Source organism: Anguilla anguilla, chromosome 9 (assembly GCF_013347855.1).
Source record: "Anguilla anguilla isolate fAngAng1 chromosome 9, fAngAng1.pri, whole genome shotgun sequence".
NCBI lineage: Eukaryota > Metazoa > Chordata > Actinopteri > Anguilliformes > Anguillidae > Anguilla > Anguilla anguilla.
The window spans coordinates 48913812-49029393 of record NC_049209.1 but is presented as its reverse complement, the minus strand read 5'-3'; the positions used below and the strand labels follow the sequence as shown (position 1 = coordinate 49029393).

General features: G+C 46.1%; 8 protein-coding genes across 12 annotated transcripts in view; 5 read left to right on the top strand and 3 right to left on the bottom strand.

Annotated features, from left to right (window-relative positions):
* Positions 1 to 4816: 4816 nt before the first annotated feature.
* umodl1 (uromodulin-like 1) lies at positions 4817 to 16599 on the bottom strand. The gene is made up of 17 exons (XM_035432241.1): positions 16554 to 16599; positions 16159 to 16420; positions 15396 to 15638; positions 14932 to 15090; positions 14150 to 14262; positions 13447 to 13633; positions 13027 to 13167; positions 12190 to 12435; positions 11407 to 11519; positions 10891 to 11107; positions 10429 to 10566; positions 8848 to 9425; positions 8260 to 8402; positions 7505 to 7741; positions 6843 to 7002; positions 6557 to 6641; positions 4817 to 5957 (listed from the first exon to the last, which is right to left on the bottom strand). Exons 2-17 carry the CDS (start codon positions 16232 to 16234, stop codon positions 5773 to 5775), a joined length of 3021 nt encoding a protein of 1006 aa, XP_035288132.1. The 5' UTR covers positions 16235 to 16420; positions 16554 to 16599; the 3' UTR covers positions 4817 to 5772.
* Positions 16600 to 18564: 1965 nt separating this feature from the next.
* On the top strand, positions 18565 to 27503 carry zbtb21 (zinc finger and BTB domain containing 21). 2 transcript variants are annotated; one of them, XM_035432242.1, is made up of 2 exons: positions 18565 to 18672; positions 20378 to 27503. In XM_035432242.1, the coding sequence occupies exon 2, from the start codon at positions 20383 to 20385 to the stop codon at positions 23506 to 23508; it is 3126 nt and encodes a 1041-aa protein (XP_035288133.1). In that variant the 5' UTR covers positions 18565 to 18672; positions 20378 to 20382; the 3' UTR covers positions 23509 to 27503. The 2 variants fall into 2 exon arrangements, with proteins under 2 accessions (XP_035288133.1, XP_035288134.1); XM_035432243.1 differs by having other exon boundaries at positions 18659 to 18778.
* A 2116-nt stretch (positions 27504 to 29619) lies between these two features.
* Positions 29620 to 31578, bottom strand: atg101 (autophagy related 101). Its single transcript, XM_035432246.1, has 2 exons — positions 30947 to 31578; positions 29620 to 30640 (listed from the first exon to the last, which is right to left on the bottom strand). Exons 1-2 carry the CDS (start codon positions 31196 to 31198, stop codon positions 30236 to 30238), a joined length of 657 nt encoding a protein of 218 aa, XP_035288137.1. The 5' UTR covers positions 31199 to 31578; the 3' UTR covers positions 29620 to 30235.
* A 184-nt stretch (positions 31579 to 31762) lies between these two features.
* Positions 31763 to 48877, top strand: LOC118235171 (C2 domain-containing protein 2). 2 transcript variants are annotated; one of them, XM_035432244.1, is made up of 15 exons: positions 31763 to 33202; positions 34116 to 34211; positions 35575 to 35694; positions 38407 to 38508; positions 39287 to 39403; positions 40760 to 40877; positions 42091 to 42199; positions 42536 to 42600; positions 42788 to 42903; positions 43327 to 43495; positions 44697 to 44807; positions 45207 to 45334; positions 45937 to 46207; positions 47086 to 47122; positions 48258 to 48877. In XM_035432244.1, the coding sequence occupies exons 1-15, from the start codon at positions 32924 to 32926 to the stop codon at positions 48493 to 48495; spliced, it is 2076 nt and encodes a 691-aa protein (XP_035288135.1). In that variant the 5' UTR covers positions 31763 to 32923; the 3' UTR covers positions 48496 to 48877. The 2 variants fall into 2 exon arrangements, with proteins under 2 accessions (XP_035288135.1, XP_035288136.1); XM_035432245.1 differs by lacking the exon at positions 47086 to 47122 and having other exon boundaries at positions 31785 to 33202.
* A 3018-nt stretch (positions 48878 to 51895) lies between these two features.
* prdm15 (PR domain containing 15) lies at positions 51896 to 67163 on the top strand. Of its 2 annotated transcripts, XM_035433924.1 has the most exons (26): positions 51897 to 52214; positions 53128 to 53167; positions 53563 to 53656; positions 54556 to 54709; positions 55085 to 55237; positions 55950 to 56052; positions 56293 to 56388; positions 56761 to 56838; positions 56996 to 57220; positions 57666 to 57819; positions 58492 to 58610; positions 59164 to 59258; positions 59724 to 59811; positions 59974 to 60141; positions 60232 to 60326; positions 60860 to 60991; positions 61767 to 61910; positions 62319 to 62482; positions 62898 to 62977; positions 63204 to 63323; positions 63477 to 63608; positions 63914 to 63997; positions 64105 to 64280; positions 64672 to 64752; positions 64843 to 65046; positions 65508 to 67163. In XM_035433924.1, exons 1-26 carry the CDS (start codon positions 52041 to 52043, stop codon positions 66099 to 66101), a joined length of 3747 nt encoding a protein of 1248 aa, XP_035289815.1. In that variant the 5' UTR covers positions 51897 to 52040; the 3' UTR covers positions 66102 to 67163. The 2 variants fall into 2 exon arrangements, with proteins under 2 accessions (XP_035289814.1, XP_035289815.1); XM_035433923.1 differs by having other exon boundaries at positions 51896 to 52214; positions 59974 to 60326.
* Positions 67164 to 67430: 267 nt separating this feature from the next.
* On the top strand, positions 67431 to 90280 carry LOC118235986 (mitochondrial intermediate peptidase-like). 2 transcript variants are annotated; one of them, XM_035433925.1, is made up of 19 exons: positions 67431 to 68097; positions 68247 to 68420; positions 68804 to 68892; positions 68998 to 69084; positions 69409 to 69472; positions 69621 to 69803; positions 70261 to 70417; positions 70818 to 70866; positions 71879 to 71939; positions 72262 to 72314; positions 75907 to 76060; positions 76501 to 76578; positions 77072 to 77276; positions 77655 to 77764; positions 79266 to 79340; positions 80413 to 80529; positions 83058 to 83179; positions 83606 to 83679; positions 89835 to 90280. In XM_035433925.1, exons 1-19 carry the CDS (start codon positions 67954 to 67956, stop codon positions 89915 to 89917), a joined length of 2079 nt encoding a protein of 692 aa, XP_035289816.1. In that variant the 5' UTR covers positions 67431 to 67953; the 3' UTR covers positions 89918 to 90280. The 2 variants fall into 2 exon arrangements, with proteins under 2 accessions (XP_035289816.1, XP_035289817.1); XM_035433926.1 differs by lacking the exons at positions 83606 to 83679; positions 89835 to 90280 and adding an exon at positions 83428 to 83496.
* A 1216-nt stretch (positions 90281 to 91496) lies between these two features.
* On the bottom strand, positions 91497 to 106172 carry LOC118235987 (tumor necrosis factor receptor superfamily member 19-like). The gene is made up of 11 exons (XM_035433927.1): positions 106105 to 106172; positions 105624 to 105719; positions 104135 to 104234; positions 103095 to 103205; positions 97441 to 97619; positions 96921 to 97006; positions 94971 to 95135; positions 94003 to 94113; positions 93567 to 93669; positions 92805 to 93121; positions 91497 to 92484 (listed from the first exon to the last, which is right to left on the bottom strand). The coding sequence occupies exons 3-11, from the start codon at positions 104198 to 104200 to the stop codon at positions 92480 to 92482; spliced, it is 1143 nt and encodes a 380-aa protein (XP_035289818.1). The 5' UTR covers positions 104201 to 104234; positions 105624 to 105719; positions 106105 to 106172; the 3' UTR covers positions 91497 to 92479.
* A 4405-nt stretch (positions 106173 to 110577) lies between these two features.
* The window catches only part of LOC118235300 (gamma-sarcoglycan-like), an 11214-nt gene continuing 6209 nt past the window's right edge, over positions 110578 to 115582 (top strand). The window contains exons 1-4 of the mRNA XM_035432496.1: positions 110578 to 110773; positions 113464 to 113658; positions 114424 to 114525; positions 115252 to 115339. Coding sequence (XP_035288387.1) covers positions 110684 to 110773; positions 113464 to 113658; positions 114424 to 114525; positions 115252 to 115339 — 475 coding nt within the window. The 5' untranslated portion in view covers positions 110578 to 110683. The remainder of the gene's footprint in view (positions 110774 to 113463; positions 113659 to 114423; positions 114526 to 115251; positions 115340 to 115582) is intronic.

Genomic DNA, 115582 nt, shown 5'->3' with positions numbered 1-115582 from the left:
GACTGACAAATAGGCAGACAGGACAAGAAACATGCGGATTGACACACAGACAGGCAGGAGAACACATTGGCCAATGGGCCGGCGGCCTGGGGGGCAGACAAACAGGCCAACAAACTGGCTGACACACATGCGGACAAACTGGTAGACAAACAGGCGGGCAGGCAGATAGACACGGGGGCCGGAGAACACAGACACACGGTTGGGAACCCTGGGTGGTGCAACAACACTGGGTGGAGCACGGACACCGGGGGGCGCCGGAACCAACAACGGGCGCCGGAAACAACACTGGGCACCGGAACACTGGGCACCGGAACAGCACTGGGCAGGGCAGGAGCACTGGGCAGCTTCGGAGGCCTCTCCTGGGCACGGGGCGAAGCAGGCAGCTCCTCCTGCGGAGCGGCGCGGCGCCTCCGTGACCGCCCGCCCCGGGCGCTGGGAAGCTCAAGGGCGAAGGACTCCCAGTCGCTGGGTGGCGAGTCCTCCGGGTTACTCCACCACCCCGGTGGCATGATAAACAAACAAAAAACCCAGAGGAAAGCAAAGGGAAAGGGAGAGGGGAAAAAAAAAAAAAAAAAAAAAAAAAAAAAACCTCTGCTGGGTCCAGCACGGGCTGGATCCTTCTGTCAGGGATGCGTGGGGGGTTGGGACCCAAACGCAGAGGGCAAAAATACAAAAAAACTCCAAATGAAGAGAACAAGACTTTACTTAAACGAGGGAACAAAAGGGAACAAAAAGCCTCGCAGGGCAACCTTCAATAACGAAGGGAAACCACAAACGCAGGAACAAAGAAAATGCAGAAACTCCAAAAACACTAGATAACCAGGACATGGGCAGGAACACACGGAGCAGAGGCTTACGCACAAACAATCAGACATAACCACAAGGATCCAGCACCTGAGTCAAGGGAGAGGGAAACTTAAATAGAACAGACACTGACGAGACACAGGAGGGCACCATGAACAATCAGGCCACAGAGAGGGAAGGGAAAACGAGACAAGCAGCAAACACAAATTGGATAATTGAAGATAATAATACAATTAAACAGGACAAAACCGAAGTGCCGCCATCTGGCGGCCCAACAAGGAAACACGCAGACAGGAACACCGGACCATGACAGTATCTCTTTTTATCCTCTCTCTCCTATCGTCTAACTATTGCATTACAATGTCACTGATTGTATACAAGGCTACTCCAAACTGTAATGTAAGAAAAAAAACTTTTTTTTTGTTGTTGTTAGGATTCCTACACGATTTAAAAAATGAAAACTAATGTGGTGATATTCTAAATTAGACAAATCACTGAAAAAAGCCCTGTCATCAAAAGCCCTGTATGAATATAAGAAGCTGTAACTGACTACACAGATATCACCAAATTTTAATAAGGGGTGTTTGGGCTGCATCTGTCTCTTGCCATAACTGACTCATTTGTCATCGGGAGAAATGAGCTAAATAATTCAGATTTATCCCAGAACTCTGTTTAGAAAGTGAAATTAAATATTGAATTGCATTGGCACGGCACTCCCTTCAAATGAAATGCATTTGCAACAATTTAACTGGGGAGTTATAGATTCATATTGTCTTATAATAGTCCATGATTCGATTCAATTTAATGTTTTGCAGTGCTAGCAGCATAGCAGAGTTGAGTTTGCTTCCATTTCAGTTCAGGCATTTCAGTAAATTAATTTGAAGTTAAATTCATTAACTTAAAAAAAAATCTGTAATGTTGTGTAAGGATCTTTCAATTAATTCAATTAATTGATGCAACCGATTTGGAATTGCCCACAACCCTCTTGGGTACCTAGTGGAAAAAGAAGGCCATCGTCTTCACGGCGAAATTCTCAGTGTCAAATCGGCTCTAATAAACTGCAATTGGCGCTGAAAGAACAACCTTTAACAAGCATGGGCTCATGTAAAAGCTGTTTGAGCTGAAATGGCACGCAACGCTTTACTGCGCGCGGAGTTCGTGGACCCAAGATGCGATGCGTCTACCTCCGTCGACCTCGTGTGGAGTAGCGGGAGTACGGTCACTCACAAGCGCCGCCGTCAAAAGAAAATAAACCAACCGAGGGCCTCGGGGAAAAGACAAAGGGTCTAATGATGTGATGATGAAAGGTGCCTCTCTCTCGCCGGTAATTATGATCAGGCGCAGTCGTCCAGACGGGAAAGAGAAGCCTTAATGGGAGGCTGGGCTCAGAGGAAGGAGGGGAAAAAAAAAAATAACAGAGATCATTAATTATTAATGAGTCTTTAGAGGAGCGAATTGGCTGGGGACCCATGGCCAGAGACATGGCGAATTTTAGCCTGATGAATGGCGCCTCTGCTGGCACACGCCCCTGTGCAAGGGCCTACTCAGAAACGGGGGCGGGGGCGCATGGAATAGAATGCCTTTCTGAATCTAGCGGGTTACATTTAGGAATGCTGCCATGGTAACCTTTAAATGCGATGCACAAATAGTCATTACTGGAATGCCTCCGTAGAGTTTTTCTATTCTTTCCCTCGGAATTCTGGGGGACTTCTAGAATGTAACAAGTAACAGTAGGAAGGCTTCAGTGTTTGGAATGCAAGGTTATATTTGCTTTCCTGTATTGAAAACATGTGATTTGAGACATCTGAGAGTGTTAAATTGATGGTTGTTAATTTTTTCAATCAGGCTGAATTAGGAGGCAGGGAAGGTAATCTCAGCTTCTTTTTTAATGTTCTGTTATGACAGCACATTTATTTTATTGAACAGAAATAAGCCTAATAGCTTTTTAAAAGGTGTCTTTAAACTGATTTGATGTTTTTGTGATTTGTGTGTGCAGTGCTGAGCTTTCCCCTGCAGTTTTGTTATATTTTAGAGTTGTGAATCTTGCTCACCCATTCACTGTATGTACCTCACCTGACACTGGGACATAGCACAACTTTGGTGTGTCAACCTCCGGAGCAAAGTCGGGATACGATGCTGAAAACAGCAAAGGCAAATCATTTGCCAATGTCTCTATGCTGAGAATGAATGAATTGAGCGTAAATATGCTCCCACATAATTTGATGAGTGTGTGATGAGACAGTCGTGGGGCTGGCCTAATGATGTCATCCCTATGAGGACAGAACACCTGCCATTTCTCAGTGCGCCATCTTGTTTCAGGCGCAGTCTTTCACACTTCTGTGAAAGTCAATGTGAGAAAAGGCAATGGTGCCGCTTTTGACCGATTCCCTTTTGCCATGCTGACCAGTTGTCTTGGTAACGTGGTGGAAAGAAGGAATGGGTATTTGCTCATTTGGGGGGGGTGGTGTTTTCGAGACCTCATATGCGCGCAGATGGAACACTTCGGTCCCAGGAGGTTTCCCTTTAAAGGAACGGCCGTCTTGTCCCTGCCTCATCTGCACTGCGCGCATTTGAGAGATAGGCTATCACGGTTTTGTTGATGAGTTAATTATTAAATTGTCACGAAGTATAAAGATTTATTGCTATTTGGGGCGGGCTGCGTGCGCACGCGCATGCACATGCACGCACACATAATATTGGTCGTTTGGCACGCCAGGATAGCTCGTGACAATAGCGATCTCTAGTGCACGGTTTTGAGAAACATTTTTAAACATACAGAATCCCATAACCAATACATAATTTATTTTCTAATTAAGACATTTCCCAAAAGAGAAAATGTGTGAAATAAAGCAATGTAGTATTGTTTATGGTAATGTATTTAAAAAAAAAAAAAAACATTTGTTGTTGTTTTGCAAAATTGTATTTCACACTATGAAGCTATAAAGCAATGACATACCTCAATCTAATACAGAGAAATGTAATGTAAAATATATTATAACAACCATATAAAATGCAAGTGAACATGCACATTCCAACCTAGCTGTTTTAGAATATTGTCGTGTGGTTTGTGTGTGATCTTTCCTAAGCTAGTCAATGGTCTAGAAATGACGGGAAGATGTTTAACACAGAGGTTGCAAGTTCAGTTCCCAGTCAGGACACTGCCCCTTCCCCTTGAGAAAGTCGCCAACTGAATTACGCCAAAGCCAAGCCAATGTCATTGATGCCTACGAAAGCACTGTAATTCAGCCATAAACAATTGGAATGAGCAAGCTATTGCAGTGTGAGATGAGAGGTTTGGTTGAAAATTAATTACACATTTTATTTTATTGCTCACTAATTATATGAGGATTCAAAATGAACCCTTTTTCGGAAAATTCAAGAAGCGAATCCTGCTATTTCATTCAGGGGAATGTGAAGCTTGATTGGTTGTATAGAAAAATGTTCTTTTACATTGTTTTTTGACAGTATTATTTTAAATTCTGTATTGCAGTTATGTATGTACTTCATGTGCTGTGTGTATTTTGTATTATGTATGCTTGTATCATATTTGCTAATACAAGCAGTACTGCATGTCCATGCTCACGATACTGTGAGATGCAGACTTGGGAGTGTATGTTGCATCTGAAATGGCGAAGGACACAACCCTTGCATCAAAGTGATGTTCCCTTTGATGTGTTTTATACAGGTTTGAAGGACATCACATCTGGTTTAATCAGTTCTCAGTGGAGGGTAGTACTTATACTGCTGAATCAGAGTCATGTTCGTGAAACCAGTGTTGTTTAACTGTCATTTGGCTGTGGAGCAAAACGATTGTTCCAATATAACATCCCCAAATATATTGAGTCTCCTCCAGATGCGAACACACGGCGTCTATGTGCGCAGTTTAGCGAGGCGGGCAATCAGAAACAGCTGTGAGGTTATGATAATTAAACGCGGTCTTTTTCTTTCTTTGTTTCATTAATGGTGCGGAACCACATCTTTTCAGGCTGGAAATGAAGGAAACAACAGGGACTTACTGGCTTATAAATGTTTAATTACAAAACGCATGCCCTTCACACTAACCTGCCTTTGCTGAGCGCGTGCGTTAAACGCAATGACACGAACAAGCCGCAGCTCACACCTTCCGCATTCGTAAGCTTCGCTACCGTTCTTCGTTTTGTACAGTTGTGTAAATTGCACCAATTTCAAATAGTTTCAAAACAGCTCATGAATTTGTTACAAAAAAGTATTGACAGAATAAAATACAATATTTGTGAATGTATCTTTTCATAGCTTCGGCTAAAACTTACCCAATCTAACCAAGTTACAGGATATATAATAAATATAGCTTTTATTAAACAGGAATACAGGAATTGCATGTTTGCGTAGTATAGGCCTATAGCAATGTCCATGCATCAATATGCACTCACATTTACTTTTTAATATAATATAATCTGATAATACAGAGACTTCACTATCGTATTTTACTATTTAATATACACTACATGGCCAAAAGTATGTGGACACCTGACATCCATCATCTCATCAAAAATCATGGGCGTTAATATAGAGTTGGTCTGCCCTTTGCTGCTATAACAACTTCCACTCTTCCCAATGGTGCTGGATGGGGTTGAGGTCTGGGCTCTTTGCAGGCCAGTCAAGTTCTTCCACACCATTCCCAACAAAACCATTTCTACATAGACTGCGCTGTATGCCCAGGGGCACTGTTATGCTGAAACAGGAAAGGGCCTTCCCCAGACTGTTAGGGAAGCACAGAATCATCTAGAATGTGACTGTAGCATTAAAATTTGCTTTAACTGGGACTAAGGGGCCGAGCCCAAGCAATGAAAAACAGCCCCAGGCCAAGGGGTGTCCAGATACTTCTGGTCGTATAGTGTACATGTAAAGTATGCATACAATACGCAGAAGTTGAGAAAGCTGAATCACACAAGCATGAAATCTGATAGGAACGCGGGCATGACGGAACGACTATGAGCTGAACACGTTATAAGTGAAGCTCTCCTGCTTCTGCGTGAAGTTGAAATTGTAGTGTCCGACCCGTCGTTTGCGGTAGCAGACTATAGACATGACTCCAACGATCAAAGCGGCCACGCCCACTCCCACGACGATGAAGATCACTTCCTGAAATGAATTCATTATGTCCTCGTCTGACACTGCAAGAGAGAAAGTATCAAAAGTTACACAGTGATTTTACCCTGCAGTCAAAAAGTAGGTCTTTCTGTTATGGAGATACAAGGCTTCACAATTTATAAGTAAATATACCAATTAGTTCCACTTTCAGATACTGCAATGTATTTTTTTAGAAGTGCATTGCTGTGAAATATGCGTATCATTTTTTTTTTTTCATAAAGTCCACATATTCTCAATACGTTCCAATAGATAAAATCTTGCTTGGTCTAGACCTACAACACATAAATATAATTCGCTCCAGGCCATCTAAAACTGCAACATTTGAATAGCTTTTCATCACTATATAATTAATTGATTTAATTTGGCTAAAAAATGTTCTCTCTCTCTACCTTAGCTAATGTGTGGTGAGCGTTCTGGCGCAAAATGGCTGCCGTGCATCACCCAGGTGGGTGCTACACATTGGTGGTGGGTGAGGTAAGTTCCCACTCATCACTGCAAAGCACTTTCAGTGCTAGGAAAAGTGCTACATAAATGCAATCATTCATTCATTCATTCATTCACTCATTCATTCATTCATTCATCTATATCCAAGAGTTAAAGTAAAGTCTGGTATGATACTCACAATTTGGAGACCTGTAAATGGGTCCGCACGAACCACTGCCAACTGCAACTATGTTTCTGGATCTCTCTGTACGCTCTAGGCAATCCTGTGAAAAGAAGCCAGATCAGAAACGTGCACAGCTTTGAAAAACCAACAACAACAAAAAAACGCTTCCCTAAAAGGTCTTTTTAAGTCTGTGCACGGCATGACCCATTCCAAGTCCATTTTAAAGATCCACTCCGCCGTACAGAGAATGCGTGCGATAGCGTCTCCACGCACGCGGGGGGGGGACTGCGGAACGACTTACCGGCCTGCAGGTCGTCCCCGAGGTCTCGAAGCAAATCTGCACCTTGCAGTGCAGGTAGATCATGTTCTGCTGAACGAAGGAGAAGACGCGGATGGACAAACGGGACGAGCTGGAGTTCCCGTTCTGGAGGACCGTGGTGTACGTGTCAGGGACCGGACAACTGGGCAAGAGGGAGAACAAGCGATTTACAACCGTCACAATAGTGTGCGTATCGCGGACGTACGGCCCGTTATGGTTGTCTGGGGACAGGTACATAGCACAATATAACAACATAAGGATACACAGTCTCAAGAATGGGCCATTTGGACCCATCTAGGTTCATCTTTAACCGTCAGTGTAGTATGATGGCTAAGGAGCTGGTCTTGTGACCTGAAGGCCACAGGTTCAATTCCCAGGTAGGACACTGCCATTGTACCCTTGAGCAAGGTACTTAACCTGTATTGCTTCAACATATATCCAGCTGCATAAATGTAAATGCGATGTAAATGCTATGTGTACGTTGCTCTGGATAAGAGCATCTGCTAAATGCCTGTAATGTAATATAATCATTAACCGGCAGTCTAGAGAATATCCAGCACTGCCTCAAGACTGGACTTGAACATCCAACATGTTTACTACATGACTTGGCAACACTCAGCTGTCTGTATGGACAAAAGTCTGACCTGTTTTTCAGAAAATAATAGGAAGTTAGGTCCATTAGGTCGCTGGAGGGGGTGGCCCAGCACTGGTTAATGACCAGCTTTATTTGGTCCATCGAGGAATTGATCGCCACTTCCACCACGACCTCCTCGTTGGGGGACAGCGAGTAGTTTTGGGGAAGGGGGAGAGATCCGTTCAGGAGCTGGACGGTCACGTGAAAGGTCCCAGATCCCTCGATCACGTCTTTGATCAGGTCATAGCTTTCGAAAAGAGCGCAAAGAAAAGAAAACGGGTTTTAGCTGGACATGCACTGTACAGGCATGCTATAGCGCATACCGAGTGACCTCTTGTTTGGGCTACAAGGCTGTTTCCTTGTGATTTTACTAATAATACTGCATTAGTGGTGCAATGTGATAAGTCAGATAATTTTTTTTTAATAAGAACACATCCATAAATTCATTGTAACTATTTTGGTGCAGAATATATGTTGACATATAAAATGTAATTTATAAAGAATAAAGGGTATGATATTGATATGGGTTATGCATTTCAATGTTCCTAAAATATCAGAAACATTGTAAATTACGGTCACTTTCATTTGAATGAATTGGCTAAGCATATTAGGCTACATAATGTTCTGTAAGATAACATATATCATGTCAACAATTTACATGTTCAGATTCAGACATGTTCTGACATACACAGTATTGTTTTTTATTTCATATTTCACCAGATAATATTTTTCTTTGAGGGCATACGGAGGTAGAGGAGGGCTCACCCTGACGGAGAATATCCCGTGGAGATGAGAATGTTTTTCCAGTAGATGCACACGACAGGAATCTGCAGGTGCACTTTGGGAGCGAGAGAGCCTGACGTTGCGTTGCTGAAGAACGTTACCTGCGCGCTGTTGTGAGTGTTGTTCTGAAAGGTAAAGCACATCACATTCTCGTCCACCCGCTATGTACGGAGACCTGACACATTTCAAGGCTAAAAAGAGCACAATTGAAGAACAGAACAATTTGGTTCGGCCTCACTTGAGAAAGGCTTCAATTTATAACCATCATCCTAAATTACCGACATAATAACACTTTACGTGCTTCACCAACGCACAGTAAAATGTCCAGTGTTAATTCAACTCTAACAGTGTTGTCACTCAGTCACTCTGGAATGTGGGACAAAATGTTATCTCTCAAGAGTTGAATTAACACGGTTAGAGTTGAATGATCACTGGACATTTCACAGTGCAGCTTTGAAAATCTGGCACGTATGACCTATGAGGCTACAGAAAGCTTCCTAATAAACTGCAAGGGGAACCTCCTTAGGCTTATGTTAGCGGAGTTGGCACGAGGGTCTGTGGTGTGCTTACCTGCTGGAGCACAGTGCCACATTGGTCCCAATCAGCAGTTAGGCGCACGTGGCTATCGTTGCCGCCGGTGATGCCGCACTCCGGCCTTCCCAGGTAGAGAGAGCTTTCCGCGATGAAGTTGGCGCTCAGGAACGCCTTCGCCACAGTGACGGAGATCGCGCTGGCTCGGCACTCCACGGTGATGGCCGCCACCGGGGAAGTGATCGGGGCGGGCACAATCGGCACGGCGTTCTTCTGCGAGGTCGTCGTGGTGCTGGTGCTGGTGCTGATGGTTGTGCTGGTGCTGGAGGCTTTGCTGGTGGTGGTGCTGGTGCCCGTGGTTGTGCTGGTGCTGGAGGGTTTGCTAGTGGTGGTGCTGGTGCCAGTGGTTGTACTGGTGCCGGAGGTTGTGCTGGTACCGGTGGTTGTGCTGGTGCTGGAGGCTTTGCTGGTGGTGGTGCTGGTGCCAGAGGTTGTGCTGGTGCCCGTGGTTGTGCTGGTGTTGGAGGCTTTGCTGGTGGTGGTGCTGGTGCCTGTGGTTGTGCTAGTGCCCGTGGTTGTGCTGGTGCCCGTGGTTGTGGTAGCAGTGCTGGTCACCGCTGTGAGGGGAAAGAGGACAAGCGACTGGGCAAATTGCTGTCATTCATGTTCAGACCAATTCTCCATGATGATGGAACCCGACCATTCTAACATTAATTTGCTTCCACACACTCTCAGAAGAAAGGGTTCCAAAATACTCTGTGTCTCCATAGAGGAATCCTGTCTAGTTCAAGAGTTCTTTGTCGGGCAAAACGGTTAAATTTGTGAAATTTCACACTGTTTGGGTGGGTGTGATTTATGTTGGGCCATAACAACATTTTTGTTTAGGGCCACCAAAACCAAAGGGCCAGCTCGGTGCATATAGCAATGATATCTGACTACATACAACACTATAATGTTCCAGTAAGACTGTATTATAGGCCTACCGAGTTTAGTCTACTACATCTTGCCTCTACTGCATTTGTTCTAGGCACTTTCTTTCCGTTGCCAACGCAAAGCGTAACCGCTCCTCTCCTCTATCCACTATAGCTTAACTAACATCGTTCTGAGGAAAGGACCCCAGTGAATCACTCATCAACTCCGTTTCTATTGTGCAGAGTGCCAAGTCGAATAAAACTTGATTGATCCGCCCGACTCCTCCTCCGTGCGCGACAGAGACAGACGGACACAAAGCTCTGTTTCTGAACGACGTCTGAACAATTCGGAGAAGCGCAAAGGGAGAGCCGCAAATTAATTGTTCAAATTGTGAAAGCAGGGCCGTCGTTTACACGGCTGCGTACAAAGAAAACGACTTGTACGGGAGTTTAAGATGAGCAATGCACAGGCGAACAAGAGCAGGCTGGAAAACAGGCTCTCTCAACTGTGAGACTGCACCAGCGTGTGCAAGTCAAGCTTTTACATTGTGAAAAGCTGTTATATATTCGTTAAAAAATAAAGGAGAAAAAGGAAAAAAAAGATTTTAATTGTAACTTAACATTGGGTAGGTCTGCCCAATCAAGTTCCTGGAGATCCAAAAGGTTTGCACTCAAATTGGCACAAATCGAAGAGGATGACATCACTCACCTGCACAGGTTCGTCCCGGCCTATCGGGGTATGTATCTATGAACCCCACTAAGCAGGCGCAGGTGTAGGATCCCCAGGTGTTGGTACAGCTTGCGTCGGGGGAGCAGTCATTCGCCTTAGCGTCGCACTCGTTAAAATCTGAGGGTGACAAAAGGCACACGTTAATTAATATGACTTCACTAGTTCTAAATTACCATTTTGAATGCAACTAATATTAACATATTAAATAAATGTTGACATTTCATTTTTGTTGTTCTATATTTGAACGTAATATAAGTCAGACTACATTTTAATAAGGGGTGGGGGGTCACAGAAGATGAAAGATGTTCTCAAAATGGGTCATGCGCTTGCAGAGTTTGGGAATCACCGGTGTAGATAGGGCAATAATAGAGCTACTGTATAGCAGGCTGTCTGTAGTCCGTGAGAGCGCCGCCATCGGCACAACTCTATTTCCCAGCGTACCCTGTATAGACGTGCTGTTGTCCACGGCGTACACGGAACTGTTGCGCAAGGAAGTCACGAAGGCCTCTGACACGTTCACGGCACCCTGGGTCACGTTTTTGGTGAACACGATCAAGAAGTCCACCACCACGCTCCCGCGGGACAGGCCCGTGATCAGTATCTTCACGGCGCCAGAATGCACCAGGTACTGGATGTCCGGAGGGAGAGACGATAGGACCTGTGAAAAGGCGGGAGCCCGTGTCAGAAGTGCACTCAAAGTCTATGTTAAAAACTGTGACTGAATTTTGTAAAATCAAAGTTGGACCTTTTTTTTTTTTACCACATTCCACAGTTTAATTATCAGTTCTGTTTGTTTTTAAGAGTTTGTTCCTCTTAATATTATACTGAAAAGCTATCATGGGTAAATTAGTTCATTCGTATTGATGAAATAACTGTGCGCACCTAACCCTTTAAAAAAAACAGCAGCAACAACAACAACAGACACATAAAAAACGAACATGACGTTAACAAATTTACCTCTCTCTCAAAGCTTCGGGTGAGATCGAGGTACGCCTGGCTGCTGTGGTTCAGGTAGGCTTCTTGGAACTCCACGTTGGTCAAGCGCACAACCGCTTTCAGAGTCTGCACGGCTGCGGACGTCACGCGGATCGCGACATTACACATCATCGGCCACGCGATCTCACAACGCGCACGTGTCTGCACAATGAGCCTACTGTTCTATTACTGCAGTGAAGCGATTGATGTAAATAAACATGGTAAAAAAAAAAAGGAACGCTACCTTGGCTTCAAATATTATCAATTATTATCAAAATGGAGAGATCCTCATTGCCAGTTGGTGTTCATGTTCATGTAGAAGGAAATACAAAAAACTCAATGCACTCAATCTTCATGAAAAAAATAAAAATAAAAAATAATTTTAAAAATGTAAGCTTGTTGTAGGAAAAACGCTGGAGGGATTTTTGATCATTTTACTGGAGACTGAGTGCCTTGGAGTTCTTTGTATTTTCTTCTATATGATTCTTTTGAATAACAAAGACAGCTATGTAATGTAAATGTATAAAAATTAATAATCTCATATACTGTCGGTTACTGCACTGATACTAAAGGTTTTTTCAAAGGCAAGCCCCTCAATAAAAACTGTATTGCAAAATAAAATAATAATAATAATAATAATCATAATCATAATTTTTGTCACCCCTTTCCATTATCAGAAAAGGGTACAGCGGAAAAGGTGTAACTAAGTACGTGAAATCGAAACTCCTATTGAATAACACATACAGAAGGTGTGGTTGCACTTACTCGGAGAGGGCGCTGGGGACGCAGTGCTCATGCTGACAGTAACTGGTTTGGGAGCCATGGTAACAGGCGGTGCTGCTGGAGTGGAGTTTGTGGTGGCAGACGGAGTAGCAGAAACGCTACTCCAGACGGCGCTTGTGACATCATGGGTGGTCCCATTGGCTGTCCAAGGGACGGCCGTGCTGACGTAGGGCACGCCTGAGGAGGTCTGCTCCTGGCCTCCGTAGCCCGAGGTGTGGTCCTCTTCCTCTGTTGAATGGCACATGGCTGTGACCTCCAGGGCGTTATCACTGGTCTCCCAGTGGCTTGTGATGTCTGGAGACCAGGGGTGGCACCAACCCCCCTGCCTTTGCAATATGTTTGGCCACCCCTGGTGACCCCCCCCCAATTCTATTGGGTTGGAACGCAATCAAAGGCCAACGCCATTGGATCAGAGCACTGGGGCAGGGCGGGGAGCATGTAAGGGTTATAAAAAGGCTCTATAACTCAAATCACTGTAATTGGAAGAAGAGGTCACGTTGCATTTCCCTCCCGGGCCGTGTGCACTTCCATCACTGTTGCCACACAAGCTCTCGGTGCTGTTGCTCGGCAACTCTCCACGGGTTTGTTTCCCCACAGCTGAGTTGACATTATATATATATATATATATACCCCCCTCACTCATATTAATGCAAGACCCTGAGCACAAAAAAACACAATGATATATAGACATGGCATTCTGGTTAAATATAAAGAAATTACAGCATGAATACGGAGAATGCCAATTTGTTAAGTACAGTATTATCGCTTAAGTAGATTTTTGCAGCTTTTAACCGACGGTTAGCAACCGCTCGTCCTTACCCTCACAGAATTGACCAGTGACGTTGGGACACAGGTCCACAAAGCCCGGGAGGCAGGAGCAGTTGTAAGAGCCCTCGGTGTTGAAGCACTTGCCGTTCGGCGAGCAGCTGTTCAGCTCAGCCCGAGCGCACTCGTTCATATCTGTCGTGGACGTGCGGCAATGGAAGACAGTTAGCCGCGCACATTTACACGTTAGCCAAACACGTTAGCATGATTATAACATCATCACTGTAACTAATTTTTAGCTTTAAAGCTAACATTATTACCACAATTGCCACACCTGGCTCTATTAATTTGCAGCTCAATGAGCTCTCTAGCTGTTGAGTGAGGTGTGCTTTGTTAGGGTTGGAGAGTAAACCAATGGTGGATCTCCAGGCGCAGGGTTGGCTACCACTGCTCTACATGATCCAGTAGCCTTACCTTGCACCTCCACGTGGGATATTTCCTCAATGTTCTCCATCAGGAGGTGCAGCTGCGTGGAGGTGCCCTGCAGGGGGAGGGGGTGGGAGGAGCCGATCAGCAGCTCGGTGCTGGTCCTGAACGGGCCGTCCGGACGGCACTTGAGGTGGTACATGGAGATGTTCGGAGACCCCAGCGCTCCTGTGACCTGCAGGAATACAGCAAAAATGCTCTATCTTCCGTCCATAAGAGGCCAGGCTGAACCGACAAAACTACTGGGCAACATTGAACTGATTAGGCTGATTAGACCAGGGCTGCCCAACCCTGCTCCTAGAGGCCTACTGTCCTGTAGATTTTCACTCGAACCCTAACAAAGCACACCTCCTTTCAGTAGATAGAGATATCACTGAGCTGCTGATTCATGGGATCAGGTGCACCAAATTAGAGTTGGAATCAAAGCCTACAGGACGGTAGATCTCCAGGAACATCGCTGTGCAGCCATGGATTGGACATAGATTGATCAATGATCAATGATGTGTTGGACACATGAAATTTCCACTTCATCAAACGTGCATCTTCGTTTGGAAGCCATTGTAAGAAACATACAATAATGAACACACAGAAACACCAGACCAAAAGCTCCTATCCACACAAGCAAAAGCTACGAGAAGAGACCCATCCCTTTAAACATCCATAGTGGGATGCATGCGGCAACCGATTTTACCATAGCGTGTAACAGCCGTGTGTGGTTCAAGATGGCCTGGGGCAAACGCTCCAGCATTGTGTAATTTGTCTTCACGAGGATGGTCACGTTAAGGCTCCAGCCTCTCTCTCCACCTAAATGATCAAACCCCTTAACATGTTAGATTCAGAGACACTCGAAGGGAGGTTACATGGAGACAAGCTTGGTCATAGATGTAATTTCACACTGGAGAAAAGTACACGGTCACTGTATGTGAGAATATAATTCTAATCAATATGTATTTTACCTCATATTGAATATCAATAAAATTTCCAGGGACAGCTGTAGAGACCATATTTTTCATAAGTGTCCTTTTTTATAAATTAATTTTCTACATCAATGCAAAAGCACCAGTAAGTGATACAATGAGAAACATTTTCCCAGTGTTTTGTTTTCTTTGTTTGTTTTCTTGTTGATTTGCCTGTCAGCCATTTTGGGGCAGAGGGGTTGTATGATGATTCGAGGACTGCACGGACTCTGAGGTTGTGGGTTCAATTCCCAGGTGGTGTGCTGTCATTGTGCCCTTCAGCAAGAAACTCAAGCCAGTTTGCTCAATAAGCATTTTAACTGCATTCTGCGTAAAATATTATAGCCATGTTAAGTCTCCCCAGATATGATTATATGCAGAGAAGGGGATAATGTTTTTTCCATTTGAGGATAATTGCCTAAAAAGTAAATGTGAATTACCAACGGGAATTGACATGTGATCGTACTGCTCTAAAAACGATTATATTTCTAGAGCCCGTTGTCGTAGAGACCCGCACCTTCAGCTTTTGCGTCCGTGCAACAAGAGGCGCCTCCGTCCGGGCAGCACTTCTGGCCGACAGAGCAATCGGTGTCCCATTCGCACATGCCATAACGCCTCGTCACTTGCTCCGGGCACGAGCCGGGCTTGGCACTGAACACTGCACTCTGGCTCAAAGCTGCAATGGTAAGAAAAAGAAAGAAAGAAAGAAAGAGAGAAAGAAACTGAAAAACAGCTGAACTGAACACTGATATACACACAATGGGAAAGGACGGTCTTCTTTTATCAACGTTTTGTTTGTTTGTTTGCTGTTCCACAGCCCCGCCCAGTGTCTGTGTTTGGTACTGCAGACATTTTATTTCCATGACTACCGGTGCCATCAAAAAAAAATAAACAAAATCGTTTTGTGCCGTGAAGAAAAAATGACTTTTAGACTTTTAGCTTTAATCAGTGCCTTTACTCCACCCTGAGAGCCGGACTTACGTAAGGCACAGTAGCTGCCGACTTGTTCGTATCCATCACAGCACCTGGTGGTGGTGCTGGTGACCGGGACAACCACGGTCTTGTAGGCTGTTTTATAGAGGGTCTTCCAACACGTCCTCCACGGCAGCCAGCCTCCGCAAGGTGTGCTCACTGAGTAGGACACCGTGTATGACATCACTTCGCTGTGGTTCACAGTCTTTGTTTCGGGGCATAAGTGGTAACCCGACAAGGACAGGTCATATCCTGAAACAACAGGGAAAATCAAGGATTGTACCACAAGTTTGTTCTGTTTTGTCAGTGGCATTGTGGTGTCAGTCCTCGGTGTGCTTGAGAATGGTGAAATGTATAAAAGTAATGACCAGAGCAGTATTATCCCCTATCTTCAAACTTCGGTCAGATAAAACAGAGCAGCTCAGTGTTTGTAATATTTCTGGAGACTGAAGTATGTGCTATCGTTCATTTACAACACATAATATAAATTATAGTGCCAAGCTGCAAAGCCATTTCTTCACACCCAATTACTCCAAAAGGAAGAAACACCTGGAAATACAGAAGCTTGCATTATGTGCTTTATTCAAAATTCCCAAACAGTGACCATCCCCTTTCTGTTACTACAGAGAAAATATAAACATAAAAACGAGATCAATTAATGGTCATTATTCATATTCATCGCCTTATCTGGAAGATCTTGGCTCTCTGAGCCGGCTGACGAGACACAGAGCTGCGTCACAGACAGAAAGCTCCCGCCTCGCCCTTCACCCACCTTCGAACATGGTGTTGTGCGCCAGGCCGAGCCCCAGGAAGGATGCCGCGATGCAGGCGGAGAAGATCCAGCGCATCTCCGAGCCGAGAGATCCGGGCCCCCGCTCTTGACCCCTGTGGTACTTGTCGTGACCTCCCCCGGTTTTGCGAGGCGCTCCTTCTTGCCGAGCTAGAGATGGTTCAGCTGGAGGAGGCTGCTCGCGCTCTCGAGCCCCCTGGAGAGCGGTGGGCTGGGTTGCCTCCACCCAGCGATTCAGCTGCACCTGTGGAGCACAAAACACCATCGAGATCTTTCCCAACCTCGGGTCGCCATGGTTTATTAATACACAGACTTCACTATATTGGTTTATTTTGACGCAGGTGAGCATGAAATGAGCAAACTTGGAAATAACTTACTGATTTAGTTAAATAGGAAAAGAAATCATAATTGTTTTTTTTTGGGGGGGGGGGGTATTTATTTACTCATTTTATTATTTTATACGCAAAAGGGAAAAGAAAGGGATGCTTTGTAGGTAAAGACTTATGCTAATCAGCACCCAAATTCAGAAGTCGTTGCTTCATTTTACAGTTCTGTTATAACCTGGTGCTTTCAGTAATGGCAATTAACTCTGTTTGCAATGCCAGAGGGATAGAATGTTCACGTTGGAAAGAGGCACTGTTTGTCCCAGGTGATGTGTTTTCCTCGCAGGTAACCATGGCAGTGTTTGATCTGTGCTCCTGAGCCAGTTGCCGTGTCAATTAGCACGTCCAGAAAAGGCTGCTATATAAAGGATATTGCAGCGGTGAAACTCCCATTCTCAGTAGGAACTCATCATCACAATGGCAAAATTATGTATTAATTTCCTGTAAATATATATATATATACTTTGATCATTTATAATATTTAATAATCTGTGCTGTATTGCTTGGGTGCAGGACTATCAGTCTTGTCTGTGTACAGTAAATGCAGTGTCCCAGTGAATATATAGGTATATATTAGTTATAGGCAGCTTTTGAGTTCATAATTAATTCCAGGAAGACATTAACACACAATCACAGACACATGGAAGAAAATCCATGAGCTGACTATTCCTTCGTAGTGCTATAGCCTTATGTAAAGGTGGCATTAAAAAGGTTACACAAAGGCAACACCAGCAGGGCGGAAATAAACAAGATATTATCAACAACAGACGTGGCGATTAGCTGCTAAACATCATCGCGATGTGAATTATCGCTAATTAATATCATCAGCATTAAAGCCACTGGTCGCCTAATTCCAAAGGCAAGGCAATGCGCGCGTTCGCCAGGAGGAGGGGCATCGGAGTGACTGCGCACAGCAACGCGGAGCCGCGAGTAGGCAGTGGGTTCACGCGCACAGTGTGCCCCGATGCAACCCCTGACAACGCGCCATGGTCACCGGTCCTCCTAGCCCTCAGGGAGGCTCAATGCTCGCGGAACGCTCTCTGGAAAGAGACTCGGTACAGAGCAAACACACCCAGCCCTACCGCAGGCCCTCTGGTCGGGCAATACATACTACTCTCTGTGATTAAGTGTCAGTTTTTAATTACCTGGGTTTAATTGGTTTCAAAGGGACTCCTTAAGGGGAGTGATCAGTTCTTCGAAGAATGGAACCTGAAAGTGATATGTACTGCATGTGGAATGTAGGCTATTCCATGTTTTTGATGAAGGGAGAGGAAAGTGTAGGCTACTCACTGATAATGTGTCATTAATTGGGGCGTGATAAAGCAGAAGAATGTGGCTACACGACATGATTGTCATGATTTGTACCGTGATTTTTTCTGACCTGAGAAACTGAGGTGTGTCTGACACACGCTACACGTGAGGAAAGATTCTTGATGATAATGTTGATGGCAATAATAATAATTATTATAATAATAAGAAGAATAATAATAACAATTCTGCTAAATTGTTGTTGTTATAATAATAATAATAATAATAACAACAACAATAATAATAATAATAATAACAATTCTGCTAAATTGTTGTTGTTATTATAATAATAATAATAATAACAATAATAATAATAATGATAATAATAATAATAATAATAATAATAATAATTATTATTATTATTATTATTATTATTATTATTATTATTAATAATGTTGTCAAAAGTTATTTACCTCTTGGGAATAAAAATAATATGCCATATACATACAAATAACATATGATACTATTAACTATAAAATTATTTTTACATGATCCCAAATTATATGTTTATATCACGGGGAATTAAAGAACAAGCTGTCTCTTTAAGTAAGTCTCCGCAGACGTGCAGGCTTCTTCAGTTAGAAATCTGTTATTTCCGTAGTCGTTTCCCACACACACGCCTTCAGAGAGGAAGCAGCCTATCAGAGCGGAGTGCACGTGACGAGCGTTCTTTGCGATGACCTCATCCCTTGTGTGGGATGACGTCAAGTACAAGATGGATGGAATCATGACTGCCACACGCTTAACGGAATTCTAAAATAGTCTTTTTTTAGGTGCTCCGCGGGAACTAAAGTAAATCGAAAGGGTGAGTTAAAGCATGAGACCACTTAGGTTGCATATAGCTGCTACTACTTGAGTTATCCTATCTGTTTATGTTTGGGAAAAGCGTCCTTTCCTGACGTAACGCTGAGGTGAGTTCTTTCTCTTTCTCCTAAGCGATTCTGCAGTGCCCGTTTTGGATGCTGCGTCTGCGCTCTTTCAGAGAAATGACAGGAGATGGCGTGTGCGCAGGCTCATTGACCACACTGTTTTTCCTCTGTCTGTATTTGGACTGTCGCGGGCTTGCGTGTGCAGCAAAGAGCTTTGTGTTTGGATTAGCGTCATTACTTTGTTGTTTCGGGATAATTGTCTGAGTGAGTGTACAAGCCACGGGGGGACTAGCTAACGTTAGCCAGATGCATGTTAGTCATGTGCGAAGTGACAAATGTAACTCCATGTAGCTAGCTACTTCGCAAACTAACACGCCGTCGAGCACTTCGGTTTTGACACTTGTCATAACTAGGATGATAACACGAAATAAGCTATCTTAGGCTTTGTAAATATATTTAAACGGTAGACATGATACAAGCGACTTCCAGGTTCAATCCGTAAAAGAACTGTGACGTGCGCATGCGCATATTTCAATGCTTTCTGCCTGAATTTAGGCTTTCCGGTTACCCCATGTCTGAAAATAGCGTATCAGTTATGATTATTTAACCACAATATTTTTTTTGTTCTTTCTTTTTGTTAAATAACACATTAACAGGTATTTAGAGGCGGTGGGTAGCTATACATATAAGAGACCTTTATGTTAGCTCATAACATTTGGTCGTTTTGGATAAATAATGGAAAGTCTAAAGACAGACATTAAATAGATTTAATATTTTACTTCAGGACATTTAGCAACCGTCTTTCCATAATTAGCCTAAGATATGGGTGCTTGTTGCTGCCATTATTATTATTATTATTATTATTTTTGTTATTATTATTATTATTATTATTGTTGTTGTTGTTATTATTATTGTTACTTTTGATGCTGATCATCTCATCAAATAAATAAATAAATAAAAAGCTGAGGAAAAAAGAGTTAAAATGGTTTGCATTTGTAATATGTAATAAAAGTAAAAACACTAAACTTAGCGAGTCATATTTGAGAGAAACTCATACTGCAGCAAAAATCTGGTTGATTTAAGGTAGAGGTGCAAAGGTGTAAACGTGTTTTAAGGCAAGTCTTAAAATTTGTAGGGTGTGTGAACTGTCTTCAAAGAGAGAGCTTGTTATATGGAGGGCCATTGTACAAAACATGTGGTCACTCAGTGAAGAGTGTTTGGGTCTGGGTACTGTGGAGTGTGTACGTGACTTATAAAAAAGCAGCCTCTTATGATGTGTGATCACATGATTCATTGTGTTACATTACAAAACTATAAAACGCTGTATGTCAGGGATTCCCCCAACTACCTCCTAGAGGGTCTGCTCAAATGAAGCAGCTGCTCACACAGTCAACTCACCTGAAATGATTTCCTGGGTCTAAACTGGTTGTTGATTATATGTTGAGAACAAATAACAGCAAACCCTGCAACACCAGAGCTGAATAGCACTGCTGTAAATGAAAATCTTTTTTAAAAATGAAAAACAAAGTGGTTCATTATGACCCGGAAACACCTCAGCTAGAAGGTTAGGCTAGTCATAAAAACTGAAAGAAAACGGAATAGCGGATCTTTATTCTTTTTATCTTTATTTTATTCCGACAGCCGAGATGGAGAGCCTGGTGCACTACATAAACCCCGCCCATGCCATCTCCCTGCTGGGCGTGCTCAACGAGCAGCGTCTGAAAGGTCAGCTCTGTGACGTCCTCCTGGTGGTCGGGGACCAGAAGTACCAGGCTCACAGGAGCATCCTGGCCGCCAGCAGCGAGTACTTCCACTCCCTGTTCGCCCGGCGGGAGTGCGGGGCCCAGACCGCCGTCCAGCTGGACTTCTGCGAGCCGGACGCCTTCGAGAACGTGCTGAACTACATCTACTCCTCGTCCCTGTTCGTGGACCGGGGCAGCCTGGCGGCCATACAGGAGCTGGGCTACAGCTTGGGGATCCCGTTCCTGACCAACATAATGTCGACCAAGCCCCAGGTCTCGTACAGCGTCTCCAGGAAGAGGATGTCCTTCTCGGAGGAGGAGGAGGACAACGGCTGCCAGCAGAGGAGCGTCATCGTGCGCCAGAGCCGCGGCGATCCGCCGAGCGCCGGCTCGTCCCATCACAGAGGCCTCAATCCGCTCGGGAAGGCGACGTCGAAACAGGCGAACCCCGCCGAGTCCAGAGATGTAACGTCCGCCAGGGCTGTGGGCAAGCCCTCCCAGTGCGCGGGACAGGAGGAGGCCGGCGCTACATCGAGGAAAGCGACGGCCGTCCCCAGAAAGTCCGCGGACCCCGAAGGTAAATCTCATCCGTCGGCCTCTCTGGCGAGGGAGAGGGCGGCTCTCATGTCGTGCGGGCGGCCGCAGCTGACCTCGTCGGTTTCCTTCAGCGAGTCTCAGATACAGCACAGCCGGCTGCAGCCGGACGCCGTGGGCATCCGGGACGAGCCGCGCGCCCCCTCGTACGGTCCCAAGCAGGCCTCCTCGGGTCACGCCAACGAGTCCAGCCAGGCCATCGACCGCAGCGGCCCGCTCATAAAGAGCCTTCTGCGCAGATCCCTCTCGATGGACAGCCCCGTCCCGGTCTTCTCCCCGGCCCTGGAGCTCAAGACCCCGCAGAGTCGGGAACAGTCCGTGGTTAAGATGGCCGCCAGGAGCCCGGCTGACGCGGAGCCAGCGGTGCACAAGGCTCCCAAGTCGAACGCCGTCCCGCCGTTGGTCCTGAAGTCCCGGCACTGCAACCGGTACGAGGAGGAGGAGGAGGACGCGCACGCGGCCGAGGTCCACGTGAAGACGGAGCCCAGCAGCCCGCTCGCCGATCCGTCCGACATCATCCGCATCACCGTCGGCGACAACCTGCCCGTGAACTTCAGGGACTTTCAAATTAACTTCGACGAGGGGCCCAGGGGGTTTTTCAAACATTCGGGAAAGAGGAAGGCGAGGCTGGACAGCAGGAGGAACCCAGTGAAGAAGTCGAGGGGCGTCGCGAGCGAAGTGGACGAGGTCGTAACCGAGGACAACCGGCTTACCGCCGCGCCTCACGGTTTAGACAAGGAGGACAATGACGGGGCGGGAGAATCCAGGCAGAGCAGGATGTTCAAATGCTGGAACTGCCTGAAGGTTTTCCGGTCCAACGCGGGCCTGTATCGCCACGTGAACATGTACCACAACCCGGAGAAGCCCTACTCCTGCGACATCTGCCACAAGCGGTTCCACACAAACTTCAAAGTCTGGACGCACTGCCAGACCCAGCACGGGGTGGTCCAGAACCCGGCCCCGTCCTCCAGCTCCTACACCGTCCTGGACGAGAAGTTTCAGAGGAAGCTGATCGACATCGTGCGCGAGAGGGAAATCAAGAAGGCTCTGATCATGAAGCTCAGGCGAAACAAGCAGGGAGGCCTGCAGTCGCAGCCTTTTGGCAAGAGGAGCCTGAGGAGGTCCAGGAGCTACATGTGTCCTTACTGCGGGAAGCTGTTCTGGTTCCAGTCTCAGTACAGGCAGCACCTGAAGATGCACAACGGCGAGAAGTCCGACCAGGAGGCGCAAAGGGAGGAGGATGAACTCCTCCAAATGCAGGAGCGGACGGCTCACCTGAAAGAAAACAAAGGCAAGGACGTCTACCCCTGCCGACTCTGCAACGAGAAGCTGACCTCGCTGGTGGAGCAGGGGAACCACGAGAGGGGCTGCCGGCATGCGACCGTGTGCCCCTACTGCGGCCTTCGGTTCTCCAGCCCGATGGTCAAGAAGGAGCACGAGACCCACTGCGAGTACAAGAAGCTGACCTGCCTGGAGTGCATGCGCACCTTCAAGTCCTCCTTCAGCATCTGGCGCCACCAGGTGGAGGTGCACAACCAGAACATGATGACCGTGGAGGAGCAGATGTCCCTGGGCCTCCAGGAGAACAACGGCGAGGTGTCCGACCACCTCCCTCCAATGGGCTCGGGCCTGCAGTCCGCGAGTGCGGGGAGCTCCAAGGACGAGGTGGTCTACAGCGACTCTTCCGGGCCGGTCATGTTCGACTCGGAGGACTCGTCCTTCATGGCGGAGGACCTGAGCACCTCCCACCACCAGGGGGAGCTGAAGGTGAAGGAGGAGCCTCAGGAGGAGGCGGTGGACGACCGGGCGGGGCCGGCGGCGGCGGCGGCGGCGGAGGCGGGGCCCGAGGAGCCCGGCGTGTGGCCGTGCGAGAAGTGCGGGAAGCTCTTCAGCACCCACAAGCAGCTGGAGCGTCATCAGGAGCTGCTCTGCCACATCAAGCCCTTCATCTGCCACATCTGCAACAAGGCCTTCCGGACTAACTTCCGCCTCTGGAGCCACTTCCAGTCCCATATGGCCGCCCAGGAGGAGCCCCCCGGGTCCCGAGAGGGCGACGGGCGCCCCTCGTCCCCCTCGCCCTCCCCGCCCCCAGCTACGTCCGCGGCTCCCTGGCCCCCCGCGCCGCCCCGGGCGCCACACTCTCCCAAACCTGCCCAGCCGGGGCCGTCGGAGGCGGGGGCGGCACCGGCCGCCACCAAATTCAAGAACCCAGAGCAGGAGAAGCCGGAAGGGGGCCCCCCGCCGAAGGCCGATGCCGGTGCCGCCGCCACCGCGGACAAGCCTCTGACCCCTCAGGAATCGGACACTCTGTTCTACCACGCGCCCACCCTCTCCGCCCTGACCTTCAAGAGGCAATACATGTGCAAGCTCTGCCACAGGACCTTCAAGACCGCCTTCAGTCTCTGGAGCCACGAGCAGAGCCACACAAACCCATAGCCTCGGTTTGCCGTTCGAAAGCGCTCAAACGTTCATCCACGAAAGGTGGATCTTCGAGAGTATTCCTGCTGGCAAAACCTTTAAAAATGAAACTTTTTTTTTTTTTTTAAGTTCAGTTTGTGAATTGATTTGTATTAATATCCACCTGTCCGAACCAGGGTAAATATATCCATTTAATAATATTAGATACCATATTTTATACCCTGACTTTTTTTTCTCATGGAGTACAAGTCATTTTTTTAAATTTTACTGGATTGTTCATTTAATTTTTTTTGCCAAATATGATAGTTTTCATTCATTTCTATTGAAAAAGAAGTTACCCAGCTGGCACAAAATGCTATTGAAAGTACTATCGTAAAATGTTGCAATATGGTTGTGTAAGGTCACGGTAAATAACAGTGTAACAACATTTTTTTTAATCACCCCCAACAAACCACAACCCACAACAAACTACAACTATCTACCTACATTGTATGTAGGTCTAGATCTCATGTAGTCTAGATTACTTCAGGAAAGCAACTTAAAGGCATTATTGTGACCAACAGCTCAATTTCACCATGTTCACAATCTTGAAATATTTTAAAAATGTGACTTGGCTGGCTGGGTTTCTGCTTGTTTTGCTTACCCTTGGGATAAGCACTCTATTTCCTGAATTTATTCAAGAAGCCACTACTCATGTGAGCCTCAAGCTACCTTTTTACTTTAAGTTTGACCCGAAAACGGGACAGAATGCAGTCTTGAAAGCGGGGGTGGGGGTGGGGGGGGGGGGGGTTTTCTAAATAAACATGCGGTCATTTCTAATGTCAACATTCCCAAAAACAGATTTTTTTCTGGTAACATCTTAGGTGGATTGGGTTACAGATAGGCTGACAAAATACGGTTGGCTTTCCTTCAAGGCCTTATTGTGAGCAGTGTCAATATATTTTGATATATATTGTATGTAGAAGTGGTTGTTCTGGATGGCGTGTGAATGTATATACACTTTTGCCGTTTTGTTTTTAAAGATTTTGCTTCTCTTCACTCTAGTTCCACGCTTTGCCTCAGAAACTTGGAATTTAAGCACCTCTGATACCAGTGCGTCTTTGTACAACTTTTTTTGGAAAAGAAAAAAAAAATCTTTTGAAAGTGCTTTATTAAATAAAAAATGTACAGTTTTGGGTAAATTAAGTGCTCTTGCAAAAGACTAGTAATTGTGCAGTGGGTGATATAAAGTTGTTACCTCTGTGATCTCTTGCCTTTCTGTAGCTGTCTGGGGCAGCGCTGTTTATAGACCACATAGCACAGGTAAGCAAACTGTCGAATTCAACGGTCGTCGTGTTTTCTGTTGGGTTTAAATATTTCTGAAATTCTAGAATGTTACTCCATTTCTTTTATTTTTTTTCTCACTAGGCCTAACAGCAGTTGCCTTGCTTAGGTTTATTTTGACAGCTTCGTGGGGGCGTAGTATAGTCTCGGTAAATTTGGCTATCAGTATGTTGTATTACGATGATTAAATTAACAGTTTTTGTGTTTTGGTTTTTTTTGTTGCGTTGGGAACATATGATGTACATTTTCTTCAAATTGTTTGCAGTGTAGAACAGGACGTCAGATTTTACCATTACCAGCAGGCTGTAAATATGAGTTACCCCAGTATTTTTTTATTTTATTCAAAGACAAATGGGGATATTTGGTTGCTGATGGAGATGTCTGTGTTATGCTGGTGCCTTCGAATCTCACATCAGCATATACCAGCCAGAATCCTTGGGATAGGAAAGAGTCATTTTCACAAGTATCTGTTACAGCCTATTTCCTCTGACAGATAAGATCCTATCACTTCCACATTTAAATCCAACCCTTGCGACCAATTAACTGCTTGAGATCCACATATTTTTTTCAGGGAGATTTGGGGTCAGTGAGCTGATTGGCAAGTTAACTGAGTGCTGTTGTGTTTCTGTGGTGCCTGGTGAGGGAAGGTCAAGACAAGAATACAGAAATTCGACTTGTGCATACAGAATTCAGAACTAAAACTAATTTAATTGAATTGTATTTCAGTTTTCTGTTGTACTGCAGCCCTGAATTAAATGTAAACATATGTGGAATACAGAGTTTTTTTACTGTTATGGATCGTTTTCATTAGATATTAGTGAAGGGTCCATTAATCATTTGCCTTTCAGTATGTAACCTATCCCCATTTGCATTGATAATATGGACATTGTACAATTATCCTGAATTTCGCAGGTGAAATGCAGTAGCTGTTGCAACTTACTGTTTTGATTTTTTTTTCCAGTAGATTTGTGCTCTAACACATCAAAGCTCAGGAACTAGACTGCGTATTTGTGGCCAAAGGAGGGATGGCAGTATATATTTCATATTTTCTATCTCAAATATTAAATCTTGTAGCTAAATCTAATACTTTTACGTCTAATAGTAATTTAGGTCAATTTGAATTCCAAAGATTCACAAGCTAATGATTTGCTCAATTTATGATTTTATTTTGTTAAACTGTCAACTACACCAATTGCAGTCAGGCAACTTTATTTTAAATGAGTTTAGAATTGACTACAGCTTTAATATGCAGCTTCAACATTCTTCTCAAGCTTTTGATAATATTGATAAAATCACATGAAATCACACACTGTCTGTCCCACATACATATTATTACATTTTTTTGTACCAGTCAGTTTAAGAAGTTTGCTCATTGTGGTCTTTAAAACTCAAGTATATGTGGATCTGTGAATCCCTAAATTAAATGTATCTTTAACATACTGCAATTTTTAGAAATGAGAGCCAGATTTATTTTCCATTGTTTCAGACTAAGCCAGTGTCACTTTAAACATTGCGTTTGTATACATAGGTAGTGTTGTTTATTGATTTTTTAAAATCAAACTGTATTCATGGCTGTATAAGATGAAACACACCTATACGAAATGTGGGGGAAGGATTGTTTTTTTCCTCTGTATGCGTTGCATGGTAGAAGTTTATCGTTTCAAGTAATTACTACAAATGTTTTGCACACAGAAGTACTTGTTATCTCCATTTTAATATATCACACAACTGAAGGGTGCTGTATCAGTACTTCGGTGCGTAAGTACTTAGTACGAGGGTGCTGCGTTAGTACCTTGTGTACTGTATGTCTAAACCCCTCAGGAACAAGTGAATGACACTTTTTACCAGATTGAGATTATTTATGGTACCCGGTGCGGGGCCTGAAAGCAGTCTAATTGCGTGCTCATGGCATGCCCTGTTCTCCATTTTGAACCACCTCTTTTGTCCCTTTTTATTTTTAAACTCGCAGAATAGGGCAAAAGCTTGAAAGTTAAACAGTATTAAACATGCCTGTTTAGTTTTTTTTTTTTTTTAATCGTGACTTTAGCTCTTGTTGTCAGGTTGGTTTAAATCAATTTATTTGTTAATATCATGCCTTGCCCTTAGACCCCCCCCCCCTTCCCAGGTTAAATACACTTTGCTCTGAAGTTGTTGGTTTGGATCTGCTAACACCAATGTCCCACATTTGAAATGCTGTATCATCCATGACAACATTAAAATGACCGTGGTATCCATAAAAAAAATTGCATAAATAAACATGTCAGATTTCCAGGAAATGTTTCACATATTAAATATCACATTGCTTAATACAATTATTTGTGATTGAAGATAGGTGTATATATATATATATATATTAAAAAAATCACTCTTTGACCTGTTTCTAGAATATTTTGAAAGATTGTAAGACATTGAATGCATAGAATGGACACGTTTAATATGATGTATGCAGCAGCATTTGTAAGATCTTTGTTCAGTTTTTTTTAACTGTAATCTCCCTGTTTTTGAAGATTATATCTTTTTGGTATTACTGTGGTATCACTGCAATAACTTTAATATTTGTAATAATATGGATTGCAAAATTGTGGCTTCAAACTGCATCAGTTTTGTGTTAGTGCTTTTTTCTACTGTTCTTGGTTTCTTAGTTACTAAAATAAAGTGAGCCACTGCAGTGGCTGTTTTGACATTCTCTGTTGTACCGATCTTCAAAGCCTTAATTACTCTCTTCAAAAAAGTCCCACGATAAAACTGCTTAGAATAACACAAATATATTTTTCTGATTACAGTATACTGGCTGCATTTTACACAGCTGCAGGCTATTCAGGACCAAAACATCCAGCTCCAGCTGCTATATTGTAATAATTTGCTTAAATTCTACAAATTTACAAATCTTACCCAAAGATTACTGAATTATATTGCACCAAATAAAATGTATTGCAAATGTAAATATGAACATAATATAAATGTCATAACATCAATTAGTGGTTAGGGGGGTTAAACCCTTATAATAATTTTTCATCTGTGGTTTTATTTTTTCATCTGCATATTTGCTAAGTTTTTCCTGATGGTAAATCGAAGAGACTTGAAACTTGGCACACTCCTTACAAATGTGTGAAATAAAGACAAAATGATATATCACCTCAATCTGCCACGTGGGGGCGCTATAATTAAAGTTCAAAGTTATACCCTGGGTAAAGGTTATAATTCCCACACCCTTTGCCCAATTCCCACCAGTTTTGGTGTGAGTATTCCCTTGAAGCGCCTGTACATTCAGTCAACGTTCAAAAATCTGCCATAGACCCTATTGGATTTTTTGCTAATTTGCTTTTCTGTTTTTTGACCGATCTGCACCAAACTTGGTACATAGGATTACTGTGCCTAACCATACTTGGTAACTATAAGACAGCTATATTGGAACTATGGGAGCTGTGAGCCAATTAATTTCAGATTGGGTGTGGCCTGTCTCATTAATGGTCATAACTCATTGGCCATTCATCCAATAGTCACAAGACTTGCTCCCACATAGTAATTACTTCAATAAGCACCCCAGGGACTCGTCAATATTTATCCAACCAATAACCATTTTCTCATAGACATCCATTATTTTTCCAATGTTAAACAAGAAAAAAAAAATCTCATTTCTGTAGAATGTGTATCATTGCATAGCAACAGATCATATTGCTAAAATAATATTACATTTAAATCCAATTTAAATTATATGCTTGAGATCCTTAATGCCATTACAGATTTAAAACCTTCGATTGGCACTTGTGGCTATATCTCAAGATTTTGATTTCCAGAGAATAAGAATGATTACATTACATTACATATAATGTAAAAAATGATTACTCACAGGTACATGTTCCTGGGAATGAATTTATCTGCACTCATAAAAATGGACTTTGAATATGAACTTAACAATACATCTGTTAACATTTTTAAAAATTGCTAGAAAAAAAATTCAGCTGATACTATGTCAACGGGTTTAGTGTATTGGAAAGCATATTGCATTAGCAGCCAACTAGAGGACAGAGCTGCCGCGCCTATTGTCATGCCCGAGTTTTCGCAATATTCATTTCCCATGTGAACTACAGTAAGACCTTTAGCTGCATATTACACATCCTGCAACTGAGCAGTCGTTGTTGTACAGTATTTGAACACTGCCACGCCAGGCGTGAAGCAACTCGCTTCGTGGGTTGAAGGCTCCCTCGCATGCGCGTCCGTCGGAGACGAGTTCTGCGCAAAGTGTTCCGGAGCTGGCGCGATCGGGAAACAATGGCGAACTGTGATTATGTAAAACGCACAAGAGGCAACTGGAAACAATGTCCTCCCCCGGTGGCAGATGGTCAGTGCCACGGGTCACGGAGATGTTGTTTTTTTCCCACCTAACTGTTTCGGCCACTTAAACAGGAATGACTAAATTTCTTGGCTGGACATCAGGAAGTGAATTTGGGAATTCCGTCTGCTTTGATGAGGCTCTGGGGGATACGAGAGACTGGAAATCATGGGAAATCAAGGTCAAAGGAGGAGCAAAAAAAAAATCACAAACTGCAATGACCCTCTCTGAGAAACAAAAGCAACACATAGATGGAGAAGTACTATATTCTTATCTGAATTAGGACAAATATCCAATATTGAACTGTCAGCATGAGATAATCGTCTCCACCTTATGCATGTTAGTGCAGAGAAATGACGACGTGCCTCTAAAACAATCCATCATTTACACTTGATAGGTTTTCAGTAAATTATCTCTACATTATTATCCCAATATATCAGTCACTTAAATTTTTGTTAGACAAATGCCTGTCATCTGAGGATCCAAAAGATTTTTTATTTTTGTAATTTCATAAAGATACATTTCGTTTATTGCAGAAATATATCAGAAATGTCCTGCAGCATTTAAAGATATGCCCCATCTCACAAATACAGTATTGTTATTATGCGCTTAAGTTATCGACTTAATTTTCAACTCAATTTATTTGTACAATATATATTAGTATGCTTTCTTTTATACTGACTCCAAATGTCACGTTACAGTAGCAATGATCATCAAAGGTAGCCAACTTTATTTTCAATCACTTTAGGAATCAATTGTTGCCAAAGCGTGATGTGCTAGATTTGCAGCTTTAACCCTTAATGGGTAATCGATTTAATGATAATTTCCGAGCTTCGTTGTACAAACACTACTACTGCTAGGCTACTACTACAAATAGCGAGAGACATTTCGCATATTGAAATTTGTACTACGCGTATTTGCTTTGTTCAAAAGGGCACCGGACTTGCGCCCCATCTCAGTGTCTATAAAGTCAAGAATTTACCAAATTAAAAATACTGGCTAACTAGTCTACGTCAGTCATCGAATCTACCAAGGAGTAAAATATTTTACGTCGACCAGTAAAACGGAGTCCCTCTTCCACACAGGTTTCTAAAGTGCCAAGGTGTCCTTGATGAGTCTCCTCATGGTAGTGCTCACTGACGTGCCGAGTGAGTCTGTGATCTGATAGGTGATCTTGTAGAGGTACGGTTGGACATCTTTGAGACTGGTGTCGAACACGTTGTCCACCTCGGACTGCGTGGGCATCTTGGGCAGGTACTCGTGGCGGTTGATCACCTCCACAATGTTAATGACTTTCTCGCCCAACTTCTCGCCAACTTTCTCACGGCAGATCTGCCTCTCCTGCTCGTTGGCCAAGTTGACGACGTTTACTTTGATGCTCCAGACCTCCCAGGGGATGCACTCGTCTGAGAAAGGCCAGCGGGACTTCTTTTTCTGGTAGAACTCCAAAGAAATCTGGCCCATTCCGTCGCTCCCAGAGTTCCCCAAAGCTTCCTGCAAATCATAAATATCAATTAATGCTCATAGGCTAAATAAACCAAGCGTTTATGAGAAATGTCTACAGAACGTAATCGACGTTGACAGACGAGCCATCGGAAAGAAGCCAACTTGAATGCAGACCAGCACCAACTGGACTACAGCCGTTAGTGGTTTCAATTTAGTCTCAAACGGATTGCTGAGAAGTGTCGCATTTAGTTACCCTAACGTGAAATCGTAGATCGTATTGCTACTCTGTAGCAAGACGACCAAATTAGTTACTAGGTAGTAATGTTAGATTGAAACATGTTAGACGCAAGTTACCTTGAACTCCCCGACTGCTTTTCTAATAGCTCTGTCCAGCTCCTCGGAAGACACGCGAACAAATGTGAAATCGATGAAGTCGCAGTCAATATCCTGCGTCCCAACAGTGCCTATGGAATATGTGCCCTCTTTTTTGTAGTGAAATTTACCGGTGCTGCGATGCAGCAGAATCGTATGCAGAAGTGCCAACATGGCCTCGTCAACCTGCCTCCCCTCCACGGACACCTCCAACACTTCCGAACGGCAGTTCATATTGTGATTTAATTCCTCGCAGTCGCAGGAGGAAGTTTGAGAAACAGCTAACTACAACTAGCCACAGTGGGGTCGGGGAAACCACTATATTATTCTTAAAAATGCCCACTCGAAGGATGTCAAAATAAATGGCAAGCTAGCTAGCTACACTTGTAGTGACTTACTAGCTAGCTAGCCTATGTGTGTGGCTATATAACAGACTATCTATATTTCACAAATGCTAGATACTTTAGCTTGATAGGATCTCTTAATCTGCGTCGATATAAATAAGCAGTTCGATATGTGCTACATTTATTTCGCAAACTGACGTGTTATAGTCTGTGCGTAGAGATAATAGCTACAACGACAGTCAAAATGTCGTTTATGAAGGGCGGGGCTCAAAATGTGTAAACACAAGAAAAAAAAAATACGGAAAGCACCAAGGACCGTACTCTGACTGTAAGGTTTAGTCATTGCTTACTGAGATCTAAAATATAGCTATTTAATTTATGCTGGTTGCTCCACTTTGATTGCTGTTCTTACCCCGACCCTTAGTATAGTTGACTACCTAAATAAACTCACTGCTGAAACCAAGCAAACAATAATATCCAAGCAATAAGTAGACTAAAATCATCTGTGAATGGGTCTTTGGGGCCGTTCCTGTAACTCTGGCGTGGTCACACAACAAATGTGCCGTTGCTTCTTTAAGAAGTCAATATGCATTCTGGGAATGGATGTGTCGTTGCCGCTTTAAGAAAATGCTATGCATTCTGGGAATCGTAGTCTGTGCTAGTTACACATTGCCACATAGATCACATTTGAAGACTTCACACGGTGGCTGTGTGACCGGGGAGAGCGAAGTCGGACTGCGACGGGAGTTTTCATTCACAAGATTCGCCAGTGATGTCCAGAGGTCCTCCCAGGAATTTTTATTTGAATTTTAAAACCACTACGTATAGCTCGATTATGCAAACCAGATCATGTTGACGAGTTTGTAGTTGCCTGTGTCGGTAGCTAGTTAATCAGCCGACACTACCCAAGGAAGTCTACCCGGGCTTAGTTAGGTAGCAAGCTAGCTAGCGGACACCAGCTAACGACGAGTTAACGACGGAGGTCGCAAATCTTGACAATGCAGCGTTGGATCCGCTGTTGTAGGCTACTAGTTAAAATGCTGCAGGCCCGCACGGTGGTAATTATGTAGCCATTTGGCTAATTTAGCCAGGTAAATAAACTAGCTTGATTGAACGTTGGCCGTTTTTCAGACAGGTTTACAAATATTTAGACAACTTGGCTGACAAATATACCCCCTCGCTGACGAGCTGTTTTCCTCATTCAGTTTTGCATTCCTATAGCTGGCGCTTCGCAAGCGTCATCTCAACTTATTAGCTAATGTAGCTAAACCATTTGTGTTGTGTTCAGGTTCATACGTAAGACTATTTAGGTTGCTCGTCTTGAATGAGCAAGAACTGGAGTTATCGACAAGTTAAGCTCCATCAAGCTAGCATTGATTGTTAAACAACTACATTCGTGCTAGCCATCTCATTCAAACAAGCCGAGTTTAACTACCGTTGGGTAATGCTAGTTATGCAGTTGGCACTTTTTAATCTTATTTTGTTTGGGCTAGATTTGAGTGCATTTTAGCTATTATTAACTATAGGGAACAAAAGACCAAAGTTGAATTTCACCGGCGAGCGAACCAATGTTTTATACTTTAAAAAGGGTGCTGGTTAGTCAGCTAAAGTAAAGATGTCTTTCATAGAAAGTTTCCTGGCATATTTTAATTTAAGCAGTTTACAGTGGCTATGTATGGTCACATTGTTCATCGCTTCTGTTGTCACGGTGCTTGTGTATTTTGTGCAATATTTTTTCGGCGATTTGCGAGCTGGTACCGTTAGTAAACATGAAATCCGAAATTGGGACGAAGCGGACGCCCTGCTGAATTGGGCGCTGTCACTGAAAAGCTGGAGGTGTCAGTGGAAAAAATCCTGGATTCGAGCCCTGAACGAAGAAGCGAAGAAGCCCACGGTAAGGATTTGGACCTAGCTAAATGCTTAATTTAAATTGGGATGCGGTAACATCATTTATGTGTGGAATTCATTTAACTGGTCTGGTAAACTCTAGGCGGACGAATTATTTATTTAATTATTTGTTTATTTGTTTGTTGCCAAAAAAAAAACAAAAAAAAACAGTGACTACCCTGCAGCTGTTAGCTAACTTAACTGTAAACGTTTTTAGGTGACTTTTATTAAGAAATTGCTGTCATGTTCTGATGATCTAGCTGGTTTACAAACAGTTTTCCTTATATAGCTACAAGCTAACGTTAAAGTTGTAGCCAGTTTTGGTCTACGCTTTTTTCCTGCCTAGGTGCGGGTAAATGTGAATCTTTTAACTACCGACACCTTTAACCGCTTAATTTTTTAAGGAAATGGGAAGAAGTCGTAATGCAATGAACTGGGAATGGCTAACGTTAGCTAGTCGGCTATCTAACTTAACTCGTGACAGCGCGCTGCTGGCGAGACTTCCTTGAAGCTCATGAAGTTGGTAATAAATTAGCCAATATTGTCATATTTGTGCTGCTGTTACATGTTAGCGCTTAAGAGGCAGAGTTTTGGCATCATAGCTATTGCACTGTTGCAAGGTTTTTTCAATATCCAATGTTTTCAGGGGGTGTATCACAGAGGAATTCTAATTTTTTAAATTGCGTATTCTTTAGGAAGTTTAAGACGTTATGACAGTTAGCTGTGGTATGTGTTTAGTAGCAGTTTATGTGAACTTGATTTTGATTTATGGCTTAGTCTAGAATTTTAACTGGAGGAATCTTAAGAGGCCGAGTATCTATCTAAGATCTCCGCAGTGCATTTAAACCTGCTAAAATAATCAGTGCTTCCTACCCTACGCTTAACTCAAAGCAAGATGTCATCGTGCTTTGATTATACAGAGAGGTGTGCAGATAACGTTTGAAGAGGATGATGTTCAGGCTTCCGATCTGGCGGTCAGCCACGTGTCAAGCTTTAGAAAATCCACCGAGTTGAAGGTAAGTTAATCGTTCTAGCGTTGTGTTCAGGGGGACTTGTGTAGGGATACTACTGATGATGGGTTGTGAGTGGATGTCATTGCTGGATTTTGTCTTCTTGGCTGTTACGTGCTTACGTTGCGTCAGGACTGTCTTATTGACTCAGCACTGCTCCTGTCTGATCAGTTTTTAGTGTTCATAACATTGGGAGTCAAGTAAAGGCTTGTTGAACACGATGTTGCTTTTTAACATGCATATTTTGGTGCATACCATTTTGATTTACACCGTGGAACTGTTCGTCTCCGATACACCCATTTTACTAAGTAGAGAAATTAATTAATTAATTAAATGCAAATGACTGGGCTATTCTGGTTTAATGCAGTCTCATCTTTTTTCAGTAGAGCTCTGGCACATATCTTGAGTCACGCGATGTCCATGAACTTTACCGACGTCTAAGCACCTTGTAACAACAAACTGCGTCGGTTTTGCGTTTATGGGTTTTCCAGTAGCGCAACGTTCTCAGTCTTACTGCGTGTTTAAGTTTAATGGGATTTTCCCCGCAGGCAGATTTGGATGACGACAAAAACCCAATGGCTGGGTAGCACCGATCCCTTTCAGTTGGGCAATTTGATATGTGGATACAGCAGGCTATCAGAAGTCCCATATAAGGATTTGTTTTTTTTTTTTTAAAAACTGGCGTGTCCGTTTACAAGCTGGATGCCTGTATTGTCCTGAGTGGCTTGTACAATGGGAGATTTGTGCTGTGTCCCCTTGAATGATTAATAAGAGCTTATTGCCTTCTCACTGCAAGGAGATTACATGGCTTCCCCTTGGACTCAGCACACCTCAGCACAAGCCAGAGAAGGGATGATGCCCCCCCCCCCCTTTTACACCCCCTCTGCGCTTCACGGTTTTGCTTTCAAGCTGATTGTTTACACGCACAGGCACGCATGCGCACACACGCACAGACACGTGCACACAGGCGCATGCTTGCAAGCACACACGCACAGGCACAGACCCAAACCCACACGCACACACACAAAGATGCACTCACGTACACACACAAGAAGATGCACACGCACGCACACACACACACACACACACAAAGCGTTGGCGGGTGTGTGGACCCGTCTCCCTGTGGGCTGCAGGAGAAGGGTGAAGTTAAGCAGATCCGTGTCCTTCATCATGGTACGCTCAGTGAATCTCAGAACCAGGCCCTGCACTTGCTCACAAATCACCTAGAGCAAAAGCACAGGTCTGGGATCAGTTCGGCCTGTGGTCTGGTAATGTGTAAAGCTAGGTTGGGGGGGGGGACAGCGGAGGGCTGATCCCAGATCAGCTGAGAGAAAGAGGCTGACGCGGGCGGGGGCGCCTCTCTCCGCAGAATGTGCGCTGCCGGGTGGTGGGAGAGAAACTGCAGGCCTCCTTCACGGCGGCTCGCACGGAAGCCTCGTCGGCCGGCCCCCAGAGGTACAACGTCAAGATCTCTCCGCTTCAGCTGCAGGTACTGCCTCCCCTCCCACCCCCCCATCCCCCCTCCGTTCAGCCGCCTGGGGCTCTCTTTCAACCCCCCCCCCCTTTCCCCGAAATGTGTCTGACCGGATGATGCTACTGCCCGCTAGCAATCACGATGTGAAATGGCCTCCTTCTGCCAGTGCGCTGAGAGCGGTGCGCACAGCCGAGCGCTCTGCGGCTAATCTGCAGCTAGCAGAGCTTTGTAGAGTTTTCTAGAACGCGGTGGGCCTGCACAGCTGTTTGTATACCATTCTGGAGTCTTAGTGTACCATTGTCCTAGCGCCACTGGCTGTCTAGCAGCTAGCTCTCTCTCTCCCTCCCTCCCTCCCTCTCTCTCGCTCGCTCTGTCTCTCTCTCTCACACGGACTCACATACACACACACACACACACACACATAATGTTGTCTTTTGTGCTAGAGATGTTGTGGCTCACTGGTCTGAGAACCAGTATCCCTCGCACAAGCTGGCTGCTTGGGCAAAACAATGCTGCATCTGCAGTGTATTTGGGGGTGGGGGGGGGTGTGCTAGGGGCGGAGCTACAGAGACGGGGCACTTCTGTCCTTTGTTTTTATTGGTGGGAGGCGTGATTTACTGGACGTGACGCGCTTGGCGACAGGTTTGATGCTTCCGCGCGAGCGGGGTTAAATGGCGAGGCCTCGGGGGGCGGGGTCGTTGTCCCGGGGGTCGCGTTTAAATCGCCGTCAGCCGCGCGGCGGCGAGAAGGGCGGCCCCTCGCTCTGCGGGGACACCCCGCAATCCCCCCCTCCCAGAGACCGCGGAAGGCACGATTGCATCACTGACTTCCCGTCCCAAAATCTGTGTTTTTTTGGCTCCGCGACAGGACAGGACAGTGCTGCACTTAGGCCCCGCCCTCTCTCTGCCTGATTGGCTGATTCATCTACTCACCCCCCCCCCCCCTTCCCCCCCGCCATTGGTCAAGGTTAATTAATTTCCTCCATCTCGGCTCCTGTGATCGTATCAGGAACCGCAGGGCGACCGTTTCGTTTCATTTTCATCCTTCAGCGCAAAGGAATTTGGTGCAGAGCGATTGCAGGATATTTCTGCCGGAGCTGGGTGTATAGTTCACTTCCTGAAAAAAAGCCCTTGAAGCTAACTTCAAAGGAGGTCAATACATCTATCCATTTCTTCCCCCCCCCCCCCCCCCCCCCGAGTATCTTTAGTGCTATTTTTTTTTTAATTGATATTTTTGAATTCTTGACATCGATGGCGTTTTGTTGTGCAACCCATAACAGGCTCTAACCCTTCCTGAACTGAACTGAAAAACGCTTGGAGTGCTTCTGCAGGAATCCTTTCAGACAAGATTAAACTCGTCTGCGCAGAGCGGTCTGTACGAGGGGCGACCCGCTCGGCGATATGTGCTGATGCGCACAGGCCGCTGGCGCGTGCGATTTCAGAACGGTCTCCGCGCGGTTGCCCCGGGTTACGGCCGACGCGCTGATTCGCTCTTCATTTGCGTGCGGAACATGCGGGTTGGCGGTTTGGAGCCGGAGTGGTATTGTTTTTGGCGTTTCAGCGTGTTTGGGAGGAGATGGGTGGGTGGGGGGGGGGGGGGGTCAGAACACTTTCTCTCGACCCGACAGGCTCCTGTTTTGGGTTAGCCCCAGTCATCGCTTCCTTATTTATACACGCTAGCCTCCTGAGGAGGATCCCCATGCCTTAGCTGTCGGATTAGCCGATTGAATTAAGGTTATTTATTTTTAAACCAATAAGGTGCTTGTTGCCTCTCGCTAATTAAGATTGGCTGGGAGAGAGAGAAAGGGAAAGGGAGACCGAGATTAGACAGACGTCATGTTTTGTACAGTGCCTCAGCTCTTTTGGTTTTGTTTTCAGGATAGGGGTTTTTTGTTTGGTTTTACCCTAACCTCCCGCCCCCCCCCGCCAGTCTCCCCTTTAGCTTTAGCTACATACCATCTGGAAAACCCCAGGACTGTGGAAATATTTAGTCTGTTTTTTTTTTTTTCGCTCGTGTGACTAACGCCAGAAAAGTCCCCGTGCTTTAGCCCTTTGTACAATGCGTGCGTGTGTGTGTGTTATTTGTGTGTGTGTGTGTGTGCACCGGTCCGCTGGTCTGCCTGCTTTTGTTGTTCCGCTGCTATGCAGCCCAGCTAGCGGCTTCTTCAGCGCAGGCCTTTGTTTTTCCCCGTTGGGCAGCGGCTAAATACCGTAGCTTCTGCAGGGCTACAGCCCTGGCAGCTTTGCGCGTGGGATAGGTCAACACTTTATTTATTTATCTTTATTTATTTTCCATATTTCTGTGAAATAAAACTGATTTTTGTCCCAGTTTGTTCCACGTACCCGCTGCTCTGTAGTGCAGCACCATATGTAGCGTTTCCCTACATTTACGGTAATTTTGAAGTGGTGTTTTTTTTTGTAATGGTCAGTCTGCTTGAAGTGCTCCTGCGTGCTGCGTTGTGCTGGTGCGATAAGAGCGGAGCTGGGGCTGACTCCGGTCCCTGGCGAGCCTGTTGTTTGCTCACCTTTACGTTTCAAAAGGAGCCGGGTGACTCAGGGATACGGTGGCTATGGCTCGTCTGGGAATGTGTGTGCACTGCAGGCCTGTTATCAGCGTGGGACTGACGCAGTGTGTGTGTGTGTGTGTGCGTGCGTGCGTGTGTGTGTGTGTGTATATGTGTGTATGCATGTGCGTGTGTGTGTGTCTGCGTTTCCCTTCACCCTGCAGCTGGACCTGCAGATGCGGGAGGTGTCGGAGGAGGTGCAGGTGGCGTGGACGCTGTCCAACCTGGAGGTGTGGGATCTGCAGCTGACGCCCAGCCACACGCAGGTGTGTCCTGAAGCCGATACACACACACACACACACGCACACGCACTCTCACCCACACACACACTCACACACACACACACACTCACACACACACTCTCACTCACACACACACACACACACACACACACTCTCACCCACACACACACACGCACTCTGACCTACACACACACACACGCACACACTCACAGAAGTGTCACCCAGTAGTGTGATCAGCGCTTTTTAAATTGACACTTTGTCTTTTGTATGAAATTTAGGGCAGATGTGTGTATTTGGGTCACCTCTGTTGAGACAGACATGGACTGATGGGTGTGTGGATGTGCGCGTGTGTGTGTTTGTGTGCGTGTGTGTTAGCCTATAGCACTGCTGCTAACTGCAGTGGCTCCCGTCCAGCTGAGTGCTGAGCTCGTTTATCTAGAGTCCAGCTCAGGGGGAGGACTGCAGAGAGCTGTGTGTGCAGCCAGCCCGAAGAGAGCGCTGTGTGTGTGTGTGTGTGTGTGTGCCTGTGTGCATGTGTGCATGCATATGTGTGTGTTTGTGTGTATGTTGACGTCTCTGTGCACACGCGTGTGTTACTGTGTCTTTGTGCTTCAGAGCGGTGTAGCAGTGTGTCTGCGTGTGTGCACGCGTGTGTATGCGCGTGCATGCGTGTGTGTTACTGTCATTGTGCTTCAGAGCGGTGTAGCAGTGTGTGTGTGTGTGCGCGTGCATGCGTGTGTGTGTGCGCGCACGTGTGCATGTGTGTGTGTGCATGCCTCACACGCGTGTGTTTGTGCTCCAGAGCGGTGTCGTGGACCCCAGCGTGTCTGAGATCAGGGACAGACTGCGGCAGGTCCTGTGTGGAGCTCGCCCCTCAGTACTGCTGAGCAGCCGGCCTGCCCAGCCTGCAGAGCTGAAGGTGAGAATCAACACTGCACAGTGTTACTGTCTCAACCAATCAACACTCTCCAGTGTTACTGTCTCAACCAATCAACACTCCCAAGTGCTACAGCCTCCACCAAATCAGCACTGCCCAGTGTTACTGTCTCAACCAATCAACAATCAACCTGTGTGTAGGACAAAGTGCTTTACAGAGGTACAAACAAAGTGTTAACACACAACAGGACTTATAAAATTTATATGGGTTATAATAAAGCAATAAAACAGGAGAAGTACAGCAAAACAAGAGATAAAAGCAGAAGAAGAGATAAAACGAAGCTTTGTAAAAGGCCTCATTGATAACAGTATGTTTTAAGCTGTGATTTATAAACTGGAACTGAGAGGGAATTATTGCAGTTCATCGGTGAATATGTAGCGTGGATAAAAGGTTTCACTCCGTAACGTGGCACGACATAATCGCGCTCAAACAGGCGAGCTCAAGGACAGGAAGTTGGTCAGGGCTGCTGGGCCGGGCACAGGGCTCGAGCGTTACGTGTTAGAAAGGTAAAAACAAACGACCAAGCGCTTCAAATGCGGCATAAATCACACACCTTAGCTGCCAACCGCCTACCTTTTAATCAAAGCGATACTCCCGAGCCAATCGGGCGTCGGGAAGTGCCAGGGCAGAAGGTAGAGTCAAGGGCACGCCCAAGCTGGATGATGGTAGCCGTGGCTCGGTGAAGGCGGTGTTTGTTCTGCGGAAGGCTGCGAGCGCGGGTGAATGCTTCCCAGCATGCACTGTGCTATTGTTCTTCGTGTTTTTTTTTGTTTTTTTTTTGAGCCGCAGTGCCCACTCTGCAACGAACAACAAGGACCGAGCTGCCCAAGAGAAGCTGCTCAAACACAGTGCCGTCGCTTAAATGGGGAGACGATGGGATTGAGTTCGTTTCTGGCAGGCAGAGTGAAACCTGATAATAAGCCAAAACAGGGAGGTCGTTTTGGGGTCAGCTAGCGTAGCCTGACGTAACTTGGATAAGTGTCCCAAGAAATTGAAAACACTGAACGCTGAAGCACTGAATACTAACCAAAAGGTTGAAGTTGCAACTTTTTTTTTTTTTGGTCTGAAATACCATTAGTTTTGTCTGGTTTTTTCTTAAGATAAGTCCCCTTGGTTTCTGTAACTCTGAGGTACTTCATTGGAATTGTTATACTGCTATCATGACCTGGTTCTGTACACAATAAAAACAGTTGATCCAGAAAAGAATAAACTAAGGAGGTTGGTCTCACAAACCTGCTTGCCCGGTTTCCCCCCTGACCTGCCGAGGGTTTGGGAAGGTGTTGTTTTGTGTGCTCGCTGAGGTGTCCGTCTCTCCCCCCCCCACCCCCCACCCCCCAGGACGCGCGGGCCAAGGCGTCTCAGGTGGCGTCCCCACCCAAGCCCCCCCGGGCACACGACTGGAAGCTGCTGGTGAAGAACATCAGGGTGACGGGCGGGCAGGAGGACGGTGCTGCAGGTCAGTGCTGCAGTCACCTCACTCACCAGCGTCAAACCTGAACATTACCTTACCTGAACATTACTTTGCCTGAACATTACTGTACCTGTTAATGTTCCATATTCAGTAGTGTTCAGGAGGTTCCATATTCAGTAGTGTTCAGGAGGTTCCATGTTCAGTAGTGTTCAGGAGGTTCCATGTTCAGTAATGTTCAGGAGGTTCCGTGTTCAGTAGTGTTCAGGAGGTTCCGTGTTCAGTAGTGTTCAGGATGTTCCATGTTCTGGAGATCCCGTGTTTAGGGTGTTCCACGTTCATTCGTGTTCAGGATGTCCTGTGTTCTGTAGTGTTCAGGATGTTCTGTGTTCAGTAGTGTTCAGGATGTTCTGTGTTCTTAGGCCCCTTCAGTGATGGGGATCAGTAGATTCAGGCAAATGTATTCCTTACCGCAGAGGAGCACGTTTCTGCGGCAGTCTTAACGCTGTTTGGTGCGACACATAGCTAAATATTTCCAAGCTGTGCAAGTGAGCCCTAATCAGCGACACGTTTAATTCCTCATAATCACTGCTGTGTGCGCCTTTTCATCTTTGCTGGACCACAAAGACGGCGCTCTTTCTAATCAGCCCGGTGTTTAATTTGAGTCGATTCCAGCAGCGCACTTCTTTAATTTGGGCCGAGCTGAAAGGGCGGTCCCAGTTCCCCGTCGGCGGGAAACAGGAAGCCGCTGACGGGTGAACGCGCGAGCCGCGGGCTGATAAATCCGGCCGGAGCCTGGTTTGTGTCTGGGCCTCCGGCGAGCTGGCAGGACCGCCGTTACCCTTTTTTTTGTTTTGAGAGCGGTCGAATAAATCGCCGTCAGCGCGTAGGGCGTAGCTCAGCCACTCAGGTTCCAGCTGAGGTGTCTTCTTCTTTTGTTTTAGTTTTTTTTTTTTAAGTGACTTTTTCCACATTAAAGCGAAGTGCACTTTAACTCCGAAACGAGCTTATTGATGAAATTCGCCGCGAGGACTCCGGCCAAATTGGCCCGTCCCGCCGAGCTTTTTCGGAGATGGTCTGACTCATGCTGATGCAAGTTCATTAAGGATTGAGGTCACCCCCCCCCCAGGTCCCCCATCCTCTTCTCATTACCGGTGCGGTTATTAGCGACTGTGGTTGTCTCGTTTGTCCTGTCCTACCCCCGTCCCCCCACCCCCTCGCCCCCCCGCCCCCGGTGCTGACACGGTCTCTGTCCTTTCAGGCAGCACAAACCCATACTGCGTCCTCCAGCTGGACGACCCGCCCCAGAAGGTCTCCACGTCCGTGTGCAGGAGCACCTCCAGCCCCTCCTGGGACCAGCCCTATATCTTGTGAGTGTCGAGCCGCGGTCACGCGGTCTGGGTTTTTTATATACGATCGTGTGACCCCTTTCATACTCTAGAACAGCACTTTAACAGGATCAGCCACTCAGCAGCCCCATTCGTTACTTCATTTCCCCAGTTATATCGGTTCAGGAGAGGCCGCTTTTGCGACAGCAGCCAGGCCGAGACTTTCGTCGGGCACAAAGGGTTTGCCGCGTTGAGTAACGGGCGTCTCTGTGTGTGGTGCTGCTGCAGTCTCCTCGCGCGTGAGGATGGATGGGCTCGCCCACAAGCGTACTCAAACACCGCTTATCTCTCTCTCTCTCTCTCCCTCTCTCCCCCCAGCGAGCTGAGCGGGCGATCAAAAGAGCTCATCATTCAGGTCCTGGACGAGGGGCAGCCGCAGGAGAGTGAGTCGAACCGCGCCTTCCAAATTTTCCCAACGACTGTCACAGTCACAACTCAAGCCAGTAAAACATCTTCCAATCCCATTCTGAAATGCCTTTGTCAGTCCCTTTCTGAAAAGGAGTGTAGTGTTTCATTTATTTTAGTCAGGTATTTAGGATAAAACTCTAACGCCTCTCTCTGCTCTGGCAGGTGCCCTGATTGGCCAGGTTTCCGTGCCCTTTGACCTCGTTAAGAAGCAGCCCAAAGGACAGCAGACGTTTGCACTTTTGAATAAGGACCAAGAGGCCGGGACACTCTCCACTGAGGTAAATTTCATGTTTCATAAACGTTTTGGCTAGTAGCATGTTTTTGTGAAAATTCTCAGGGATCTGAGTGTTTTCAAATTGTACCCCCACCTAAATATTTAAATTCCACATTCACATTTGACCCAGGTGATTAGATTTCTGGCAGTCACTTTGTGCCATGGTATAGTTGTTATCTGTCTATTAGTAACTTTTCTTTTTGTTACTATACAAATTGTTAGTTAGGTTAGCATTACACTGTGTGATTGTAAATGGGCCTCTTGGTGATGTGGCATGTTTGTATACCTGAGAGTAACACTGATGTTCTCCACTACTGTTCATCGCTCTGGATAAGAGTGTCTGCCAAGTGACTGTAATGTTATCTCTATTGTGCCCATTGGGGCTTTCCAAAAAGTGACATCCTATCCTGCTACCTCCCACCCCCAGTTCAAGTATCTGGAGCCCAGCGAGGTGCGGTCCTGGCAGACCCCCACCCCCGCCCTCACCAAAAAGGTGGAGATGGACCGCACGGTCATGCCCTGCGGCACCGTGGTCACCACCATCACCGCGGTCAAGAGCAAGCCGGGCCGGACCCTGCCCGCCGCGCTCAACGGAGGTACGGGCCAAAAAGGCCACCCCCCCCCCCACACCACCCCGCCACCAGCGCCCGGGACGGTTCCATTTCAGTTCCGTCGCTTCCGAGCAGCTGACAGAGGGCCCACACACTCAGGAAGTGAATCGTTTGGTAAAAGTGTTTTTATTTACAAAATAAAGCTAGAAGGAACATGGTCCCTCACAGATGCTGGAGAAGGTAGAGCACCAAAAGGTTTATGCTTCGTTTTATATCTAAAAACATTCCTGAATGAAATAATTTAAGCAAATTAAAACGACCTTTCTTAGACTGCAGGCTGTGTGTAATGGTCACTTTAGTGATTGAGATGTTGGTTTTTTTTATTGGATTTATTGGAACTGTTCAATACATTTTCGGAAGTGTTCTTAACCCGGACATTGAACTGGGAACCTGCATGAGTGTGGTGGCTAGCCTTGCTGTATTCGGTCTGCTTAGGAAATGAATCGAAATCATTGACGATTGAAACATTTCCCATAACGTTCGATGAGGATTTTTTAACGAGCAAGCTGAATACAAGTGTTCTTTTCTGAATTGAATTTTTCCACTTGACATGGAATTGACCCCAGATTTGCCCCGTACTTCTGTAACTCACCCCTGCGGAGGCTGAAGAAATGATCTCATCTGGCTCCTCTTGGATTGCAGGCCGCTGGCTGTGGGAAGCTTTGCCCGAGTCGGTTCCCATTTCCCCCCGACTCATCAAATTACCCTCCTATACGACACAAGATGTCCTTTAGACTCCGGACGGAAGTATTTTTGGCTGCGTGCTCCTGGAGGAGGCGGCCAGTTGGCTACAGGCCTCTGCCTCATTTGCTGATTGGCTAACTGGCTTGCCGACGGCGTGCTAACGTTTCACCGCTCGGTGAAGGAGAGGGCGAAAGGGCCGCTGATGTATTTTCAGGCTAGGTTCATAAATGAGTGATTAATTATTAATGAAGTCTTCATCTTCTAATGTGTCTGGCCTAATGCGGTGGGTGCTTGTTTTGTTGTGAGAGGGAAACTCTGAGAGGCATTGGGAGACGTTGACGAGCCTTGACATTTTTTCCTCATTGTGTCACTGTGGATGAGAGAGCTGCCGTAGAGACCTTTTCCTGGAAGCCCATGATGATAGGTGGAGTGATTCCGGCCGGTGCGTGTGATTGGTCACCCCTCTGACCCGCCCCTTTTCCCTGACCCTGCTGCGTTCCAGAGTCCCCCTTGAAGGCTCCGCCCAAATCCAAGCTGTCTGGGAGACGAGTGTCCGAGCAGCACTCTGTGTCTGGAGCCACAGTCAGCAAGGCCCTGTCCTCCTCAGACACAGGTGTGTGTGTGTGTGTGTGTGTGTGTGCGTGTGTGTGAGTGTGCGTGTGTGTGTGGGTCTGTCTGTATCTGTCCATCTGTCTGTCCCCTCTGACTGTCTGGTTCATTTTGCGGTTAATCTTGCTCTGTTCTTCCCTGGTATGAGGAGAATGCAATTCTGTCCATTAAATCCTGTATGAAATGGAAAGATTGAACATTTCCTTTGGCTGATTGACTGATTAGATGCATGAACTTACTAACCCTAAGAATGAAACCAGACTTGTGGAACTGGATCGGATGATCAGATTTCTCAAGGGAATGACCTTTTCTGTGAGGTCACCTTTCATGACCAGATGAAATGAGGGCCGTGATGTAATAGTGTGATGTCATGCGTAACGGTGGCGTTCCTCCCCGCCGGCAGAGCTCCTGATCCTGAACGGGACGGACCCCGTGGCCGAGGCCGCCATCCGCCAGCTCCACGAGTCGGCCAAGCAGAAGCTCAAGTCCCCCGTGAGGAAGAGCACCATCATCATCTCGGGCGTGGCTAAGGTACGCTACGCATACGGAGAACAGGGGCTGCTACCAACACCACACAACAACACATGTATCAGTTCAACGCGAGCTTCCAGGACTCAACTTTTATCATTATTGTAATGTTCTCTTTTTTTAAAACTTTTATTTTGAAGGGACTCTTTGCTTGTAACAGAAAAATATGCGCAGGTTTTTGTTTTCCAAACTGCAAATCTTAAATAGTGCACAGATCTTTGGGAAGGTTCCATTTCAATTCAAGTCAGTGCAGTAGAATAATTGAAATTCGATAAATGAATGCGGGGGAGCAGGATGTGATGGATGTCCAATGAAGATTTTTTTTCCTCCAGTGAATAGATAAACTTAATTTAGTCTATTCTAATTTCAATTTCCTAAACTGGCCGACTTGGAATGGAATTGGCCACCGGCCCTGATGTGGGGTGAACCACTTAACCCTTTGTCGTTTTTTTGGAATGTTTTCTCAGAATTCTAAGTCAGTGTTCTAGAACTCCGTTGCTTTCAGTTACCAGTAGTGATTGTGACATCAGCATTAGAATGTTCAGCTATGAACATTCTAATTACATAATTGTGACCTCACACCTTAAATCCCCGCCCCCTTCCAGACTCCTCTGTCTCAGGACGATGAGATGGCTCTGATGGCTGGATACGCGGCCGCCATGGACGCCTCCATGACCGAGGGCCCCAGCTCCGCCTCCTCGGGGGCCACAGGGGGCGCCCCCACCGAGGCCCCGAGCCTGGCGGGCCCCCGGGAGGGCCCCGACGGGGCGGGGACCGAGGAGAACTGGGACGGCCAATCGGATCACGACCCCGACGCCGACAAGAAGTCCGCGCTGTCCCTGTGCATTTCGGAGTCGGGTTCCAAAAAGAGTAAAGGTGAGCTACTCTCTCAGGGCTGTGTGTCACTCAGATAGCCAGGTGAGTCAGTAGGCTGAAGTTAATGTAGATATACTGATTGAGTGATGCCTTCACATCGGGCTGCGCTGTATGGCCAAAGGTTTTGCTCTTGTGGTAAGTTTATACAGATTATTCAGTGGTGTATTTATGATCCCGAAAGATTGCATGTTTCCTTATTGCTATCTGTTTCATGACCTTGTAGAACAGTGGTGTCCAATCGTGGTGCCATGGAGGGCTGACTGTATGTAGCTTTTCATTCCAACCAACCAATCACTACACTGGCTGATCTCACTAATTAACACACCTTCAGCCAGAGAGGGAGGGCACTAATCAGTGACATCAGCAGGTGCGGTGATTGATTGAATGGAACCCTGCACTCCTGGTCCGTGATTGGTCACCGCTGCCATAGAACTTAGGGCGAGAGGCGAAAAGCTTCAGAGCCGGGCAGGTAACCCGACCCCCCCCCCCCCCTTGTTATGAGCAAACAAACGGTGCGCAAACATCCCTCACCCGGACGACTCCAAACTCTCTGTGTGTGGAAGAACTGGATTGACCGGAGTTCCAGAACAAAGAGCAGCACGGAACAGCGGATGAGCAGACGATCCCGGACCTCTTCTGTGCGAAGCGCTGTGTGAACCGCTAGCCTTTAGCCTGTGGCCTGTTTCCTCTCATTTCTGAATGTACTGGGGGAGGGAGAGGGGGGAGGGCGGGACGGGACGGGACGGGGGGGGGGGGGGTGTCTGTTCGTTTTTCATTGTCTCTCTCTTGCCATTTTCCTCCTTGTTCATGTCTTCTCATTCTTTCTTTCTTTCCCCCTCATTGCCTTTCCCTTTCACTCTCTTTTTTGCCATCTTAAGAGGAAGCCTGTGCTAAGCAGACAGTATTACCGGCCCAGTAAGTTACCCTCTTGAGTAGCTTCAGTGTTTCAGTAGCGAGCAATGCCTTCTTGCAGGGTTGCGCTTAGCCACACGACATTTAACATCATTTATCCTCATTTTATCATCATTGCGGTCTCAAGCAGCGGCTCCAGCCTAGATTATGTCCAAAATTGCATTTTTCTCTTTTATTTGAACTTGTAAAAAGGAGCAGGGCGATCCGTTTGCGCGGCTTAATGTTTTATTATTGGCCAGTGGCGCTTACAAACCGAAGCCGTCTTGGCACGCAGATCTTTCAGTTCTTTTATGGCTCGTTTATAAAAAGCGAACTTTGTCCTCTATTGTTCGTCTGAATACATGTGTCATGTCTGTCCAGTACGATCCCGATTGAATTTTGCAAGCGAACATCAAGGAAGCGAAATAGCGTTGCTGCGCGGCAAAGTTAAAAGATCCGCACGCAGGTGCCGAAAGTGGTAAAGCCCCGGTGTTGAGCTGGCAGCCCTCCGTTCCGTCTTGCCGGGGTTTTCCGTCTGAAAGGACGCCCGTTCGTCTCGGCCCCTTCACTCCTTTCCTTGTTTTGCCCTCATTCGTGTAATTACTATGAGCTGCCCTCACACAATAATGTTGTACTGCTTTTCCTGGTTAAATGGGGTCACTGTGACATTTGATATCAGCAGAGCTATGCCAGGAGCAGGAAGGTGGAGGAAATTTGTTTACAGTCGATTTGTGATGGGAATAGTCGAGGAAGTGTAGCATAAAGGGTAAGGAACTGGTCTCGTAACTTCAAGGTCACGGGTTCGATTCCCCCGGGTAGGACACTGCCATTGTACCCATGAGCAAGGTACTTAACCTGCATTGCTTCAGTGTATATCCAGCTGTATAAGTGGATGCAGTGTAAATGCTGTGTAAAAGTTGTGTAAGTTGCTCGTCTGCTAAATGCCTAACATGTAATGTAATGCGTATCATGTAATGTAATGTAATGTTGATGTGAGAGAGTCGTTCTGAGAGTTCGAACGGCTGTGCGTGTTAGAGGTGTAGCCATTCCTTCAGTGCATTAGCATGCAGTGTGGAGCACCTGCGTGTTTGAGCTTGACTTTCCCCCCCCCATCCCCCTCCCTGCACCCCCCCCCCCCCCTTTTTGCGTGCCCCCACAGGCAGCTTCCTGCGCAAGAGCGCCAAGCTCTTCTTCCGCCGCCGGCACCAGCAGAAGGACCCGGGCATGAGCCAGTCGCACAACGACCTGGTGTACCTGGAGCAGCCGACGGGCGTGGAGAAGGAGCGCCGCACCGCCACCTTCAGCCGCATCATCAACAGGAAGCTGCACCCCAAGAGCAAGAGCAAAGCCAACGGCTCAGCGGGCGACCCGCACGCCTGACCCCGCCCCTGCCCTGAGCTGAGAGCGGGGGGGGGTGAGGGGGGGGTGGCCAGCCTCTGCCCAGGCTCCGCCCCTGCCCTGAGGAGGGGGAGTGGCTTCTACACTGACCCTGCCTCTGCCCTGAGGAAGGGGCGTGGCCTCTGATCTGACCCTGTCCCTGCCCTGTGGAAGGGGTGTGGCCTCTGTACTGACCCCGCCCCTGCCTGGAGTTAGGGGTGTGGCCTGTGCACTGACCCCACCCCTGCCCTGAGGAAGGGGTGTGGCCTGTACACTGACTCAAACCTTGCCCTGAGGAAGGGGTGTGGCCTCTGCACTGACCTCGCCCCCCTCTGGTGGTTACGAGAGAGAGGGAGAGGACCCTTTAAGTACTCGATGGAGAATGGGTGTGGACACCACCTTTTCCGGAAGAGGACGCGCCGCGGGGGCCATGACGATATAACCGGCTTAACTAATGGCAACGGACATTTCCAACCGTTTGTTTATTTTTAGTTAATGAGAATTGTGGCCTTCTAACCTATTATAAGGAATGCGGTGGCCATGTTAGGTTTTTTTCCCCCCTGAATATAACCAGCTTTTTGTGACTTGGGGGGGTTGCGGGTTGCTGGTTGTTGACCAAGATGAACCAAAAAAAAGTGGTTTTGCACATTTTGAAGAGACAAACAAAACTTGTTTCTTTCTCACTTTAACCCAGGCTTGTCCTGGACGCATTGCAGATCTAGTTTATATTGACTGTACTGCGTATATCGCAATGGGAGCGTACTGTCAAGACAAAGGGAGACCAATTGATTGCGTTGCATGGCTAATTCCCTTCGGATAAGCTACTTGAATCCGACTATTTTTTACCTGCTAGTGCTTCAGAGTCCTTCACATTTATCTGCATAACTTATCCAGCTACTGTGAAAAGACCTTATACTGAAGACTACATCTTAAGTTACGAGTCCAGAATCTGAGCAGTCACCCAAGGCAGACATGTCCATTGCAGTGAAGATGTTCTCGCTTACGTTTAGCCAACTAGCTATTCAGTGCTATGAAAAAGGAGATGCACCCACCAGATAAAGCTTAATAGGTAAAAAGTAGATGTAAAAACACTCCCGCAGAGCCATTGCAGACCGGCATCGCAGCACGCTTCACGCAGAATGAGGAAGCGGTCAAAATCTACACCGTGAATGTGTTCTTGCCTTTGTGAGAGAGAGAGAAAAAAAAAAAGAAGCAGACGTTTCCGTTTAAAAAGAATTATGCAACCGTTTACCGTCGATTTATCTTTCTTCTCGTTTTTTTTTTTTCCCGCGACACTACGGCTTTGTGTAAAGGGGTGTGGCGTTTGCGGCGCGGCACCGGCGAACCTCGGACGGAGGAAACACTACCAGGAGGCGCGGCGGTCGAGCTGGGACGTCGAGACCCGCCCGAGCCGCAGTCGCCTCATTGACTACTGTTTTTGTTTTTAAGTTTCAAGAGCTTAGACGTATGAGGAATTGAAAATTTACCAGAATGACATTCTGACGTTTTTTTTAAAAAAAAGAAATTTATTTCCTTTATGATTGTAAATTTATTTTCCTATGCAGGTAAACTTTTTTTTTTAGTACAAGAAACTGCATCTAAATATCAGTTCATCAGATTATATACTACTGTTCTTCCTGAATGAGCCTAGCAAGGAATTTGCTAACTATACACACACAAAAATCATGATGCACATTAGACTACGTAGATAAGCGTAGTCCATCCACTATCATAGTGGGGGGCGACATAGCTCAGGAGGTAAGACCGCTTGTCTGGCAGTCGGAGGGTTGCCGGTTCAAACCCCGCCCTGGGCATGTTGAAGTGTCCTTGAGCAAGACACCTAACCCCTAACCCCTAACTGCTCTGGCAAATGAGAGGCATCAATTGTAAATGCAGTCCATTTACCATTTACTATCATAAGTTCAGCTTGTAGCCTTAAAGCCCAGCACTCGAAGCCGGCTTGTTGCCAACGCACTGGCAGACTGATGAGGATTACGACCGTAGTGCTAGCAGCTAGCATGAGGGCTATCTGGCATTTCATGAGTGCGGCCATTTTGTTATTTTTAAATGAGCGGGAAAGCTGGCTGTGCTGTGCTTCCTCGGCTTTTGCAGCCTCTTCATAACTGCGGTTTTACCATCTCTCGCGGTTGTAAATCGACTTGAGGCTTTTAAAAATTTATTATTAGGCAGCCAGGAGTGGAAATTGACAGAACCTTTGCATGGATGGCTTTGAGAAATCTAAAATCTTTAAAAAAAAAAAAAATGTTTTTTTTTAAAAGATAGAGAAGTGTGCATTGTTTGGAGTAAAGAAAAAGTACTTGTTGGTTTCCAGGCCTTCCGCCTGAATGGGAAAGAAGTATCTGCTTCACCAACAGAGCTCTGTTTGAGGTCCAATGCAGTATTGGTGAAAAATGGCTTCTTCATCGCATGCCGTGGGTTGATGTAATGTTTAACTACCACAACACCTTTTAGAGTTTTTTTTTAAATTTTTTAAATTGGGCTATATTTGAGCATCGGTGGATTAATATTTGCTTGCGCCAGTAGCATTTTCTAGTGCTCAGATTTTTTATTTTCCCTCGCCGGACTGATAAATACAGAGTTGGACAAAGAACTGTGGTGCAACTGCTATATCTAGAAAGTGGAAAAATAAAAAGCTCTATAAATCCAGGGAGCGTGTTGGAGGGAATTTTTTTTATTTTGCAGACTCAATTCTGAGCCTAAAATGAGTCTTAAAAAATGCATACTTGTATAATGTGCTGATGGCTTGTAAATAATCAAACTGCTTGCTGACATTTTATATTCACATCAGATCCATCTAATAAATGGAACTATGATGCCTCTTAATATAGATTGTCAGTGAGGGCAATGCAGGGATTATCACCAGTTAACATATCAGGATTATAATTTTGAGCAATAAACATTGACTGAATAACCATGATCCTGTGCCCTTGTTTTTTATTTTGTATCACTGAAATAAAACTCATGCACTACCAGAGGTGAACAGTCCGATGCGAGTTTTATTTTCCCTTTTCCTTGCTGTGTAAGAGCGTATCATCTCTCAAGGAGTTTGCAAATTTGGGTTTGAATTGTGACGCCTTGGAGTCCTAGAGCACGGGCAGAACAACAGTAGCCTATGCTGTGCTCTAAACTGCACGGTTGGTAGGGTAGTCGCAATCGTCGCTAATTGGTTTTAATGAACACGCGTAAGGAACCAATAACTGATCATGGTGCTGTTTGTTTAGACCTCTGGTGTCCATTCTTATCTGAATAGGGCCGGTGTAGAAACAGGTTTTTGTTTTAGCCCAGGTCTTTATTGTTATCAACGTCTTGATTGACAACCATGATTAGTTAATTCGTTTAATCGGACGTCTCGGTGTTGGGCTAAAACAAAAACCTGCGCCCACACCGACCTTTTTCGGGTAAGATTGGACATCCCTGGTTTAGACTAGTGCAAGCCACCGGTGACGCACATAAAATAATGGCACAGCCTGTTTTTGCGAGTTCTGTTAATTTAATACAACTGTGAGAGTTACATAAAAATAGTATAATTTGAGAATTGCGCAGAATGACCACAAGTCAAACGTATTATAATTCAAGCGTGCGCCAAAAGACCAACGAGACAGAAAACTACGAGTCCCAGAGTCACAAGAGGCAACTTATTTCCGGTCCTGCGCGGTTTCTGGAACGGATTGGAACCCGGAGTCAGGATTCAACAAATGTGTGGTCGTTTGAAAAGCAGGTAATATCGGTATTTTCAACTTGTGGTGCTCTTGCATGAAATAGTTTAGTCATTTTGCTAAGGATGTGGTGGTAATCTACTTGACACCTAAGCGAACTCAGAACGAAAAATGTCTTGGCAGTTTTTGACATTCGTGTGCACTGGCTCCAGATGCGATTTTCGTCTCCATTCCATCCGCCATGCCGATTGTTCTTTGTTACATTTGCATTACTAAAAGAGACCGAGTGGGCTGAGATCGGAGTTAAAACCCGGCTAGAGTTTGGAATCCGACAAAATCCTGGATCTCGTCTCGACCGGATCCTGTTTATTGTATACACATCATGCTGTTTGGTTATGTTTGGGTAGTGGCCCGTGTCTCCGGCTCAGTGAATTAGCAATGCCGATACTGGGCTACTTGCTACGCTGTGCAGTTGCTCGTTTTTCGTACTGCGCGTAACATGGTAGTAATCTGCAGAAGTTAGACAAAGCATCTTTTTCTATCGTCACCTTTAGCTACGTAAGGCGGAGGCCTTTGGAACTTCAGAAGTGCTTCTCATTACACGCCTCGAAAGTAAAGCCGACTCGGTTTAAAAATAGAATAAAACAAACACTGAAAAACTATAACGCAATATAAACTAGTTGTAATATAAAGTGGCAAACTGGAGAAAACAAAATAAACTACCTGCAGTAATGTTACACATGCCTTTTATAATTTAAGAACTGACCATAAGAAATGTAATTATCATTATACCAATAAAGAAAATAAACACACCAATAACATGAAGCCTAAAACATAATAAAACCGCGCAAATAATCCCCCCAGTACCAGCTGGGGGGGGGGGGGGGGGCAGACAAACACATTTTTTGCTATTAAAACGATTTGCTATATTTGATAATTAGCAATATATATTTTTAAACTGTGTTTCACTTTCAGATTGTCAAAATGACCGAGGAGACACCAGAGGAGTTTATCTGTGAGTATAAGGACACGTTTATTTTCATTTTTAATTCTTTTTCATGGGAAGTTATCTTTTTATATATATATATATTTTTTTTTTACTTTGTGACGCTGATGGAACCGTCTGTAGACATGTACAGGATATTGAATTATTTATAGATGTGAGGTGAAAAATCTTAACAGGAACTGAATCTCCCCCCTTCCCCCCACCCTCTCTCCATCTCTCTCTCTCTCTCTCTCCCTCCCTCCCTCCCCTCTCTCTCTCTCTCTCTCCCCCCCTCTCCCCCCCCCTCTCTCTCTCTCTCACTCTCTCCCTCCCTCCCTCTCTCTCTCTCCCCCCCCCCCTCTCTCTCTCTCTCTCTCTCTCTCTCTCTCTCCCTCCCTCTCTCTCCCCCCCCCCCCCCCCCCCAGGGTGCGATGACTGCGGGCAGTACCACGACGCGGAGTGTCCGGAGCTCGGCCCTGTGGTGACGGTCAGGGACTCGTTTGTGCTGAGTCGAGCTCGGTGAGTGTGCAGAACCCCCGCGCACCGCGAACAGCTGCGCTCCTTAGCTCCAGAGCCGTCACGTCTGAGAGGACAGTCCACATGTGCCGCAGGAAGGGGAGGGGCTTAATTGGGGCAAATCGGTTCGCCGGCTCTTGCGGGTCTTGCTCATATTTGTCCTGTTTTGCATTGGAAGTTTGGCTCTGATACGTTTTGCTGAAATCGAGGAATATTCCCGACGGGAATACTACAGGGGGCTCTGGAGAGCCAGTGATTTTTGCCTTTCATTTACGCAGGAATCTGCCGTTCCTCTTCCTCCCCCACCTCACCCCTCGGCGCCCACCCCCCACCCCTCACCCCTCACCATACAGCTGGTGTCTAAGAGCTTCAGGTTCTGCTTCGTGTCCCCCTTGGCCATCTCTAATTAAAAAGGACACCTGGCACAATTACAGCCTCATTTCACAATGAATGCAGGCTGGGTGTGTGTCAATTTTAATGGTCCAATTTTAATTTCCAGCAGGACGTATAAAAATAAAATAGTGGGTAACGGACTGTTCCTGTTTTTAAGACCGGTGCAAGCAGATACGTGTTCCGTAAGTGAAGCAAAACCAACACCCCATGTACTTATCATATGTCAATTGGCTACATTTCATCCCTAACTACTAGCCCTGGCCAGGGTCCAATGTGAATCTGTGTCTGGTGTTACCAAAACTGCTTGGAACAGCCCATCGTTTGAATTATAATACCACAGGTGTGGAACATGTTGACAGTAGATGCCAGTTGATTGGACGAGAGGGGCTGTGGCTGATCTGATTGGACGAGAGGGGTTGTAACTGATCTGATTGGCCGAAGGGGTTGTGACTGAGCCGATTGGACGAGAGCGGTTGTGGCTAACGCATTGTCCTCCGTCCGCGCTCCAGGTCCTCTCTCCCGGACAGTCTGGAGATCCGGCCGGCCGGGGGGGGAGAAGAGGGGGTGTTCGCCCTCCGGCGTCTGATCAAGCGGACGCGGTTCGGGCCCTTCGAGGCGAAACGCGTGGCCCGGCTGGACCAGGAAGTGCTGTTTCCTCTGAAGGTGCGGTTGTGTGGGGTTCACCCGGGCCCTGTAATTATACAGGTGTAATTGCAGGGCCTTCTGTCCCGTCCGCTGTGAAGGTGCACATTAGTCCTCAGGCTTTCCGGAGATGTGCATCTGTTCTCCGTCATAAAAAATGCATGACCAAAAAAACCCCGTTTTTTGAAAATATAAAAAAGCAAGTATTTAAAGGTGGTACCGGTATTTAACACTTTCCAAAACAGGGGCCTTTTTTGTTTTACTTTTTTGAGTCCAGGACTGTGCACCAGGACTGCAAAATTTTTACATTTTAAAAAGCAAAAGGAAGCATTTTTAAATTTCCTCTCACATTAGAGTATCTTTGAGCTGATTGGTCGTTGCGCGTGTCGCATGCAGATTTTCCATAAGGACGGGACCGTGGTCTGCTTCGACGCGGCCAACGAGGACGACTGCAACTGGATGATCCTGGTGCGTCCCGCCACGGAGCACCAGCACCAGAACCTGACGGCCCACCAGCAGGATGACGAGGTCTACTTCAACACGTCCCAGGTGCCAGCCACGCCCCGATTCTGCCCAGCTGGGCCTCCTGATTGGCCCTTTCAGAAATGGAATACATGCTGAAATAAACTGTCAAAAGCAATATTAGATACTGTCACAGTTCACAATGTTGAAGTGTAATTAAAGAAGTCAGTTGTTATAAAATATAATTTCCATTATAAGTCCACAACTTTATATTATGTTGCAGTATATTGTATTTCCTTAAGGGGGCGCCACATCAGTAACTGACGCTGTTTGTTTTCCACGTGTCACCTCACTACCCCATTTCTTAGGAGACGCTGTCATCAAAGGAAAATCCTTTAATTTAAATTTACACACACTGTCAGTTTATACAGCTTGACACATTCTCCAGGCATGACTCATTTTGTATGCCGTTGCTCAAGGTGGCAGCAACAGCACTCAAGGTGCAACGGCTGGGATTCAAACCTGCTGCCACCTTATGGCGCCTGACCTCGATTCCTGCGTTTGCGTTCACATTTATCCGTTTAGTAGATGATCTTATCCGGAGTCACATACAGAGCTTGCATTTTTCCTTAACCAAAACCACTTTATAAAGCTGTACATTTATACTGAAGCAGCCCAGGTTGAGGACCCAATGGCAATGTCTCGCCTGGGAATTGAACCCGCAGCCTCTGAGATACAGGCCCAGTTCCCTAATCCCTGCACTCCCCTGCCGAACGCTCTGTCTGGTGTCTCTGTGCAGGACGTTCTGCCCGGGACGGAGCTGAGGGTGTGGTACGGCGCCTTCTACGCCCGCAAGATGGAGAAAGCGGTGCTGAAGCTCCCGGCTCCTCCCCCTCCAGCAGGTAGCCGCCGCCGGGGGCGGAATGCGTTGCTAGGCACCTGCACCGCAGTTCTGTTGGGAGGACGGGGATTTAGTTTCTTTTTTGGCCACCAGAATTTCAGTGTCTTTTGATGTGTTGGGATTTGCGTTTCTGTCACCTTAATTACAGTGTCTTTACTCCCCCAGTGTGCATTGTTTCTGAGCTTGCTGCTGGTGCGTGAGAAGTAAAAGAGCAAAACGCGCCTCTCTTTTTATCTCCCAGTGGTGGAAGTGGCCCCTCCCACTCAGACCGCGATGGACGGGACCGCGGGGAAAACCGGTGCCTCGGAACCATCGCTGGCAGGAGAGGGTGACGCGGGTGAGAGGAGGGGGGATTAGTCCCGGGCGACGGGCATGACGGAGGAGGAGGGGCAGATTCTGCCCAGGGGCCTGACTCATTGTGGTCTCGTGTCACTTTTAAAAACTCTAGCATTTTGTTTCCTGAGGTTGTCACTGCAGATGACCTACCGGGTGTAAGGCCACAGATATGCGATTAGAATGTTCTTAACTGAACATTCTAACGCTGATGTCATAATCACAACTGGTGATTGATAGCCACAGATTTCTAGAACACTGGCATAGATTGTCAAAAAAACATTCCAAAAACCGTACACTTCAAAGAGTTAGGGAAAACTATTGTCTGTGAGCTGAGGTGTAAAATAAGTAAAGTAAAATGCTGCTCTTCCATCAGGTGCCCAAGGGCTGGAGTGTACCCAGTGGGTGTGTAAAGTGTGCCCAGCTGTGTTTGTGGAGCCACAACTCCTGACAGGTGAGTCTCCTAGCAACAGAGCAGCTCCTCCCCCGATATGACAATCACGTCAGTCAGTACTGTCAGGAATTGTGTTTTAAGCAGTCTGTCTGTCTGTCTGATTTCTGGAAATGGTTTGTTCCATCTTCCTCACGGCCCGCCTCTTCCTCTTCCTCAGACCACCTGTTGAGTCACCTGCAGGAGGTGAAGACCGTGGCCTCGCCCGCCGTCGACCTGACCGTCCACCAGGAGGCGGAGTCGGCGTTCCCCGGCAACGCTCTCAGCGCTGAGGTCACGACAGGGCTGCCGGTACCCAAGAAAAAGGGCGTGAGAGGGCGAAAGGGCAAAGGTCACAAACTCACCCCCAGGCCCCCAGCGCCACCTGCAGGCGACACCAGCAAAGGTTAGCGACATGGACGCCCGTCATGGCGTAACATACATATATGCCAATTGTGTTATTTTCACGCAAGTAAAAATACATGTGGGTCATTTCTTTGCCTTGTCCTAGCCCATCAAATAAAGGCTTTTAATCCATTTTTACTCCTTGAGACAGAGTGCATTGGCCTTTTTCCTTGGTACCACACTTCTTTTTCAAAAAATGTTTATCCACATTTCAGAGGTATTTTTGTCTTGTGTAATTTTCACTTCACTTTGATTTTTGTTTATTCCTTTTATGAACTTTAAACGGTACAATAAGATCTCCCCCAGCTAACAGAAAATGTTCTCACAATGTTACTGGAATGTTTTGTCAGTGTTACAACATTGCAACTACATAGTAGCAACATGAGGATGTTTTGCGTTAGTCGGGCCTCGTCACATTTGGGTGTGTTTCCCGCTGTCTCCACCAGAGGGCGTGCCTGAGGTGCCCATGGAGCAGGTCCTCGGTACCATGCCTCCGGACGTGGGCCTGTCGCTCCTGGACACCTCTGACATCATGATCGGCTCGGACGGCGTTCCGGTGAAGCTGCAGAGGATGTCCCGCGCCCTGATGCCGTCCTCCAAGTAAGGCCCGGGCTTGTATTCATAAAGCATCTGAGAGCAGGAAGAGTGCTGCTGATCTTGGATTGGTTTGCCCTCTTGGCTCATAATGGAGAGGGTTATTATATTAGCAGGGGTATCTGATCCTAGATGGTCATTCATCCTCCATGATGCTTTATGAATACAGGTTTTGATCTGTTAGCTCATAATGAAGACAGGTTAGGATATTAACAGGGGAAATCTGATCCAAAATCTCCTCTAGATCCTCTTACTCTGTTATATTTTATGGTCTAGGCTCAAGTTTTCCATTTCAGCTCATAATGGAGATGTTTTTGGATATTGACGTTTGATCTGATCCTAAGTCAGCACTCTGAAATGCTTTATGAATACAGGCAGTGATTTATATCCCTACTGCAGGTTCAGTTTAAAACACAAACAAGTATACCAGCATTAGGAGCTTCACTGTGTCTTTTTAAACCGGTATTGTCGGTTTGGCAACATTTATTGTGATCGATTGTGTGTTTTCAAGTCTTCGAGACGAATACAATGCTTTTAAAACGGACAGTTAAGGCTTCGAATTTGAAACTGAATTTGTACTTCAAGACGGTGGGGGCTGAGAACTTGAACACGCCCCCCCCCCCTCTGTAACTTCGCCCTCTCTTTAACCCCCGCCCTCTGGTTCGCCCTCAAACGCAGGACTGGGATCAGGAGGAGGTTCCTGAGGCAGGGAGAGCACAAGCGGGTGTACCAGTGTAGCCTCTGCAACAAAGTCTTCCAGAACAGCAGCAACCTCAACCGCCACGTTCGTTCCCACGGTAACCCTTCCACAGCCTCCATTAAAACAAACAAAAGAAGAAGAAAAAAAACACATCATCAATCTGTAATCACTTATAGCTGAAAATCAGCCACTTCCTGTATTTATTTAGTCATCTCGCCGCCACATCGTCGGAGGACCAAAGAGTACTGCTCGTGTTTGTTGTTCTGGGTTGTTTGTGTAAGCCCCCAAGTTTCAACAAGCTGACCAAAATACCACCACGGGCATGCAAACCCATCCAGCCCCCCAGAAACAAAAAACGCAACTATCTGAGTGCAGGCTAAATTAAACTCCTCTACTAACTTTATGTAATAGAACGGGTATAACATGTTTACTTAAATAAAAGATTGTGAAACAGATTGAAAATGGGGAGTAAAGCAGCAACTAAGATGATCAATTGTACGCTATTGTGCTATTTTAATTTTGTTTATGTACGTTTTAGTGGGAGGAGATTATTTATATCACCAGCCCAGACAGACATTGTTCTGTTTCTGTCTCTTTGACTGATGTGAAAGTGACAGGACTGCACTGCCTGCGCTCTCTCTCTCTCTCAGGCGATAAGCTGTTCAAATGTGACGAATGTGACAAGATGTTCAGCAGGAAGGAGAGCCTGAAGCAGCACATCTCCTACAAGCACAGTAAGAACGAGGTGAGGAAGAACCAGACGCCGTGTTGTTTTGTTACCGCACCCTGTTTAGCTATTTTACAAACCAAGGACAACTGGCCAGCGAAGCTGCTTCTTGAGATTGTGTAGCAAAAACTTTTATGTAATTTTTTGCCATATTTCAGTTCCAAACAGAAATAGAAAGCTTGCATCATCCTGTACATACTCTGTCTGTTTCACAACTTGGTAACTAATAAAGTTTATTCAAAATACCATGTAACTAAAACATGTCTGGTTCAATGTGGAGTATTACTGAAACAATTTACATTTCCTGAAAAGTAGTCTTTTTGGAGATACAAAAATACAGTGCTTTTCTTAAGCATAAAGCATACACAGAGTACTACGCATACTGAGCTGAAACGCCTAAATGTATCCATGGCGATGTCAGCCGTGTCCCTCAGTCACTACCACGTTGTGTGAGTGTCTCTTTTTTTCCCGCTCTTTTCTCAGCCTGACCTGGAGTACAGGTACAAGTGCCTCACGTGCGAGAAGTCGTTCCGGGTCGAAAACGCTTTGAAGTTCCATAACTGCAGGACAGGTTGGAGATTCCGCTCTGTTTCCCTACATTTCCTTTCATTTTTTAAATGAATTTGGATTTCCTGTTACGGGAGCTTGTTAAAAAAAGTTGTTAAAGAGTTTTTTTCCTTTCCTAAAGAGTATTTTTTCACGACGCGATCTTTCTCGTCGCCCAATCCTCCAGACGACAAGACCTTCCAGTGCGAGATCTGCTCCCGGTTCTTCTCCACCAACAGCAACCTGTCCAAGCACAAGAAGAAGCACGGCGAGAAGCTGTACGCCTGCGAGATCTGCAACAAGATGTTCTACCGCAAGGACGTCATGCAGGACCACCAGCGGCGCCACATCGTGGGTGAGTCCGGCGGGACGCGCTGGCGAGGTGGCCGAGGTGCATGCTGGGAAAAGGATGAAACGATGCCCACTCCCCTCCTCCCACCTGCAGGCCCAAGACACGTGAAGAGGGAGGAGCTGGAGGCCAACGGGGAAGAAGGAAGCAAGTACAGGAAGGAGCCGTCGGCCTGTCCCATTTGTGGAAAAGTGAGTCTGGAAGTACTGGAGATGGGGGCTCTCCGTTAGCATCAAATGCTAACGTTCTTTTTCTGTTGTTGTATTGACACTGCAAGTTGTTATTTGATTCTAACTTTAGGCTATTTCTGGCTCTAGTGGTGCTTGCTTTCCATACTAAACGCACTTGTAAGTTAGATCTCGCTTGTCAAGCTCGCACTCTGGAGCATTGCAGTTTACCTGCATATTTCTGGGGCTTCCATTCAGTTAGCAGCAAACCTAGGCTCTGGCAACAAGATGTGTGGACCGTTTTTACCAATAAGTGGATTAACATAAACAAAAATGCAAAAACCAGCACACACTGCAGTCTCCAGGACTGGGGTCTGACGCCCTTGCTCTAGACCAAGGAACTGCATCAGAACTGGAAGAGCTGCTCCATACCTCACAGATTAGGACTAGCTGATCCAGTTGTAATGCAGATCCATGGCCTAGGACAGCGCTGCAGTTGACCCTGCGCTGTGACATCACGGTGACATCACAATGGCCTCTCTCTCGGCCACGGCCAGGTGTTCTCCTGCAGGAGCAACATGAACAAGCACCTGCTGACCCACGGCGATAAGAAGTACACGTGCGAGATCTGCGGGCGCAAGTTCTTCCGCGTGGACGTGCTGAGGGACCACATCCACGTGCACTTCAAGGTACCCAGCGCCCGCCCCGGACGATGATGATGATGGTGATGGTGGCTTGCGGCTAAAGGCTGCTCTCGTGACGATGTGCAGGATTGCACAGCATTGTCATGTTCGTAAAGTTATACGGTGGACTTCAGGAGCACTTGATCAAACCACATTTGATGTTTGTTTGTGACAGATTTGCAACGAACAGAAAGCCAATTTTCTAGCATTCATACATCTGTGTTTATGGGACACACAATGCAAATCTGTAACATTTACAGTTATGTAAGGGTTAAAGCCATTTTAGACTTCAAAAACAAGTTTTACAAGAGAGTTTAAAGATCAGGCTTTAAAAGTGATTCAGCATGTAATGGCTGCGATTAGTAAAGACTGAAAAACAGCTTCCTCAACCTTTGAAACCTCTGGAAATGTTCATTGACTAAAAGTGTTTGAAAAGTCTTTTATGGAAGTAGTAGGTATTTTCCTTTCAGAAGATGTATTTGCCTACTTCAAATACAAATAATTTTCCAGCATATGGTTTTAATTGACTGTTGATTTATTTATTAGTTCATTTGTTTAAGACAGGAGCAGCTAAACATGATACAATGCTGAAGAATTGCCTAATGCACTGTGTACAAGTTTGTGATCAGTTATACCTTACAAGTACTTAAATATGTGTATAATATCATCTCCAATCCAAACAATAATACTCAAATACTGCTGCATCAGACCAGCTTCTTTAGTTGAGCGGTGAGGCTGTTGAAAGGAGCTTTTTTTGCGCTTACCCGTCTGTCGCCTGCAGGACATCGCCCTGATGGACGAGCAGGAGCGGGAGGACTTCATCCGCAAGATCGGCATCGCCGTGGGCGACAGCGACTGCGACTCGGACGAGGACGAGGCCGAGGACGACCCCGAGAACCACAAGTACAGCTGCAAGAAGTGCCAGGTGGGTTTCCCAGGGTGCCGCGGGGCACGGACCACCGGGCGGACCTCGCCGCCTTCATTGGTCACGCGTCACCCAGTGATGACCACCCTGTGGTCGCTATGGTGACTGTCATTGTGCTCCCCTGATGGGAGGTGTCAGGGTTTCTGGTTGTCCCGTACCTGCATCAGCTACACACCTGAAGTGCTTTTAACTCTTCAGACGCCAGTAACATGTAAAAGCTCTCCCGAACATTCCTGAGAACTTTCAACCAAATATCTTATGAACCCAAAATGTGCAATTATGTTACAGGATAACCTTGTTCTGAATATTGTTGAAACTAGATTCTTCTGCAGGAATATGATCACTGTCCAAATGATTGAAGTATTTCCGATTTCCTCACCTCTGACCCTTGACCTCTCTCCCCCCCAGGTGACCTTTGCCAAGGGGAGGGAGTACCTGAAGCACATCCTGGAGCTGCACAAGGAGAGGGGCTACGGCTGCGCCATCTGCAACCGCCGCTTCGCGCTCAAGGCCACATACAACGCGCACCTGGTCATCCACCGCGAGCAGCTGCCCGACCCCGCCGTGCAGAGGTGAGGGGCTGCGTCGCGGGGGGCGCTACGCGCGCGTTTAGCGGGCGCTCTTATTCAGACCGGCTTCCTGTGCCAGAGAACATGGGGGAATTCAGGGCCCATCGTCAGCCGATCAGTTTTAACGATCTCATAAAACGTGTGTTCTGGTCACTGGAGTACGATCGTGAATATGTGATTATAATGTTTCTAATGCTGACGTTCTAATGCTGATGTAACGATCACTACTGGCAATTCAAAGCACTGCAGTTCTAGAACACTGACTTACAATTTTGAAAAAAACATTCCAAAGGTACATATCAGTTCTGGAATCCATTTCCAGGCTTCTATTTTTTGCAACTCTGTGTTAATTTTCTTTTCCCCTGTTTAATTGTAAGAAGAGATTCATTACAACAGCGCGCCTGTGTTTCCCTTAAAGGTACATCCATCCCTGTGAAATGTGCGGTCGCATTTTCAACAGCATCGGCAACCTGGAGAGACACAAGATCATCCACACGGGTGAGGCCTGCCACAGTACTGCAGTTCTGAGTACGAGTGCTGATCTCCAGTCAGATTGTCCGTTTAGCTCACGGTGGATAGAGTTAGGATATGGACAGCAGAGACCTGATCCTAGATCAGTACTCCTACTTTAAGATGCTTTATTAACATGAGGGCCCTGGGCTTGTCTGTGAGGGATATTTACAGCTTGTTTTCCACTGGCCTTTCTCTCCCGCTCTCTGTCCAGGTGTGAAGAGTCACAGCTGCGATCAGTGCGGGAAGTCCTTCGCCAGGAAGGACATGCTCAAAGAGCACCTGAGGGTCCACGACAACATCCGGGACTTCCTGTGCGCCGAGTGCGGGAAAGGTAACCTGAATGCTGTCACTCACACCCTCACGGCGTCTTCCTACGCCGTGACACCGGCGTTTGGCAGGGGGGGGCACTCCCATCTTTCTGAGGCGTGGGTAGTTTCGCGGAAGGTTTTGACGAGGTCGCTGTGTGGGCCCTGTCTCGCTGCAGGCATGAAGACCAAGCACGCCCTCAGGCACCACATGAAGCTCCACAAGGGCATCAAGGAGTACGAGTGCAAGCAGTGCAACCGCAAGTTCGCCCAGAAAGTCAACATGCTGAAGCACTACAAGCGCCACACCGGTGAGCAGCCGTTTCCCACAATTCCAGGGGCCAGCTCTCAGCATTCCAATAGCCAGGTCCCAGTATTCTAATAGCCAGCTCCCAGAATTCCAATAGCCAGGTCCCAGTATTCCGATGGCCGTCTCCCAGCATTCCAATAGCCAGGTCCCAGCATTTCAAATCCCGCTCTGAATACTCCAAAGGCTAACTCCCAGCATTCCAATAGCCTTCTCCCAGCTAAAAACCCTCATAGTTTCAGAAAATATGACCTGAGGCCTTATTAGTAATATGTGTGTCCAGTGTCTGAGTTTGCCTTCTTTCCTCAGGCATAAAGGACTTCATGTGTGAGCTCTGTGGCAAGACGTTCAGCGAGAGGAACACCATGGAGACGCACAAGTTGATCCACACAGGCACGTGCATGTTCACAGATGTCATCGTGGCTGGCTTTCGCTCTAGTAGGAGAGCTCTGATTGGCTGCGTAGCCGAGGCTGATGATGCGCTTCCTCTCCCCCCGCAGTGGGGAAGACGTGGTCGTGCGTGGTGTGCGATAAGAAGTACGTGACGGAGTACATGCTGCAGAAGCACGTCCAGCTGACGCACGAGAAGGTGGAGGCGCAGAGCTGCCACCTGTGCGGCACCAAGGTCTCCACCCGAGCCTCCATGAACCGCCACATGCGCCGCAAGCACCCGGAGGTGAGCACACAGGACTGATCTCAGATCAGTTAGAGTTAAACCACTTGCACACTGAACTGATCTCACCTGCGCACAGGGCTGATCTGAGAACAGTAAGAGTTTAGCCCACAAATCACTGTACCTGACATACTACACAGGACTGAAATTTTTATGTGTTGCGCGTTCTATAAGCACTTGGTATGTATATAGCGCGGCACCATTTCCAAAGAGGCTGTTTCACAGCGGACGTTTGCGGACGGCGAAATGGTCACGATTACCGAGAATGAGCTTTACTTCCCCACACGGAATCCCTTTCTCTGGTGCGCAACGACAGCTAAAGTTTGAGCCGCGCTAACATTCCAGCCCCCCCCCCTCCCCCCCCCGCCCCTCTGTGTTTGGCTTTTGTCCGAAGGTCGTCACGGTGAGAATCGACGACTTCGACGAGCTGCAGGAGGCCACGACCATCGACGCGTCCACCATCAGCATCGAGCAGGTGGGTAGGGTCGCGCTCTGCGTCGCTCTCTTCTGCCCCCCGGTGGCGGAGTGGGGGGGTGACGGTGTGTTTGCCTGTCCCCGCCCGCAGCCATCGCTGTCTTTGGAGAAGGAGGCGCTCTCCGGGGAGAAGCCCCCCCGGACGCCGCGGCCCCCCAAGAAGAAGGCGGCCAAGCCGGTGGAGGAGGTGGACCTGACCGAGCCGGACGACTACGGGCCCTTCTCGGGCAAGGCGCCGGACTTCGGCGGGGCGGTGGGGGACGAGACCAGCTCGGCGGTGCAGAGCATTCAGCAGGTGGGGCCCGTCTGTCCCGCCGCCTGGGACGCTGCTGGGGGGGGGGGGTTTCCGCCCTCCGAACGGGGTTCCCGCACGTCCTGGAATTGTTTAAATGTAGTTTTCCTGTCATGGAAAAGTAATGGAAAATGACAAAATTGCCTAAATGTCTTGGAAGTAGGTGTCCTGGAAAATATTTTGAGTGTAACGTTATAGGCCAATACCTTTGTGATCGCAGTCTTCCCCAGAACCACCCCCATATCCCCCCATTCATTAATGATCACAATTAATCCTCTCATTCATTCATTCATTCGTTCATTTAAAGTAATGGTAAAATAATATTCTGTGAGGATTCAACCAGTGAATTTGATGTTAATCCATCTCCTGAGTTGAAATGGAACTGATGCTAACTCTGCACGCTAGTCCAGAGAGGCCTTTTTGTTAAGGAGGAACGTTCCTCTCTGTGCCGTCCCCGGTGACAGGTGGTGGTGCTGGCCGACCACGGGGTGGCGACCTCCTCCGCCTCGTCGCCCTCCAGCTCGGTGGGCCTGACCAACATCACCGTGACGCCCATCACGGCTCAGGCCGCCCAGTTCACCAGCCTGCAGCCCGTGGCGGTGGGTCACCTGACCCCCGGGGACCGCCCGCTCACGCTGGACAGCTCCATCCTGACGGTCACCTTTGACGCCGTCAGCGGCGCCGCCGTGCTCCACAACCGGGCCGCCGAGCTGCCGACGGAGGGCCCGGGAGGGGGCGCCGCCGTCCCGCAGTCCGTGGCGCACTTCATCAACCTCACCACCTTCGTCAACCCCATCGCGCACCCCCTGGAGCAGCCCGCCCTGGCCTGGCGACCCGTCACCCCAACGGAGGGGAGCCCCCCCGCCCCCCCCGGGGGCGACCCCGCCCAGCCGGAGCCCCAGGACCCCCAGACGCAGCCCCCCCAGCCCCAGCAGGCTCCACAGCAGCTGGAGCAAGCCCAGGCCCAGGCTCCGCCCATCCAGTCGCAACCCGCCCAGGCCACGCCCACAGCCCAGCCTCCCCAGCAACCCGCCGCGCAGCAGATGTACGGCTACTAACTGCCGCTAACGGTCACGGTTATCGTGGAAAGCACCGTCCCCCAAGTGCATTGTGGGAAATGCGAAACATTGCTGCGGTCTGTGAAAAATGTGTCTGTAAAACTGGAAACCGCTGTCTGGTCAAAGCCATTGCAGAAAAGCGGTGCGTTCGCATTGGCTGTTTCAAATCATGGGAAAAGCTCGCGCATCCTGTATCCTGGAATGAAAGGCGGGGGTCAACGGGTACTGTAGCAGGAAGTTGCGTGAACCGTTTGAAACCAGAGCTGCTCGAAGACAAGGGGCTTGCCAATGTTCCGAGTAATTCTCATAAAATACAAAACAGGTGAAGTTTCGGTCACTTAATTTACATTAGTTTGCATCTGGTATGTGTGACTTTTTAAATAGTACTTCAGAACCGGTACTTTGGGCTTATAGTGTTTACAGTAGAAGCTACGAAGTTCATTTCTAGGCTGGTAGAACTACACACTCAGTACTTCCGTAGGATTTTATATTTTGAGACAAATCAAAGCGAAAGATGTTACATATTTCAATGCCTTAATTGTGGCTTCTGAGTTAAAGTCTGCATGCACTACGAATATGACGAACTCTTGAATTGTCTTTTGTAACAGGTGACTAAATACACAGGATGATTAAATGAATTGCATTTGTTCGGGAATGAGCATCATCAAAGCTTTAACTGAATGAATTATACTGTTGGCTGCCATTTAGTGCACAATTGATTTATTTCACGTTGACTGCGGGAAAGCAGCGTACCTGTGGGAGATGAAATCAAAACATGTAAATTTTACTGTCGAATGACAGAGGTTCTTGAAGCTGTATCTAACTTGAAAAATGTTTAGTTATGTTTTGTGATGCACATCATCTAAACTTAAGATGTAGAATGAGGCAGATAAAGTTACAAATATATTTACTTGAGAATGTTTTTTTAAAAAGGTTTTTTCTTTTATTATTTTGATGAAATGCCCATCATGTTGGACTGATTTAAGTTTCTGTCTGAAATTGTAGTGTCAAACAGTGGAAAAGGACACAAGAAAATAAATGAAAATATTATTGAGCAAATGATTTTGATGCATCTGTAATTATGGATCTATAATTGCCTGTTCTCATATTTTTTGTGGTGCCTTTATTTTTTTTAACTTTAAAAAAACTTTTTTCCAAATGCCATACTTGAATTTTCCAGGTGCTGGGGGTAAAGGAAATTGGATAACAATTATAATTTTTCTTGAACTGTTTTAGACCGATGCTGAACCACTTATCCGCGCAAACGGAACACAATAAAACTCAAACACAAACGCATTTAAATGACGCATCTGCCTGTTGCGGGTCGCTCAGAAATGACGTTTTCGTAGAACCTTAACTGGTATTAGCACTTTCGACGTAGCGAACAAGGAATATATTTATAAGCTTTGGCAACATTGTTTTGTAACATTATGCGGATGTTTAATTCAGTGTGTTTCTTTGTGTAAATGCCTTTATTTTTGAAGTAACGATATATATTTTTGTTTTTAATTGAACCGTTGACGAAAGTCTGTTTTCAAAATGTTGCCATCTCCGGTGTGACCGGTGTAGTGCCCACCAATGTGGACTTGTCAGTGGTCATGTAACGACAGTGATAACATTACAAGGATTTCCCGTTGTCTGTATTGTCTATTAGATCAGGCATTGATCTGGCGCAAGCTCTTTCTAGCACTTGAATTTCAGCTACGCATTAAACATAACTAACGTGTGCAAAATGTGCAGTTAGAAACGTCATTTGGAAATGCAAGTATGCTATAGTCTAGATTGTCCTTGTGAAAATGTACTGATGTATGTATTAAGTCGACAGGCTGTAACACTTATATGTTAAAACACAATGTTGTCGTGCAACAGACTGGCGAATGTTACAAAACATATACGGATTAGTGCGTTAACCCGGTATGTTACGACCTGGTCTGCTGTCGGAGCAGCATTTAACGCCAGACAGCACAAAAGATTCGACCTGTCTGAACAAAATGTGGTAAGCTGCCATCGAAATCGTTAGTGACGCCGAGCTGTTTATTACAACACATTGTCACATATAGCCTACGTTGGCTACTTTAGCACATTTTTTTCATTTTAAAGATTATGGTGAAATTAAGAATAAGGGGCGATACTTTGACTCCACAGGGCTTGTTTGGGGTGCCGGAGCTCTGCACGAAGGCAGGCTTTGCAGTTGTCGAAAATCGAGCTCTAAAGGAGACCGAACAGCTGGTGAACCGAGTGTGTCGCAGCCCTCCCGGGGCAATCACCGTCGAGACATTCGACCAACTCTCTGACAGTTTGTGCAAAGTGGCTGATTTGGTATGTTGTGTAATGACCCTTTTCAAAGACAAAGAACACTGCAACCAATTTGTAACCAACTGTTTTCTGCTTACTGGCGCTTTCCCATTTGTATTTCTGCACGAATTTGTGCAGTAGCATAATTCCGAAATCATTTTTTTCTATTCCTTCCCAACCCCAATTCTCATGCAGTCAATACAATTATAAAGATACAATAAATCAACGATAAAAAAATCTCCAAATCAATTAGTGCATGGTAAACGCATGGTAACACAAAGTACTTGTACAATGTGCATTTTTATTTGCAATCGTGTGGTGATATCCTCCATAAAATTAATTGTTATTTTTAAGTCAGTCAGAGTCCCTTCAGTCCCTGAATTGGTAACCGTGGTACTTCCGTGCAGGCTGACTTTGTCAAAGTGGCTCACCCTGATCCAGCATTCCGAGAAGCGGCCGAGAGGACGTGTGTAAACATCGGCACAGTGGTAGAAAAGTGAGGCCGTTATTAATTATTAATATTAATTATATATGAATAATTATGGAACTTTTTGGCTAGTTGCTGTGCACATTTCCTTATTGGTACTGTCTCCTCTTACAGGCTAAACACTAATGTTGACCTGTGTAAGAGTCTAAAGGATTTGTTGGATGACGAAGAGGTTCTAGCCACCTTGGACCCAGAAACAAGGTATAGGTGCTCTTGTAAATTTGACAGTATTTGGGTAATCATTGTTTTGTTTCACACAGATCAGACGAGTCAGTGAAGAGGGCACTTACTGGTCCCTTTGTAGTTGAGTGGCCTAAAAATGCTCGGCCATTGACCATGAAGCCTGATATCACGACATTGGCATTTCCCCAATGTTTATAGGCAACCAGAAGAAACAGCGGCACCACATGGACATGTTCAGAAAGATATATATTTTTAATTCGATGTTTTCATCTTTTCACTTGCATATGGAATGTGATTTTCATTTTTTTTTTTTGTGTGAAAATGACCAATTATCTTTTTTAGGAGGGTGGCAGAGCTCTTTATGTTTGATTTCGAAATTAGCGGAATACATCTGGATGAAAAAAAGGTGAGGCGATAATAACATTACTGCATCCTTTTGGTAATATTAAAGTTGCCCCTTTTTCAAATCAAATCTCCTGTTTGTTCAAACATGCTTGAATGTTGCCCGGCACCAAGCTTCTGGAGTGTAAATTTTTTTAACAATGGTTTCTCAGAGAAGGAAGGCCGTGAACCTCAACGTCGATCTCCTGGACCTCAGCAATGAGTTCCTGTTGGGTTCCCACCAGCCAAACAAAATAGAGAAGCATATTCTGCCAGAACACATTCGCCACTGCTTCTCGATAGACGGCAACTGCATACAGATTGGAGGTCTGCATGCCGATTCGCCCAATGATTTGGTAAGGGCTGTATGCCTCAGCCTCAGTCACTTGCAATGTGTATTATATACGATTAACTGTTGTTTTTTTATTTTTGTTGCATTGAGCTTCCAGTGAACAATTGGCCTTGCTTTAGTACTTAGAAGGAAAATAGTGATTACTGTGTATAATTATGAAAATAGTCTCTTTTTTCCCCACCTAAGACTCAATGTTGGAACTGAATGAAGGATAATTTTTTTTCTTCCACAAGATGGCACTAATGTTATATAATTACGTAAAATCCCAGTAGTGGACACGAAAATAACTGCACGTTTCCAAACATCCGTAGTTGTTATATCAATAGTGTGTGTATTTGTTAATTTTATATTGTTTTAGGGAAACTGTGGACTCATTTCATGGCATTCATAATAATTATGATAATTTTAAATCACTGTGATTATAATATACGTTTTTGTTTTTTATTCACCTTTGACTTTAGGTGCGAGAAGCTGCTTATAAAGTTTTTCTTTATCCCATTCCAAAACTATTACATTGCTTGGAAGAGCTTTTGGCTTGCCGGAACGAGCTAGCCAAACTGGTGGGGTACGACTCGTTTGCCCATCGAGCTCTGAAAGGAACAATGGCTAAAACCCCAGGTGACATATCACTATCCCTGACCAGTTCTATACTTCCTTGCATTCAGTTCATTTGGTGAGATGTTTCAATTACTCTGATGGACATCTTCCTATCTGAGCGTGTTTTTGAATCATCGTATAGACATGCGCCGATGACACCTCAGACAGAAATGTTTGCATGCACTAAATGATGAGAAAATGTTAATTAGTGTGAACTTTTTTTTTTTTTGAAGTTTTTTCTCTCAGCCTATGCACCAAGGATAAAATCAGAAGAATTGTATTGTTCTTTGTGCTAGGGACTGTGTATTGTTCTTTGTGCTAGGGACTGTGTATTACTGAAGAGAATGATTGTGAAATTACCATGACTTTGAGATTCATTACTGTATTTAACATAATCTTTTTTTACCCTCTGTTTTGGTAGAAACTGTGATGAAATTCCTAACGTTGCTGACAGAAAAACTTTCAGACAGGTACGTTGTTCATTCACATGATTTACTCAAGTGAATTTTAAAACTTCCCAGCATGAGAGAAGGGTGGTTATTTGAAGTTAACGCATGTTAATGCCTGTTCCACTGTTGCAGAGATCTTTCCCGGTCTCCAAGGATGGGTGTGTGTCCTGGGGGGGTTGCCTTCAAAAAGATTGTGAATGGGGAGGAGGGACACAATTAGTTAAAAAATATAACACTGTCACCTACTTTAAAATGTTTAAAATTTTCTGACACACTTCAAATCCAGCACAACTTCATTCAGTTAGTATATTGGTGTCTGTGTGTGTGTGTGTGTGTGTGTGGAGCGTGGGGGGGGGGGATCAGGTGAGCTCTATGAATCCCCCTCTGGGTCTGTTATTCTGTACTGTATTTGAACTGAGGCCAATGTTGAAATGTATGTGCAGTACCTTATCAAGGGGGGAAAACTACAAAAGCCTTTAAATGTCATTGTGTAATAACAGAAAATCATTATGAAGATTACCTTAGCAGCAAAACACAAGAGAACCAAATGCAACTGTTCTGCAGAGAAACTGAGAAGAGAAATAAAAAGTCAAAAGTAAGACTCTGAGATAAAGATGTTGGGAACATTAAACTTAATTTAGCATGTTAGCGCTTTTCATTCTAAAATTGTTAGCGAGAGAAGCAAAGGTCTCTTGTGTATAATCACAATACTGTTTGTGATGGTATTCATTGAGAACTTTAAGCCTCCCCAGCTTTTTTTCAAAACTCAGCTCAGCTTGAAGTGGTTCAGAGAAAATAACAGGGCTATCGCCTACAGATATTCGTGAATCATTGTAGCAAGATCCTCCTTTAAATCGAGAGGGATAATCTTATGTTCTCTGTGCCAGGTTTTCTTTTTCTTTTTTTTAATCCTGTTCTCAAGCTAAATCCCTTGCTGCTTGTATATTTTCAGTTTGGGTTGACACAGCACGATATCCGAACGATTATTCTCAAAACAACCGTCATGATTTTGACCTCTGACCTCCTTTCCCAGAACAGCCAATGACTTTCAGATGATGAGGAACACGAAGAGCAGAGTGAATCCACAGAATGCGGTGGGTTTTTTTTAAATTTGATCCGTTTTTAAATGACACATTAAATGAAAGATTTTGTTCCAAAATGAGATGTATCCGTTTTAGGGAACTTCAGTTCAGTGTCTTCAAAATACATGATTACTTTGTAAGTAAAGGGCTTCTAAAAATCTTTTCAAAACTACAGAGGAGAGTTTTGTTTAAGACTTTTCTTTAAGACTAGGTGTCAGTTTTTTAAACGGTGAATATCTTGTTTTGTAACAAAGCACTTCAGATATTTTTGCTGTCCAGCACAGTGTAGTGTTCAAAGATCTGCGAGTCCACGTTTGCGCTTTTTGTGTTTCAGGAGCTGATGCCCTGGGACCATCCGTACTTCAGCAGCGTGATACGCACGGAGCGGTGAGCCTGCCGCTCTTCTCCCGCGCTCATAATCTCCTGTTTACGGCTGAGCTCTGAGGCTTGGTTAAGCCCAGCTGGACTGGGGATAAAAAAAAAAAAAACGTTTGCCCGTTTGCGATAGACGGTGCAGATAATTGAGCCTTAACGTCCGTGAGCGCCACATCAAACGGCTGCGGTCGATGTGTCAACGTTTTGGGGTGTCTGGCGGATGTCACCCGACCCCGCCCTTTTTAGGCGAAGAGCTTCTGTGTCGATTTTCAAAGGTTTCCAACAAAAACGACCACAAAGACTAAGGCTGGGTTTCAGTCACGATTTGTCATTAACTTTGGCTAACAGTTAAAAACAAGATTTTTTAAATTTATTTCTTAGACACAGGTGGGGGAGTCCAGCAATCACTAAAACTAACTCGCCAAACTTGAGTTTGTGAGGAAAAAGTGTAACTGTTATGTGTGTTTGTCGGTCAGAGTTAAAGATGAATGTTGTCTGAATGCTAGCCTAAGACTGGGGAGTGTGAATGAGGGGGAGGTCATGTGACCGCTCTATAAACAGAATTTCACGAAAAAAAAGGATGACTACTTAAGTCCACTGCGCCCAACCAGCCAGCTCCAACTGACACACCTCGCCCTGTGCGACTGCGCTGTCGGCCTCTACAGAACAAAATGGCCGACTCCGCCCTCTCCTTCCAGTGGAATTTTTTTTTGTTGAGAATTCCAGAAGCCTCTCGTGTCTGTTAAAATTTATGCCGCCTTTGAGCATTTGGGGAAAATACAGAATATTATGTTTCCTCAGAAAAGTTAAGTTAGCCAGCGCAGAAGTCTGTTCGTTCTATATACTCTTTTGGCGTCATGGGCCCTGACTGTCCTCCCTTCCCCACTGCTTAATGTACTTTTGAATGCTTGGCTTGATCTCTGTGAAAGGAAGTGAAAGCAATGCTTAATACGCCTTATAAAGTGTACGTGTATTTATTTAGTGCCGCTTAATTACCAAGGATAGTCTCATTGGCTACTGTGGATTTTAAAAAAGCATTCCATGGACTGAAAGAGCCAGCCTGTTTCCGTGGAGGATTGCAGTGGTTTCCTTTGTAGTTAAGTGATTTATTCCGAGGCTTAATGGATTTTGTCCGGCTAAAGCTGTTTAAGCGTCTCGTTTGTGTGAAAGACCCTTGTGGAAGTGGGCTTTACTGAACGTATATTCAAGTAGAATCGGGTTATGGCCAGACGTGTGGTGCAGCTCATGGAATTCTGTGTGGCTGGGGGTTCCATTTTCTGCCAAGTTACTTTCTCTGCTGTGATTCTGTCTCTGTCTGTTCTTTCTCTTTTTTTCCCTGTATGGAGAAAATATATTTATGAATATACATAAAACTCAGTATTAGGGTAAATTGGGGGGGTAGAGGGAGGTGAAGGCAGCTTGTGGGGATGGGGGGGTAGAGGGGGGGTGAAGGCAGCTCGTAGGGAGGGGGGGTAGAGGGGGGTGAAGGCAGCTCATGGGGAGGGAGGGTAGAGGGGGGTGAAAGCAGCCTGTGGGGAGGGGGGGGGGGTGGTTAGGGGGGGGGGGTGAAGGCAGCTCATGGGGAGGGGGGGTAGAGGGGGATAAAGGCAGCCTGTGGGGGGGGGGGGGGGGGGGGGGGGGTTAGAGGGGGGGTGAAGGCAGCTCATGGGGAGGGGGGGTAGAGGGGGATAAAGGCAGCCTGTGGGGAGGGGGGGGGGGGGGTAGGCGGGGGGTGAAGGCAGCTCGTGATCCGCGCCCCTCAGCTCTTTACAGACAGTTAATGAACTCTGGCTCCTGCTCAGAGCTGCGCACCGGCGGCTAATAAGCTCAGCGAGCTCAAACCGCTGCTCGCTTATTTCCTTAAAATCTTTCCCGCGGGCCGTCCCGCCCGGGGGGGGGGGGGGGGGAAGGTGCGGTTGTTCCGCTGCAGGACCTGGCCCAACTTCTGTCTGCTCCCCGTCTCCAGAGACCAACGGGTGGTTTTTTCCCCACTTAAACGTTATGTTCTTTTTTTTTTTTGAAGTTAGCAAGGGCCTGTTTCTGAAATGCCTCCTTGTCTGTACTTGCGCTGGCCCTGTAGTTCTGATGCGCGAGGCTGTGGGCGCTGTCCTGGGGTTTGTTTCCGTGGCTGACGCTCTTACTGTGCGGCGAGTACAGCCTCATTTCTGCCCTGGCGTGGTGAAGAGTGAACAGAGAGTGACACGGTGACGTACCAAAGTCCAAAATGTCGCTGTTAGTTTCATGGAAAAAAAGTGTGCCATCCCAATTAGCCATTACAGGCATTTAGCAGACGCTCTTATCCAGAGCAACTTACACAACTTTTACAAAGCACTTACGTTGGATCCACTTATACAGCTGGATATACAGTATACTGAAGCAACGCAGGTTAACTGCCTTGCTCAAGGGTACAACGGCAGTGTCCTATCCAGGTGACCTTTAGGTTACAAGACCAGTTCCTTGCCCATTGTACTACATTGCTAAAATACTTATTCCAAAAGGAAGTCCAAAGAAAGATTCAGGCACTCTTAAGGATTTCAGATTATCTGATTATTTGGCCGCTCTGTGCGAACTGTGGACTGTTTCCTGAATTCTGATCGATTGACGGTGAACTTATTCGGATAATTCCTTGGAAAGCAGCCGGAGAGTCAGAAGGCTGATTTTGGGCGATGACGCGAGCCAGGTCGGCAGTTGCTGACCGCAGGGAATGAGGTCAGACCGCGAGAACGTCAGTGGTTTGAGCGCAGGATAGGCTGAGGAAGAGGAGACGCTGAGCTCGGATGTGGAGGATGACGTGTGTGCTGGCTTTGAAGGCCGGCTCGTGTACTCTTTGTGTGGTTTTCTGTGATTTATTCTTTTTAATAGCAAAGATTTTAATAACATTCTGGGGCGTACAGTTCCAGATTAAAATATGATAAGTCTGCTATATACAGTACTTATTTTGGAACCCTCATCACTGAATTTTTCCCCTTCAAACCACTATGATGTCAGAAGTAATATATCAAAATGAATGATTGTCCATATGCGCTCTTACCAAATTTATGAGATTATACATATAAGCTTTTGAGTATTTTTTAATTAAAAACGAATTACATATTCCTGTTCTTCAAAGCTTCCAAAGCTTGAAAGCCTCAAAGCGTGATCTTGTGCAATATGCGGAGACTCGGATATTTTCCAAGATTGCAGCGAGACGGTGAAGCTACAGAACTAGACAAAAGCTTGTCTTCCTAAGACCTAGCAGTTCATTAAAAAATGTTTTGTTTTATCCCTGTAGGGGTTGTGAGTCTCTGGTCTTTATATCAAGAACCATATATTCTACTATGCTGAAACCTACACTACTAGGGAGATTCAGTAAAAAATCTAATCTATATTTTTGAAATTTTTTTTACTGCAACATTTTTATGATCCAAGATGCTTGTATTGTACAAAAAAAAACTTTTTCCCCCTGGTCTCAGGAGGACGTTACATTTACAGATATTTATCCATTCATCCCAAGGAGGAAAAAAAGCGCAGAATATCTGCCTTAATGCATTATCTCAGTTTTCCTCCTGAGCGTAGGAGGACTGAAGCTTTGGGATTTAAAAATTTTTAAATATTTTTTTTGTAGGTACAACATCGACCCCAGCCTGTACAGCCCGTACTTCTCCCTGGGGGCCTGCATGGAGGGTCTGAACGGCCTCTTCAGCCAGCTGCTGGGCGTCTCCTTCCAGACGGAGCAGACCCAGGCGGGGGAGGTGTGGAGCGAGGACGTCCGTAAGCTGGTGAGCCCCCCCGAGCCCCCCCCCCCCCCCCCCCCCCCCCCCCCCCCCCCCCCCCCCCCCCCCCCCCCCCCCCCCCCCCCCCGAGCATGCCGCTAACGTGAGCCGCGGCGCACTATCTCCTTTCCTAGTCTCCTTAAAGCTTTACTGAACCCCTCAATTCTGCTCGTAAGCAACAGCTAATTACCTAATTAGCACAAGATCGAATGTAGTTTGTCGCTAGCCGTTGGAAATCGGGTTACTCGACGCGACAGTTGAAAGTGCTTCGCGTTGCGGATGCGTCACGGTTTAGATGTTCGTGCGTTCGCGTATATTTTCATTCCAGAGGTTCTGTAATGGGGTTTGCGATGATATCACTGAATCTCAGTATATTTCTAGCAACAGCTGCGCATGTTTTTGATGATAACTATGAAAGGGAGTTTTTCTTGTGGCTTTCTGTGCAGGCGGTGGTTCATGAAAAAGAGGGACTTCTGGGATACATCTACTGCGACTTCTTCCACAGGCCCGGTAAACCACACCAGGTGCTTAAACGCCTCATTCTCAAATTCTCTCTTTTAGTGCACAGATGAAACCAGCTGTCTCCATTTTACAGTCTCATTCAGACCTGACGCCATAGTGCAGTGTGGGTAATTGGCTCGGTATTAAAATCATCGCTACCCTACTCTACCCTATGTAGAAGTAGGGTTCTAGCAGACATTGTTATTGTTTGTTACAGCCGGAACCAAATAATTGGTAATTTCCCAAATTGAACACATTGACATTGATGAGATGACAAATGGCGTTGGGGGTGAGGGGATGGGTTGATTTTGGGCAGCCATTTTGCATCTGGGCTTCTGCCAAATCTGACCCAAAACAGCGACACAGAGGTCCTGGGATTAAAACCAGCTTTGGTTGCAGTGTTTGAGTATTCGTCCGAGCGGTAGAGAGCGAGACTCCCCAGCATCTCCACAGCGCTAATGCTAATGCTAATGCTAGAAGTGACCTCTGACCCTACGCCCCCTCCTAATGTCCCAGGACTGCCACTTCACCATCCGCGGGGGTCGGCTGAAGGAGGACGGGGAGTACCAGCTCCCCGTGGTGGTGCTCATGCTCAGCCTGCCCCACCCCTCCAAAAGCACCCCCGCCCTGCTCACCCCGGCCATGATGGAGAACCTCTTCCACGAGATGGGGCACGCCATGCACTCCATGCTGGGGCGGACCCGCTACCAGCACGTCACAGGTGCACACCCCCAAAAGGGAAAATTCACATGCTTCTTCAACTATCTGCCTTTTTTAAAAATGACTTCCTTTTTGAAATCCTTTTTGGTAATCATGCCATGGTTTTCACTCCAGAAAATAATTTGTAACAGAATTGCTATACTTTACTGTTACTATCTGTACTGTAGTATTGCTATAGTTACCTCAGAGTGCATGGCATTTTCACCTGGAAAAGGGAAAAAGCTATGAAGACAAGGAAAGACAGATAGATAGATAGATAAATAGACAAACAGACAGACAGACAGACAGACAAATAGATAGATAGATAGGCCAGTTGATAGAAAAGCTCTCGGTTATGGGTTCTGTGGGGTCAAACCCACTTTTTTTTCCTCCGTCGCAGGAACTCGGTGCTCCACGGACTTCGCCGAAGTGCCGTCGATACTGATGGAGTACTTCGCCACGGACTACCGGGTGGTGAAGCAGTTCGCGCGCCATTACCATACGGGCCAGGTACGCGTCCCGCGCGGGGGGTACCTCTCCCTTACACGGACCCACCTGTGAAATAAATAATCTGTTAGTGTACGGGCATCAGGCGCACGACCATTACAGCCAATCAGGAGGGGTTTAGAACGTCTGCCTGAGACCGCAATCTGCAGGGGAGAAGCATTGCACAACCTCAGTTCTGTTCTCTCTCAGCCGAACCGAAAAACGCAGATCATAGGCTTGTTATCACTCTGAAGGGGGGCGGGGGAGGAGGAGTCAGGGGGTTTCGGGGGGGGGGGTACGTTGTTTGGTAATTCTTCAGCGTCCTTGGCTCAAAGATTTATCCTTCTCATTGTGCTTTTTATGTGGATTGATAGCCTATTGATTAAAGAGGCCTGGAGCTGCCATTCAGCCCAGTGTTAGCTTGGAGCCCTGGTGGGGGTTGTGGCGTGGAGATATTTTTTCGTTGACAGTGTTTACGTTGCAGGGAGATTGATTTGGGCTGGATCGCCCGAGACGAACTGCAGATGGGGGCGTGCCTCGGTTGTTTTGACAGAAAAATTAATTAGGCTCTTTTAAGTAGTGGATCTCCTAATTGGACGCGATTGATTTGATATAAATGTTTCCGGAAAGTCTCGACTCAAAGGCTAAGTCGTGAGAAGGGCCTCGTCTGATGCTTCCTGTTTAAAACGAGCCTCTTAGAACACATGACCCAACATGACCGGGGGGATGCAATACCGAATCCAAATATAAGTTGCTGAGAGTGAGAGAGTAACTATTGAGCCAAACATTTGTATAATTCATCGCTTAGCATCGTATCATTTGGCTTGTCTAGTCACTGAAACTGCATTTTTCTTCGCCTGAATTCAAGAGTGGAGGAAAGGTGTCTGTCAACTGTCAGCCGCTCGTTACGTGATCTGGAGAAGCCTGGAACCGCGCTAGGAAAACACGACACTAGCGCACAAACGCGTGATGGTCCTGGAGCGCTGTCGACCGCATTCCACTTGCGGTTCAGTTTATGGATTCATTTCCACGGGCTGCTGCGGTCGTGTTATTATACGTCCATATAAAAAAACAGCTGGAGGCTGAGAGCGTTTTATAAAAATAGTCCCCGTCTCATCGCAGCATTGCAGGCGCACTCCTCCAACACAATGACCGCTTCTACAGAAGGAAAAGAGTGATGTGTTTGATGACCAGAATTACCAGTTGAACAAACAGAAGAGACACCTCTGCCTGCACACTGTAGAGATCTTAGATACACCGTGGTCTGTAGTATCAAAACACTTTTGTTTACTGTGCTCTTTGTTAATGTAGCATAATTTAAGAGAAACTGTTATTTAACTTCTCTTAAAAAAAATTAAAAAAACGTTGCTATCCTCCAGTGGTGCAATTTTAATGACTTCAGTAACTTTGCTGATGAAATGGAAAGGGAAATATGGAGAATGGATGGGAGCAGATGATCAGTGGCAGCAGTGTTAGTGTGCGGTGGCCAGTTTTGCTCGATAAGCATTGTTTCTCCCCCCTCCAGCCCCTGCCCGAAAGCATGGTGTCCTGTCTGAGCGAATCCAAGAGGGTCTGCGGAGCGGCAGATACCCAGCTTCAGGTAAAGGCTCCGCCCACCGTAGGACATCACAGACTCATCACCTGAAGGCCATCTGCCACAGGCCTGGCTTCAGTCAGCATTTTTCCCCAACTCAAACCGCAGATTCCATAAAGCTGGACCAGATACTCCACTCTGTGTTTTTAACATCGGAAAGTTCCGTCCCTTTAACGGTGAAGCTGTAACATTCTGATCTGGTGCATCTTCTGGAAGTAATTTAAAGTGTGTGACCAAGTACGATACTGTGGCAGTGGATGATCTGTATTGCATTAGAGCGCTGGAAACTCCTGTTTCCTACTTGAACTCCCTGTAGATAAGAACCAATGAGGATGCAGCTCAGTAAGTCTGTTGCGTATATAGACTCTGTGATTTAACTGGCAAATTAAATTTAATCATTAGTTTTCTTTCATTTATTATTTTGCGGTGAGCTAAGCAATCACCAAAATAAACATAACCAAGCTATGTTTGTGAGAGGAGGAAAAAAAACATTTCTCTTGCGTTTATTTGGAACTCAAAATTTAGGGACGAATGCAGTTTGAATCCGGGCCAGTGCTTTTGTGGTTTTTGCAACTCGGTGAGAACAGAACCCTCTCCTCCGTTTTCTGGTAGGGGGAATGTAACGCTAGCATAACAATTTGATCGCCACTCTGTAAATGCGTTTTGTGTGGTGGGAGCAGGTCATGGCTTATGACAGTTACAAAATAAAGTGTGTTAAAAAGGTCGACTCGGATATAAGGCAGACTGATGTAAAGATCTAAATTTTACGTTTCGGCTCACGTTAGATCCATCGATCAGATAGAATATGTCAGCAGTGAGCATGTTAAATGACACGCACGTGGTCTTGTGATCTGGCATACTTTGTTTTCCTGAGACAAAACTACAAGGCAGACATTCAGGCTCTGAAGAATTTGGGGGGTGGGGAAGTTTCAAGCATTTACAAATGCATTTGAACGTGAATAGATTGAATTGAATTTAAGTTAATTAGGACAGATGGGGGTGAGCTGACTGGACTGTTCCCATCAAAATTTTTCATGATCCTAACTTTGTTTTTTTTTTGTTTGTTTGTTTTTTTAAGGTTTTCTATGCTGCACTGGATCAGGTGTACCACGGGAAGCCCCAAAATCAATCATCAACTAAAATTCTTCAGGAGATTCAGGAGAAATTCTACGGGTTACCCTACGTGCCGAACACGGTGAGCAGAGGATTGTCGCACTGCAGTTTAATTTCACAGCAAATTCATCCCAGTCAGACAGCTGCAAGGTCAGAACATTCTACACCTCCTGGATAAGAATTTCTAAAGAAAGATTATTTAATCAATTCAGCCACATTTACAAAAAGATTCAGAATGAAATTATTCTTTTTATTTTGTTTACTTTGGTCTTTCACAGTCTCTGTAGTTCAGTATCTCCAGTCCAAGCACCGGAACATTTATGGGATTAAAGCACATTTTGGCTCCTAAAATAACCAGGATGAGGCTGCCCCTCTGCGTGGATGTCTGAATCTGCTCTCTCTATAGGCTCTTAAGACTAGTGATGCCATGTGGTGCAAGAGCCACGGTCAACAGGGAATATAAAACTATATAAAATACAGCCGCCTTTATATATTTGGCCTTCATAAGGCACTTATTCCCGGCTGTAATTATGCGTGCCTTCAAACTCCGAGACCGCGTGTATTCGATTTCCATCTGTGAAGTAACTCCTACCACAACTGCCTCTCCCGTTCCCGAATTCGCTCTTCCCTTTTAATCCGTCCGCGGGGAACTCAAAATGATAGTATAGCTTTTCCCCCGTGTCGACGCACAACTGATGTAATTGTAGGATATCATTTCAACCGTCCCGTCTTTCTGAAAGTTAAAGCAGACGTGGTGTAGTCCGGCTTATTTTTATGCAATATTCTTTATTTAAAAAAAAAATTTTAAATAGGTTAATTTTGAATTTTTTCTGAAGTTCAGAAACAAAACATTCATGCATCTTTGCACAGAAAGAGGCCTGCTCCACTTATGCTGATGATAGTATTTTTCCACACTGCTACACCATATAAATTCCTGACAGTATATATAAATCTGAAAATCGGCAGCAATTGAAATGAAGAACATCATCATGTAGATTAAAATAACAAAATCGCCAGTATCTGGAGACATGAATGATTGCACTAAAAATGATCAAAAACAGTCAACAGTTAAAAACATAAACCTTACTTTCATCATGGGCCTTTTTTGGCAGGAAGAAATGGCCAGAATTCTGAACACGATGTGCTACTGGCAGTATGGTTTCTAAACGAAAGTTTAAAAGGAAAAAACTGACTAGCCAATAGCTTCCAGGCTAAAAGCCTAAACTTGCTGGCTGCAGTTTTTATCCGAGTTTCGTGCTTCATCTAACCAGAGGTCAAGGTTCACATAGGTGCAATGTTTCCCAGTACAGGCTGGATAATGGCAACTGTCGGGTACAGGACTCATATGGAAACATTTTGGCTCCTGATGTTATTTGTAAAATCATGCAGAGCGTGTCATTCCAGTTCCTTTGTTGATGATTGGTGGACATATAAATCCTCACGACGCTAATCTTGGGGTATCAGAATACCTCCTTTGGCTTTTCATCTGCAGGATCAAATGTAAATATATCCATTCGTGCTATAAGAGAAATCTTTGAAAGATGGTTATGATTTTTTACAAGTGAACGTTTACACCCATACTGCTTCCAGGAGAGGTACAGGCAAACTTTCTAATCCTTGTTCAGCCTGTCGATCATCAGTAATGGCTCATGTGCCATTTTAACTGCATTTTATGATGGTGTAATTTATCAAAAATGGCAGATAAATCAAGATTGCCTGGGGAACAATGCTTTTAGTTATAGATTTATATGATTTCCTAACACAGATTCATAGTGAATGAATACCTTCAGAAGTGTACTTGTTCTAACACTAAATCAAATGCAATTTTACACAATTTCTGAATGACCTTTAAATTAAGCATACCAAAATCCACCAGGCAATAAAACATATTTTTATGACTACCAAGTTTCAACAAGCACATCCTGACTTTTTTTTTGGGGGGGGTGGGGGGGGGGAGCAGTGATGTATATATCCCATAATTCTTTCCGATCAGTGCAGCAGTAGTGAATATATCCCATCATTTTTTGTGATCAGTGCTGCAGTAGTGGATATATCCCATAATTCTTTGCAATCGGTGCAGCAGCAGTGACTACATCCCATAATTACCTGAGATCAGTGCAGCAGGAGTGGATATTTCCCACAATGCTTTGCGATGAGTCTAGCAGCAGTCCTCGGGAGGGCCGAGAGAGAGAGAGAGAGAGAGAGAGAGAGAGAGAGAGAGAGAGAGAGAGAGAGAGAGAGAGAGAGAGAGAGAGAGAGAGAGAGAGAGAGAGTGAGAGAGAGAGAGAGAGAGAGAGAGAGAGAGAGAGGAGAGAGAGAGAGAGAGAGAGAGAGAGAGAGAGAGAGAGAGAGAGAGAGAGAGAGAGAGCGCGCGCAGGCAGCAGCAGGCCCTTGGTTGTGTAAGAGCGTCTTTTTTTTTTTTGCCCGGAGTGAGTTTCCACTCCTGTTCGCCGCCCCACATGCCACCTGGCAGAGACGGGACGAGGGCCCCCGCAGCGGGACATACCGGCCCACCCCCCCACTGCGGGACACGCCGGGCCCACCCGCGGCAGGGCGGAACAATCGCTCCGCAGATCTAAAGCACTGACTCCTCTGGTTTCCACTGCTCAGGCCTGGCAGCTGAGGTTCAGCCACCTCATTGGGTACGGCGCCAAGTACTACTCCTACCTCATGTCCCGGGCGGTGGCCTCCATGCTGTGGAGGCAGTGCTTCCTCGAGGACCCCTTTGACAGGTGAGCGATGGAGACGCACACTGATACTGCGGCTGGTTTGAGAAGCGTTCTTGCTGGCCGTGTGCAATGTAATAACTTTCGGTGTGTTTTCAGAACCAACTTTGGTATTTTGCAGCATTTTTACGTATAACTCTGCCCTACTCCGTGCTGATACTGAACTCAAAATTGAACAGGGCATTGGAAATGAATTCTTGTTGGCCGGGCGCCAGTCACAGCGATGTCACTTCCTGCTGACTCGCCCTCTCCAGGATCCCTGCTTGAGATCTGCGGGTCGCTTTCCCTGGGGTGTTTTGTCTTCGTTGAGCTGAACGTTAGCGGGTGCCAACGCCCCCCCTGCGGGTGTTGCTGATGACTCTAAGGAATGTTGCGGAGGGGGGGGGAGGTATTAATCTTTAATCTTTAATCTTGTACCCCCCCCCCCCTCAGGGACATGGGAGAGCGCTACCGCAGGGAGATGCTGGCTCACGGCGGCGCCAAGGAACCGATGCTCATGGTCAAAGGTGAACTACCCATGCTCGCAATCATATCGTAGTTATAGAAAGTAAGGCACTTCAAAATATATGTTTACGGCAAAAATGGACGTAATGCTGAAAGTAGCCTTGACTATTGGACCAAAAAAATGACTCCTTGCAAGTGAATTTATCACCAATTGTCATATAAAAGTCGTGGAAACTATAAATCTGTTGGCAGCCCTTATCAAAGCCCGGGCCCTTGCACAACCCTCATGTCCGAACTCGACGGATCGTTTCACCGGCTGGCCTGTTTTCACCACAGCCGGCTGTGCCAGGTTTGCTCAGCGCGGAGAGATTTCCCTGTCGGCAGCGCCAAATCGGCACAGTCACGCCAGAACAGCGCCATGCTGGGCTCAGGAGAGGGGGTGTGTCACATGGCGATTCTGCATCGCGTTGAGTCGAAGGTTCTCTTTGTGCTTCCCTTTGAAGTGACCGTGCCTCAGAATAACCAGAAATGTTGTGAGGTTTCTGTTAATTGGGGCTAATGCATCCTGCCCCCCCCCCCCCCCAAAAAAAAAAGTCAGTTTGTGCAATATGACTTTTGCCAGTTCTTTTGAGAGCTTCACACGTTTGCGTGTTTTGTTTTTTTTTGGAAATTTCAAATATTAATTATTGCATGTGTGCAATGATCATGTCAGTGGTTTTGGTTCAGGGCGTACTGCTAGCAATGTGGGATCCGGCCATTTTGGTCTCAGCTTCGCTGAAAACAGTGGTAATAATGATAATTCTTTGCGTCTATATAGCGCTTTGCTCACATTCAGGGCGCTTTACAGTATTGAGGGGGAAACTCACCTCAGCCCCACCGCTAATGTGTAGCACCCACCTGGGTGATGCACGGCGGCCATTTTGCATGAGAACTCACACCATTGGAAATGGAGAGGGGGAGAACCATTTTTTTTTAAGCAAATTGAATCAAGGGATGACTAGGTGGCAGGTTGAGGGAGCCTGGTTGGGAATTTAGCCAGGACACCAAGAAACCCTCTACTCTTTTGTCTCACTGGGTCTTTAACGACCAAAGTGAGTCAGGACCTCGGTTTAACGTCTCATCCCAAAAGACCATTGTAGTTGTAGGGAGCTGCATTTTCCCTGTGGTGAAGATTAGACGTAATATTAAGGTGTCCCTCTGGACCGCTTCCAGAAAGGCTAAGTTGGTAAACTGCATGTGAGTCACGGTTCCTATTGAACTGCACTATTGCCTGCATGTGGGAGCATTATTGCTCATTAAATGAAGTGCATATATGCAGGTGTGCTCTCGCTACAGTACACACGGCATGCCTTCCAGGTAAAAAAGCGTTCGGTCGCGGCTCTTGTGTTTAGAGTTATGTCAGGTCAGATGGTTAGACTTTGAAGAGAGTGGGAAAACCAAACAAATGGGCGTGTTTTTTTTTTTCCCTATTGCCTGCAATAGGAAGGAGGGAGACAAGGGAACCTATTGAGAAGGGGTTCTCCATTTAGGCATTTAGCAGATGCTTTTATCCTCAGTGACTTACAAAAGTGAATTAAACAAAGAGTGGAGCCCGCGCCACAATCATCAAAGTCTCAATATACAATAATATTTATATAAAATTATATAATATAGATCTACATTATATAATAATTTCAATCAATCAAACTTTATTTGTATAGCACAATTCATGCACAAGATGCAATTCAAAGTGCTTAACATATAATTAACAAGATAAAATGCAGGACATGAATGAAGTTTGTATGCAAGTCAGAAGATTATTTCCATAGGACATAACGAGATAAGTTATATAATCTATATATGAAATATAAAATTGAATCTGTAAAGAAAATCGTGATCTAAACCTAGAGTGCCATACTGAGTGCACCTTCTCCCAAACGAGCGTGACCGTGCTCTGGCGGCCCGCCCTGTGCCCCTCCGTTTCGAACCCGTCCCGCCTGCGATGGAGCCCCCCCCCCCCCCCGCTGAAACGGAGCGGGCTTGGAATGGCGACGGAGAGTGAAAGCTGATAGGGCGGACGGGCGGCAGTGAGTGCACCCCTCTGTGCGGGACCCGGAGCGGAGGATAGAGAACGCTTTCACCGGCCGATCTTTCCCATACCCTCCCCCGCTGCCCGGAGACCTGGAGGGGGAGGGGCCGAACAATGGGGGCGCCCGCATCGATTCCCCCGCGTCTCGATTTACCCCCGCCTCGGTTAGTCCCTGGTGAACCTGGTCGGGCAGGTAAGGAGAGCAGTCGCGCAACGTTAAAAAACAAAACTAAAAAAAAAAGAACTCACTGAATTACTGTAGTGCGGGCTGCATAAACTAAGCAAATATTGTCTATATGTGTTTGTCACATTGCTTCCTTGTTTTTGCAAACCAGTGGTTCTCAACCCTGGGGACAGTTAGGGCTGCATGTCCAGACCAGAATACGCCACGTATCAGGGCTTCAAAGGAAAACTTGTGCACAAACCTGTTCCCATAGAAATGTTTATCGATACCCAAAAAATGGGGAAAAAAAAGGTAAAATACCAAGTATGTATAACGCTGTAAATTTTTTATCACTGGCACATTTATTCATACATAAATGATTAAATTATCTAGCCTACAAATGTTTCTGTTTATTTTACACACAGTGTGATTTGGAGCACCTAATCGTTCCAAGTGACACAGATCAAGCCTTTCTGCAGGCATTTGACTATAGTACCCATTGATATGTCTGCAGAGTTTCTCAGTCTGCATTGCTGTGTTGCAAATTTAGAAGTATTATGTCCCTGGGTTTTTACTGCGCAGGGCTGGCGGCTGAGATTCAGACACCTCATTGGGTGCGGTGCCGAGTTTTACGCATACGTCATGTCCTTCGTAAAGTCTTTCCATAAATTCCCATAGTTTTGGCCTCGTTTGACACTGACGCCGCTTTATTGTCTGAGCATTCATTTGTGCTGTTTGTTCATATAGAGAAAACAAATGGGGGAGGAAAAAAAATAGTAAGTTGCCAAAATGGCCGTCTTCCTCCACTTCAAAGGCGCGATTAGCGGTGCCGCGCTACAATTGCTTTTGCCCGCGGGGGAGAAAACAGACTGGCTGCTGCCGGTGCTCCTTGACATGTTTGAAATTGTTTTAAAGCAGAAATATTCAAATCCGTCTCGTAACCAAATGAACGCTCGGGCCAGCATGTGTGCAGTTCATTACGCATGGAAATGAATTCAACAATATCTGCTCCGTTCGTTTTCAAACGCGATGTTCTGTCTCGGCAGCGTCGCGCTAATGTTGTGAGAACTTCGTGAACGATGTGCTCTACCTCTTGTAAGCGCCGACGTGCCCACCGAAACAGCTATAATACATGCGTGTTAACGAACGCTAGGCTACGCTGGGCGGTACTCTCTTCTGTTTATCTAGTGTCGCAGGGAGCTGAACTGCGTGTAAATGAGTTAATCACCTTTTATGTCACGCCTCATCTGCAATGGTGCGAACATACGTAAAAATTACAATACCAAATTGCAGAAGGGTGACTTAATATGAACTTGAATGTCTTGATTTGAACACGACAATATGACAGGGACACACTCTACCTGTCAGACCGCTTATAGACTTTTCATCTTTTATAAAACGCTAACATTGTCTTTCCTGCCGCCCAAATGTGATTATTTAGGAACAAAAAGAAAATCGTGTAAGTGGATTACAGTGGGCACGAGACAGGGAGCGAGAGGTTGAACAAGTCCTTCCGTGTTCGCCGCCTGCTTTCCCAGGCTTGGAAAGCGTGAGAAGTGGCAAAAAACAAAAACCGATGCCAATGAGCTTGTTTGATGTCCTTTCCAGGGATGTGTTTGGATGTGTATTTGCCTTTGGAAGGACCTGCTCTTGCCTCTCAAAGCCACAGTCAGACGCGTTCAGCCAGCGCGAAACCTCGCTTACTAATGTTTTTAACGGCGATTTTATTTTTTGGCGAAAGACCCTTTTTTCCCCCGCGACAGCCAAATAGGCGATATGGCCTGCGCATCTGGCTCGCGGCACTGACATTGGCACGCATAGGCAGCTGCTCACAACGGCCTTTGTTTAGAAGCATCTTTTGAAGACCAAACTTGATGACTTCCACTGGGAGGAGAGGCCGAATATGTCAGGTTGTTGACGACATGATCGTTGTTGTCATGATCGTCATGACAACGTGGGCAGATGCGATCTCTCGACTGGTATACCTCAGAATAAACTAGTTCTTGACCGCAAACCACAAAATCAGCAAGTTGTACCATCGCTGCACGATTCCTGGGTTTATTCTCATATGAATGTATCCAAACGTACATTTTTACTCTTAAACGTCCCCAATGAAATTTGCGTGGGGAGGTGGCTCAGATTGGCAGCCTGCTTGCTGACTGTCTTTCGGGGGCGTGCGTTTTTAACAATGTTCAAGTGCTCTTCCCACATCACTGTTTCAACAGCCTTTTCAAAAAAAACATAAGTACCAGCAAGTCATGTTACCCCGCGGTTGACGTTGAAGCAGGTTATCGTGGGTTCATCTTGGGTTTGTATTGCGAACGCGGGTTCTTCAAGTCATTAGTGTTCAACCTGTCTGTTTGTGGAATGAGATTCAGCATGTAATGATGGATGGTCTTGCGTGTTATCCTTGTCGTTGCTACAGAGTCAGGTTAAGCGTACATTCCTACGCACTCACCCTCGTAGAGAGCTACAGTGCTTTTTTCCATGTTGGTTATTTTTGCTGTCATCCGTAAGAAGTCGACTTGTTTTCGTTTCTGACAGGAACACAAAGACACGCGTCTGAATATAAGTGCTCTAAATGTGCCCGTTAACAGCCAGAGTTTCTGCGCTGATCGGACGTTTGTTGTTTTAAACGCGCGTGCAACCTGCTCCCACAGCCTCCGTTACAAGCAGGCTGTGTGCATAATAAGCCTGTGCTCAGAAACCAGTTACCGTCGCTGTCTCAAACAGGAAATTGCCCCATTAGCGAATGTGATGGCAGTCAACCCAGGACACTGAAGGTGGAGTCCAGTGCGACCTCTTACGGACCGCGAGATCGCCGTATATCCGTCACCTCTTCTGGGATCGCACCTCCGTAGTTCTGTTTGTCTGGCTAAAATTCTGCTCGGACCTCAGTGCAGAGGATTTTGAGGGTCAACAAGAGTTGTGTGTGTTGTGTTGTGTGTGCGTACGTGTGTGTTGTGTTGTGTGTGTGTGTGTGTGTGTGTGTGTGTGTGTTGTGTGTGCGTACGTGTGTGTGTGTGTGAGTTGTGTGTGTTGTGTTGTGTTGTGTTGTGTGCGCGTACGTGTGTGTGTGTGTGTGTGTGTGTGTGTGTGTGTGTGTGTGTGTGTGTGTGTGTGTGTGTGTGTGTGTGTGTGTGTGTGTGTGTGTGTGTGTGTGTGTGTGTGTGTGTGTGTGTGTGTGTGTGTGTGTGTGTGTGTGTAGATGTGTTTTTCGCGCGAGTCTGCCGGTCCATCTGCGCGCGTCTGTCTGAATGTGTCTGTACGGGCTTGCTCACGCGCGCGCGCTCAGGCTCGGTCGGCGCAGACGCGCCTCTGCGGCGGGATGACTGGAGCCACCTTCTGCGCGCCCGCGGGGGCGAGCGGCTTCAAAGCGCGAGCCGCGCTAGCCGCGCTAGCCCCGGGGCGGGGCGGGGGCCAGTGGGAAAGGAGATCTCATGCTCTGATCTCCTGCAGCCCGCGCGCTGTGGGCCCCGACATGCCAAGTGTCCCGCGGCCTTACACGACAGCCGAAATCAAACACAGAAAAGCGTTCATAAGTTACCGGTGGAAGAGCCATTTGCCATGAAGTGCGATTAAAATGTGAATGGGTTATTTCTTATAAATGTGTGTTTGGACTCATTTGTTCACCTGTGCGACCATTGTTTGTCATTCACGAAATCCCAATGATTACTAGATCTAGACATTTTTTATTTTTTATATATAAAGAAAACATTTTAAAATATGTTTTTATTTTGATATTTTTCTAAATTCATCAGAAACAATTATTGAAGCCTCAATTGTTGGTATTGGTAAAATGGATGCTTCTTTTAAAAGTGTCAGTACAATGCAGGAATTTAGTGGCATATAAATTATTTCCAATAAAGTATTTGTCTCAGGTCTGCTAAATATGTGATACAGAAATACAGTGTGTGTGCCTGGCGTAGGGTTAAAGTGAGCTCAACGTTGTGAGGTTGTGACCACCGTCTCTCTTCTCTCCGTAGGCATGCTGCAGAGGTCTCCCTCCATCGAGGACTTCGTTGACGCCCTGGTGTCGGACCTGAACCCCTCCCCTCAACATTTATAGGGGTCTCGTAGCGACTCAGCGGATCAACTACTATTCGGGGACGGGTTTGTTTTTGTGTTTTTTTTTTGTTTTGTTTTTTTCTACGTCTAGCTGGATCACGGTTTCTTCTCCATTCCTCCTCCATTCTCGCCGCTGTTGGACTGCACCACACGACTACTGATTCTGTGGAAACCATTAGACCACAAAACAAGCGATTGTATCGTACACCAAAACATTATATACATACATTCGACGGGTTATTCCTTATTTACATTTAATAATGTGTCTTGTGCTGCTGTTTTTCCTCCACAAAAGGGATATTGTACTGTAGTGTGTTTGTTCCTTGTGACAGACTGGATATCAGTAAAGAAAATTTTACCTGTGCCACTGGGTTTAAATATATTATTATTTTAATAATCATTAGCTAGACGTTGTTATGCAAGGTAAGAACATGAATGACACTGCAGCTGTAAATATGTAGACTCATGTAGCTTGGAAACGTGATGCTGTGCGTTTGGTATTTCGAGCCAAAGGCGATTCCAAAATTTAATAGTCAAATATTTTTCGTCTTTTTTTTGTTCACGGGCGACTCTCATTTTCGCTGTTCACCATTTCGGTTGTGCTATTGTTCCCGTTTGTCAGTGTGAAAAGGACACTGTGCGGTTGCAGGCATTAAAACGCACACTTTTCAGAGACTGGTCTGCGTGGCCGTCAGATCGGGTTCAGCAAACAGTGCTGGGTGTAGCGAGAAACGGCCTCTCCCTGCCTGTGTTTTTGTCTGAAATGGGAACAGAATTTATCCTGGGAGTCATCTAATTGCCCTTCCATGTTCAAGATAAATTTCATTATTTCTTTTTTTGGGGGGGGAGGGGTGGGGGCTGTTCTTTGAGTTTGAGTATTTGGGAATTATTTCTCCTAATCTGTGGCTTAGCCTACTTTGGAGATTCACCGCCACTAAATCAAATTTCACCTGTCATTTCTGGCGATTCAAAAAAAAAAAAGAAATCTGCAAAGTAATTACGAAAAGCAGAGCATGCCTTTGCTTTACAAGACGGTGTCATTACTTGCCTGGTACGAAGTCAGCCCCACGGCAGCGCTGAAGTAAGACTTTGTGTGGTAATGAGCGTTTTCTCCCACCTGCTCGGGATGCTGACTACAGGTATGCAAATGGTGGCAGTAGTTTGGGGCCAGGTTTTTGAGGTGCAGTGCACATTCAAAATCGTTAAGAGGTGCGAGCTTAAGACATCATTACAAGTGCCAGCGTACGACATCATTACAGGTGTAAGCTGAACTAACAATCAAGAGGCACACTGCTCCTCAGTGTGTGTGTGTGTGTGTGTGTGTGTGTGTGTGTGTGTGTGTTTGTTTTCTTTTTTTGTGCAACCAGGAAGAGCGCGTTTTCACCCGACAAAGACCTGTATGTTCCCTTGTGATGTAGACCCCTGCGGCCTAAACAATGTCAACAAAAAAAATAAATAAAAATCTGCTATAGTTCTGTTACAATCACAATAGCTTTGGGGAATTAGACGTTTCATATGAAGTGTCGTCCGATGCATCCAGGCGTGGTGCAGTGATAGGATAATAAAAGTACGGGACCAGGTGGTGTACCCACGATCGCGGTGTTTATTTACACATGCTGAGAACGTGACGTTCAGACCCATCCGCGTCGAGAAGGTACACAGTACACGGTATATATACACATGCAGCAAACGCTACCAGGCTATCCGAAAATGGACGCGGCTGTCGAAGGCCGTGTCCTGAAGCGAAAGGGACTAGTGTTCTGCTTCCTGTTTTGCAGCGTCTACAAGCCGGCCCGAGCGCGCGCGTGCTAGCACAGGTACCGCAGGTCGCGCTCGCCCGTTCGCTATTGTCTCTACCGCTCTCTTCGAAAGCGCATCGGATCGCTTTGAATCTCAACTGCCGCTCAGGCTCCCCAGTTAAATCACGCCCATTTAAAACGCAAAGAGGCACGTTCAGACAGGCCCGTTGAAACGGGGGCAGTTCCTTCCCCAGTTAATTGAACCATTACTCGTCCGGACGGTTTTCTTTTCCCCCCCGATGCCCAAAACTTCCTGATGCCCGCGTGGGCTGCGGAGTAGAGACATCCCAGGGTCCGAAGAGCGGGTTCTTCACGCTCAGCCGTCTGATTTAAAGCCTGTTCAGTCCGAAGGTTATCCAGAGACAGTTGACAGAGCCCCCAGTCATTTCCTGTTTTAACAAAACTTCATTAAGGTGTACTGTGTGGCAGTTCCCCTGACCAGCCAGCTCCCATTCAGCAGTGGACTTCCTTGTGTGTCTCTTTTGCAGTCTTCTCTTGCTCCCCCCACCCCCCCACCCCCCCCCCTTGGTGGACGTGCGTTTGCTTTTTCAGATAAACGCCTGAAAGCATTTACGTGGTCCGGCGTGCAGGCGCTCTGGCAGGCCCCGGATTAGGGGACGCGTGAAAGGGAGTGTGGTGCTCTCTTCTTCTCTTTGGAGGTTTGGGGCCGGCGAAACGTGACACCGGAACGTGCAGTTCTGCTCTCTCATTAGGGCCGATTCCAGGGTTGAAAAACACCGAAAACAAAATCCTCTAAATCCGTGTTATTCTGGAATGCAAACAAAAAGGAAATGCTCAGAACATTTGCGAGGGATTACTGCACGTTTTAAGCTAAGAGCAAAGGTTTATATCGGGGCAAACTCCTCATTAAAACTCAGCTGAGGACTGTAAACCATTATCCAATTAGTGTCAAGTGTAAATTTGTGTCTATTGCAAAGGCGTGTCAAATACAACGGTGATGAAGCAATTTCTTCTGTTCCCCACCCAAAAAGCCAAATGCCAAACCGAGCGCTCCTCCTGTGCCTGCGATAAATCCGTTCTGCTCGGCTTGCATGTCTCAACAGACGAACCGGTACTTCCTGTCGTTACCTTGCAATGAATTCTGGGGCTTTGGATGACTCTCAGTCAGGCTGCCGCTCCCGCTCTTGGCCTGGCCCTCTGTGGGCCGGTCAGCCGGGAGCTCCTCCGGGGCTTCTGGGTAGGGAGGCTCCTCCCCCGTGGATGTCGGTCCTTGGAGGGCGAGGCTAACCGTAAGGGGACTCTCCCGGTCGTCCAGGTAACATCGGGAGCCGTCCGGGCTCTCGGAGTTCGCCGTGAGCGGCCAGGCCTCGTCGGGGTCCATGCCGGTAGAGTCCGACATCTGGCCCGGACTGGGAGGGACGGCACCCCCTGCAGGGTAGGAGAGGCTGGGGAGGGTGTAGTTACAAATATCATTCACCTCATTAATTGCTTATCCAAACTGGCACGCCTGTCAAGTTTGTACAGCAAGATGTTTGCTGAAGCAATTCCAGCAAAGTTCCTTCAAGGTACTGTAGTTCCAGACCACAATTACATTATGCTACATTTATTTGGCGGATGCTTTTATCCAAAGCACCGTACAAGTGCATACCAAAAGTTGTTGGAACAACTGCTGAACGGGTCAGATAAGGTACAATTCCCATAAGCATCAGTTAATGCTTCACATGGGTTTGAACCTGCAACCTCTCAGTTACAAAGCCCAGTTCCCGAAGCATTACGCTACACCATACTGTACAGGGCTGAGGGTGATCTATGCGGAGGAGCCGGAGGACCCTGTCGGGGTCGACTGCCCTGCCCCACGCGTGCAGAGGTGCTTTGGGCCGGAGCGCTCACCCGTCGCCCAGGCTTCCGTGAGGGTGGAGGGGACAGGCCTCACAGCCTCGCTCCAGACTGCAGGTCTCCTCACAGCACAGGGTGGGGATCAGAGGGACCGGGCCTGAATGCAACAGAGACGGTTCTGTTAAAGGGAACATAGACCTGCCCACCTAGTGCTCTACACTTAACTCATATGTGCACCTAGACCTGCTCAACTAGTGCTCTACACCTCACCCATATATGCACCTAGACCTGCTCAGCTAGTGCTCTACACTTAACTCATATGTGCACGTAGACCTGCTCACCCCAATGGTCTCCACTTAACTCATATATACACCTAGATCTACACACCCCAGTACTCTCCACTTAACCTGTAACCCTTAAATAAGGCCGTGAGGTCGTCAATTGCTGGAATAGAACTTTTACTAGAACCAAAACCGGTACCAGAACCTACCGCAGGCCTGCCTCGGGTCCTGGTGGCAGTGGCAGCAGGGATGGACCAGCCGCCGGTCAAAACAGGAAAGCTCCGCCCCATTACAGACGATGTCCGGTGACCTCACCGACACTGCAGAGAGCGAATCACGGCATCCCTTTACTGTGACATCACAGTCACTGTCGCAATCAACATCATCACTTCATCACATCATCATGTACTTCTGAAGCTCTATTCTTGTCTCCTCTCATACTGAGCTTCATAGCATTAGTAGCCTTACCAGCCTGCTATTAGCGGAAGGATTTCATAACCGTGACAAATTTGACAATTCCAGTGGAGGAAGGAACGACCGGTCTCACGATCGCGGCCGTCAGCATTGCTGTGGCGTGTCCTAGCAAATCGACCTCTAAACCATCTGTGCCGCCCGTCACGGTTCCAGTGGCTAGCCATCACAAACGCTAAGCGCTGAATGACTAATGTTCGCTCGGTGAGCGCGACAGACTGACATCATGTCTGGATGACTGTGGCATTGCCTGGCCGGTGTGAACAGCTGCGCGGCGCGATAGTCATCAGTGCGAGCCGTCAATCAACCCGTCCTGACATGTTAAACGCAGGTAATTATCGATGGTTGATGGGAAAGGTTAACTCCCACCAATTTTTCAGCGTAAAGACGACACACCGGTCGCTCGATTTTTAAGTGAATATTGAGTCTGTACCTGAGGCAAAATAACACCAAATACTCTTTAGACGGCAGTAAAATCTGGAGGAAAAAAAAGAATTTTCATATTACTAACCAAATGATAGACTGAAATTAATGTAATTTTATTCTGAATACCCGTGAAACGTTTTGTTTACAACTGTCGGTAATCTGCAGTAGTCGTGCTGGCATCTAAACAGTTAAGTAATTTGAAATGGTAACTTAACCCAGTTCTGAGGAATACTACTGACACCGTAAGGGTGAAAGGTCGTACGCGGGTCAAAGGTCGTACCCCGGGGCTTCTTCTCCAGGAGCTGTCTCTTGCAGTAGATGACGCAGAGGATGACGAGGGCCAGCAGCACGGACGCCAGGGCGCTGCAGATGACCGCGGCCAGGGCCATGTCCCGCGGGCTGGTCACCGTGGCCGGGACGGGCACCAGGTTCACCCGGCCCCCGCCTGTGAGGAAACCGCGGCGCACTTTACGCTACGCTACGGATATTACACGCCGCACGTGCGCACACAGGCCTTTTTACACCCAGCCAGTTACATTATTTAACAGTATTTAACACGCCTGTGTGCGTATGTATGTCTGTGTGTGCGTGTGTTTATGCAATGTGTGTATGGAGGTGTGTGTGTGTGCTTGTGTGTGTTTATGCCAGTGTGTGTATAGAAGTGTCTGTGTGCGTGTGTTTATGCAATGTGTGTATGGAGGTGTGTGTGCTTGTGTGCGTTTATGCCAGTGTGTGTATAGAGATGTGTGTGTGCGTGAGTGTGTTTATGCATGTGTATGTATAGAGATGTGTGTGTATGTCTGTGTGCGTGTGTTTATGCATGTGTGTATGGAGGTGTGTGTGTGCTTGTGTGTGTTTATGGCAGTGTGTGTATAGAGATGTGTGTGTGCGTGAGTGTGTTTGTGCATGTGTATGAATAGAGATGTGTGTGTGCGTGTGTGTGTTTGTTTTTATGCCTGAAGTGTGTGCATGCACATGCGTGTGCACAGGTGTGTGCGTGTGCGTGGTTGTGCTGAGATTTATAGCCTTAGTGTGCAGTGGCACATTTGCCTCTGGCTTGTAGGAGCCCATTAAAGTAATCCCCCAACCCCTCCTCCCCCCCCCCCAACCCACACAAGATCACAGCAGAGCGGAGGTAGTGAGGCATCCCCCCCAATTTACAGACCAGCTGTGCCGTGTGATTCAGCTGTGCTGTGTGGTTTAGTGCCCTTTTGTTTCAGGAGCTGCACTTATGAAAGCACTGCTTCTCCATAGTTACAAGGGGGTCAAAGCCTCCTCAGTTCTCATCACCAGACTTGAGAGCCCTAATCCAAAAACGAAACCATAATCATCTTTTACCCGTCACAGTAAACGGTAACAGGAGACTCGCCTTGCTACTCCGTAAAGCGTCTTTGAGACAGTTCTCTGTAAAAAAGCGCTATACAAATAAAATTTAATTGAATTGAATTGAAAAAAAAACTGAGGCGCAGTGATACATCAACGAAACCAAAGTGGCGCTTCGCAGCACTAGTTCACAGAGGCACGGCGACTACGGCGTACTCTGACGATGACTGAGGCTGTCTTGCGGCCTCCGGCTAGATCCAGGCGTCGGCCTCCGTCTGACGCGGGCACGCCGAAGCTGGCACGCCACCCTCCGTGCCCTCCGGCTGCCAGGCGTGCCCGCGTGCGGCTCGGAGCGCGGCTGGCTGGCGCATGCAGCGTTCCCAGGCCTCTGTGGAACATTCCGGTCTGGCTCCCGCTCGGTCACGGGATTAAAGCTACGATGGAGAACGCTCTTCAAAACGGTCTTAGAATGTTCAGTTTTTCAAAAAAAAAAAAAACCTTCTGCCAAAGTCAGGGTGAAACGTTCCAGGCGTATGGAAATATTCGGTCGTGATGTCCCGGCGTGTCGCATTACAAACTTAATGGAAATAACATTTTAAAGCCATTCCTGCCATTTTCCTTGTGGTCAAGATTAAATTTCAAGCGATATCCAGCTGGACCCAATATTGAAACTGGACACACGTAAGCTGGGATACTCTAATCTGGCCCTCGAGTTCAGTAGTACTGCTGGTTTTCTCTTCTGCCTTACAGTCCTGATTGGCCAGGATACACTCACCTGCAGCATCAGGTTACTACAGTGAGGAGTAAGAGGAGGAGTAAGGGGAGGACTTACAGTGAGGAGTAAGAGGAGGACTTACAGTGAGGAGTAAGAGGAGGACTTACAGTGAGGAGTAAGAGGAGGACTTACAGTGGGGCTCGTATGGAGGTGGTGGGTTTCCACATGGAACACACTCCATGTTCTGGAATCCGCTTAGTTTTGTTTTTCTATAAAATCTGCAAAATAAGAACCACAGATGCTGATCTGCCGTTGTTCATAGTTTAAAAAAAATATATATTTATTACATCCTAAAAATCTAGTAAGGTATGAAATGTTTTTTAAGTGCCTCTAAATTATACACAAGCCTCAAAAAACATCTGATGATTTCTTTGGTCTACTTGAGAGTTCATTTATAACAGTGGTAACCAACCCCCTGTAGGTTTTCATTTCAACCCTAATTTGGCACACCTGACTCTACTAATTAGCAGCTCAACAAGGTCTCTAGCTGTTGAATAAGGTGTGCTTTGTTAGGGTTAGAATCAAAATGTACAGGATGGTAGGTCTCCAGGAACAGGGTTGGTTACCACTGATTTGTAAGTGGATGTGCGGTTGCGAGGGGGGCGGGGGCGGAGGCGGAGCTCTGTTTTGACGGGCGGGCGCCCTCCCTCACCCCGGCAGGCAGGCCCCGCACGCGGCGTTGGCGGCGGCGGAGCAGTTGGCCTTCTGGAAGCGGTTGACGTGGCCGCAGTCCAGGCAGGCCTTGCATTTCTGGGCGCCCCGGTCCTCTTTGAACCTCCCCGGCCTGCAGGGCACGCAGCGAGCCTCCTGCCCGTAGCCGAAGCCGCATTCCTGGGGGAGGAGGGGGGGGGGGGGGGGGCGATTAGCGAAAAAAAAAAAAAAAAAAAACACCCAGCCGGCCGGTCAGAGGAGGGACGGAGGGAGGGAGGGGGGCACTGCGGGGGGGGGGGGGGGGGGGGATCTTCAAAAGCAAATAGCCATCCCTGGCCCGTGTTGGACTCACACCACAAGCCTTTCTGAAAATCTATCTCCCACGCCCCCCCCCCCCCCCTGCCCCCCCCAAAGGCCTTTTCTCTTTTTTTGTGTTGTCGTCTCTCTTACTCCTGACAGTCGATATGTAGCCCCAATCTCTACAGTCAGGGGGAATTCCTCTGCCATTAGAATAATAAAAGGCCTTCCAGACACCTACTGTTATATTATTACAAGTTTATGGTTGGGGGTGTTTTAAAAAAAAAAAAAAAAAAAAAAAATACCGTTTGGCAGTCCAAATCCTCCCGAATCAGTGAAAGCACAGGACAGCGGCAAGCCAAAACAAAAAAGGAAAAGAAAGAAAAGAAAAACTCTGCGGTTAGGCTCTGGTGTGAAGGGACTCTGCAGCCAAGAGACTCACTTTAAAAAGCGGGTAACCCTCCTCTAAAGCCGGGCCGTTCCTCAGCAGCACAGCACGCCGTTCAAAAGGAGCGAAAACATGAGGGAACGTGTCTGACAATAACATTTCCGGCACGTCCGACTTTTTTCTCTCTCACTCTCTCCCCCCCACCCCCCCCCCCCCCCCCATCCCCACTTTCCTTCTTCCCTCCAGCAGTGCCAACTCGATCAGTAAACACTGCTCTCATTGTCTGCGGGACTTGTTTATCTGCTGCCCGACTTTTTTTATTTATTTATTTATTTAGCCCTTTACAATGGAGAGAGATGCGGCAGAGTGGAGTTTTTTGGTTTGACCTCGTTTTTTTTAATCACTGCAATTCACTGCCTGGCAAAGTAAAAAAACAAAAAAAAAACAAATGGTTTTTCTTATTTTGAATTATTACGCTCGTTTGAAGAGACACACGAGAGCCATGCGGCTCATGTTAAGAGGCGGCCTGGGGCTTGCATGCTCGGCTTGCGAAGGAGAATCCAGAAGGAGCAGATATGCTGGACACTTTTCAGATTTCTCTGCGCCGAGAGAGGGGCTTATCTTCTCATTCAAAGGCCCGTCAGACAACAATCCATTTGGAACACATATCGCACATTCCATTAGCTCCACAGGGCCCTGGATCAGCATGGGAGATCTTTTCAGCTCGGGCAACAGAAGGTTCCGGATAAAAAAAGAGCCCCCCCCCCCCCAAAACTCTCTCTCTCTCTCTCTGTGAATCCTGGCAGTCAGAAGGTGAACTCGCTGACCAGCATACCTGCACTTTCATTGCACATATGTAACAATAAGTGAAAAGTTTATATATGTATTTTTTTTTTTTTTGAGAAAAAAATGTGGTTGTAATTTTGGTGTTTAATTCAGGTTGGCGTATAACCCGGTCGTGTTCCAGCCAGGCGCGGTGCCGCCTGAGAACGTAACCGAATCCCTCCGGCATGGCGAGGCTCCGGTCACCGTCTCCCCTCCAGACCTCCCTCTGTCAACATTGCGAAAAGCGGCCCCCCTTTCATCGCGGCGCGCGTCTGCGGCTGAGACACGCGGCCTGAAGGTCACGCGCGTCCTTCGCCTCCAAGATTATCTTCAAAGGGGCCCGCTGTTCTACCCCGCCCCCCCCTCTCCGTTTCCCGTTTCACGGAGTCGCGGAAAGCTCTGGAACGACGGCGGCGCGGGAGAGGAGGCGTCGGAAGACAGGAAGTGCGGCGGGTTCCAGACGCGGGGGGACTGTCTGCGTTACGGGAGGGGGGGGGGAGAAAGTGGGAGGAAATTCCGCCTTTCGAGCCCCCCCCCCCCCCCGAGTGTCCCGTGTGAGAACGGACGGATGGCACGCCAGCTCTGCCAAGAGGAGGGGGGGGGGCGGTTTGGGACAGGAGCCAGGGGTGGAATTGGTCGGGGGGGGGAGACAGGGGGGCAAGTGAAGGACGGAGCCGCAGCTGTCGTCGTTCGTACGGCCCTCTGTGAGACAGCTGTCTGCGCTGCCTGGAGGAGGGCCCAGCCCAGGGACCGATCAGGGGACACGCACAACAATGGAGAGGAAAGGCTAGAACCTGGGCCGTCCGTGTGCTGGAGGGTGTGTGTGTGTGTGTGTGTGTGTGTGTGTGAGGGAGAGAGTGTGTGTGTGTGTGTGTGTGTGCGAGTGTCTGTGTGTGTGTGTGAGTGTGTGTGCAAGTGTATGTGAGCGTGTGCACACGTATCTGTGTGTGTGTGAGACAGTATGTGTGCAGGTGTGCGTGTGTGTGAGACAGTATGTGTGCAGGTGTGTGTGTGTGTGTGTGGGAGTGTGTGTGTGTATGTGGGAGTGTGTGTGCAGGTGTGTGTGTGTGGGAGTGTGTGTGTGTGTGTGTGTGTGTGTGAGACAGTATGTGTGCAGGTGTGTGTGTGTGTGTATGTGGGAGTGTGTGTGCAGGTGTGTGTGTGTGAGACAGTATGTGTGCAGGTGTGTGTGTGTGTGTGAGACAGTATGTGTGCAGGTGTGTGTGTGTGTGTGAGACAGTATGTGTGCAGGTGTGTGTGTGTGTGAGACAGTATGTGTGCAGGTGTGTGTGTGTGTGTGAGACAGTATGTGTGCAGGTGTGTGTGTGCGTGTGAGACAGTATGTGTGCAGGTGTGTGTGTGTGTGAGACAGACAGAGAGAGTGTCTGTGTGTGCGCTCTTTTCCGGGAGGGTAGTTTACAGCAGAACGAGCGGTGGGATCCGTGAGAAGACCGGGGTCCCCGTACCTCGAGCTGCTGTGAGCCGGTCGCGCAGCGGGATCAAGCGCATAGCTTCCCCACCCAGCAGCTGGAGCGGGGATTAGACCCTGCAAAGAGCGGGCACTGCCAGCCTGTCCATGTGCCACTGTCCTGTCCGTGTGGCACCGCCCTGTCCGTGTGGCACTGCCAGGCCTGTCTGTGGCACTGCCCTGTCTGTGTGGCACCGCCCTGTCCGTGTGGCACTGCCAGGCCTGTCTGTGTGGCACTGCCCTGTCTGTGTGGCACTGCCAGGCCTGTCTGTGTGGCACTGCCCTGTCCGTGTGGCACTGCCAGGCCTGTCTGTGGCACTGCCCTGTCTGTGTGGCACTGCCCTGTCCGTGTGGCACTGCCAAGCCTGTCTCTGTGGCACTGCCCTGTCCATGTGGCACTGCCAAGCCTGTCTCTGTGGCACTGCCCTGTCCATGTGGCACTGCCAAGCCTGTCTCTGTGGCACTGCCCTGTCCGTGTGGCACTGCCAAGCCTGTCTCTGTGGCACTGCCCTGTCCTTCTGGCACTGCCAGGCCAGCTTTAAGCCCACATGTACATAGGACAGGACTATCCAGCAAAAAAGGGAAAACAAACCCAGTTCGACACCCAAAGGGCCGTCCACACTTTAACCTCACAGTAAATTTACACCACCGTGCTATCAGTGCGGTGTGGATAAAACCATACCCTTAAAATGTCTTATTTTATTTTACATATGCAAACTTGTAATGCCATTCCCACTTTGTTTAGAAAAAGGGGAAAGGAGACTTTGCAAGACCACTTGAGATGAAAGTGGATAAAAGCACTGGAGGAACAGAAAGGCCATTTAACTTTAACAACGAGGGGATGAAGAGAAAAGAGAAAGCGGTGGACGCAAAAATGTACTTTTTCCTCCTATCTTCACATCGGGACTTGGCAGGGAGGCCAACTCAAACAGAGGAGCCGGGGGGGGCGGGGGGGGGGGGGCAGAGACGGCTGAAGCATGTTGAGGCGTAAAGATATTTTGGAGATTAGGCAGGAATCGTACGAGCGCCCGGGCGAGACGAGTCATCTGATCCGGTAATGAACGAGCCCCGAAAACAATGTGCCTTTAACGCGACGCGCAGTCTCGCAGCGCAGCACAGCACAGCACAGCACAGCACAGCACAGCACGTTTCTCACAGATGCCCCTGCCAGTTAACTCAAAAAAAAAAAAAACCTGTGGCTTTCGCCGTTTAGAAATTTTATCCACTTGCATTTTCTCAGCCTCGCTAAGCCAAGGCCATCTTTTAGCGACTGGCTTCATCTTTTTCTGCTTTAAAAAAATATATATATATATTTAAGTTAACCAGCAAAGCAAGCGTTTTCCCCCACAAGTTGAAGCAACTCAAGGAAACGAAGAAATGTGAAAATCACAGTAAAATGTGGTTTGGTGAGTAAACCTGCCCTTTGTAATACCATAATTCAAACTACAAGTGATCCAAAGGACCGACCCAAACTTAACACGAAAGAGGCTCAGCTAACAGAAAAACGTTCTCGCAATCTTGCCGCAACGTAGCGGCAACGTCACAACACTGACCAAACGTTCCGTTAAGGTTGCGAGAACGTTCTGCGTCAGCCGCGGGAACACGGCCGAATTCCTCCGTGGCGTTTTTTTTCCCTCAAGTATCTTATGGCAAAATGGCCGCCGGGGGCAGTCAGGGAGGCAGTTACAGTGCAGCCCCAGTCTGGGCTGTAATGGCTTTCGCAGCGATACCCCGGCGCTCGCTCTTGGGTTTCAGAGAAACGCATAATTTCTGCCTCACGACTGTCAGGTCGGTGGAGACCCGGCGTCTCTGGCTGCTGTGCGGCCAGGGGAGGGGCGGCGGACGCTGGCAGGTTGACAGACTGGGGGGGTGGGGGGTGATTGTCACTGTGGAAATATAACCTAAAGCTGTGAGAAACTGCCCACCCCTCCAATCACCCCTTCCCCTCCCCTCTTCGGTATCCATGGAGACGCTGTAGATTCCCACCCCCCCCCCCCCCTCGCCCCCATCCCTGCCCTCTTTCACCCTTTGTCCCATCTGAGTGTTCCCTGGCACACTGTCTGCCTCCCGCCCCCCCCGCCCCCCCCCCCCCCCCCGCCCCCCAACGAACGAGGAAGCCAATTATTAACCGGCGCCGTGGGGGGTCCCTCGCGCTCGTTACTTCTGCCCGTTAGCGCTTGGCAGCAGGGCGTCGGGTCCGCCGAGCCGCCCACCCGTCGCGACTGCATGACCGAGACGGAGGCTAACGCTAACAGGGCCGCCGTGATTGGCTCCTTTCACGGCAAGCAAAGAGCTTATTGGATGTAGCTTACTGAAAATGTAGCTTACTGACCGCCGAGTCAGAGGCTAATGCTAACAGGGCCAGTGTGATTGGCTCATTTCACGCCAAGCAAAGAGCTTATTGGATGTAGCTTACTGAACATTCCAGTGAAGCTTCATTAACACTGGGAGGCAATGTAGCATGATGGTTAGGGAGCCTGCCTTGGGAGGCAGTAGGGCTCAATGAAATACTCTCAAAAAGTGCAAACCCCGCCTTCTGGTCATATTGGCAGGCTCAATTACACCAGACAAGATCAACAGAGCACAGAAAATTATTTGAATCCAAAACAAATGCGTATTTGACCCAAGTCTGCCTGAAACGCATGTGCTAGGAGGCAGGAAACGGGTTCCCACAAACCTCTGACAGCTCCTGTCCGGCATCGCACTGCTTGCAGGGCGCGCACTTCCCCGATCTGTCCCTGTACTCCTGCTCTCTGCACTCTCTGGGATCCTCCGCCAATCCGAAAACCTGGGAAAATAAGATTCACACCTCTCCCCTTAGCCATCCTCCAGCCGATGATGTCACACAGTGTTTCCATACAGAGACACCGCAGGATTTTAGAAACCACAGTTGAACGCGGTTGCTTAACATGCAGGGATAGTTCAATTCAGTTCACTTCAGTTCACTTCAGTTCAATTCAGTTCACTTCAGTTCAATTCAGTTCAGTTGAATTCAATTCTATTCTGATCTATTCAGTTCAATTCAATTCAGGTCAATGGCACTTTTAACCGAGACACTGTAACCAAGACACATAACAGGAAAATAGAAATGCTGGAAAGCTGTGCATGTTTTTGGCCTCAATGCCCAATAAAAAAGCATGTGAGGTAAAAAAAAGGTGAGGCGGGAAGTGGGAATTCCAAAAACGCACAAATATTGGTTCCTTTGCTGGGAAGGAGCCACAGGAGCAGCCTGACTAAGGGGTGGAGCTCAGGAAGGTGTTCCCTCCCTAAATCTGCTCTGCAACTGCTCTGGCCAATCAGTGCTCCTACACTCTCAGAAAAAAAGGTTTCATGGCTTGTCTCCATAGGGGACCCTTTTTATATTTTTTGGAAACCTCTATGGTAGGTGTGAAAAGTGTGAAAGCTCCCAGATTGAACCATTTTGCCCGACATAGAACCCTTGATCTAGATAGGGTTCCTCTATGGAGACACAGAGGAGCTTTTTGGAGTCCTTTCTTCTGGGAATGTATAGCCTAGCTGCACCCACCTCTCTCACCAGAACAGTCCACCACCACCATCCCCCTTACAGAAATGACGTAGAAATCCCAGTTCATTTCAATTAGATATATCAGTCAGGACATTGCAGCACCTCACAGCATATGGGCTAATATAGGCTAATAGGCTAACTGTGCCATCATCACTAAAATGACCTTTTCCGATCACTCCAGTGACACTCACCAGACAGGACCCCATGATGGTCACCGTCAGCAGGCGTACCCTGTTCAGTCTAAGGGTCCAGCCCATTTTGGTTTTTAGGGGTCCCCTCTTGTAACCGTACCTGTAAATGGAAGGTAAGGGTTGTCCACTACATTAAAGAAATCATAGTGCCTATACTATAAGGATCAATATGTGCAATATTAATATTTCTCATTCAATCAAGTCCTCTTAATGTTTACCACGTGGTAACATTAAGAGGACTTGATTCCACACCGCCACTGAAATTGCAGGTGTGTTTCATTGGGTGGTTTATTGGAAGTGCATCTCTACACACATTTTTTTTTATTACGAAAATGATGCTCTTAAATGAATTTGTTTATAATAATAAAACAACCGATGTTTGAACGTCGCTGCTGCAAGAAGTTATATCAACACCAGATACGCCATTTAACTGTAAATTTGTTATGAGTAGTGTATATTATTGACACTGGTGACAACATCTAAAATCTAAGTATCGGTTCAAAATCCCCGTGTAAGTTCCTGAGCTATATATTTCCATGCTATCTACAAGGCATCCGCCAATTAACTTCAAAGCACCACTGACCCGTTTTCCCATGGAAAATTCACAAATTTTGGCCTACGCAGGCAGTCTGAACGTCCCCAATCTGGTTTGCATCTTTTATAGGCTACGATCAGACACATTTCTGCAGTAAAACGCTGCAGCGTTCGGCGGAACAGCCGACTGAGTTTAGGAAAAGACCAGATGTGTCGTGAGTGAGGAAATCTGATTCTGAGGTAAGTACAGAGCAACTGGGCTCTTAAATGTGAACGTGAAAGATTTTACACAATATTTACTAATAGTACACAATTATAAATTCTGCCCACAGCTAAGAGGTCGTGGCGGTACTTTGCACAGAATACGTGCACGTGCATGCACAGAGGAGTGCCAAAGTTCTGTTCAGCTAGGAGGACTACATATATCATTCTAATTTAATGTAGGCTATTTGTAAACAACCGACACATATCAATCAAATAAAAGGTCCAGACCATACAATTATTAACAAATACCACTTCTTTTTTTAGAAACACAAGCTCTAGAGTACAATGATATTGACAGGATGGTATCACCACGGTTTAATAATAAAAAATACATTATTTGAGACAGACAGACAGACCCATTATCTACAAACCACAACTCATCGACACTATGACATTATTTAAAACAAATTTCTTATTAAAAGAAAATAAATGTTACTTTCGCCGATAATATAAAGTATAAGTTGGGACTGTAAGTACATTTCTTTGTAGTTTGTTTTGTCCGCTCATTTACCAAACAATAACCGTGTAATTTGTATGTCCATTCACAAAACTCGATCATTCATCTACAACCAAACTGATTCAGTGTATATAACCTTTCGCCACTTCTATTTACAACTTCAAAGCCTTCCCTTAGTTACATGTAAATTATAAAACATTAAGTAGTTATCTGTAGGCACGCCGTATCTCTTACCAGAATATAAATAAAAGTATATAGCTGGTCTTCGCCGAAAAAGTTTGGTACTGTCTGTTCTGCGGAGTTTCACTCGGCGTTTCTGTCCAGCAACTTCTGTATCGGATTCAAAACCATGATCATTTTCTGATGCGATCCCCTGCGCTGCTCCAGACAGACCAGTAAATCGCGCACAAACCAGCACGGAGATCAAAGGCAGGGGACGGCTGCGCTGACAGCCTTGTAATCTGATCTGTATTCAGTGCACCACTTCAAAAGGTTAACGAAGAGCTGGCAGCAACTGACACCAAAAGCAGATACAGGCTTAATGATGATTACACCAACGTGAAGTTAAGCCTGTAACTGTTTTACCAAGCTTTAAAAAGTAGCTAAATATTAATATTAACAAAAATAACGTTCAGAAAATCGCTCCGATTGTGCAAGCAGACGTATCGTCCGTTTATTTTCCTTTAAAATGATAAAACCCTCAAGTTTTCAGTACCGCCACCTCCTGAGCGATCCCACGTCTGTGGTTGGCTCGATCAGAGCTCGCTGTTTGGTGCTAGTCGGTGGTTTGAAGCCGTGCCCAACTCCGAGGGTTCCCTTTCATCTCAACGAGCTGCAGATGCCTTGACGTCATCTCCTCGCTTTGGGATTGGTCGGACTGGCAGGCAGTATAAAGCTTCAGGGGCGCACTTGTGCCAGAAAGTTAACCTGGCAATAAAACGGCTGGGTGGTCAGTTCCGAATGAAATGGCCCCCCTTTGAAAGTGTTTTATCATCAATCTCGGTCTTGCCTATTTTTTTTCCTATTTCCAGTTTTTGTGAAAAAACTTTACGACAATGTATTTAAAAAGCGCTTGCAAGTAAAATTAATTTTTAATTAATTCAACTAAACGAGGGGAAAAGGAGAGAGCTGCTTGGGTTCATAAACAAACTCAAGTGCGTGTGAGACTAATAGCGGGAATATGCATGTGCGCGTAAAAGTGCCTTTCCATCTGGAAAGCTTTTCTGGAGCTAGCCTATTATTGCCCAGTTATCTAGTGCCTAGGGCTGAATTTGTTGAAGTTATGGCTTAAAATTCAGAAGGCAAATCAAATACAGGCACAGAAGAAACGTGCGTTTGCTTCCAAAACCACAACTGGAGTGGTATGGACAGCTGGGTCGTATCCATTTTAAGTATTTTATATAAGGCGATCGACACCGCATGACGAATTGGCTATATGGAGCGATCATATTCCTAACAGAAACACACATAAATTCAGTGGTAATATGGCTAAATGTGCCACATAGCAAGAAATAAAGAAAGAAAGACAGACAGATAGATAAACTTCATACTGTACATTTATCGGTTCATACGCAACCACACAAAGGCATCATTTCTCACAGTTGATCGACATCACGTGAGTACGTGCTCACATTTATTCAAAGGAATGAGTCCTTCAATTATGTATATCCAGCACCTGTGACCCATATTTACAGTGCGGGCATATTCACTTTGTGTGAAGTACTGTGACTTTGAAATCGCAGAATGCCAAGTTTTTTTAGGCTTTTTCTGCCATCTAGTGGCAGTATTCCATAATTTATTCCTGGTGAGCAAATTAAATAACAAACGCAAGCCGCTAGGTTGAAGCTCCAATAACGCATTGTTTAAATTGTATTTACGGTCACACAATATTACGATTCAGACAATACTAATGGTCGTGAGCGGTGAACAAGAGGTCCAATGTTAATGGTCAATTTCACGTGTAGGCTGTTGCACAGCGAAATCCGGCGCACTGTTGGAAAATGATCTACCGATAAATTAGGTGTCCTGAATGTGGTGAAAGTACACGATCAGTGCAACCCCTGCCTATGTATATGTGAAGTATACAATTCATATGCTCCTTCCATACGTGAAGATGACACTCAATAGGTTTGAGAGAGGGGAGGAACACCAGCTAAACTATGGGGACCGCAGCTCAGAAACCATACCAGAAACGGCATAACCACTGATATCACCAGTTGGAAAGCCTATAGAATATAATACTAGCAGTGAGATTAAAAAATATTTGACAATCATATTCAATGATTATAAGTGCTGTAACGAAGTGTTGTACTTTTCTTTTCTTCTCTTTTTTTTGTGAGATTTACTGCATGCCTGACCCCTTACATGCTCTTTAAAGTATTTCAATTCCACTAGAGAGCAGCAGATAGTAATGAAAAAAATACTCTGTTGACTTTTTTGGTATAATCCTAGCCATGGGCAACTATTAAGAGTCAATGGCTGCAATGAAAAGAGAAGGCATGGAGGCACTGGACGTTCACGGAAGAGGAAAACGCGATAATATGCGAGCTGATGCTGATGTCATGGTCATGAAGTTTAAGAGATCTTCATCTTATAAACCGTGATACTGCAGTAATAACAGGTCGCCTACATGATTACACGATTAAGAAGGTCAATTTCGCATTAAATTGGTCACTAGACAGACCATCCCCGATGCAAGTTCACCTGCTATAAGCGAAAATCGCCTTTGGAACGGTTTGTGCGCAAGCCAGTGGAAGATACGAGGCGCGCGCTCTCCAGAAAAGCTCCAGATCTACCTTATACGTGAATTCAGTAATGATAATAATTATGGAAAAAAGTTGTAGCAGAAAAAGTACCCAAGTTAACGCAGATAGCGAATGTTTTTAAGGATCAGCCTATCGGTATTGTCCATGGATATTATTGTTAATATCCAAACTGATGGGAACTACTAACGTGTCGTGCCGTTTGATTTGCGTGTCCATGCAGGCACCTGTGAATGCTGAAAAAGCAAGCCTACCTTTTGCAGAAATGTTACATTTTTGTACTGCAGCCAGGGAGATAGAGATCAATAGATTGTTCTTTGACTCACAATTACTTTCAGATGTCAGTTTTTTTTTATTCACAATGTTTTGCAAGCTGAGTAATCACAGAAACGAACTAAACCAAACTGTGAAGGAAAAAAAGAGCGTCTGCATTTAATTGTGAAATGAAGTTTAGAATAAAAAACTGATTGAATCCTGATCAGTTTGACTGAAGATTTGGCGACTCTTTTAACACTCAGATATTAACATTAATAAAAATGGACAGGGTTATCTGCAAACAATCAAAACAATGTACCATTTTTATTAAATTAGATGACACAGCAACACATGCAGAGTTCGTGAAAACTTTGAAACTTTAGCTATAGCAAGATTTGCATCGAGTGTTTCTTGCTCTCTGCGACTCCACTCCAAACGTGAGGCACTATTAAAATCTAATTAGATTCATTGATGAAGCCCTTGTACTAATCCAAAATTTGCTTAATATATGTATGTATGTATGGCTGTTGCACTGATGATATTTTTGGTCTGAAAAATATCAGGTAAATGATTAGAGAATAGCCTATGCATGAAAAATCCTGGAGCAGTTTATTTATTCATAGCAGCACACAGTAACAATGACATATTTCTGTCTATAATAGGCCTACAGGTTTTTAAAGCCTTATATAATCAATGTCAGAATTGATCTCCCATTAGTTATTTTTGTTCATAACCCTCTCAGTTTATGAATAGTCCAAAAAGGGATTTTTCCATACTGCTAAGGATTTAAACTTTTTCCTATTCAAATGAAACTGGCTATTGTTAAATTAGCATTTACCGAATGTTATGCAGTTCTATGCTTCGAACATTCTTGTTTTTCCCAAGAAAGCTAACAGATACACTTCACAGTTGCGAGTTTCATAAATTATCCACGCTAGGCTTTTAAACTGACAGATTCTGTCAAAGTTTACATGTGTGGTGAGTGAGCAGCTAGACTTCTTTACCACTGCACCTTAACTCACTGTGACATTTTGAGTCTGCCAGGGCTAAAAATGGTTCATTTTAAAGTACCTGTTCACACATGCTGTGTACCTTTCCTTGTGAGTCTGTCACCTTCAGGCTATGGAAGACCTACATATTCCAGCGCATAGGTGCAATATTAAAACGACACTCTTAGAAGAAATCCTGCTTGCACTGCGTCATAATTCCACACACAGCAGCAACCGCACTGCACTGAGGATGTGGCGTCAGTTAGACTGACTGGTTGTATAAACAGATGTATACAGGTATACCAGTGTTTACATGGTTGGAATGTACCAGGCAGGCCCAAGACTTGAGCACATTATCGAAAGTTGCGCAAAGCTGTGAAGCAGCTCATTTAGAAAAAAAAGAAAAAAAAAAACTTATGATGTCAGCAGTGGCCAGAGTCCAGTGGTCAACATGGTGTAACCTGGTTGTGGTTGATGCCTCCTGTCAGGTTGTGTTTGTGATGTTCCTCAGTCAGCCTGTGGCTCCTAAGAGTCGTCAGTGCTTCACTCAGAATGACCACACTGTCTTTTGGAGCCAGCCAATTGAACACCATAGACATGCTGTGACCCATTCCTTCACAATACACAGATAGCAAAAATTCACACAAAGTTAATCTTCATTTATTTATTCTTGCATGTGTTCTGATGACTTTTAGAAACTCAGAAATGCACCAACCTAACTGCAGCATTTGATTGTGCAGGGGTTCAGAACTTAGTACCCTTAATTCTGAATATTTATGAGTGATTATAAGGTTCCTCAAAACTTTATTGAAGCCCCAATAGAATACTTAAACTATTCAATAACTTAAGTTTGGGCTGCACAACTCTGTTCCTGGAGATATATCATCCTGTGGGTTTTCACTCAAACCCTATCAGAGTAAACCTCATCCAACAGCTAGAGATGACACAGAACTGCTAATTAGTAGAATGAAGTGTGCCAAATTAGGGTTGAAATAAAAACCTACAGGACAGTAGGACAGGAACAGGGTTGTGCAGCCCTCGTGTAAATAATAGCACCCCTCACTTGTAGTCTACATTATTTATATAAAAGACGTGGCTGGACAACGATGACTGGGCAACACTTTCTACCACTGTCTCCCGTTGTTCCTTCCTATAATGCATGCAGACACTAGAGTGGTGGAGGATAGTCAGAGAGAAAGCAGGGAGACCCACGTGTTTTGTCGGCAGCGGAGTTGCAGCCTTCTCACGGACTCCTAATCGGAGCAGTAAATTTGTTGAACGCGGCTAAATGCCCGAGAGAGACTCAAGGAGTGCGCCGATGGTGCGCGCGAGACGGAGTGCTTCCGTGGATGATGCCGTTCCCAGCTCAGAGTTCACGGTAGGCAACAGTAAAAATGTCATTGAGTTATACTGGCTATATGATGCGTTTAAAACATGATTTGCTCAAGCTTTACTAAAAGGTGTTAGCTCCAGTAAAACCCGATTTTTTTCTGCCAGTTTCTTTGTTAAGATTGCGGTTTGTTTGTGGAAAACCCTTTTGCATGAGATAAAATTCAGCAAAGTTCACTGCACACCGTTGTACCTTTTGCCTGTTTAAAAAGATAATGCAATTAGTAATTTACATGTCATACTGTTATACTGTGTTGCCATGGTTTCTTTTTTTATTATAATTTGTGTTCAAGTTCGAACTTGATATGAGAGCAGTGATATTGTTGTCATTAGTAAATATGCTTACATTGATTGCTTCTAGTACAATTTTCTGGTAATATTTGGGTGGTACAGATCCTGGGTACAAACTTTAACTCTTCTTTGAATATGTTCCTTGTGTAAACAGAGCATCACTTTAACGGCTCAGCAATGTAATTTAATAGGTCATCACGTGGCCAGTTAAAGCATCAGCTCTATAATCAATTAAGAAAGCAGTGCTTGACTCAAGTGTACTGACGTATGCTGAAGAAAAGCTGGCATCCCGGTTTTCAATAATCAGTATTTTAAAATAATTCATATTTACATATTTAGGATTTCTTTTTTGACATTCATTTTGTTTGGCAAAGTTTCAGGTTTTATTTGAATATTGTTTTTCCTCCACTATCAAAAAATAAAAAGCTAAAAACATGTGTTGTCTTTCCAGAACTGCCAGCGCATGTGTGATTATAAGAAAAAGATTGAAGCTGCCAGGCTTCATCATACATCAGAAATATATTAATATTTTATGGCAATTGAAGTTTGACTAATATATTTATAGAGTTCCAATTCCCTTCATTCTTCATGTAGAAGATCACAGCAAGCCACAGAGGTCCTTGGTGATCGGACACTTGAAGGTGGTCCTTATCATCCCTGTAGAGGTTAAGCTAAGGTTAGCATTTTTCTGCACAAGACCGCTTAAGAGCAACGTAGACCGAGGCTATTCGTCATGTCCACGATACGGAGCCTGTGACAGAATTGCTGGGGAGAGGAGTCTTATGGTGGATAGAGATATTCTCTATCTAAATCCCTGACGGGCCAGAGTCCTGTGTAGACTGCAGGGAGAGCGAAATGAGTTTTCTCCTGGCTCTTAAGAGAAAAAGGGCAGAGCGCTCCTCTCTTTTAACTCTCCGCCATTCATCATGCCTACTAAAGAACGAACACCATCCTGCCACTTAAACAAGTGGCATCTCTATGGTAACCAAACTTGGTTCTTTGGCAACATTATTTGCACAGTGAATGTGACAGGTTAGTATTTGTTTCCATGTAGGACTTCTTTAGATATTTGTTCTTCTCCTTTAGACATTCACAGCAAGTAATGCAGTTGTGGGTTTGAGGATGCCCCCCCCCCCCCCCCACACACTTTGCTTACAAATCAATTAAAAGTTTTTACTTTTACCTTTTTTAGTATTACTTTAAAGAAGTGCTTAACAGTGAAATTAGTAAAAAGTAAAGACCGAAGTACTGAGTCAGAAGCTCATTGGTTGGGTGCTGCTTAGAAGTGCAAAGAAAGAACTGAAGATCAAGCAAATGCTCACAGGGTCTTTATTTATTATGTTATATCCGAAACCTAGAAAATAACAGTTTCCATGACATTCATTATACATAACTATCCCCGATGTGCATTTGATTAATCTGTGAATCAAATAAATATGGAGTGATGTGGAACTGACAGATGCCTGGAGGGGAATGGAGCCTCATTACCTTCAGTCCATTAAAGCGAAGGCGTTTATTACAATGGAATGGAAATGAGCAAAAACTAGTTTGTTCACAAAATAAAAAAGATAAAAACGTATGACAGAAATTGAAGAGTTTGCAGGGTATGATAAATAAACTAAAAAGAATTAGTTTTGATCTGTTTATCATCATGGTATGTACGAAATAAATCTGTTGTATGTTCTAGTCTGCTTTTTTCTTTCACATTAAACTTCTACACACAATATTATGCAGCACAATGTGCAGTGTTAATTCAACTCTAACAGAGTTAATATGAGTCCAGCAGGGACCACATGTACACTGCACAAGTTAATTTGCACTAAGCGTTTTACTGTGCAGTGTTTCAGATTTTGGATGACTGTATTAGAAGGATTTGGCATTTTTAGATTTGTGTGATACCACGTAACAGCATGGTCGTAGTTATACAATTAGCATTTAACAGAGTTACTACCAGGCAACCACATAAATAAATAAATAAATAAATAAATAAATAAATAAATAAACCATTCCTTCTATAAACCAGCATGATTCGTGAAGATTACTGTGTACAATGCATCCTTCTAAACATTCCCTCTCTAATACTCTCAGTGTTGGTGGCAGATACTGAAATATTCCACATGATATTTTTTTCTGATTCCTCTACAGTCTGAACAATTTTGGTTACCAAGTGTCACAGCAGATTTAACAGAACACCACACTGTAGTGAAAATATCAATTCAGTATTACAAAGGACAATGCCCGGTGTTAATTTAACTCTTTAAGTCCAAGAGAGACCAAATGAACACTATGAGAGTTAGCGTTACACAAAGTGTTTTACTGTATACAAGTATGCTGTATGGCTTGGAAGGCTGGGGATTGGACTGATTCCACTCGCTTGATCTCCACCAGATGGCGCAGGAGGAATGTGACAGCCTCACTCGGCACTCAGGTGTCCTTGACACGGGCGGACGGTGTGCGTTCAAGTTCGGGATCGGGGGCTGGCGGAAAAGCTGCCTCCACCTTGTGCTTTTGCTCCTGCTCGCCGTCCTGGTGTTGAACTTTGCTCTGACCATCTGGATCTTTAGAGTGATCCACCTCAACACAGTGAGTAAGGCCAGAACAGCCGGCAGCTCAAAAAAGCACAAAGAAGGGCAACTAAATCGGTTCCTGGTTTGAAATGTAAATGTGGCAAAGAAAGGCTTTTCCTCTTCAGACTTATTAATTGGGCATTTGATTGTGGCTTTTAAATTCATGAAATGAACTGACAAAGTGAACCTCATAAAGCTTTTCAGGTAGACTTCTGTCAGAGGTCTCCTGTGGAATAAAGTGTTTATTAAATAAATGAAAATATGAGCAAAGATATGAGCTAGCCAGATTATGCACCAGACACTCTGGGTATTCAAGGCCAGGCTGGATGCATTGCTGGAAACCTTATAGTCTGTAGGTAACTAGTGAAACAAGGCTGTGTGGGTTGAAAGGCTGAATGGTCTGTTCTTATAATTTTATGCTAATTTGTTGTAATTTCTTCTTTGCTAGCCCCTGTACGCGTATTTAAAAAATGAAAACCAAAATGATATGAATGGGGTAGAAATGACATCCTGCCAAATTGTGTAAAAGGATATCAAGTTTTGTTTTATCTCATTGAATTTCACCTTTTGTTGTGGTCACTACTCACCATGCTGACCAGGGTAACCATTGATATCCACTGTACTCTACTTTGAAAAATTATAGACATAAACAAGAGGAAATGTGGAAGTGAAAAGATGCAGATGTCTATAGGCTACATATTGTAATGGTGATTTAATTTCTGAACTAGGATTTTGCACCTGTTTTTAAACATGCAACATTAATCTCCTGTTTCTGTGACAGGAGGGTATGGGGCTTCTGAAAGTGACATCACAGGGGGTGAGTCTCCAAGGAGTGTCAGAACTCCTCTCCTCCATCTACGCCCAGGAAATTCACTCCAGAGAGGTGAGCCAAAAATGGTCCACCAAACTTGCAGATTCCATGTCATCTCAACATTCTGGAATAACTGCTAGGTACTTAGAAGTTAAGTGAAAATCTGGGTTTGCTGCTCATTATGCGCAAACAATAGAAAGGAATCATGCTATGTTTGTTTGATTAGGCGCTGGAGACTAGTTCTCCACTTTGGCATGGAGAGATTAGAGATTCGTATCGGAATCGTTTTCGGAATGACACACGTCAAGCGAGGACACCTTCCTGTCTCTGTTTACCTCGTCTGTGATTAACTGCCGATGGCTTGCAGTCGAGCTGCCTGTAGTTCATATTTTTGTGTTGTTGGTTTAATCTTTGTTTACCAGCCTGTTAGTCACAGGTTACAGTTACACAGTCAGTACGAAGAAGGCTTTGGCATCTGTACTCAACCTACATCTCTGCACTCAAACTGATAAATAAGATCTGGTGTGTAGGCAAACTTCTTTCATCTTAAAAAAAAAAAAAAAAAACAGACAAATGTATTCCTCTACTTCACACAATCTATGTTTCCCTTTCATTGTCTGGAAATGAAATTCAAATGGCCAATCAAATGATCTGGTGATCTGCCAGGTAAACATATGAATTATGGATCACCAGTCATGGAATACCAACTGAAAGGGGGCTATATCAGTTTGTTTGTTATTATTAAATGCATTACATGCATTATGTATGAGGAAATGTATGTTCTTTTGTTTTTTACAGGACACCCCACTTCACGTGCACTCGTCCCAAAATGTGACACTCAGTGCCCGTGATGGAAAAGGGGGGGCAATGGGTAGCCTTACTGTGGGTAAGGGAGCACCCCTTTCAGATCAGATAAAAACACACACCAATATTTATGCTAACTATACTGTTATGGATAAAGCGGATATATCATTATATGGGGCGACATAGCTCAGGATATCAGGAGGTAAGACCGATTGTCTGGCAGTCGGAGGGTTGCCGGTTCAAACCCCGCCCTGGGCGTGTCGAAGTGTTCTTGAGCAAGACACCTAACCCCTAACTGCTCTGGCGAATGAGAGGCATCAATTGT

Bases quoted from the DNA above. Each gene is read 5' to 3' on its own strand.
- umodl1 (XM_035432241.1), bottom strand. From the start codon at position 16,234: ATGCGCTGGATCTTCTCCGCCTGCATCGCGGCATCCTTCCTGGGGCTC. The intron at 15,091-15,395 runs GTAAGTCCGGCT...TTACCATTGCAG, and splicing joins CGGCAGCTACTGTGCCTTAC to CTTTGAGCCAGAGTGCAGTG. The intron at 7,742-8,259 runs GTGAGCCCTCCT...TCTTTTCGAAAG, and splicing joins ACGGGATATTCTCCGTCAGG to CTATGACCTGATCAAAGACG.
- zbtb21 (XM_035432242.1), top strand. From the start codon at position 20,383: ATGGAGAGCCTGGTGCACTACATAAACCCCGCCCATGCCATCTCCCTG.
- atg101 (XM_035432246.1), bottom strand. From the start codon at position 31,198: ATGAACTGCCGTTCGGAAGTGTTGGAGGTGTCCGTGGAGGGGAGGCAG. The intron at 30,641-30,946 runs GTAACTTGCGTC...TATGATTTGCAG, and splicing joins AAGCAGTCGGGGAGTTCAAG to GAAGCTTTGGGGAACTCTGG.
- LOC118235171 (XM_035432244.1), top strand. From the start codon at position 32,924: ATGTCTTTCATAGAAAGTTTCCTGGCATATTTTAATTTAAGCAGTTTA. The intron at 43,496-44,696 runs GTACGGGCCAAA...GCTGCGTTCCAG, and splicing joins GCCCGCCGCGCTCAACGGAG to AGTCCCCCTTGAAGGCTCCG. The intron at 46,208-47,085 runs GTGAGCTACTCT...TGCCATCTTAAG, and splicing joins GGGTTCCAAAAAGAGTAAAG to AGGAAGCCTGTGCTAAGCAG.
- prdm15 (XM_035433923.1), top strand. From the start codon at position 52,041: ATGACCACAAGTCAAACGTATTATAATTCAAGCGTGCGCCAAAAGACC. The intron at 61,911-62,318 runs GTGGGTTTCCCA...TCTCCCCCCCAG, and splicing joins ACAGCTGCAAGAAGTGCCAG to GTGACCTTTGCCAAGGGGAG. The intron at 64,753-64,842 runs GTGGGTAGGGTC...CCCCGCCCGCAG, and splicing joins CCACCATCAGCATCGAGCAG to CCATCGCTGTCTTTGGAGAA.
- LOC118235986 (XM_035433925.1), top strand. From the start codon at position 67,954: ATGTTGTCGTGCAACAGACTGGCGAATGTTACAAAACATATACGGATT. The intron at 70,418-70,817 runs GTGACATATCAC...CTGTTTTGGTAG, and splicing joins AACAATGGCTAAAACCCCAG to AAACTGTGATGAAATTCCTA. The intron at 83,180-83,605 runs GTGAGCGATGGA...CCCCCCCCTCAG, and splicing joins CTCGAGGACCCCTTTGACAG to GGACATGGGAGAGCGCTACC.
- LOC118235987 (XM_035433927.1), bottom strand. From the start codon at position 104,200: ATGGGCTGGACCCTTAGACTGAACAGGGTACGCCTGCTGACGGTGACC. The intron at 97,620-103,094 runs GTTTGTGGGAAC...CTCCTCCCCCAG, and splicing joins CCGGACAGGAGCTGTCAGAG to GAATGCGGCTTCGGCTACGG. The intron at 93,122-93,566 runs GTGAGCGCTCCG...CACCCTCCCCAG, and splicing joins CACGGAAGCCTGGGCGACGG to CCTCTCCTACCCTGCAGGGG.